At 40.1% G+C, this 144,179-nt stretch overlaps 2 protein-coding genes, 1 non-coding gene and 1 pseudogene across 6 annotated transcripts; 3 read left to right on the top strand and 1 right to left on the bottom strand.

The window, feature by feature from the left end:
• The first annotated feature begins 74 nt into the window (after nt 1-74).
• Nucleotides 75-287, top strand: LOC132483137 (phosphatidylinositol N-acetylglucosaminyltransferase subunit Y-like). Its single transcript, XM_060088394.1, has one exon. It carries the CDS (start codon nt 75-77, stop codon nt 285-287), a length of 213 nt encoding a protein of 70 aa, XP_059944377.1.
• A 2,463-nt stretch (nt 288-2,750) lies between these two features.
• LOC132488241 (ferritin light chain-like) lies at nt 2,751-4,265 on the top strand (annotated as a pseudogene).
• A 23,633-nt stretch (nt 4,266-27,898) lies between these two features.
• Nucleotides 27,899-137,341, top strand: PAPSS1 (3'-phosphoadenosine 5'-phosphosulfate synthase 1). Of its 4 annotated transcripts, XM_060104597.1 has the most exons (14): nt 27,899-28,192; nt 28,463-28,563; nt 29,175-29,327; nt 41,232-41,346; nt 46,463-46,698; nt 53,262-53,400; nt 57,278-57,396; nt 82,414-82,527; nt 84,964-85,075; nt 87,675-87,880; nt 90,974-91,109; nt 103,281-103,549; nt 121,238-121,467; nt 136,646-137,341. In XM_060104597.1, the coding sequence occupies exons 4-14, from the start codon at nt 41,235-41,237 to the stop codon at nt 136,782-136,784; spliced, it is 1,812 nt and encodes a 603-aa protein (XP_059960580.1). In that variant the 5' UTR covers nt 27,899-28,192; nt 28,463-28,563; nt 29,175-29,327; nt 41,232-41,234; the 3' UTR covers nt 136,785-137,341. The 4 variants fall into 4 exon arrangements, with proteins under 4 accessions (XP_059960580.1, XP_059960590.1, XP_059960562.1 ...); XM_060104607.1 differs by lacking the exon at nt 29,175-29,327; XM_060104579.1 differs by lacking the exons at nt 28,463-28,563; nt 29,175-29,327.
• TRNAG-CCC (transfer RNA glycine (anticodon CCC)) lies at nt 45,748-45,820 on the bottom strand. The gene has a single exon. It is a non-coding gene; the product is annotated as a tRNA-Gly (tRNA).
• Nucleotides 137,342-144,179: the final 6,838 nt, after the last annotated feature.

The following is a 144,179-nucleotide window of genomic DNA, read 5'->3' as shown; positions in this document are numbered from 1 at the left end:
GCCCGCGTACCGCAAAAAAAAAAAAAAAAAAAAAAAAAAAAGTCAGAATGGCGGTTAATAAGTGGAAGAGAAGAATGTTTCTGTCTCTTTCTACGTTGACTGTCCTTATTCCATTGGTCTCATTAGGGCTGTTATCCTCGGCCTCTGTGGAAGAAAACTTCCCACAGGGCTGCACTAGCACAACCAGCCTGTGTTTTTACAGCCTGGTCTTTCCGATTACCATGCCCGTTTGTGTGTTCTTCCGCCTTTGGAATTGGATGGGTATTAAACTCTTCAGGCATAATTAATACAACCAGAGCCAAGATGGTATATCCTAATGACATGCTTGAGTGTCTGTCTCTGAAAGCTCAACTACATGGAAATACTGGACACCCACTTAATTTGCAAGAAAGATGCTTTGCCTACCTTCTGTCAGAGGTTTAGGACTATGGGAGGCTTAAGCTGCGGAGGCTTCTTTATTGTACTTTGGTTCTGCCCTTGTTTTTTGAAGGTTCTCATTTATACCTGGGGTATCAGGAGAAACATTTCAACAAAGTGTCTTGTTGGAAATTAATAGCCCCAGCCATCATCTGATGACTTTATTTCTTATCCCATTTATAATTAAAAGTTACTAATTTGAAATCTTATATGTTTATTTTACATTCAGAGTCTGGTAAAGTCACATGTTAAGGATGACTGAAATAATTCCAGAGGAGCTCTGTTGGAGTAGTTGCAGAGAAATGTATTTGAACTAATGTGGTATAAAACTGTAATAAAATGAAAACTTCATGTATTTGCCAAAAAAAAGAGACTATTACAAAAAATTTCTGTATACCATTCACTAAATACAACAGTTGTTATTATTTTACCACATTTGTTTTCTTGTTTTGTGTCTCTATGCATATGGTTGTTGTTGTTGTTATTTCTGAACCATTTGAGAATAAGTTGTAGATATTACACCTCTTTGCCTCTAAATACTTGGGTGTATGTTTTCTAAAAACAAGGACATTCAATTATCAAAATCAGAAAATTAACACTGATGCATTACTATATTTAACCTATAGCCCATTTTCAAATTTCACCAGTTATCCTAATAAATATCTTTTGTAGCCATTCTATTCCACCCCGCAAGCCCATCTCCCCATTATAGGATCTAGTCCAGGATCACATATTACATTTAGTTGAATGGCCTCTTCAGTCTCACTTAGTTTGGAACTTCAGTCAATCTTTGTATTTCTTGACCTTCACATATTTGAACAGTTCAGGTCAATTATTTTGTAGAATGTCTGTCAATGTGGGTTTTCTTCATGATTTTCTTCATGGAATGTTTTTTCAGTTAGACTTAGGTGATGACCTTTTGGCAGTAATACTGTGTGAGGCTGTGTCCTTTTCAATGCAACACTCAGAAAGCATATGGTGTCAGTATTCTCCATTTTTGGTAATGTCGACTTTGTCTACTTGGCTATGGTGATCTCGTCCAGGTTTATCCTCTCTAAAAGCACTATCTTCCCCTTTGTAATTAATAAGTAATTTGTGGAGAGATACTTTGAGCTATGTAGCTATCTTCGTCAAATTTCAACCCAATAGTTTTGGCATTCATTGGCAATTTTGTCTGAATCAATTACTGCTATACTAGTGCTAAATGGTGATTTTCTACCTTATTTCTTCTACATGAGATTCTCCTATAAGGGAGAAGTTTTCCTTCTTCCTTATTTATTTATTATCAGAAGAAACTCATCTATTTATTTAATCTCAGTATAAACATTCCTCACTAATCAGCATTTTCCCCTCTGTCATATGTCAAGTTTTCATATGTTCTCGGGTGTTTCTTGGCTTTCTCTTTTGTTCAATGATCATTTGGCCTTCTCTGTGCCAAAACAACACTATCTCAATTATTATGGCTTCATCATTAGTTTCAATGTCTGGTTGACCAAGTTTTCTCCTTCAATAAAAATTGAAAAGTGCCTTGGATAGTCTTCCTTTTCCATGTAAATATCAGAATCAACTGTCATGTTCCACAAAACCTCTGTTGATATTTTAATTAGGATTACATTAACTCTGCACGTAAATTTGGGGCTAACAAATTTCTTTAAAAAAAAAATTGAGCCTTCCTTTCCATGAACATAGCATATTTCTCCATTTACTTAGGTCTTCTGAGTGTCTTTTGATAACATTTTATATTTTTTTCTGTATAGGCTTTATATATCTTTTATTAGATTTCATTTTATTGTTTTTTTTTCTTTTCTTTTTTTTTTTTTTTTTTTTTTGCGGTACGCAGGCCTCTCACTGTTGTGGCCTCTCCCGTTGCGGAGCACAGGCTCCGGACGCGCAGGCTCAGCGGCCATGGCTCACGGGCCTAGCCGCTCCGTGGCATATGGGATCTTCCCGGACCGGGGCAAGAACCCGTGTCCCCTGCATCAGCAGGCGGACTCTCAACCACTGCACCACCAGGGAAGCCCAGATTTCATTTTAGATATCTATTTTTAAGCTATTTAAATGTAATCTCTTTCTAAATTATGTTTTCTATGTGCATGTTGTTACAGAATTGTTTTCTGAATACTTGTTAAATTTTATATAAATGCAACTGAATTTTGCGTATTGATCTTATGATAAATTCTTATTACTTCTAATAAGCAGTCTTTTAGATTTTTTTACATAGGCTATCATATCCTTTTTGAAAAAATGCAGTCCTTTGTCTTCCTTTCCAATCTTTTTGTCTTTGATTTCTTTTTTGTCTTTCAGCGTGAGATTAATAAAATGGGCAGGGAACCATGCACAATGCTGGGTTGTTGCTTCATTACCCAGAATCCATCGGAGTCCCCACTACAGTTTGGGACCATCTAGTGGTGATCGTCCACTGCAGTTTACGTATTGATGGGAAGGATTCAGGGTCTGCAGCTGACTGGACTTCAAGAAAGCACCAGTGATTCCAGGAAATGCTGGCTAGTTGGCAATAGTTTTGTTGGCCCAGTTTGGGAATACTGAGTTGGTAGATCACTGTGCTAGCAGGATTCAAACTTCACCTCCCCTCTGGCTTTTGTGCTATTTTCCTGCCAGGCTCCTCCCTTCACCCCCTGTCATATTCCATTCCCCAAGCTCAGAATAAGAACTTTACTCTCCTTCCTTCCTACCACCTGCGGCGTTTGGTGGTGGATAGGAGCAAATCCTTCATTCTATAATCTCAGAATTCATGATATCCTGGGTGTATTTTCACAGGATTTTACTGTATTTATTTATGTTTCCCCCCTCCTTCTATTATGGTAAACTTCAAAAGGTTGAGGATTTTTATATTTCATTCTAGCCGTATGTATGATAGAAGAGTTCCTAGCATGCAGGAACCCAAGAACATTTATTAAATAAAATGAGCAAATGGACACTGAAATCTTCCATTATGTGGTTAATTTCTTCCTATAATTATATCAACTATTGCTTTAAATTTTTAAGGTTTTTTTTCTAATCAGATGCATACAAAATTAAAATTGCTGCAGCATCTTGATGAACTCAGTCTCTCTTAATAATGTTTTCAGTGTTTTGCTTTTTATATTTTGGTCATGAAACCTATTTCAAGGCAGTGCGCTCAGAGGTCCCACGGATCTGTGTCTTGCTTCAACAGTGTTTGGACGGAACAGACCCAGGGAGGCCCCTTCCTCCAAGCCTCCGACCACCCTCCATCTTTTTTCCAGTGGTAACTTTCAGAACTAGCCCCTCAGTTATCCTCGGCCTCTGGAACCAGCCAGCACTGTTTTTTGAACTTAATTCCTTATTACCCATCAACCAGATTCCTCAGAATTATTCCATCGAGGTGGAGGCCGCCTTCACCCACCTGGTCACCTTGCATGGGCCGGCCTCCTACACCTACCTCTCTCTGGGCTTCTATTTCCACCTCAGCTCTGGAGGGCTTGGGCCATGTTTTCCGCAAATTGGCTGAGAAGAAGCAGGAGGGCACCCAGCCTCTCTTGAAAATGAAAAACCAGCGCAGCGGCTGTGCCCTCTTCCAGGACGGGCAGAAGCTATCTCAAGATGAGTGGAATAAGACCCAAGACACTATGGAAGCTGCCATTCTCATGGAGAAGAAACTGAACCAGGCCCTTTTAGATCTGCTTGCTCTGGGTTCTGCCCACGCAGACCCTCAGCTCTGTGACTTCCTGGAGAGCCACCTCCTAGATGAGGAGGTGAAACTCATCAAGAAGATGGGCAACCACCTGACTAAATTCCGATGGCTCTCTGGTCCCCAGGCTGGGCTGTGCAAGTATCTCTTCCAAAGGCTCACCGTCAAGCATGACTAAGAAGGAGCCTCTGGAGCCCAGCGGCCTTTGAGGAGCCCTCTGGTGCCAGGGCTTCTGCCTGAAGCCTCTCTCTGCAGCCACTAAGCAGTTTTTTGACCACCCTGGAGCCCTCCCCAAAGCCTTGGACCAAATGGAAACAATAAAGCTTTTTGTAGCAATAAAACAAAACAAAAAACTCCCCCCCAAAACAACCCCCCCCATTTCAATACTAACATGACAACAAGCTTTCTTTTGGTTACTATCTGCCACATATGTCTTTTCACTTACTTTTACTTTCAACCTTTTTATGTCCTTATGTTTTAAAATTTTTATTTTTTTTTAATTTTTGGCTGCATTGGGTCCTCGTTGCTGTGTGCGGGCGTTCTCTAGTTGTGGCGAGTGGGTCTACTCTTTGTTGCGGTGCGCGGGCTTCTCATTGCAGTGGCTTCTCTTGTTGTGGAGCACGGGCTCTAGGCGCTCAGGCTTCAGTAGTTGTGGCACAGGGGCTTAGTTGCTCCGTGGCATGTGGGATCTTCCCTGACCAAGGCTCGAACCTGTGTCCCCTGCCTTGGCAGGCGGATTCTTAACCACTGTGTCACCAGGGAAGCCCCTGTCCTTACGTTTTATGTCCCGCTCTATTAAACAGTATTTAGCTGGATTTTTAAAAATATAATTGTACAATCAGTCATTTAACTGGTGAGTTATTTTCTTTAACCTAGTATACCCGAAGTATTAGTTCAACCAGGTACTCTTTTAAGAACTTTACTTTCATTAACTCATTGAACTCTCATTTTACTGATTAACCTTGTTTTACGGATTAGGAAACTGCAGCAGAGAGAGGTCAAAAAATTTGGCCAAGGTCACATAGCTAGGTAGATCTCTGAGCTGGGATTTGAGCTTGGGTTGTTAACTATAATATAAAGGAGGGATAAAACCAAAACGTTGTTTTTGGCAAAAGAAAATTTTATTTTTGCTATTTTTTAAAATAAATTTATTTATTTTGTTTATTTTTATTTTTGGCTGCATGGGTCTTCATTGCTGGGCGGGGGCTTTCTCCAGTTGCGGTGAGCGGGGGCTACTCTTCACTGCAGTCCACAGGCTTCTCATTGCCGTGGCTTCTCTTGTTGCGGAGCACAGGCTCTAGGCATGTGGGCCTCAGTTGTTGTGGCGCGTAGGCTCAGTAGTTGTGGCACATGGGCTTAGTTGCTCCGCGGCATGTGTGAATCTTCCCAGACTGGGCCTCGAACCCATGTCCCCTGCACTGGCAGGCAGATTCCTAACCACTGTGCCACCAGGGAAGCCCTTGCTTTTTTTACTGCTAGTGATTTTCAAGTTTTTTCATGTAGTACTTGGCTTTTTGCATTTCTTCTCTAGTTTATTTTTCATATTCTTTGTCTATTTTTTTTTTTTTTTTTTTTTTTGTGGTACGTGGGCCTCTCACTGCTGTGGCCTCTCGCATTGCGGAGCCCAGGCCCTGGACGCGCAGGCTCAGCGGCCACGGCTCACGGGCCCAGCCGCTCCACGGCACGTGGGATCCTCCCGGACTGAGGCACGAACCCGTGTCCCCTGCATCAGCAGGCGGACTTCCAACCACTGCGCCACCAGGGAAGCCCTCTTTGTCTATTTTTATCTTGGAGTCATAAATGATCTTTTGTATTACAAGCTCCTTGCCCTAACCACAATAACATGTTTTTTTGTTTTTTTTTTTGTTTTTTTTTTTTTTGCGGTACGCGGTCCTCTCACTGTTGTGGCCTCTCCCGTTGCGGAACACAGGCTCCGGACGCGCAGGCTCTCAGCGGCCATGGCTCACGGGCCCAGCCGCTCCGCGGTACGTGGGATCCTCCCAGCCCGGGGCACGAACCCTCGTCCCCTGCATCGGCAGGCGGACTCTCAACCACCGCGCCACCAGGGAAGCCCCCATGTGTTTTTATTTAATAAATTTTTCATTTTACCAGAGATAATTTCCCAGTTAACATTTTAATTTCCTAAGGAAATTTAGGAGAGTTATACAATTCCCTTTTCAAAGAAAACATGCCTCTGCTCTCCTTCATCCTCACTATCAGGAAATTCTCAGCTATTATTTTACAGTTCCTGAGCTCAAATTTCCATAAGGATAACATGGAGAAAGAAAAAAAGAAGCATATATTCTTCTGTTATGTATATTATATAAAATATCATTTCAGGATGGCTATAAAATTAAATTAAAATATACTAGATATAACAAAGAACTAAATCTATTTAATATGCCATAAGCATATGGTATAATGAATAAATGGACACAACTACTATTTGCGTTATTTTAAGGAAAAAAACAAAATTAAAAAAAATTTTTTTAAAGGTAGAGATTAATGATCATGCAAGATATAAAAAGGAATACTTTATTTTCAAGAATGAGCCACTATAGAGATCCTTTATGGAGAGATCCAAAGTCTTATTTGATTTTTACAACAAACAAACAAAAGTTTAAGAAATTAAAGAATCGTGCAGTCCCATTTTGAGGCTCCCAACATTTGCCGTGGTCAGAAACTGTTTCCTGGGAAAACAGCACAGTTTAGGAAGGTTGCCATCTAGTGTTCACTTTTAGAATTGGTCCCACAAAATTAGTGTAACCTAAACAGATTATTTCAAAATGTAGTTAGAGGAAAACATAGGAAAAAACACTCTTTGACATAAACCACAGCAAGATCTTCTTTGATCTACCTCCTAGAGTAACAGAAATAAAAACAAAAATAAACAAATGGGACTTAATTAAACTTAAGAGCTTTTGCGCAGCAAAGGAAACCATAAACAAGACAAAAAGACAACCCTCAGAATGGGAGAAAATATTTGCAAATGAAACAACAGAAAAAGGATTAATCTCCAAAATATAAAAACAGCTCATGGAGCTCAATATCAAAAAAACAATCCAGTTAAAAAATGGGCAGAAGACCTAAATAGACATTTCATCAAGGAAGACCTACAGATGGCCAAGAGACACATGAAAAGATGCTCAACATCACTAATTAGTAGAGAAATTCAAATCAAAACTACAATGAAGTATCACCTCATGCCGGTCAGAATGGCCATTATCAAAAAAGCTAGAAACAATAAATGCTGGAAAGGGTGTGGTGAAAAGGGAATCCTCCTACACTGTTGGTGGGAATGTAAATTGATGAAACCACTATGGAAAACAGTATGCAGGTTCCTTAAGAAAACTAAAAGTAGAACTATCATATGACCCAGCAATCCCACTACTGGGCATATACCCTGAGAAAACCATAATTCAAAAAGAGTCATGTACCACAATGTTCACTGCAGCACTATTTACAATAGTCAGGACATGGAAGCAGCCTAAGTGTTCACCAACAGATGAATGGATAAAGAAGATGTGGCACATATATACAATGGAATATTACTCAGCCATAAAAAGACACAAAATTGAGTTATTTGTAGTGAGGTGGATGGACCTAGAGTCTGTCATACAGAGTGAAGTTAAGTCAGAAAGAGAAAAACAAATACTGTATGCTAACGCATATATAAGGAATCTAAAAAAAAATGGTACTGATGAAACTAGTTGCAGGACAGGAATAAAGAGGTAGACACAGAGAATGGACTTGATGACATAGGGTGGGAGGGCAAAGCTGGGGCAAAGTGAGAGTGGCATCGACATATATGCACTACTGAATGTAAAATAGTTGGCTGGTGGGAAGCAGCAGCATAGCAGATAGGGAGGATGGGAGGGAGGCTCAAGAGGGAGGGGATATGGGGACATGTGTATGCATATGGCTGATTCGCTTTGTGTGCAACAGAAACTAACATGGTATTGTGAAGCAGTTATACTCCAATAAAGAACTATTTTAACAAAAAATGTAGTTAAGATCTTGACTCTTTGAAATTGGAGCCAGAGATCAAGAGAGAGTTTCCTGAGGTAACTGAGAATTTTTTAAAATTAAGGAAAGAAAGGAGGAGGTTACTAAAGATGTGTGTACATACGTGTGAGGACCACAATGAATGAGGATAGACAATGGAAAGAGAAAATGTCAAATGCCCAGGACTCTTTAGGGAGAATAAAGAATGTGAGAAGGCTGAGGGTCAAATCTTTGAAGCAGTAGAAAAAATAGTGAAATTAGTCTTTGAAATGTATTAGATGGGAAATTTAAAAAATAAAATGTATTAGATGTTTACAACTTTTGAAGGATTTCTGTTTTAGATAATAAAAAGTTACCATTTATTGAGTAGTTAGTGAGTACCAGATATTCTAAATGCTTTGCATGTAATACATACTTAACTTCTGTAATTACTCTGTTACCCCCATTTTAAAGATGAGAAAATTGAGGTACAGAAAGGTTACAAAGGTGGTAAGTGGCAAAACTTTGTCATTTGATTTTTCTAAACCAAGAGGCTGGTTCCAATATCCATGCTCTTAACACACATGCTATACACTTCCAACCAAAATAAGTACAGAACTTGGTCTGGGGTCACCATATAACATTAGATAGAAAGTTTAGTCAACTATCCAAATAATGCTGACAAAATCTTATTATTTTTAGTATCTGGATCTGGTGTTTGAACTGATAAACTCATCTAACAATTGTTCAGTTTTCCCTTTTACATCTGGGCTACGTTTTTGATAAACTTTCGTACATACATGTTTAAGGAGGAAAAAAAAAAGACATTTCCTAAGGAATATTAGACAGCTCAGAGAATCTTTGGAGAACTAGAGAGCCAGGTTTGGAGGCCATGCAGTCAGAAACAATGCACAAACCACGTTGAGAGACGGTGCCAGTAAAGGCTCCAGTGAAACCAGACACTGCATTACACACCACTCACTGTGGACATGAGGTGCCAGGACTTTCACCTTCTGACCATGAAAGATAATGTCTCAGAGGCTACCTGTGCCCCCAAAATGGATTTCCTGCAGCCCCGTCTTGCCATGTAGCTCATTTGTGGTCTGACGTCTCTAGTGGGTGTGTGAGATTGGGGAGCCTAGGTTCTGTGCCTGCAGCCTAGCTGTGAGTGAGTTGGGAGAGTGAGCTTTCTGACTCCTGCTATGTGGAGGTGGATCAAAAGGCAGGAAATTGGGGCTTCCCTGGTGGTGCAGTGGTTGAGAGTCTGCCTGCCGATGCAGGGTACACGGGTTCGTGCCCCAGTCCGGGAGGATCCCACATGCCGCAGAGCGGCTGGGTCCGTGAGCCATGGCTGCTGAGCCTGCGCGTCTGGAGCCTGGGCTCCTCAACGGGAGAGGCCACAACAGTGAGAGGCCCGTGTACCGCAAAAAAAAAAAAAGGCAGGAAATTGTCTAGACAGGGAAAGGGTGGTGGTAAACCAGAAAAAGCACATAAAGGGAATCCATTTTAAAACCTCAGTAGTACGAGTCTTTGACCAGTTGTTCTGTTGGTACATTTCTCTGAGACCTAGTTGTCATTTCCATAGTTCTTATAGTCTTCTTGAATTTATTTTTATTCTCATTGGATAAAAACTCTCCCTTGTCTAGAAATCAAATGACTATCGAGCACAAATATGTGGACCCCTCACCCCACCTTGCTGTCTACCTTTGAAAGAAAGAAAGAAATTAAGCAGGTTGATATGAAGTTGTTGCTTGCCAAGTAGTTATTCCTCCTTAGGCTGGTCAAAGAATCCCCAGTTTTCCTCAGTGAATCATCCCTTCCCCCTGTCTTTCCCTATAGTTTCTGTGGGGACAACATCCCCTACTCTGCTGCTCCTGCCCAAGTTCCAGAAGACTTAGGCTCAGTTTGGCCAATCAGAACATACACATACCAGCCCTCCTCCCCAGCCGTGTGATTAGTTCTAGAATAGGCAGGAAAATTGTCCAGGACAGACTAATGAGACTCAGTCTAAGGATATTTCCCAGAATGACAGACTTGCATCTCCTGGCTCCTCTCTTTCTGCTGTGGTTGCTAGGCTAGGACACAACCCTGAAGCTGTTGTTGACTAAACTGATACTCCTTGATGAGCACTTTCCTGAGAGTAAAATCGACACAGTGGAAAGTAGAGACAAGAGATAAATAGACATAGTCCTAATATCCCTTGAGTACCTAGAACCAGCTGTGCCTGAAGCTTGCACTGCCTCTGGACTTCTCAGTTCCTTACACCAGTAAGGTCACTTTCCGCTTAAATCCATTTGAATGTCTTCAGTCACCTGCAACCAAAAGACTCTTGACTCATTTTATTGTTTAAATAAAATAGTTAATTACTACAGATTTTCCTCTAATAATTCTGATTAACAAACATTTATAGTACCTCTAGTTTGATGTCCAAATAAAAAAAAACTTGGCCTTGTTTTTATATAAGTGTGTATATGCCACACATGCACATGCACACACAAACACACACAGAGTAAAGAAAAAATGGAGTAAATATATCAAAGATTTTATTCATCTTGGTTTCTTTCTCTTTAGATAAAATGACCTTTTTAGGATTTGATGAGAGAGAAAACATGCATATATTTTTCTATATTTTTTTTGCTCTATCCAGGTTTTCTCTTGAATGCAACAGAGAATTATTTTGCTGTTTCTTGCATCCCAGTGTTTGGAGGTCAGCATGAGTTTAGCTGCATTAATTTTGTTTCTTTTTAACATGCTGGCTTCACTCTCCTCAGGTTTGACCTTTCAATTTCTTTCCTACATCTGACCATTCCAGGTTAAATGCTGGGATGTACACACACATTTAATAGAGGAGTACTGTAAGTTCAGGCAGACTTTCATCTCTCTGTCTCCTGTAAGAATTTATGAGCGCTTTCAAGTAACAATAGTACCCTACTTTACTTTGTTTCATCTTTTAGCTTTCAGTGCCTAGTTTTAACTGTCCTTCCTCTTCTAATCATAAATCAGATCCCACTGTACTTATCTTAAGAGCAGCTGTTGTATTGAAGGGAACAGATCAGTATCACTAATTTAAATCTAAATTTACTTTGGAGGAAATAGTTCATTAAAGTTACTGTACCTAGATATATCAAGAATCTAGTTCTCAAGCTGTATTTCTGCATAAATTATGAAATGAGACATAAATGAGTGCCCTGGAGAAACTATAGACATAAGCACTGTCTTAGTCTGTTCAGTTGGTTGTAACAAAATTCCCCAGACTGGGTGGCTTATAAAAAACAGACATTTATTTCTTAACAGTTATGTATGGAGGCTGGGAAGTCTAAGATTAAGGCGCCAGCAGGGTTGAGTTCTGATGAGAGCCCTCTTCCTGGTTCATAGCTGGTGTCTTCTCACTGTGTCCTCACATATTTGAAAGGGCTAGGGAATCTCTCTGGGGTCTCTTTTATATCCCATTCATGAGGATTCCACCTGTGGAATTAAATGAGGAAGCTCAGCTAAAACTGGAATCAGGACAGGCCTGTAGGGGGAGCTCTCACATCCTGCCATACATCATCAATCATCCCTTCAACTAGGAGGAGACTTCTGCCTATATTTCCAACAGGAAGGTGCCTCTACCATCCAGTAGGAAGAAGAAAACTCTCTGCCCCATGACAGCCCAGCCAATCTGAGACAGTGGCAGCCCAACGAATAAAAAGCCTCCATACTTTGGACTCCAATGGACTCTTTGGTTACCACAGCCCCTCCCAACTCCCACCTTTCCCCTATAAAGGCAAGTTCCCCTTCCCTGTTCTCTGGATTTGCCTGTGGTCTGCCATGGTTCACGTATCCTGGATTGCAATTCCTCTGCTATTTCTGAATAAACTCAGTTTTGCTGGTAATATAACTGGCTATTATGTTTTTAAAGTTGACTACCCTTATGACCTAATTACCTCCCAAAGAAAGGTCCTCTCTCCTAATACCATCACTTTGAAGTTTGGATTCAAAATATGAATTTGGGGGCTGGGGACACACAAATATCAAGTCCATAGCAAACACTATGACACATTGGTTTGAAGAGCAGAAGCTTTGTCTCTGAGGCTCCATGATGCCTTCCTTTCTTCTACCTTTTCTTTTAACAACATTAACTTTGTGTTTTATTGGACTTAGTGTTATTAGTGTGTCTTTTCATATTATCTTGAAATGTGTTCTTATAATTCCAAAATAAAAATGTACTCTTAAATGTTGGGATTCTTGTTCTACAACTCTTGCTTTCATGAATTTCATGTACTAAAATATCCAAATGGAATAATTTTTGTGTGACTCTCTGGAAGTCATGCCCAATAAAGTTAACCAAGAATACAGCTTTTATGGAAGGAGTGAAGAGCTTGATTTGGGATCCTGTGCATCTTATGTTGCTACATTGCTCAACCTAGAAAGGGGCAAATCCTAAAATGGGGACGATTTTTCAGTATTACAACATAGTAACACAGCATGGGCTTCTGACTGGCTTGTGTGAAATGACCCTGTGGGTTTCTCAGAACACCACCTCACAAAAACTCAGACCAGTATGACCTACCTAGTATCCTGGACATTGGGGAGAAAAGAATTAGGGGTGAGGGGAGGGCTGGGTGGAAGGGAAGGGAAAAGGAGGAGGAGGAGGAAGAAAGAAAGAGAACTGTGTTTAACATTTCATTGTCTTAGGGCAAATCCTGAGTATCCCCAAGCTTGTAAATAACAGGATAATGTTCCCTCACTGAAATTAGGACCTTGTTTTTATGTTATGAATTTATAATTTCCTAATTGCTATTGATATTTGTTGCAACTTAAGACAAGCAGATATTCTTGTAAATTAGATTTGCCTATTATAAACTAATGGATGTCTCAGGTTCAATGCAATTTTTGCTTAGTTCCTTATTGTATGAAAGTATTTTAGTTTTGTTTACTGTAAGAAATATGCATAATTAAATTGGCTTCTCTGTGATTAAATATTTCATAACTTCCTTTATTTGATTTGTAATTTTTACTGATAAAGTGGCTATTTTCAAAAGTAAATGAAGGTAAATGATTGTAGTGAACAGTGAAATTATTTAAGTATTTGTAAGTAAGTATCTAATGTATTTCCTCTAAAATGGGTCATTTCTGAAGCAAACACATGTTTATAAAAATAGTTTAGGCACAATATATTAAGTTTATGCAATATTTTTTTCCAAAACAGTTAATATACTTTTTGTTAACCTACTGCTGTTTAAAAAAATTACTTCAAAACTTATTGGCTTAAAACAACCATAACTTTGTTATGCCTCATAGTTCGTGGATTGGGATTTGGCTGTGGCTTGTTGATTTCACTACTTGGACTGGACTGGAATGTCCAGGATGGCTGCTTCACTCACATTCGTCACTTGGGCTAGGATGGATTGAATGATGGGTCTTACTGGAATGGCTCTCCTACGGTCAGATATTTGGGGCTTTGGTTCCCCCTGCTGGCTGCGTTCCTTGGTCTTCTCCAGATAGCATTAGAACCCCTATTTCTCCATGTGGCCTCTCTCTAGTTCTTCTGGCAAAGTAGCTAGACTCAAGTTGTCAGGTGTAAGCCTGGAACAGATACACGGTCGCTTCTGCCACATTCTGTTGGCTAAAGTAAATCCCAGGGTCAGCATGAATTCAGGGTGGAAGAGAACTACACAGGGTGTGAATACCAGGATGAGCAGTTCATCAGGGGAGAGGAGGTACCTTGTAGAGTTTAGCTACTTCCGTCCATGTGTCCCTTGATGGCATCATTTCCTGGATCCTCAAGGGTAAAACTGAGTATTTCTCCGGATGTATCCTTTATGTTATCTGAGGCTTAAGAAATGCCTTTCAGGGCTTCCCTGGTGGCGCAGTGGTTGAGAGTCCGCCTGCCGATGCAGGGGACACGGGTTCGTGCCCCGATCCCGGAAGATCCCACATGCCGCGGAGCGGCTGGGCCCGCGAGCCATGGCCGCGGAGCCTGTGTGTCCGGAGCCTGTGCTCCGCAACGGGAGAGGCCACAGCAGTGAGAGGCCCGGGAGAGGCCACAGCAGTGAGAGGCCCGCGTACAGCAAAAAAAAAAAAAAAAAAAAAAAAAAGAAATGCCTTTCAGAAAAAGAGCACTTAGTTAAGCAATTTGGGAGACAGTAGAAATGATAGCCCTTCTCTTGGGTTTATAATGGCTTACTAAAAACATTAAGGATTTTGCAGTATAAAAATATATTTACTTTGTTTAACCTGGCATTTCCCCAACATTTAAGTGCATAGAACTGTGCCTGGCACTTAGTAATCACTTATAAATATTTGTTGAATGAGATTTATCCCTTTTTCACAAAACATACATGTACATTACAAAGAATTGGTGTTTCCAGGAAAGAACTTTTTGAAAAGAGTATGTGATTCTGGGTTTCCTCTTGATCTACAACCCCCATCTAGGTGCTACCTAATGAATTAATTGTTGTACTTTAGTATGACCCTATCTCCTGGTTGCAGGCGACTAGACTCGCATGGGCACCTGACTCAAAGGCAGTTGTCTACAGGCTGGCTAGCAACTTGAAAGATAGCCTGGCACAAGAGCTTTCACCAAAAGTAGTCTAAATTGGATTGTGATCGGCAGAGCAAATTAGATCCTGTCACTTGGGTAGTTTGAATGTGGGAAAGTCAGTCAGTTAGTTGGCCGGGGTAGGAGCAGTAGAAGCAGAAGCAGAGAACACATGAGTTTCCATTGTACACAACCCTAAGTTGCTGTTTCTTCATGATCCTGGTTTTGTGGCTGCTGAAAACACTTCCTATTTCCCTTTCTTCCCCCATCTTTAGAATAAAACCCATTAACTGTGGTAGCCCAACTATGTCCCTATTTCTTACTATCTGAAAGAGTCTAATATGTGATGTCAGAGAGGCCTGATGCTCTCTTATTCAGAATAAGAAAACACTCTATTCAATTATCTACTCAGGGAAGAAGTGCCACTATGACACGCTCTCTTCAGAAGCCTGTAAACACAGTGGGAACTGCTACTAGTGGCGCCAATAATAGGTAGAATGGTAGGGTAGGCTGGCACACAAATTGCTCAGGAAGTTCTTTCAACTGTTGTAGGAAACTCTTTGGTTAATAGTTACAGAAGAAACAATGAACAAATACTGATGTATTATTATTAACTAAAGCCCACAATTTATTCAGATTTTCTTAGCTTTTACTTAATTCCTTTCTATGCTCCAGGTTGCCATCCAGGATAGCGCATTGCATTTAGTTGTCATGTCTCCTTAGGCTCCTCCTGGCTGTGACAGTTTCTCAGACTTACCTTGTTTCTGATGATCTTGATAGTTTTGAGTACCAATCAGGTATTTTGTAGGTTATTCCTCTGTTGGTATTTGTCTGATGTATTCCTCATGATTCGACTGCAGCCATGGGTTTTTGAAGGAGGATCACAGAGGTAAAGTGTTATTTTCATCACATCACATTAAGACTGCATACCATCAACATGACTTATCACTGTTGATGTCGGTCTTGATTACCTGTTTGAGGCAGTATTTGTCAAGTGTATTCACTGTAAAGTTGCTCTTTTTCTCTCCGTTTCCATAATGTACATTTGGAAGGAAGTGTGCACAGCTCATATTTAAGGAGTGGAGATTTATGGTCCCTCTCCTTGAGGGTAAAGTATCTACATAAATTATTTGGAATTCTTCTCTATGGGAGACTTGTCTATTCTCCCATTTATTTATTCATTCAATCATTTATTTATATCAATATGGACTCACAGATATTTATTTTATACTTGTGATAATTCAATTCTACTTTATTTTGTTGCCCAAGTTGTTCCAGCTTTGGCCATTGGCAACTCTCATTTGGCTCTTGTGCCCCTTTGACAGAACCACATGAATGTGGTATTTTGTTATATTCTGTTTGGTTTTGTTGTTGGTTTTTGTACTTCCTTACATCTACAGGGTGTCCCAGGCTCATCTCATTTATTTCTTAGCTAGTCCTAAGATCAGCCATTACTCCAAGGAACCCTGGTTAGTTATTGGAAGTGTCATTAGAAACCAAGATCTGGGCATTAGGTGCTCTTGTTACTATGAGTGGGGCATTGTTTCTCTTGAGTCTTCTCAGCTGACAGAGCAAAGAAATATACATGTGCATATCACTTACATATATACACATATCAATAATATTTCTATATATAATCATCTGTATCTATAATAATCTACACATGAGTTCTTACGAGTGTCTGCAATTCTAATCCATTACCAAATGAATCATTCTAGCCTCTCCTCAACCCCTACCCCTTGCTTATCTGAATCCCACTCCAACAGTGAGAAAGTTGGCTCTCACTCTGTGCCATCCATTTACTTAATTGTTCGATTCCATTGTACGTGTACAGTAGCATCAGAATTGTTAACCGGTACACTCCTGGGAATGACTTTATCAACTAGAGTACAGTGCTTATGTGAAGTTCCTTTTGCATTTGGTTTTACAGATCCCATTCTTCCAAACTGACTTAGTTCAGCACCCACTTCCCTTTAGTGATGCTGTAAAGAAATGAAAAGGATGGAGAAGTAAATTTACAGATTAAAATAGCCTTAAAGACATATCATACTTTTTAAATTGGTAAGAATTAATTACAGTATCTGGAGATGTACATTTAAATGGTGAAACAAACAAACAAAAAAGCAAAGAAGTTATGACTATAACAGTAACCACATAAAAAGTAACTTCCACCTCTGGGCAGATAAAGTGTCAGAGATTGGATGTACTATCCCACCTGAAACAGGTAAAAAACCCAACAAAATAATATGTGAAACAATGATTTTCAGACATTAGATACCAGGCAATGCAGGGCAGTGAGATGGGGAAATAAACAAGGTAAGCCCTACAATTGCCTCAGCTTACTACCTGGAGAGAGTTTTGAGGCTACAGTGCAATTTACATGAGGGAGAAGAAATTAAGTTGAGACCCCAGGAGCAAACGAAATTTTACTCTTGTTGTCTGAACAGGCTTAGTGAATGGTGAGCATTTGGGGATTTAGCACACGAGAGAAACATATTTGCTCTAGGGTGTCAGGATTCTTCTATTTTTAAAAAAATAGTCTCTATTTTTAGAACAATTTTATATTTACAGAAAAACTAAGTAGATGGTACAGAGAGTTCACAAATACCCCACACCCAGTCTTCCCTATTGTTAACATTTACTGTACCGTGGAAGGAAGGGGGAACCCAAGCAGAGACCAGGAGTCCCCCTGAGTTAAGGAGATAGAGCTGGGAATCAGAGAGACACAGTGGAGTGCAGGAGAGGAGACAGCTACTGCAGAGAAAGCTCCAGGTATGGCAGAATGTCCACCTGAGCATAGGCAAGTGAGGAAATTAATGAAAGACAGAGAAAAACACCACCCAAAAGGAGCACAGGGGAAAATGCCAGGAGCTCACACCTGCAGAAATAGATAGCATTCCCACTGACTAGAGTAGAAAAACTTGGCTTTGGGCAAAGTATTCAAAATCATGTTCTGAGTGGTAAGGCACACTTAGTCATAGACTAAAGGCTGCTTGGGTACCACCTAATGATGCTGAAAACAAGACTTGAAAGTATCAAACTGTTTCCAAGTAACTTAACTGTGACCCAGGATAAAACTCAAGAATATTTATAGGAATACAAAAATATGCAGCATTCAACAAGGTAAAATTCACACTATCAGGGGTCTAATAAGGAGGAGGGAAGAAGTGGGGGAAAGGAGGAAGCTATGACACATCATGAGAAAAAAATGAATCAATACACAAAGGTGTAAACACAAATAATAGAATTAGTATATAAGGATATTAAACAGTTACATTACATGCATTCAGACAGGTAGAGGAAAGACTTCTCCTGTTAAATGGAGGCATAGAAGACATATTTGTTTACAAAGACCCGTGTTGAACTTCTAGAGATGAAAAGTGAAATGTTTGAGATGGAATATATATATATATATTATTCTTAGTAACAAGAGAACAAACAGTTCAGTTAGAAAATGGGCAAACGATCTGATCAAACCCTTAACCAAGGAAGATATACAAATAGCAAATAAGCACATGAAAAGACATTCAACATCAGTAGACATTAGGGAAGTGGAATTAAAACCACAATGAGACACCATTGCATACTACAATCATGACTAAAATTGAAAAGACCAGCCATACCAAGTGTTGGCAAAGATGTGGAACTACTACAATTCTCATACACTGCTGGCAGGAATGTGAAATTGTACATCCACGTTGGAAAATGGTTTTGGCAGTTTTTCAAAAAATTAAACATATACCTACCGTATGGCTCAGCCATTCCTCTCCTAAGTATTTACCCAGGGGGAAAGAAAGCATATGCCCACACAAAGACTTGTATATGAATGTTCATGGCAGCTTTATTTGCAAAAGCCCAAAACTGAAATTACCCAAACATTCATCAACAGATGAATAAACAAATCATGGTGTATCCTTGTGTTGAGAGTTTAGCTAAGCTACTCAATGGTATTGCTGTTTCAGCATTATTTTGTGTGGCTAAGAGGCTTTGTGGGGAGAGGGGACTTAAACTGACACTAGCTCCATCATGCAAGTATATGTCCTAGAAAATAGCCTGCAGAGCCACAAGCAAGTGAAGATTTCTGAGGTGACTCCCCCAACAGGCCCTGTGATCAAGTCTTCCCTGCCTCCCAAGACCTTTCCTTGTGTGCCTCTTAAATAAGACCCCCTCACAGGGCTTACCAAAGCTGCATTAATTTTGGTTTGAATTAACCAATACAATACAGTGTTAGCCCCAAAGCACTCACCCACAGACCCTAAAAAAGGCATGTGCCCCCGGTCCTGCCTCTCTCTCTGCCTGCACTCTGCTTTGATCTACCAATGTGACCCCTCAGGGTGTGCCATGTACTTTGTTCAGGACTTGTGAGTAATAAACTTCTCTATTTCAATTTCTCTTGTCGGTAGTGGAGCCACAGCTCACCATCCAGCACCCTATGCTCCACTTCACAAATGTGATTTGGTCAAGTCATAACAACATACAATGAAATATTAACCATCAATAAAATGGAATGAACTATTGATACACACAGCAACATGGATGAATCTCAATAATTACGGAGAAGAATATGTGCTGTGTTTGGTGATGTATCCTATTACTTACTACTTAGCTACTTTAACACACAGAAATTATTAACACAATGCTTTACATATAGTAAGGTACTTAAAGACAGTTTGCGGTTTTGATTAAATTATTATTTACATGTATAGCTGACACACAAATTAAGAACCTAGAATAATTTTAGAGGAAGAATCCTTTGAGATAAATGTATCCAACTGCCCCCCCCCAGAAGTTATGTGATTTCCCCAAGGTCATACGGGCAAAGTAGAAAACGTAGATTTCTAGCAAGTTATTTCCAGTCACTCTGAAGATCTCCTCAGAGTTTTGAATAAGCCATAATTTTAAAATATAATCTTTTTTTTAGTAACTGGTCTTATGCAATTCACTATTTGGGGGGTTTTTCTAAGGAAAAAAAAGACAATGTTAACCAGAAGGAAATGCTTCAGATGAAATTAAGTGATGTTTCAAGGATTCTTTCAGTCCTGTTTCTTTATTCAGTCAAAGCCCCCTAGTGGAGAAGCTACGCCTTTACATACCTTCATATATCTTCACACATAAAATGTGGAGAAAATGGAACCACCTTGACTAGAGGGGTCATTTTCTCTACAGACTGACTTAGAAATCTTCTGGCAAGTCCCAGAGACTTGAAGGGAACTTTCCTGAATCTATGGTGATTCCTTCCAGGTGGAAACCAAATATCCGTGACTGCTTCCAAACCATCACACCAGTTTCTCAGCTGGTGGGTATTTAATGAGGGAGTGTGGAGGTGAATGAGATCCTAATGACCATTTACCTCTGGCTTGTGTGGCATCTTTTAAATTCTCCCAGATGAACTTCTGGATATTGGAGACTGATGCTCCAGTATTACCAAGGTAAATGACTTACAATATTACCAAGCTTACTTACCTATTATTCTCTTACTGAGAATACCTGTGTACCCAAAGGGTTAAAATACATGTTGCTCTGGGTTTCCTAATTTTTATAATTCCTCAGTTTAGCTTAAAATATTTAATTTTTTCTTTTCAGTTTTTTTTTTTTTTTTTTTTTTTCGGTATGCGGGCCTCTCACTGTTGTGGCCTCTCCCATTGGGGAGCACAGGCTCCGGACGCACAGGCTCAGCGGCCATGGCTCACGGGCCCAGCCGCTCCGCAGCATGTGGGATCTTCCCAGACCGGGGCACGAACCCATGTCCCCTGCATCGGCAGGCGGACTCTCAACCACTGCGCCACCAGGGAAGCTCTCTTTTCAGTTTTTATGATGTTTGAAATATACAGTTAAATTACAAGAGAGATCTTAATGCCTAAGGTTAATTATTTAGTTATAGATATTTAGGAATGCCCATCCATTATTTAGAGCAATAGTTCTCAAAGTATGGTCCTCTCTCACTCATGGCCTTGCTTCATACTAAATGAGGAAATAAAAACCTTCAATGGAAATTCCCTCATCTTTCCACTACCTATACAAATGGACTGGCATCTGTGCACATCCTCTCCTTTTACTTTATTTTGCAGGAATTACTTACTGCCCATTAAAGGCCCATCTTTACTTATGCTCTGGATTCTCAGCCGCAAGGACCTCCATCCATCAGTTACCCTCTCTCTCTGTTGGATCATTCTCATCAGCATACAATTTACTCTAGTTTTTCTCCTTTCTTTTTAAACTATCCTATCTTGATTCTGTATTATCCTTCAACTATGTCCCATATCTCTGCTCCTTTTTTCAAGCCAAACATCTTCAGGGCTGTTCTCACATGCTAACTTCATTTGACTTCTATTTCACTCTTTCCAAAAAAGTTTTTTTGTATGTGTGTCAAAATGATAATATCCAAATAGAGTCAAATAATTCAATAAGGAATTTTAAAACAGAGAGCAATTTTCCTTCCCTGGAGGCAACCACTCTTAAGTCTTTTAGCAAATTCTCTTGGTATATATCTCCATATCTTGAAACAATGGGTGTATTGCTATTCTTGGTCTTTATGTTTTAGACAATATCTCTTGTTCTCTCACTATGGAAAATGAGGATTTATCTCTTTCCTCTCCTATTATCATCACACGCACACACACACACACACACACACACACACACACCCCAACACAGACACACTCATTGTATCCCCTCAAACTCTCCAGCTAGTCATACTGCAATTTTGTTAAGGTTTATATTCATAGTTTACATTATTATGACTAAATATGTGTGATTTAGAGCAGAGCCATGTAGTAAAACTATTATTAGCCTTCCTTTCCAGCATGATATTTTTCCTCTGGAGACAGTTTCTTTTCTTTTTCTTTTTCTTTTTTTTTTTAAGTGGGCTCGTGTGGTTTTCTTTGAAAAATTCTTTGTCTTTTCTCATCTTAAAAAAAAGTACTCTTACCTAAGAAAGAAATAGTATAGAAATATACTTTTTTTTAAAAAAAAAGAATACTTCATAAGTGGCTCTGGCAAACACTTCTGGTGCCCATCCACATCCACTTTGCCCTTACTGCTATCTCTTTGCATGAGGGCTTTCTTTGGGACTAGTGCCCTCCCTATAGATGTGCATTGCAATCCAAAAGTACCAGAGAATGAACACTCCCTGGGAGTAGTCCTTGAATAATGACTGAAGGGAGTTGTGTCAATGCCCTAGTTCTCTCCCTCAGGTGAGATATTCTGAAGGACATGCTCTACACTGTTTCTCAGAGTTCCCTGGTGGGATTTAGCTCCAGTTACCCACCATGGCTGCTTGATAGCACACTCTTTTTTTTTTTTTTTTTTTTTTTGCGGTACGCGGGCCTCTCACTGCTGTGGCCTCTCCCGTTGCAGAGCACAGGCTCCGGACGCGCAGGCTCAGCGGCCATGGCTCACGGGCCCAGCCGCTCCGCGGCACGTGGGATCTTCCTGGACCGGGGCACGAACCCGTGTCCCCTGCATCGGCAGGCAGACTCTCAACCACTGTGCTACCAGGGAAGCCCAATAGCACACTCTTTATTGACTTCCTTCTTGTTCCTGTATCACTCCACTAATGGTGTTTCCTGGGATCACCTCCCAAATAAATGACTTGTACTCGAATCCTTCTTTCCATGCCTGCTTCTTCAACAACCCAAACTAAAACAATAGTGCTGAGTATTTCCTGTTACTTCACGTTTTAAGGTACATGATATCTGCTGTCCCAGTTTTAGAGATGCTAAGATTAACAAGTGGACACAGGTGGTGTCAGCCTGATGTGTCCATTATAAAATTCCCTTTCCTACCTGTATTAGTCAGGGTTCTCTAGAGAAACAGAACCAATAGGATAGATAAATAGATAGATAGGAATTGGCTCATGTGATTGTGGATGCTGAGAAGTCCTAAGATCTGCAGTCAGCAAGCTGGAGACCCAGGAGAGCTGATGGTGTATATTCCAGTATGAAAGACAGCAAGCTTGAGACCCAAGAGCCAACATTTCAGTTCAGGTCTGAAGGCAGGAAAAGACCAATGCCTCAGGTCCAGGAAGTAAGGCAGGAGGAGTTCCCTCTTACTTGTGGAAGAGTCATCTTTTTTGCTCTACTCAGACCTTCAGCTGATTGGATGAAGACCACCACATTAAGGGGGCAAGCTACTTTACTCAGTCTACTGATTCAAAGGTTAATCTCATCCAGAAACACAGACACACCCAGAATAATGTTTAACCAAATATCTGGGCACCCCATGACCCAGTCAAGTTGACACAAAATTAGCCATCACACTACCTTTCACCTAATACTTTTATCAGTCGCTAATGGTTATTGACTATATCAATTACCCCCTCAGGTGTATTTTTGGCCATGCCACACAGCGCAGGATCTCATTTCCCAAACCAGGGATCGAACCCGTGCCCCCTGCAGTGGAAGCTCCAAGTCCTAACCACTGGACCGCCAGGGAATTCCCTCGTCAGTTGTTTAAAATGGTGATTTTTAAATGCCAACATTCCTTCTGCATTTATTAGCTAAAATTCTATCAGTCTGAACTTTCCCTTATCAACTATTTGATTACCCTGAAATACAGTTTGTACAGAAAGGGTGTGATAAATATATCCTTTTTAAAAAAAAAATTTATTTATTTGGTTGCATGGGGTCTCGTTTGCGTGGGGTCTTAGTTGCGGCAGGTGGGCTCCTTTGTTGAAGCACATGGGCTCCTTAGTTGCGGTAGTCAGGCTCCTTAGTTGCAGTTTGCAGGCTCCTTAGTTGTGGCATGCGAACTCTTAGTTGTGGCATGCATGTGGGATCTAGTTCCCTGACCAGGGATCGAACCCAGGTGCCCTGCACTGGGAGTGTGGAGTTTATCCGCTGTGCCACTAGGGAAGTCCCAATGTATCCTTTTTGATGACTTAGTTTTCTAAGTAGTTATCACTAATTTAATCCCAAACTCTGTCACTTACCTAAATTATTTTCAGTATGATCATTCCCGTCAAATGCTCTATCAATTTCATCTTCCTAAACAGGGCTCTCTAAGGGCTTCCTGACTTCTTGGAGAAGCTTCTGAATGATTATCTTCTACACTTGGTACACTGCCGTCATCCTGGGATCTCCCTTCACTAGAATTCCCTCCAGTTGTTTGCTGTGTGGGAACTCCTACTCTCTGGATGCCATGTTTTTCTCTTTTTATTTAGGTGAAGCATATCCTCTAATATTTCTTTAAGAGAGGGTGTATGATAATTCTAGATTCTAAATTGGAAATATTTTTCTTTTTCCCTTTTTTTTTCTTTTGCGGAAATACTTTTCTTTTAGAGCTCTGAAGCTATTCCATTTGTCTTCTAGCTCTTGGTGTGTTTCTTGATAGCTTCAATTCATTTATACTCCTGATTCTTTCTTTGTGAACTCTCCATCTTCTCCTTGGAAGCTTGTAGGATTTCCAAACAATTTCAGAACACTGGGGAACATGGTTTGGAAATTTCATAGTGCTGTGCTTTGTGTATTTGATTTTTATCTGTTGAGCTGGACATTCAACGAACGTCTAAAATCCTTCAGTTATAGGAAATTTTGTTGAATAATTTCCTTGGTTATTTCCTCTGGTGGGTTTTCTCTTTTTGGAACTCTTAATATTTGGATCTTAAATTTCCTAGACTGTTCTTTCTTTTTAAAAATTCTCCTCTATTTCTCATCTTTTGGGGTTTTTGCTCTGCATTCTGAAAGATATCTTCACCTTTTCTTCCACTCCTGCTATCTTGTTTTTAATTTCCAGGAGACCAGTTTTGTTTCCTGAATACCAACGGCATTGCCATTTCATTGGTAAATCTTTCAATATGTATCTCTAAAATTACTCCTTTAAAGATATAATAACAATGCTATTATCATGCCAAAAGAATATCTTTAATATCAAGAGTCTAGGGACTCTCTAAATTTCCTGTATTTAAAAAGATTTTTTTTTGGCTTCCCTGGTGACGCAGTGGTTGAGAGTCCACCTGCCGATGCAGGGGCCACGGGTTTGTGCCCGTGTCCTGGAAGTCCTGGAAGAACCCACATGCCAAGGAGTGGCTGGGCCCGTGAGCCATGGCCGCTGAGCCTGTGCATCCGGAGCCTGTGCGTCCGGAGCCTGTGCTCCGCAACGGGAGAGGCCACAACAGTGAGAGGCCCGCTTACCGCAAAAAGAAAAAAAAAAAAAAAAAAGATTTTTTTGTTTGAAGCAGTGTTCAGATAAGTTCATGTATTTCAATTGCTTGATGGTTCTCATAAATTACCCTTTAATCTTTAGTTCTTCTTTATTTTTTACTATAATTGAATTATTGAAGATTCAGGTCATTTATGATGTAGTTTTTCACAGTTTGGACTTGACTGATTACATTTATGGTGATTTTACATCTTCCTCTTTCCTCTGCATTAGCTATAAATTGATAATGAAACCTGAAGACTTAAGATCAGTTTTAACTTTTTGGGGGGTGTTAATACTTCATCAGGAAGCAGGAAAGTTCTAATGTTCTTTATTTTCATGATTTAGCAGCCATTGAGGACCATTATCTTTATCCATTTATTTCATTTAAAGTTGTAAAATGGTGACATTATAAAATCTACCTTTCCTTCCTAATTTATTAGCTGTATGTCTACAAAGAAAAACTTCCTCTCATCAGCTTTTTCATTACCTGACTTACAGTTAGTGATGGAAGCCAGGGTAAATGCTTCTTTCCTTTTATTTATAAGTTTTCAAAACACTGAGTTGGTTTGTTAGCATCCTCCAAATGTGACAATTCGTTCTTTTTAAATTGTCATCATTATGAACATTTAGATTTAAACATATTTGATTTGTTTCAATATCTTATAGATATTATCCCCTTAGTGCTCTAATTGTGTAATTTTGACAGGGGAAAGCTTCTTCAGTTTGGCTTCTGAGTCCTTTTGACATAATCCTAGTGGTTTTTGATAATTCCTTGTTTGGGATTTGACAGGATGTTTCAGGCTCATTTTCATGAATGATGTCTGAAATAATACATTTGAACGGATAGTATCAAGGTAAACTTATGATATATTTTACCTGAAAAAAGTCTTTCACTGAAAAAGTCCAGAAATATGGACTGACTCAGAAGCACTAAACAGTTTTAGAAGCCCAGATTGTGATATCTAAATACCACTCCCTTCTGAAAACCAGGAATCCTGGGACTCCTTAGAGAAATGGCTGATTCCAAATGTGGTGCTGTGCTTTCATTTGAAGCTTTGGATCCTCTTCTAAGCTCATTCCGTTATTGGCAGAGCTCAGAAATATACTGAAATTAAGTTCTATATACAGACTGCAATTGAAGAATCCCCAAAGAAAAAGCTACAAGGAAACCATTGACAGTTTGAGGTCAAGTAACAAAATTGAAGTTTTAGAAATAACACTCTGACAGCAATGTTAAGAATGGAGTGTGTGGGCAGCAGATGCACAGGATGCCCAGATACAGGGATTAGTTGTGATTCATCCTGGATATAGGAAAGGCCTAATATTAACACAGTAGCAGTGGGGTAAATAAACAGGGGACTGATTTGCTAGCTATTAAGAATGTATGGCTATTGGGACTTCCTTAGCAGCGCAGTGGTTGAGAGTCTGCCTGCCAATGAAGGGGACATGGGTTTGAGCCCTGGTCCGAGAAGATCCCACATTCTGCGGAGCAACTAAGCCTGTGCATCACAACTACTGAAGCCTGCGCTCTAGAGCCCGTGAGCCACAACTACTGAAGCCCGCGTGCCTATAGCCCATGCTCCGCAACAAGAGAAGCCACTGCAGTGAGAAGCCTGTGCACTGCAACGAAGAGTAGCCCCCGCTCGCCACAACTAGAGAAAGCCCATGAGCAGCAACGAAGACCCAATGCAGCCAAAAATAAAAATTAAAAAAAAAAAAGCATGTATGACTGTCAGCATAACTGATGGCAACTTGGGCCTGTAGAAGTTCCTCCTGTCCTTCCACTGACCCTACCCAGGATTGTACTCTGCAGTAAATCACTTCTCTTGTCGTCAAGGGCTTTGAAGTTAATAGATATTGTTTAATAATCATTAGGACCCAGTGGCTTCTATGCTATCTTAGTCCCCAGACAATGATGAAGACCTTTGCTGACATATTCCCAGTGCCCAGGAGACTAGTTACCCATCCATAAACCTTGACTTAGGAATGCATTTCCTGTTTCTGAGCACTACTCCAATACCCTAGGTTAGCTATAAAACTGTCCCAATGTTCCCTCAGTGGTGTGCATGCAGCTGTAAATGCTTCTGGATCATAGTTCTCCATGATCTCACCCTGTAAGTTACTGTATAATAAACTGATCCATTGATTACATGGAGCCACCTGCTTCATTTTCTCAGTCTCAAGATACCTTCTTAGTTTGGTGGGCATTTTTCATTCCCTCTTGTCCTCCAGCAAAGAGGCAGTAATGTCAGGTCTTAGGGATTGGTGTGTATTTGTAGGGTAGGGCATTGTGTTATGGAGGAGAAGCACTTCAAACAACTATCTTGGTGCCAGGGACAAGCTTTGGAAAGGCCCTTAGGGTACTGGAGGTGGAAGGGGAGATAACTCCTAGAGCAGGCTCCCCTCCATCCCCAGCCCATCCTCCTGTGAAGTAGCCATGGTATACTTCGGTGAATTTGAAAATGTCCTCCACACGTGGACATTCTACTCTGTGGTCACCAAGGGCCTTCCCTCAGCCTGGATTTCATTCCTCTAAGGATTTCCTGAGAAGCTAATAAAATAGAGGCCTCTTTTTGGCTTAGTGGGTGAGAAGTATCCGACAGAAATCTGAAGAGACATCTGCAAGTGGGGAAGGAGGCACCTTGCAGATAACCACTAAAACCAGAGAGATATTAATTACTGATGTCCAGGGATGGGGTATTGCCTTTTTTTTTTTTTTTTTTTGACACTGTGCGTTGAGCAGAATTTTAAAGCTAAGTGGAACGTGTGGAGAATGAGCTGTTTAGCAAATCTTCCCTCCGCGAAGCTGGAAAATTTCTTTTTAAATGTGGCCAGGGCGAGGAGGGCACAGATATGGAGGATAGGAAACTGGTGACCGGGCTTATGGAGGAAAAACCAGAGGGCCGGGAGACCACGTCAATGTCTTCTGCCATCTAGTAAACAGCAGCAGGCAGCCAAACCAGCAAAGAGCTGAGGGCCTGGTATCTTCCTTGTCCTTCCAGGTCGATGCCTGGGACGCGTTTCCAGCCTCTGCGCATGCGCAACGCAAGGCGGCGAGCGGGGAGGGACCCTGGAAGTTCCACGACTACCTTCTCAGGCCCCGCCCCTTCTTCAGAATCAAGGGGGAGGAGCGTCGTGCGCGCTCGCGTCTGTGCGCGCCCTGAAGGCCCGCTCCCATCCCCTGCGTCCGGTTCTCGTGCGTTGCTTCGCCCCAGCCCACACACCTCTGCCCCGGACCCATTTCGGAGGCGGGGCCGAGGCGCCTCTCAGTCGGAGCCGCGAGCACGAGCGCGTGCCTACGACAGCGCGTGCCAGCCCGGTCGCGAGGAGACTCCGCCTTCCCGTCCCGCCCCCGCCGGCCTCCAGTCCTCCGACTACTTTCTGGGCGCTGAGCAGCTATGGAGGTTCCCGGTAGCCTGTGCAAGAAAGTCAAGCTGAGCAATAACGCGCAGAACTGGGTGAGTCGGAGCAGAGGTGCGGAGGAGGCTCTGGGAGGCTCCGGCTGCAGCTTGTTTCGGAGCCTCTGCCTCCCTTCCGCCTCCTCTGTATCCTCCCTGGAGAATTGGGGGTGGTACCCGAGGCCGCGGCGCCTTCCACCTGGGGCGGTGGGTTGTGCCGGGTGGAGTGGCGCGGCGGGGGCGGGGGTCCGATCCAGGGTCCGTCGGAAGAACTCCCCCTTCTCCCAGCTCCTCGCCTCAGAGGAGACCTTGAGGACGCTCTTTCGGCAGTGAGCTGGCGGCTGCTGAAACCTGCATCCCTCGAGGGGAGCTGCCCGCATCCCCTCCAGTGGCCTGAAGGTCTGCGGAGGAGGCAGAGGCAGGCGTCTTTGGTACGTTTCCTGGTTTTTCTTGGCTCTGCCAGTGCAGTGAGCCCAGGTTTGGGTCCAGCTCCACGTCTTTCCATTTCTGACTTTCAGCGTGAAGGGAGAGTACCCAACAATGCGGCCATTCATGAGCTGAGACTGCCCTGAACTGAGGTTCTTTGTGATTCGGTGTTAAATCGGAATATCCAGCAAATAACATGGAAACAGTAAAGTGAGGGGAAACTAATGGTTTATAACGTTTAGCAAGGACTGCCTGTTTGCTTTGATGGTTAAGCAACCTCGGAAGGTTGCTTGCTTCCTTAATTATTCTTGGTAAGAAACAGCCTTAAGCTAAGATTTTGTAAGTGTAGAGGGGGTGGGGTGGAGCAGATGATGTCCAGCTCTGGAGGCCGGAAAGATACTGGTTTTAAGTTTGGGTGGAAATTTTTATTTCACAGTACAGCAAGATCACGAGGTTTAAATGCAGCCTTGTAAATCGTCATTACCGTTGGTGAGTCAAAGAAAAAAAAAGCCATTTCAGACAAATAAATGTTCAAGTCATTAATTTACCACATCTGTTGTTACCAAGTATTCTCACCCGAGTCCTTTCCCCTCTTAGTTATTTAACTCTTCCTTAGGTGATAAGGACGGAGAAGAGATAAAAGGTGAATTAGACCATTGGAAAGAGCGCTGGACTAGCGGCCTGGTCTCTGGTTCCAGCTTTGCCGTGTAGTAGTTGTGTGATCCTGAGTAAAAACCCTCGACTTCTTTAAACCTCAGCTGACTTAAAGGTATAGTAGTGGTACTTCACTGGAGAGTTTTGAGGAGTAAAGAAGATAATGACTTGGAGAGTGCAGTGATAACACTGCTATGAAACTATTGATACTGCTCTTGTTACCTTGAGGTGTTTCCTGGTTAGGGAAATATGGTTGGCTGAATTAGGGTATTTACATGTCATTTCAGCTACACTGTCTGTAACTCATTTACTGTTCCATTTGCCAAATAAGTGCGTGTTCTTTGTAGAGGCATGTGCTACTCACGGGGAAGGTGAGAAGTGAGGGACTCAGTGCTTGCCTTCCAGTTGCTTCGGGCCTGGTTGGGGTTGTGATTGGCATTTGCCAGATGATGAATATATCATTAGAGACCCCAGTGAGTGGGGTAAGACAGCTGTTTTATCACAGTTTAGTGGGGAGATTAGTTTAGTCTGGGCGTGATGGAGGAGAAGTGTGCTCAGATTTTTGAGGCAGAGGGGAACTGTATGAATAAGGTCTAATAATAATTTATATTATTTATAATATATAGTATTATTATAATATTATTATTATAAATAATAATAATAATTACCATTATTTACTCCAGGAACAATGAAGAGACCTGTTTAACCACTCTAGAGGGTTTTTGTTGACTGGAGATAAGATTGAATGAGCACGATGGGGCTAGGTTGTATAGTTGTTAATGTTTGGCTGCTGAGTTGAGACTAGATTCTGTGAGAGATTTTGGATGAGGCTAGAATTTTTAATTTTCAGGGCCTTGTAAATCTTTCTTTGCCCCAGTAGGGAACACCCATCATCTTTTCCTCTCACATACATCGACTGATAGGGACACATGTAGTGAATCCAGACACCTTTAAAGTTCCCATCACATGAAGAAATTGGTATTCCAGGAAGACGGGTCTGCTAAAGAAATTAGTCACTGTTAGAGCCCAGATGTAGAAGTCCTGGAGGACAAACAGGGTTATAGTAAGGTTTAAATGAATTAATAGACTTGAAGAATGCCTGGTACATGAGCACCGGTTAAGGTCTTTGTCTTGTTACTGCTGTTTATTTATTTATTATTTATTTATTTACTTTGCGGTACGCGGGCCTCTCACTGTTGTGGCCTCTCCCATTGCGGAGCACAGGCTCCGGACGCGCAGGCTCAGCGGCCATGGCTCACAGGCCCAGCCGCTCCGCGGCATGTGGGATCATCCTGGACCGGGGCATGAACCCGTGTCCCCTGCATCGGCAGGCGGACTCTCAACCACTGCGCCACCAGGGAAGCCCACTGCTATTAATTCATACAGTTGTGAGTACTGGGCTAAGGTGGTAGTGGAAAAGCAGAATAGATGCGGTAAGAGCATTCAAGGTTGAGTAAGAAGGACCTGACAAGAGTTAGGGAATGAAAGAGGGAGACGTATTAAAAGAGGATCCTGAGGTTTTAATCCTGGGAAATGAGGAGAAAAGTCGCAGCATGCAGGGAATTTGGGAAGTAGGTTGAGGGCTGGAGTGATGGTGATAATAGTTAAACACTGAAGGAAAGTTTACTATGTGCCGGAGACAGTTTGAAATTTTTTACCTAAATTAACTTATTGAATTTCTGTACCATTTTTGAGGTGGGTATCATGAGAGACAGTGGTTTAAAGCAAGGACCCTGGAACTGACTGCCTGGACTCGAACCTGGGCTTCACTGTTTACTAACCGTGTAACCTTTAGGTAGTCACTTAATTTCTCTTTGCCAGTTTGCTCATCTATAAAATGGGGGTGATGGCCTCACAGGGATATTGTGAAGATTAAAGCAGTTAATATATGAAAAATGCTTAGAACAGTGTCTGGCATATTGTAAATGTGTGTGTGTGAGCTGTTACAGTCTGAGTATTATGTGTGTTAGCTGTTGTTGTTAGTTATCCCCTTTATTCCAATTAGTATCTCCATTTTATTGATGAAGAAGCTGAGGCACAGAGATGTCATAGAGCTTGTAAAAGGTGGACCCTTTTACAGGACCCTTTTAATGCAGTATTAAGTATGCTGCATGTAAGGGACAGGTGGCCTTAGTAGAGATAGTCTGTAGAACAAGGCTATCCAATAGAAATATAACGTGAGCCACATAATGTAATTTAAATTTTTCTAGAGGTCATAGTAAAATAAAAGTAAAAAGGAACAGGTTGAAATAAATTTTAATATTTATTTAACCCAGTATAGTTAAAGTACTGTCATCTCAATATAAAAATGAGTTTAATACTATCATAATCAATATAAAATTATTAAAAAATATACATAAGTATATATTTTAACTTAGCACACATCTCACCTCAGACTAACCACATTTTATTTATTTATTTTTAATTAACAACTTTATTGGAGTATAATTGCTTTACAGTGTTGTGTTTCTGCTGTATAACAGAGTGAATCAGCTGTATGTATACATATATCCCCATGTCCCCTCCCTCTTGCGTCTCCCTCCCACCCTCCCTATCCTACCCCTCTAGGTGGTCACAAAGCACCGAGCTGATCTCCTTGTGCTATGTGGCTGCTTCCCATTTGCTAGCTATTTTACATTTACTAACCACATTTTAAAAACTCGGTCGGGACCTGTGGACAGCACAGCTATAGGGATTGAGTTAGGTTAAGGTCGAAAATAAAGATTTGATGGTTAAATTCGAGTTAGAGAATATACTAGAGAGAAGGGAGGTGTCTCCATGTACCTACAAGAATAGTAAAGAAGATCAAGAATGAACATGCCCCTTTAGCCTCCTCTTATCTCAGTCTGACGAAGCATCAGGTGTAATGAGTATCATTTAACATCTGATTGAACCTTTCTCTATTGGGACGGTTTTCATTTGCCTTCCGTAAAACATTTCAAACTGTGTGTTAGCTGGCCCTCAGTTCAGACCCAGGTGTCACTCACCTATTTTGTAGACTCATGTTGGGCCAAATCCCTTGCTTGGACCCGCTTTACAGTGGAGCTGGACCCTACTACCCACAGAGTAGTCTGAGATCTAGAATTGCCGTTCAGAAGCACATACGACGATCTCATTCTGGTTTGCTGTTCCATTCCCCTCTCTCCTCCACACCCCAAATTCCCATAGCTCCATATCTCCAGCACCAGCTCTCCTTCTATACCTTACATCCTCAGGGTTTTACACAAGCCTTTGCTTCTGCCCTGATGCCTGTTGACCTTTATCACTTGTGGAAGTCTTCAGAGCCTCGGGCTCCTGTACCAAAACTGTGGCCTCCTGTGTCCACACACTGTTGCACATAGGCTGAATTCTTTGTGCACCTCTGTGTTATGTTGCACTCTGCTATTATCATGTATCATGTAATCATATTTCGTTACAGAGGTTTTGCGTCTACACGGAGCTTTTCCTTATATAACAGGATGGGATAAGGGTTAGGGTGCAGAGTAGGCTTGGGTACTTCTGTTATTAAAAGTGTTAGATAACTTACTAGTAACTTAGCACAGCTTAAGTAAGAGAATAAGCTCCATATGTGGTAGAATTAAAATTATAGTTTTGTCACTTACTACCTGTGTGATCTTGGGCATGTTGCCTAACTCCTCTGTGCGTCACTGTCTTCAAATGTAATAATGTGGATAATGAAACATAGCTTGTAGTGGAGCTAATAGGGCATATCTCATAGGGTTATAATGAGGTTTCAGTTATTTAATACATTTAAAGCTCTCTAGTGCTGGCACATGAGCACTGTTTAAGATGTTCTTATTTATTAATTCATCAAATACTTAACGCCTGCTTTGTGTGTGCCTGTGTTCCAGGTGCTGGGGATGCAGTGGTAAAAAGACAGCAAAGGGTTCTGCTCTCATGGATATTACATTCTACCTGGGAGAGGGTTAATCGAAAAGCAAATAAATGAATGAGATATTTTTCCCTTTTATCAGTTCTACCTTTTCTGAACAATTTGTCCCTCATACTGCTCGATGCCTTTCATAGAAGGCCAGCAGCCCGTTCTGGATTTGGCGGAAGACTGAGGTGGTCCAAAAATGAAGCAAGCATGCAGAAATGGAACACACAGCATATGGAAAGCCATATATTCCTCCTTCAGAGCATTGGCCTGGCTGTGTGCAGGGGCAGCTACTGAGTTTCCTTCCCTGGAAGCTAGGGAGATACTGCTGGAAAAGTTGCCTAAAGGAGGAGGACTGGACTTCTACCAAGAACGTACTCCGTGTTGACTGACAACAAGAACGGGAAGAATGACATCAGGGTCTAGATCCGCATTGTCCAACCTGGTAGCCACTAGCCACCTGTGGCAACTTAAATTTCGTTAAAATAAGATGAAACGTTCCGTGTTTCAAGTGCTGCATTTCCATAGGGAGCTCGTGGCCACTGTATTGGACTGTTCAGTATAGAACATTTTCATCATCTCAGAAAGTTATACTGGACAGGTCTAGATAGTAACTTTGGGATGGCTGCTGATATTTTTTCCTACTTATGTGTGTATTTCTGTACTCGTGTATTTGTTCTTACTTTCTTCCCCGGGGAAGGAAATTTCGAGAGATGGTAGCAACTTTGGAATCACGGTTTTGGGCAATTATGTAGTCCTGGCTCCGGCAGGGTCCCCAGCTGTCAGTTAGCCTCCCCTTTAGCATAGTGGCTTCTCTAAAGTTGAAATATGAAATAAGCTTCCCCAACTTGGCTCTATTACATTGACCTTTGAGGAGTAGTTTTCTTCTCCAGTGATTTTCAACCAGGTAAAAATTTACTGCCCCCAGAGGGGTGTTTGGAAAATATCTGGAGACATTTTTGGTTGTTATATTTGTGTGTGTGTGTGTAGGGGGGGTTGCTTCTGACGTCTGTTGGGTAGAGGCCAGGGATGCTGCTACAAATCCTGCAGTGCACAGGACAGTCCCCACAGCAAAGCATTATCGTTAATGCCAAGACCCAAAAGTCATTAATGCTGAGGTTGAGAAACCCTGTTCTATTCTTTGCTTTGAGTAAGAAAAAGGGGAAATAAATTAGGTAACTCTGAAATGCAAAACTAGTAATTTAAAATAAAATCCGATACTAGCATTTTCTCCTCCACCAGCTAGGATGTTACCATCTTTTGCTCTGAGATGGATCAATTACCCATAGCATACCAACAACAAAACAGTAAAATCCAACCCTGAATTGTTTTGAAAGCGAATTACTAAGTAATTAGTTCAAATGAAAAGACTTTTTTTTTTTTTTTGCTTGTTGTTTTTTTTTTTGGTATTTACCTAAGTGGTAATTATTTCTGTGAAATACCCTTTCCTAAGGACACAGTTCTCTACCAAGTAGGTTTTAGCTGAGTAAACAGTGACAATATTGGACAGTACATATAGAAATCCAGTTAGATGACTGCAGCCATTGTTCTTATTCTTCTCTGTAGTTTCTCTGATGGTTGCATCCCTTCCCTCTGTCTTTATCTCTCATATGTTTAAGTGTTGAGTTCATTGTTTTTTTAGTATATTTACAGTTTTATAACCATCACCAATATCTACTTTTAACATTTTCATCACCCCAGAAAGAAACCCTGTACCCATTAGCAATCATTCCCTATCCTTCCCCTTTCCCCCTCTCTAGCACCTGCCAACCAATAATCTACTTTTTGTCTCCGGATTTCCCTATTCTAGACTTTCCTATAAATGTAGTGATATAATATATGGCCTTTAGTGTCTAACTTCTTTAACTTAGAATAATGTTTTCAAGGTTCATCCATGTTGTAGCATGTATCAATACTTCATTCCTTTATATGGTTGAATAATATTATGTTTAATGGATGTATCACATTTTGCTTATCCTTTCATTAGTTGATGAACATTTGAGTTGTTTCTACTCTTCAGTTGCTATGAATAATGCTGCTGTGAACATTCATGTACAGTAAGTCTCCTACATATGAACGAGTTCCATTCCGAGAGCGCATTTATAAGTCCAATTTGTTTGTAAGTCCAACAGAGTTAGCCTAGATACTCAACTAACACAGTCGGCTATATGGTACTGTACTGTAATAGGTTTATAATACTTTTCACAAAAATAATAAATAAACAAACAAAAATAAAACAATTTTAATCTTACAGTACAGTACCTTGAAAAGTACAGTACAGTACTGGCTACATCACTGCTGCTTTTATGCTTGCTTCTGGACATCCTGGGCTTGAAATAAAGATACTGTACTACTGTACTCTATACAGTATTGTACAGTAAAGTACACAAAAGCACAACCACTTGTAGAGGACACATCCCCATCATGTATGTAGGGAAAGCCCCGCTGTCACCATAGTGGGAGGCAGGGGCCTGTCATAGTGTAAAGGTGTCTTTCTCTCTTTATTGTTTGTCTCCTTCCCTGAAATGTTTTTGATCCGTTTTACTCCCTGTATCTAGGAGGGATCCATCAACAAACGATGAATGAACAGGTAGTCTCAGGCTCATTTCTGACTTATAAGAATCTCTTATGGCTGGACTTCCCAACTGGAGGTCATTCAGGGCCCCTTCCATTAAAAGTATGGACAGTTTAAAATATCCATTAAGTAAATATTTAAGTGTTCTTTAATCTTTAAAACAGAATAGTTGGAGAGCCATAATGTATATGCAGAGTGTATGCATGACAATCAGTGATCGAATAGGCATGTCAGTATCTTAGCTCTGATTCAGGAGATCTGGGGTAGGGCCTGAGATTCACTTTCTGAGAAGAAACCAGGTTATTGCCAGTGTTGCTGTGCCCCATGCTTTGTACCAGCAAGGTTTTAAGTGTGGCCTTTTCAAGTTGTTTTCTTAACCTCCAGGAATGTATGAGCTGACTCACTTTTGCTGTTTGTCTTTGGCTTGTTAACGTTAATGTTCAAAAGATTAACTTCAGTTATCAATAACTCTGTGAACTAAAGCTTTCTTCTCATTGTATTCTTTTCAGTTTTATCCACATGGTACTCTACCATCTCTACAGTTTACTCACAGTATGTCTTGGGATATAAAAGACACATCTGTGTTACCATTTCAGGTATTCTCTTTGGAAGAATATACTGTTTGGCAGTCAGTTTAAGATGGGTGGTGGGGTGAGTGATAGATGTTGAAGTCCAGAATTATGCTTGATATTTGGTAATATTTTCTGTGCCTTTACAAATTTCACTGAAAAATGCAGAGTTCTTCATAAAATCATCATAAACTCACAAACCATGAAATTCTCTAAGTAGCATCATAGGAGAAGTTAATTTGTCCCATAGGGAAGTGGATAAAATAACAAAACAGCCCATGTGGAAGTTAAGGTGGGTCAAAAAGGGGCACAGGGCCACTTGTGTGGGTGTTGAGGACAGCAGTTTGTAGAATGTGTAGGAAATGTACACCACAAATATGAGAGGCCACCTGACGTTAGCCTAGTAACAGGACTGGTAGTCATTTAGTCCCAATCGTAGAAAGAGAAGGAATTCTTTTGAAATGAATTGTCCCAGTTCTGCTATTCTTTTTTTTTTTTTAAGTACTTTTCCAGAACCTAAATGCCCTCTCTGTTCTTTTTTGAAGAAGAAGAAGATGTTGGGGGTAGGAGTTTATCAATCTATCCATCTATCTTTGCTGTATTGGGTCTTCGTCTCTGTGCGAGGGCCTTTTCCAGTTGTGGCAGGCGGGGGCCCCTCACTATCGCGGCCTCTCTTGTTGCGGAGCACAGGCTCCAGACGTGCAGGCTCAGTAGTTGTGGCCCACGGGCCCAGCCGCTCCGCGGCATGTGGGATCCTCCCAGACCAGGGCTCGAACCCGCGTCCCCTGCATTAGCAGGCAGACTCCCAACCGCTGCGCCACCAGGGAAGCCCCCAGGGAAGCCCCCCCCAGTTCTGCTATTCTTAAGACTTCTGAATGTCAATCATCATTTCATTTGCAGGTTATACACAGAACACAAATCACGCTTTAAAATAAATGCCTTATATCTAACTTTTACTGAGCACTGACTAGGCACAAGAAAAGAGGTTGGGTGTTGTGAAAAACACAAAGAACTATAACTCATAGAGCTTGACCTATTCTCCCAAGGAAGTAAAAATTATATACAAAAAGACACCGTATAAAACGGTCCATAAATAACAGACGAATCCTATGGGCAGTAAATGTTACAGGGACTGCCTTGGGTGTATGTACAACAAGCCAAATATTACTATCAACCACCCAGACTCTTAGAAAAGAATAAGCCTGATTTCATTGTTCTGTGAATAGAAACTAGGGCATTGAAGACTCAGAACAGGAATGGAGCGTTGGAAGGAGATAACTCACTGATGCACCCACTGATGTCATGTTTTCTTGGCGGGATTATAGGAAGGCTTTGGCTAGAGTGGGTGGAAAAGGAAAAGAGAGGGGAAGGGGGACTAGAAGATTACATATGGAAGTGGCCTTTAGATTTTTAGTAAAATTCAGGCATACACCCACCACCTTGCAATTCTAAGAGTTTTAAAAAGTGCTCTTTGATTTATTCTGAAAAACCAGGAGGTAGGAGATTGTGGCAAATCTTTTTTTAAGTTTGTGTTTTAATATGGAAAATATCAAACATACATAAACAGTAAGCCTCCTTGTACCCAGACTGCCATATTTACTGCCAGAATTTTTTTAAATGTAGGAGGCAAGAAGCCCGGAGGGAGCATACTTTTCTAGTGATTAAAACAATCTCTTATCCTATATTTTCTCAACCACAGCCTCAGCATTTTGTAGCTTCTCAGTTTTTATACATTCTACTCAATTTAAAAAGAAAAGAGAAGATATATTATGGTGCCAAAATGAATTAAAACTCATTAAATACATGTTTCTTCTTGCCCCAAAGCAAAGTAACTTGGAAAGAAATCCCGAAACAAAATGACGAAGTCAAACAGGTTCTGCAAGTGTAGGCAGTGCATGTGTATAGCAGCCTCCTTGTCCCCCATCCCTGTCCTGTCCCCTTCCAGCAGACCCAGCTCCTGTCTCCTCCCAGCCTGCCTGCCTGGAAGCTAAAACTGGATACCTCAGGAAAGAGGGGCCGCTGCTTCCCGGGAGACGCAGATGTCTGGGTCAGACACCCCAGGTTTTGTTTAAAATCCTGGAAATGCAGAGCTGGAAAGTTACGTTTGCTTCATCAGTTTAATTGAAAGGAAATGGTTTGGGAGACCCATAGTAGAATTCTTCGTGATGATTGGAACTATGGATACATCTGCTAATGAGATGGTTAGTGGGGGAGGGGTGCAGCTTTTGTGGTGGGCCTATTAAAAGAATTGTCCAATTGTCCCTTTGGCTCCCGAGGACACCCCCAGGGCAGTGAGTGAGAGTAAGATGCAGATGGGCAGAGATGCTTTCTCCTGTACACTAGGGGAATTGTGCAGGGAGAGGGGGAAAGAGATCCTGAACCTCAGGCACCTTCTCAGGCCAACCAGTTTTAGAAAAGAACACATCTGGAAGCTGAAGATCTGGATGGAAATGGTCCCCTGACAAGGTCCATGTTCATGTACCTATGAGGGCGTTTGTTCCCCATTTTGAAGACCTCTGGGTCAAGGGTGAATCAGTCTGACTGTTCCGTGCCTCAACCTGAGCCACTCACGTGGCTGCAGAAAACATGGTCATGGCCACTGCTCTTGTTTTAGATGTATGACTGTTGCCTCCAGACGGCTTGTTTGGACTGCCCAGCAATCATTCTGGATCTCCCCAGTTACTTTTTCACTTTTCTTTGCACTTGCTGTTCCCTGTCTGGAAGGTGCTTCCCTCAGAGGTCATCAGAGATCTTAAATATCCTCTTTTTTGCTGAAGCCTTCCCTGGCCACCCTGTCTAAATATCACACTTCCTATGATATTTGTTCACTTTTTTTGCCTTATTTACTTTTTCCCCCTCTTTGATACTTACCTCTAACTTACATAATTTCCTTATTTATCTTGATGTTTTCTTTTCTCGCCTCTATTTTTCCTGTTAGTCCAGTGGTTCTCAAACTTGAACTGGCATCCGAGTCTCTTGGAGGCTTTAAAATGCAGATTGTCAGACCCCACCTCAGAGTTTCTGACTTAGTCTCCTTGGGGCAGGTCCTGATAATTTGCATTTCTAGCAGTTCCCAGGAGATGCCAAAGCTGCTGGTTAGGGACCACGCTTTGAGAACCGCTGCCCTGGGAGGGAAGACTAGAGAAGCCCCAGGAAGACAGTGATTTTATTGGTATTGTGCACTTCTGTTTCATCAGTACCTAGAAGAATGTCAAGCATGTAGTGTGCATTCAGTAGATATCTTTGAGTGAATGATGAATAAAACTGTCTTAAAAAAAATCAGAGCTATATGCAGTATCAAATACAAACACCCTATTAAAAGAATGCTGACACTTACCTATTTTATAAAGGCATAACTTGTTGAAAAGAATCTAAATTATGTTTTTGCTCCCCAGGAGGAGAAAATAGAGGTTATGTGATTCATTTTTTTAATTTTAGAAAACAGCTTTATTGAGATAATTTGCCTACCATTCAATTTACCCACTTAAAATGTACAATTTGATAGTTTTGATTATATTTACACAGTTGTGCAACCATCACCACAGTCAATTTTAGAGCATTTTAATTACCCCAGAAAAGAACCCCATATCCATTAGAAGTCACTCCACATTCCTCTCCCAACATCCCAGCCTGAGGTAACCACTAATCTGCTTTCTATCTCTTTAGATTTTCCTATTCTGGATGGTTCATATAAATGGAATGATGCAATAGGTGGTCTTTGTGACTGGCATCTTTCACTTAGCATAATGTTTTTGAGGTTTGTCTGTATTGTAGGTTGTATTAGTACATTCCTTTTTATTACCAAATAATATTCCACTGTATGTATATACCATACAATTAAACAGTTTTGTTTATCTAATTATTAATTGATGGACAGATGGGTTGTTTTCACCTTTTGGCTTTTATGAATCATGCTGCTGAAACATGTGTACAGGTTTTGTGTGGATATGTGTGGACATGTTTTCATTTCTTGTGAGCATAAATCTAGGAGTGGGAATCATTTGGACATATGATAATTATAATTAATGTTTTGTAGAACTTCTGTTTTCCAGAGTGACTGTACACTCCCATCAGCAAATGTATGAGGATTCTAATTTCTCCATATCCTCACTAGGACTTGTTATTTCCTGTCTTTTTGATTATAGCCATCGAGTGAGTGGTATCTCGTGGTTTAGATTTGCATTTCTTGGATGGCTAATGATGTCGAGCGTCTTTTAATGTGCTTATTCACCATTTGTATTTTTTTCTTTGGAGAAACGTCTATTAAGATCCTTTGAGACCTATGTAATTTTATGCCCTTCTTGTTTAAGGAGAAGAAAATTTGAGAGAACAACAATTACGTTCCATTTTTTTCATCATGCATTTCATGATACCTGCAGACATCCCTTCCACACTTCATTCAGGAATCTGCTCAGATTCCACCTTCTCAGAGGTTTTTCCTGATTATCCTGTCTAAAGAGGCACTCATCCCCTATCTCTCTTTCCATTCTTACTCTTTTTTATTTTCAGAGTGCACTTGTCACTCTCTGATTTAATAATTAAGTGTTATTGGTCTGTCTCCTGCCAGTGGAATGAGCTCAGTGAGAGTAGGGACCCTCTTCTGTTCACTTGGTGTACTAGTAGGGCCTCAGGAAACAATGATTGAACGAATGAATGAGTGAGAAGACTGGGCTCTGGAGTCTGCCACTTACCAGTTAGGGGAACTGGGGCAAGTTATTTAACTTTTCTCAGGTTTAACACCTTCATCTGGAAAACCACAGTAGTAGGAGTTTCTGCATCCTTGAGGGGCTTTGCAGACTAATTAATTAGTATATGTATATGTAAAGAACTGAACACTGTGCCAGGTACTCTAAAGAAAGAAAAAGTCGTTAGTTTTCATCTTTTTCCTTGCTTTTGGCATGTTACATAGGGCAGTTACTGTATGTTTGCAAGGAATATATGTTTACCTTTTAAGGGACTCAGGTAAACCAGAATTCTTTTTTTTTTACTTTTTTCCAGGGGATGCAGAGGGCAACTAATGTCACCTATCAAGCTCACCACGTCAGCAGGAACAAGAGAGGTCAGGTGGTGGGGACCAGAGGTGGCTTTCGTGGTTGCACGGTTTGGCTAACAGGTATGGTCTGGAGAGACAAGCCAGTCTATTTCAAAAGCAGTGGTATAGACAGCCTTGAGCCAGGAGCAAGGATACTTACATTTTGAGCTCTGTTCTTGTATCTGGAGCACCATAATATGTAACTGACAGAGCTGCTTAATAATAACATATTTTCTTTTGGTAATTCCTTTTGTTCTTTACAAAATTGCTGTTAAAGCGGAAAAATCAGAATGCAGCTTAAAACTACTTTCTAGTTGATAACTACCTTACATTCTATAAAATTCTGCATGCAAATAGGACCTGGATTCTGCCTTCAAGATGCTAATAATATAGACCATATGAAGAGAAAGAATGAGTGGTAAAGAATTTCACACAATCAGTTTCTAATGATTCTTCTTTTGCTTTGGCTTCTGATTGATTCTTGTGTTGATTTTCCCAGAATCTCTCTTTGAGAGGGAAAATTGATCCAGGTTTTGGAGGTGGTTTTAAAAATGATGGATCTTTTTTCACTTCAAGGAGTCTTAAATAAAATTTTGTTGCATCTTGCCAATTTACCCATGCTGGAGGACAGAGGGAATGAAAAGTGTCCACTGAATTGAGAAGGAATCTTGAGACTGAAAAGCAAGGCAGGCAGCTCCATATAATCAGTGGATCAGTTTATATTATAGGGTAACTTATTCACAGGGTGGGATCTGGCAAACAGTGATCTGGAAACATTCACAGCTGCACTCTGCACTGCTGAGGGGCCACTGGGACAATTTCATAGTTAACCTAGGGTACGGAGGTACGTGCTTGGAGACAGGAAGTGTATTCCTAAGTCAGGATTTATGAATGGGTAACTAGTCTTCTGGGCCCCAGGAATATATTAGCGAAGGTCTTCATCATTGTTTGGGGACTAACAGAGCATAGAGGCCACCTGGACCTAACGAACATTAAACAATCTATTAACTACAAAGCCTTGATGACAGAGAAGCACCAAGTTGGCATCAGTTATGCCAACAGCCATACAACCCACTAAAATTTATACCTATTTATTTTCCAAATGTGGATGAGGGTCCATTTTCCAGTGTCTTTGTCAACATGGATATTACCCATCCTTAAAACTTTTGCTGATTGCCAAAAAACAGCATTCCCATTTTCTGTTTTTATAAATTGAAAATTTCAACTGTAGATAGGTCTGTGTGTTTCTGTATGAAAGAAGAGAGCATTTTTGAGTTCTTCCCATCTCCTCATTTTTAAGTCTAGATTGATGTTAAATTGTTACATTTATATTGTCTAGGCTTGTGACACATTCTGTTCCAAATCTTAAATTCCCATAGGTGTTTGTATTTGAGTTCTGTAAGTAAATTGATTCAACCTTACTACCTTCCTATCAGTTCTTTTATTACGGCATGCTCACAGGCTCCAGACGTACAGGCTCAGTAATTGTGGCTCACGGGGCTAGTTGCTCCGCGGCATGTGGGATCTTCCCAGACCAGGGCTCGAACCCGTGTCCCCTGCATTGGCAGGCAGATTCTCGACCACTGCGCCACCAGAGAAGCCCCCCATGAGCTCTTTCTTTGAGTCAAGTTTTTATGGTCTGTATTTTTTTTTGTTCAGTGGTTTTTATAAGATGCTTTCCGTTGGATTCTGAATTCCCTGAGTTTTTATGTTGGAGTAATGTTTTAAGAATTCCAGGACAAAGAAAGTATGAACCAAATATATATTTTACCCAGCCAAGTTGTTGTAAAAGACAGGCAGACATTTCTTCTATTAAATGTTGTGACTAATCCAATTTTTTTTCTGCTTCTAAGGAGCTTTCCTTTTTTCATCTGCATGCCTGAAGAATTATTTCTTTTCCTATATTTTCTTTTGTAAGTTTTGCTTTTCTCGTTTAGGCCCTTTTCCTTCTGCAATTGATTTTTGCGTGTAGTGTGAGGGACGGATCCATTTTCTTTTTTTTCCATATGGATAATCAGTTGTCCCAAGATGAGGGTATCCTTTTTCTCTGATCTGCTGTGCCAGCTGTCATAGATCAGGTTTCCACTTATGTGTGGATTTGTTTCTGGGAGCTCTGATCTATTCCACTGGTATACTTGTCTATTGCTCTATTATCGCCACACTGTCTTAATTAACTATATGTTTGTAGAGTCTTGAAATCTAGTGGAGTAAATCCTCTTACCTTCTTCATTAGGAATGTCTTGACTTTTTTTTTTTTTTTTTGGCTCTTTGTATTGTATAAATTTTGTAATAGGTTTAACTAATTCCACCAAAATCCAGTTGGGATTTGATTTGGGATTACATTGTATCTAAAGGTCAATTTGGGAGGAAATTGATCTTTAGAATATTGGGTACTCCTTTTCTTAAACATGGTTTATTCCATTTATTTTACCACTAATCATTCTTATATATACTTTTATCAGATTTTTTTTGGTACTTGCTTTACAGTGTAGGATGTAATCAGTTTCATAAATGTGTATTTGTAAAGAAAATGTGCTCCCCTGATTTGGGCAATATTCTATATATGTTCATCAGATCAAGGTTGTTAATTATGTTGTCAAATTTATAGCCTTCACATTTTTTTTTTTGATATTGTTGGACATGGAAGTCATGATTTCTTTCTTTTTCTTGCAATTCAGTAGCTTAACCAGATCTGTCCAGGTATGGAGTGGTTTGTATGTCATTTTCTTGGAACACTTTTTTCTTACATCTTATTTCAGATAAACTTTCTGGTTTTGTCTTTTTACATTGATTGGTATATGAGTTTCCCAGGGCCACTGTAACAAATCACTACAAACCGAGTGGCTTCAAACAACAGAAGTTTATTCTCTCACAGTTTGGGAACCTGAAATCGAGGATGGTTCCTTCTGTCAGCTCTGGGGAAGAATCTGTTCCATGCCTCTCTCCTAGCGTCTGGTTCTGCTGGCAGTCCTTAGCGTTCCTTGGCTTGTAGAGGTACCACTCCAGTCTCTGCTTTTGCCTTCAGATGGCCTTGTTATAAAGATTTCAGTCACTGGATTTAGTGCCCACCGTAGTCCTGTGTGACCTCATTTTAATTTAACTAATTACATGCACAGAGACCCTGTTTCCAAATAAGGTCACAGTCTGAGGTTCCAGGTGTATGTGAATTTTGGGGAGGACACTATTCAATCTAGTACATTTGGTTTCTCTTTGGTATACCAGTTTTCTTTATCTTAGTTTTGGATTATCTGTCTTGCATTATCTATTAATTTTCTCTAACCACTTTGATTTCCTAGCCTTTTTGTCTACATTCACTATAATCATCTCAGTGAAATTTTCTGTGTCATTAGTTCAGTTTTCAGCAGTGTCTGTTCTTTGTTTCAAATTAAATATATACATAAAATACATACATGTACACATGTGTATATAAGCAGACACTTTAATTGTAGTTTAGGTTATCTTTGTGTTTTTTTAAATTTTTATTTTATATTGGAGTATAGTTGATTAGGTTGTCTTTGTTGTATAAGAAGTTGATGTTTTCAGTTTTTTTTCCCCTGATACTTAGTGTTCAACTGGTAGTTAAAAACAACAATAACAAAGAACAGAAAAACCTAGTCTCCCTAGCCTCCATCTCTTTGTTCAGTCATTGTTGCCATGTAACAAATTACCCAAAACCTAGTGGTGTGAAACAACCATTTTAATTTGCTCACTGTTTTGTGGGTAAGGAATTCAGGAGTGCTCTGCTGGGCGGTTCCCCCCGGGTCTTGCTTGGTTGCAGTCATGCTGGCTTGGGCTCCAGTCATCTAAAGCCACAACTGGCTGGGTGTCTGCAGTGACTCCCCAGTGGATGATGCTGGTCAGCTGGGAGCTTAGCTGGCTAAGGCTATCGACAGGAACACCTACTTCTGATTTCTCTAGCACGGTGGTCTCAGAGTATTTAACAGCTGGCTTCTCCCCAATTAAATATCCAAAGAGAAGCTGAATAGCCTTTTCTGACCCAGTCTTGGAAGTCCTGCTTATCATTTTCACTATATTGTTTTGGCTACAGGCGACTCCTAAGTCCAGCCCAGATTCAAGGGCTGAGAAATACTCTGCCTCTGGGTGTGACAGTGGCAGTGTCACATTGTAAACAAGCTTTCAGTCAATCTTTGGAAAATACTACCTGCTGTACTCATGTTAATATACATTTTTAATGTAGAAACCATATAACACTATATTGATCCTCTTAACATATCATCCTTTTTAAAATTGATTTTTCACTTAGCCTTCTATACTAGCATGTCAAAGTATCAGTACATTAGGTTTCAGTGTTTTATCTCTTGTCTCATAACTATCTTAATTTTTTTTTTTTGAAATATCTATCTGTGTATTTCTATATTTAGATGCGTTGGGTCTTAGTTGCAGCATGTGGGATCTTCGTTGTGGCATGTGGGATCTTTAGTTGCGGCATGCGAACTCTTAGTTGTGGCATGTGGGATCTAGTTCCCTGACCAGGGATTGAACCTGGGCCCCCTGCATTGGGAGTACAGAGTCTTAGCCACTGGACTACCAGGGAAGTACCTATCTTAGTTGTGAATTCTGATACACTCACCAAGGTGGCAAGTGTTAGTGCATAAATGTACTCTCCTTTTCCTTTACTCCTCATCGCTTAGTGACTAAACATTGGTAGAGGAAGGTGAAATGAGGATATTCTTTCAAGGTTAATTATATTATAAATTGGATTCCCAGGTGCTTTTATCATGGTTGCCTTTGGGAGGTGTTGATCCTGGGATATAGAGGTAACTTTCTAATATTTATTTCACTTACTTTTGTCCTTTCTTTTTCTTCCCTCACCAGAAATAATTTGGTCATATAACTTTCTTTTAAAATTGGCATGCAGCTTTAGAATAGTGGTAACAAGAGGACAAAGTGAATATCTACCCGACCATGTGTAATATTAAAATTGGTTAAGCCTTTGTAGCTCAGTGATTCCTAGGATACCTTCGGGGTTAGACAGAAGTTACTAGGAAGATAAATGCTTATTATATTTAAACTACAGATGTTTTTCTAGCTAAGATGTAGTAAAATTTTACAGAGAAATATTAGACAAGAATGTTGCTAAGAGACTGCTCTGAATAATGAAGCCTGTGGTTAAAATTCTTTATTACTTATTCTCCTAACTTTATGTATGGAATCTGTTTGCACTGTTCACTTCTAGGCTTATCGGGAGCAGGAAAGACCACAGTAAGCATGGCTTTGGAGGAGTACTTGGTGTGCCATGGTATTCCATGCTACACTTTGGATGGTGACAACATTCGTCAAGGTCTCAATAAAAATCTTGGCTTTAGTCCTGAAGACAGAGAAGAGAACGTTCGACGCATCGCAGAAGTTGCTAAGCTGTTTGCAGATGCTGGCTTAGTGTGCATCACAAGTTTTATATCACCTTATACTCAGGTATGTGGCTTTTGCGCCATTGCTGTTCTCACTACATATATTGAGAATATGGTGTCAGGCAAAGCAAATAATTTAAACACTGACATGTACTTTGAGGCTAAATCCAAATTAAAACAATTAACCTACGACATTTTTGTGCCGCAACTTCCTGAGTAAATACATTTTTGAAAAGCTTGCTATAACCCACACACCCACCGCCCCCCTCAAAAGTATAACCAGAGTTGTTGAACAAGTCAATGGCCAAATTATTTCAAGTTTGACTTTTCAGTTCAAAAATCCTATAATAAATACTCAACATGTATCAAACACCAGGGAGAACCTTAGGTTTCTTAACATGTGTCCTGCCATGGCTTCTTTGCTCACAATTCTTGAGTTTCATCTTTCATCACACTCTTACTTATTTTAGAGACCATAGAGCACTAATTCACTTCTTTGTATTTCTCTGAAAAAAGTCACGTTGTTTCTCACCACGAGAATTTTGTTTCCCTCTGCCTCGAAGGCCCGCTTCTCCTTCCTCTTAGCCTCGCCTCAGCATCGGTTGACACCGGTTCATGCTTTGAGACTCAGGTTGTGTATTTCTTCCTCCTAAGTCTCTCAGGCTTTGTTGAGTACCTGTCTTTGGTGCCCTTATTATTGTGCCATAGCACATTGTTTTATTATAAATACCAGTTCTTTGGTTGGTGGTGCTAATAGCAGCAGTAATAATAATAATAATGATAATAATAGCAGCTAACGTTGATTGAACACTTACTGTGTACTGGTAACAGTTTTAAAGTGCTTTTATGTGAATTAGCTCACTTACTTCTCATCACCCAGTGAGGAGGGTGGAGGTGAGGACACAGAGGTGTCAGTCACCCCACCTCACACACTCTACATGGCAGAGCAAGGATTTGCACCCAGACAGTGTCGGTGGAACCTGTGCTCTTGCCCACTGTGCTTTGCTGTCTCTAAACCCCACTGGCTCTTTGAAGGCTGGGACTACATCTGATTTATCTTTATAATCTTGATGCCAAGCCCAGATCCTGGAACACAGTAGATATTTAGTATTTGTTAAATGATAGCATAGCCCCTTAGGAAGCCCAGCTATGAAAGAACAGGTGAGTTAGAGTAGTAGTTAAACACAGGGGCTTTGAAGCCAGAAGCAAGAGACTGAAATCTCGCCTCTGCCATTTACTGTTAGGACCTTGGCCGATTTACTTAACCTTCCAAGCTCAGGTAATACCTACCTCGTAGGGTTGCTCTGAGGATTAGGTAAATCATGCACTCACAGCTTTCAGCATAGTGCCTGATGTGTAATAAATAGTAAGTGTAGTAAATAATAGTGCAATTCTAGTACTGTATCATAAATCTGGATGGTTACTTAGACTTTTTTTAAAAACAGAAACAAAATTTGAGCTGTAAGGGTTATAGATAAGTGTGAGACTTAGTGTTAATCACACAGGTTCACTCATGGCAGGAGTCCTAAAGGTTCTTTGAGGACTAGCTGCTTTCCATCTTCCTGAAACACTGGGATTGGTGTCAATATGTCAGTTTAAGGTATCCTGAATAATGAAGTGTATGAGAGAATGAGAGTTGTTAGAGTTCCTGAATTCTTGGATATAAACAGTTTTCATAGTAATATAGTAACAGTGATTTGCTTGCACTTTCTGGGAAGCTTTGCAACTCTTGGAAAAAGAAAGTCAGTAACACCTAATTTGGAGAGCGAGCAGCTGAGACCTGGGTATCTGAAAGGATACGCTGATCTGTTTTTTTGGCTCCCTTGTTTCCATAACATGGAGCAACACTTTTCTTGATCTCACCCCCAAAAGCACTAAGAATGAAAATGAGGTTTGGACTATGCTTAGGTCATGTCAAAATTCATGATAATATTTGGACCAAATCATATATTTTAGGATATGTGTATTCTTCTCTGTCACCACTAACCTTGGGCATCTTGGTTGTAAAAATAAACCTGATAGTTCTTACCCTTGAGGAGAGTCAGTAGGTAGTCTGGTGGGAGCACAGAGATGCGAACAGTTGCAGTGTCGTGAGGCAAGTGATTAGGTACATGTCTATAAAGGTGCTGTGGAAGATTCACAGAGGAAGTGCTGCTTGAAATGCGTCATGAAAGATGAGTCATTTTTCTTGCAGGAGAAAACTATTTCAGAGAGGAGATGCTACAGGATTTGCAAAAGCATGGAAATGTGAGGGACTTAGGTCTTTGGGGAACTGTAGGAAGTTTGTTTTGGCTGCTCTGCCGGATGAACGTGAGGGGAGATGAAGCTCGAGCGATTTGCAGAGGTCTGACGGTGAACTGTGGACTGCTCGGGACTTTGCCCCACAGGTGGTAGAGAGTTTGAGATTGTACTGGGGAATAGTGTCTCTGGTGCCTTTGTATTTTAGTGAGGTCACCCTTAAGGCCTGGAATGGGAAGGGTCTGGAGGTAGGAGACTAGTCAGGAGGCTTTTGGAGTGAATTCAGGTATCGGCCATGGGAATAGAGAAGACGGGGCATATTTGAGGGCTCTTGAGCCTGTAGCGTTAGTGGAACGTGGTGCCCGGGTTGATTGCTGAATTTGGGGGAGAACATGAAGGGTGGTGCTTTCAGAAGAGAAGATGGTATGATTGAGTTAGAAAATATAGGGTAGGAAGGGAGAAGATGACTGTTTGATTTTAGCTGGGTTAGGTTTGAAATGCTGGTGGCGTATCTAGGTGAAGATGACCACTGGGTCATTGGGAAATTGGTTCTGGAGCTCAGGAACGTTGTGTAGAATTGAGATAAAGATTTGGGAATCAGGGGCTTCCCTGGTGGTGCAGTGCTTAAAGAATCCGCCTGCCAGTGCAGAGGACATGGGTTTGAGCCCTGGTCGGGGAAGATCCCACATGCCACAGAGCAGCTAAGCCCATGCGCCACAACTACTGAGCCTGTGCTCTAGAGCCTGCAAGCCACAACTACTGAGCCCACGTGCCACAACTGCTGAAGCCTGTGCACCTAGAGCCCATGCTCTGCAACAAGAGAAGCCACCACAATGACAAGCCCGCGCACCGCAATGAAGAGTAGCCCCTGCTCGCCACAACTAGAGAAAGCTCACGCACAGCAACAAAGACCCAGTGCAGCCAAAAATAAATTTTAAAAAAATTGGGGAATCATTAACTTTATTGTTGAAACCTTGATGAAGTTGAGTGTACAAAAGAGTATATAGAATGAGAAGCGAGTCACAGGTGGAAACTTGGGGAACACCTTCATTTAAAAGGACAGTTGGAATAGTAGAATCATGACTTAATCACTCTGCCAGATACTAAGGTTATAAAACTACTGAAATTATTTCAGTATATTGGGATGAGATCTGTGACAGAGGTGTATGGTGGGTACTCTGAGAACCCAGCGGAAGTGAGACCTCTGTCAGCCTGGACATGGGTAGGCTTCCTGGAGGACTTAGCATGGAGCTGTGCTGTGAGGGGACACATTGCTGTAGCCAGAGGAGAGAGGTGGAGTGTTTTTGGCAGGGGGGGGATGGCAAAGGCATTAGGCCCAAACAGCCTGGTAGACCAGGCAGGTGTTGATTATCAATAGAACATCAGGTGCAAGACTGAGAATGGTGGGGCCAGGTGGAGAAGGCCTGAGGCGTCACACAGAAGCTTGGGTTTTACCCTGATGGTGCTGGGCAGTCTCTGAAGAGTTTAGTGACGTGGTTGAATTTGCATCCTCTGTCATCTGGGGACAGTGTAGAGTGTGGCTTTGAGCAGGTCAAAGCTGGAAGCCAGCAGACTGATTAAAAGGGTGTTGTCCAGGCAAGAAAAATGAGGTTGAACCAGGAGCTAGGGAAGAAGTGCAGACTGGGTTTGTGTAATGTCTAGAGGTAAAATCTGAAGGACTTCGTGACAAAATGCAGGGGGTGGGACGGCAAAGGGAAGAAACAGAACAACTCTGGGGATTCTGGGTGAGTGGTGTCGTCATCCCTTGATGTGGGCAGTATAGGTGGGAATGCAAGCTTGGGAGAAAAGAGAGTGGGTTCAGTTTTACACGTGTTAAGTTTGAGGTACGTGGGAGATCTCCAGGTGGGTGTATTTTGGAGGAAGTTGGAAAGGTGTGTTTACTTTCGGGAGAGGACAGAGTTCAGGCTTGAGTGTTGGTTTATATGCTGTAGTTTACACTGTGAGAGCAGTTGAGCAAAGTGCTCAGGGACCGTGCAGTGTGCGCAGTGGGCTCCTGGTAGAATGTGGGCAACCCCAGTGCCGCAGGGGAGCCTGCACAGGAACGACCAGGGAGTAGCATGATTGCAGTACACAGGGTTAGTAGTATGAAATGTGGCAGAATGGCCTGGAAAGTGCCAGGATTGAGGGAATTTTTGTATGATTTGTTAGCTCATCTCTTTTTAATGGAAGAGGGTGACTTTTACTTGTTTGTTGCCAGTGGAGAAGGAGGAGGTTGAAAATTCCAGATGCAGCAGTGATAATGGATTGAGCAAGGTTCATTAGCAGGAAGGGGATTTTTTTTTTCTTACGTACAATTTTTAAAAGTTACTTTCCATTTACAGTTATTACAAAATATTGGCTCTATTCCCCATGTTGTACACTACATCCTTTAGCTTATCTTACACCTAATAGTTTGTACCTCTGACTCCCCACCCCTATGTTGCCCCTTCCCCCCTCTCCTACTGGTAACCACTAGTTTGTTTAAAAATTTATTTTATATATTTATTATTTTTGGCTGCATTGGGTCTTCATTGCTGCGCGCGGGCTTTCTCTAGTTGCGGTGAACAGGGGCTACTCTTCGTTGCTGTGTGCAGGCTTCTGATTGCAGTGGCTTCTATTGTTGCAGAGCACGAGCTCTAGGCAGGCAGGCTTCAGCAGTTGTGGCTCGCGGGCTCTAGAACGCAGGCTCAGTAGTAGTGGCGCACGGGCTTAGTTGCTCCACGGCATGTGGGATCTTCCCGGACCAGGGCTTGAACCCGTGTACCCTGCATTGGCAGGCGGATTCTTAACCACTGCACCACCAGGGAAGTCCTGTTGTATTTGTTTAGATTCCACATGCAGGTGATATCATACAGTATTTGTCTTTCTCTGTCAAACTTATTTCGCTTAGCACAATGCCCTCCAAGCCCATCCGTGTTACTACAAATGGCAAAATCTCATTCTTTTTTTATGGCTGAATAGTATTCCATTGCAGAGTAGGGGATTTTGAATCCGTGAAGGGAGGAGTGGCAGGAGGGAAGGAGATAAAGGTGGGGGATATAGGTAAATTATATGGCAGAGGGGAGATTGAGAGCGTTCGTGTCTGGGGATTGCTTTTTCTTTTCTTTCTTTCTTTTTTCTGGCCATGCTGCACGGCATGTGGGATCTTAGTTCCCCAACCAGGGATTGAACCCACGCCCCCTGCATTGGAAGCACAGAGTCCTAACCACTGGACGGTCAGGGAAGTCCCTGGGGATTTTCTTTTTGAAATTAGAAGTGTGGCCATCTGATAAGAGTGGAAGTAGGCATGGGTTGAGGGGCCATAAGAAAGGTGGTAAATGATAACATGAGCCATGTGGGGATAGGATGGAGGAAGGTGCAGGGGCTAGCTTTGAAAATGGTGGCACTGCCTTGTCTATAGAATATGAATGTAGAGCCTGCGTTTGAGAACAGGAAGATGAGTGAATCCTCAAGGGAGAACCTAGTTTCAGTTAAGACCAGAAAGAAGAAGAGTTTCACTTACAAAGGAAGCAGTGTTCCAGAGAGAGAGTTTAGGCCGAGCAGTGAAGGTATTAGCAGAGTTGGGGGTTAGGAGCCATGCAGAAAAGTAAAGTTTTGGGAATGCTAGAGATGTGTAGTGGCTGCAGGGCTTTGTATTTGGCAAGTGAATAAACTAGCCTCAGGGGTCTGAATGGATCCCTTGTGAAGTTCCTTTCACGCTGGCTCAGGATGAGGTTGAGCCTGTTAAGAGAGAGGCCTGATGACGTCTGCATTTAAGCTGGGCTTTGGCTCAGCTTCCTCTTAAAATTTAGGTGAAAGTTTTTATGGGGCATCCATTGTTCTCCCTCCTGGAACTTGCCAATATCTCAGATTTTAGAATAGCAGGCCTTTTGAGGATACGGGGAGGGGGAAGGGTAAGCTGTGACAAAGTGAGAGGGTGGCATGGACATATATACACTACCAAACATAAAATAGATAGCTAGTGGGAAGCAGCTGCATAGCACAGGGAGGTCAGCTCAGTGCTTTGTGACCACCTAGAGGGGTGGGATAGGGAGGGTGGGAGGGAGACGCAAGAGGGAGGGGATATGGGGATATATGTATATGTATAACTGATTCACTTTGTTGTAAAGCAGAAACTAACACACCATTGTAAAGCAATTATACTCCAATAAAGATGTTAAAAAAGATAAATAAATTTTAAAAAATCCTTAATGAAGAATGGGTGTGTTAATCTAATAATTTCTTGGGTTTATTTTTTTTCAGTTTATATTTTCAAAATATAAATTAAACTTTGTGTATTTTCCACTAACACAGCTGAAAAGCACTTTTACTTGTCCTTGACATTAATATAGTACCCTTGATTCATATGAGCACTCTTTATTATGTTTCTGTATGTGCCTTTTTTCTAAGGATCGCAACAATGCAAGACAAATTCATGAGGGCGCAAGTTTACCTTTTTTTGAAGTGTTTGTTGATGCTCCCCTGCATGTTTGTGAACAGAGGGATGTCAAAGGACTCTACAAAAAAGCACGGGCTGGAGAAATTAAAGGTAAGTAATATTTTTTTCCGAGTTTGTCTTTCCTTAGATGTTTCATCTTACTATATCTGAGACTGATAATCTTTTCTAAGAGATGGAAGTTTTCAGACAACTTGGAGCTCCCTGAGAAGAGAAAGCAGGTCTTGTTACACTGTTGTATCTCTCAGGCCTACCAGTAGTACCTGGCACTGTGTACACTCAGTATCATCGATCAGGTTGAAATCCTACTCACAAGGCAGTTTTAGAGGATTGGGACTTTGGGAAGCCTATTTGGTATAATTAGGTACCTAGCATTAGATTGGCTATTAGTTGGATAGTTGCTGCCACTTCTGTTCTCTTTGTTCCAGTGAAAATGTAGGGCATTCTATAGCTACTGGGAAAAATGCCTGAATTATAAGCATCTTGAGAGCAAGGAAAATGTCTCATTCTTATTTATATCATAGTGCCTGGAATGGTCTGAAATTCATTCTATGTATGATTGTTGCATTAGATTAAATTAACATATCTGTGATTTTATCAAAGTACATACAGCTTGTGGTTTTGATTTTATGGTCTGCTCCCAGAGTTTCAACTATGATGAAAATTTGGACATAGAAAGAGACATTTAGAACCCGTTCTGCTGTCGCCCTTGATACCAGTCATTCTGTTTATCTTTTAGACATCCTTTGACATTAGCCCTGGTCTATTACCGGTATTATTATTAACAGTAACAGAGGGCATGCCAGCATAAGAAAAATCAAAGATAGGTTCAGCATTGTTTGGGATCAATTCATGCCCCTAACTTTTGTTTGCCTTCCCAGCAGGGAGTGTGATAGCCTCAGACTCCCAGGAGCTCTATGAAGTGTAGATTTTGGCACCAGCTTCTGGCCCTAGAAAGGAAAAGGTGGAACAGGAAGGAAAATGCTTGTTATTCTGGGCTCTTCTGTTTGGACCTGGGAGCCCATTAGCAGTTGGGGCAAGTTCCACTGGCCGTGGTGAATCTGGTTCCTTGGGCAGGGCTCGTATCCAGTCTTACCATCATGGAGACTCAGGTTTCACCCATTAAGCCTGTACTTTCTTGACTCAGTGAGAATAAGCTGCCTGACCTGAATAATATATGACAACAGGAGGGAAAACAGTTTATCCATTTAATTTCTAGGTCACCCTCTCTCTGTTGACGGCCAGTGTGCACTTCTGTTTTTTGTAATAGAGATTTGCAAAGAGAAGCAGAACAGTGTGTCCAGGATCCTGAAGTCTGAATCTTTTGCTTGTTTTAACTGTACTTGGTTTTGTTGTTTTTGCAAGGATGGATTGGTGAGGGAGGTAGATTTGTTTGCTCAGCTGGAGTAAGCACCCTGTGAGCCAGGACAACATCTTTACCATTTCTGTATTTTTAGAATTTAGCACGGAGCATGGCCCAAAGCATAATACTTGGTACACACACACAGTAAATGCTTGTCGAATGGATTAGAAGGTGGAGTGGAAATTGGATGTTCAACACTTTGATCAATGCTTTCTATCTGCAGGGTTTATATCTGGTGCTGGGGATGTAAAGATGAATAATAAGACTGAATCCAAAATACCTTGAGTCACTTACAGTTTGCATTCTGTATCTGGGAATGTGCTTGTATTCGTTCAGTTTTCTATGTTTTACTTGTTTACCAGGTGTTTCTTAATTCCTTTGAATAGACATTGATAAAATGTTCTTAGGTTAATGTATACCTGTGTGCATGTGTGTACACACATTTATTTATTTTAGGTTTGCCATGGTTCTAGAGTTCCTGACTGGACAGTTTTCAAAATCATTTACTCATTGTAAGAATGGTGCTTAAAAAGTTTCCTACCAATGCTATTTCAGAGCCCTGATGGTAAACATTTCAGGGACAGGTGGGATTGCATACATTCAGCAGACTTCAGGCTTTTATATGGCATTTACTAAAGTGTAAATACATGCCTGTGTCAGCTACTCTAATACCTAGATTATTTTCATGAGTAACGCTCAAGTAGTTATTATTTACTTAAATATAAACGTTTTTCTCACAGTATACATTTACTGTAAAATCACTTATGGGCTAAATTAACTAGGAAGAGACTTCCTGGGCTTTTAAAACGTTAATCCAAGTCTTCTAACACAGTGATCCTCAAAGCTTTGCTGCACATAAGCATTATCTGGTGGGACTTAAACAATCTAGTGCCAAGGCTGTACCCCAGACCATTGAAACCAGAATCTCTTAAGGGTGGGACCCAGTGATTCCAGCGTGTAGCTACACTTGAGAATCAGAGCTTAAGAACTAGTGTTTTAACCAGGTTTGTCTTTTCCCCACCCATTTTATTGTGACTCACCACTAATACTGCTGGGAATATTGGTAATGCAAAAATTTCTTCTTGGGTTCAGGACTTCATGTGATACTTAAAAATATGAAATAGAAAAAAAATGAAATAGATGGGCTGTAGACTTGTAGTGTTTATTTTAAAGCTTTTTAGTAATGATTTTAAGTTCATGTTTACCATCCTAACCCAAGAATGACTTGGCATTCCAAGGCAGACAGATCTCGAATGACTTAGGTATGGAATAATATGAAAGATAGGAATAGCATATCTTTAGCTCAGCCAGCCTATTCTGTGGTTAACATCATGTGTTCTTTCTCCTCTAGGCAGTTACACGGTAGCACATATACAGATAGGGAAAATCTAAATAGTGGTTAATATCTAAATTGGTTACATTTGATTGTGGAACATTTTTGGTGATACAACAGGATTCCTTACTTATGTTCTGCTGAAGCTAATAGTAGTTAATCTGTCTTGCCTGAACACTTAATGTGATGGCAGAAGAACCCTGCAGAGCTTCAATTCGGCTGTAGATAATCCTGGTGAATATACTGGACAGATTGACTTGGCGTTGGTTTTTGCGCTGAGGGAGAAAAAATCTTGTCAAGTTTGGTTTTATGCCCAAGGTTTAGGCACTATATCCTGTGTTCCTGTGGAGAAATTGGATGCTCTGGATTACTTGGTATTCATTTCTGTTTTCTTCACAGGCACTGTAGGCATTTACTTAACAGAAAAAAGGAAGGGTGATAGAAATATCATCAATCTTCAGTATTTGAAGATTCCAGATTTGCAAATGTGCCTACTCACTAAAATTTATTTGTTACCCCACATCCATATACCCACAGTGCTTTGGCTGTCGCTTGTAGACACACACAGAGCAGCAAAATTTTAGTCACCCAGAATATACATTCCCAGCTGAAGTTGAACAAGGCTTTTGTGTTTCAGCTCTCATACTGTAAAGAAGTGTCCTTTTGGTGGCCTGTTTAGTGCCATGTGTTTTGCTTTTTTTTTTTTTTTCTTTTTGTTGGTGATTTTGCTGTTTAAAATGGCCCCCCGGCACAGTGCTGAAGTACTGTCCAGTGTTCCCAAGTGCAGGAAGACTGACCTGCCTTGTGGAGAAAATACATGTGTTAGATAAGCTTTGTTCAGACATGAGTTCTGGTGCTGTTGGCCATGAGTTCGGTGTTAATGAATCAGCACTATATATGAAATAAGGTGTCTTTAAACAGAAACACTCATAAAACAAATATATTAATTGGTTGATAAAAATTTGGTGACTAGAGGCTCACAGGAAGCCAAACCCACATTTCTCCTAGAAGCAGTGGTTCAGTATTCACTAATTTTGTGTGTGTGGCAACGTATTGAAGAGAACTACTGCGAATAAGAAGGATCGACTGTTTGTGTTCAAAGAAGAAACAAAAGTTTAATTAGAAATCTCCTCCCAGGAAAGAAGTTTCAATATTATAGCCCCGTAACTTAGAAGGGGCAGCATAAATATGAACTTCAGCATAGCAGAGACTTGCACTGAGGAAACAAACCTGTTTTAATTTCCACTCCCTCTATTATCTTTTACCTTTTATAGGTTTCACTGGGATTGATTCTGAATATGAAAAACCAGAGGCCCCGGAATTGGTGCTGAAAACAGACTCCTGTGATGTAAATGACTGTGTCCAGCAGGTTGTGGAGCTTCTACAGGAACGGGTAAGCAGAGGTCCATGAGGGGATCCCCAGAGAATAATTACATCCATCTCATAACATTCCCCCTCCAAAAAAGGGTGGTGGTAATATGGAGTAACATTTGTTTCTTTTTTGTGGTACGCGGGCCTCTCACTGTTGTGGCCTCTCCCGTTGCGGAGCACAGGCTCCGGATGGGCAGGCTCAGCGGCCATGGCTCAAGGGCCCAGCCACTCCACGGCATGTGGGATTTTCCTGGACCGTGGCATGAACCCGTGTGCCCTGCATCGGCAGGCAGACTCTCAACCACTGCACCACCAGGGAAGCCCTGTTTGGTTTTTTTGATGTTAGTTGTGTGAGTTCTTTGTATATTTTGGATATAAACCCCTTACCAGCTATATCATTTGTGAATATCTTCTCCCATTCAGTAGGTGGCCTTTTTGTTTTGTTGATAGTTTCCTTTGCTGTGCAAAAGCTTTTTAGTTTGATGTAGTCCCATTTGTTTACTTTTACATTTGTTTCCCTTGCCTGAGGAGACATAGCCAAAAAAAAATACTATTAAGACCAAAGAGCATACTACCTATGTTTTCTTATAGAAGTTTTATGGTTTCAGGTCTTACATTTAAGTCTTTAACCCATTTTGAATTTATTTTTGTATATGGTGTGAGAAAGTAGTCCCAGTTTGATTCTTTTTTTTAAAATTAATTAGTTAATTATTTTTCTCTCTCTCTCTCACACACACATACACACACACACAGAGTATTTTATTTTTACAAGAGATAAATAGACTGACACCAAGCATTGTAAATGGATGACCACAACAAAAGTAACAATGATTGTAATTACCAAACATGAAACACACTCATACTATGTCATAATATTGACATTCAGTCCAGTAATCCTCCACTGTAACAGCTCCTTTACTTTGCAGTGAAAATTGATTTGAATATTTTTTGCCTCTGAGTCCTTGTGGGATTTTTTTTAATTCAAACAGAAAGTCACAAAAATTATAATCATCCTCATCAGTTCACTCAGTCCCATGTAATTAATTTTTTTTTTCATCTTGATCTTTTGTTAGCACTTTTATGAGTTCATCAGTTTTTCATTAGAGTTCTGAAAATGCTTATTCATTCAGTTCAGCAGTACAGTCAGTTACCAGAAACCTGTACTTGTAAGAGTCTTTTCCATGAATTCCTTGAAAATGAAACCCTTTTATAGGAACATTTTTGCAAAAGCATCAGAGTACACCCAGAACTGTCTGTAAATGACAAAAGACTTAAAAATGACCATGGTTAAAGATTTGAGGAAAGTTCATAATAATGCAATTGACAAGGAAATTTAGTTATTTCTGAAATATACATTTTAAAGTAATAACTAGAATTATGACTTATAACATTATACCAGAACATATAAGATTTTTAGAAATTTCATGTAATGTCTGAAACATTTATATTAACATATTTCCATACAAATAACCCAATGAAAGTTTAGTGTTAGTTGTTTTGTTTGTTTTTTTATACTGCCGGTTCTTATTAGTCATCAATTTTATACACATCAGTGTATACATGTCAATCCCAATCGCCCAATTCAGCACACCACCATCCCCACCCCAACGCAGTTTTCCCCCCTTGGTGTCCATACATTTGTTCTCTACATCTGTGTCTCAACTACTGCCCTACAAACCGGCTCATCTGTACCATTTTTCTAGGTTCCACCTACATGCATTAATATATGATATTTGTTTTTCTCTTTCTGACTTCCTCCACTGTGTATGACAGTCTCTAGATCTATCCACGTCTCAACAAATGACTCAATTTCGTTCCTTTTTATGGCTGAGTAATATTCCATTGTATATATATACCACAACTTCTTTATCCATTCATCTGTCGTTGGGCATTAGTGGGATTGCTGGATCATATGGTAAATCTATTTTTAGTTTTTTAAGGAACCTCCATACTGTTCTCCGTAGTGGCCGTATCAATTTACATTCCCACCAACATTGCAAGAGGGTTCCCTTTTCTCTGCACCCTCTCCACCATTTGTTGTTGGTAGACTTTCTGATGATGCCCATTCTAACTGGTGTGAGGTGATACCTCATTGTAGTTTGTTTTTTTTTTTTTTTTTTGGTGGTATGTGGGCCACTCACTGTTGTGGCCTCTCCCGCTGCAGAGCACAGGCTCTGGACGCTCAGGCTCAGTGGCCATGGCTCATGGGCCTAGCCGCTCCACGGCACGTGGGATCTTCCCGGACTGGGGCACGAACCTGCGTCCCCAGCATCAGCAGGCAGACTCTCAACCACTGTGCCACCAGGGAAGCCCCTCATTGTAGTTTTGATTTGCATTTCTCTAATAATTAGTGAGGTTGAGCAGCTTTTCATGTACTTCTTGGCCATCTGTATGTCTTCTTTGGAAAAATGTCTATTTAGGTCTTCTGCCCATTTTTGGATTGGGTTGTTTGTTTCTTTAATATTGAGCTGCATGAGCTGTTTATATATTTTGGAGATTAATCCTTTGTCTGTTGATTCGTTCGCAAATATTTTCTCCCATTCTGAGGGTTGTCTTTTTGTCTTCTTTATGGTTTGTTTTGCTGTGCAAAAGCTTTGAAGTTTCCTTAGGTCCCATTTGTTTATTTTTGTTTTTATTTCCATTACTCTAGGAGGTGGATCAAAAAAAATCTTGCTGTGATTTATGTCAAAGAGTGTTCTTGCTATGTTTTCCTCTAAGAGTTTTATAGTGTCCAGCCTTACATTTAGGTCTCGAATCCATTTGGAGTTTATTTTTGTGAATGGTACTAGGGAGTGTTCTAATTTCATTCTTTTACATGTAGCTGTCCAGATTTCCCAGCGCCACTTACTGAAGAGACTGTCTTTTCTCCGTTGTATATCTTTGCTTCCTTTGTCATAGATTAGTTGACCATAGGTGTGTGGGTTTATCGCTGGGCTTTCTATCTTGTTCCATTGATCTCTTTTTCTGTTTTTGTGCCAGTACCATATTGTCTTTTTTTTTTTTTTTGCGGTATGCGGGCCTCTCACTGTTGTGGCCTCCCCCGTTGCGGAGCACAGGCTCCGGACGCGCAGGCTCCGGACGCGCAGGCTCAGCGGCCATGGCTCACGGGCCCAGCCGCTCCGCGGCATATGGGATCCTCCCAGACCGGGGCACGAACCCGTATCCCCTGCATCGGCAGGCGGACTCTCAACCACTTGCGCCACCAGGGAGGCCCCCATATTGTCTTGATTACTGTAGCTTTGTAGTATAGTCTGAAGTCAGGGAGTCTGATTCCTCCAGCTCTGTTTTTTTCCCTCAAGACTGCTTTGGCTAGTTGGGATCTTCTGTGTCTCCATACAAATTTTAAGATGATTTGTTCTAGTACTGTAAAAAATGCCCTTGGTAATTTGATAGGGCTTGCATTGAATCTGTAGATTGGTTTGGGTAATATATTCATTTTCACAATATTGATTCTTCAAATCCAAGAACATGGTATATCTCTCCATCTGTTGGTATCATCTTTAATTTCTTTCATCAGTGTCTTATAGTTTTCTGCATACAGGTCTTTTGTCTCCCTACGCAGGTTTATTCCTAGGTATTTTATTCTTTTTGTTGCAGTGGTAAATGGGAGTGTTTCCATAATTTCTCTTTCAGATTTTTCATCATTAGTGTATAGGAATGCAAGAGATTTCTGTGCATTAATTTTGTATCCTGCAAGTTTACCAAATTCATTGATTAGCTCTAGTAGTTTTCTGGTGGCATTTCTAGGATTCTCTATGTATAGTGTCATGTCATCTGCAAACAGTGAGAGTTTTACTTCTTCTTTTCCAATTTCTATTCCTTTTTTTTCTTTTTCTTCTCTGATTGCCGTGGCTAGGACTTCCAAAACTATGTTGAATAATGGTGAGAGTGGACATCCTTGTCTCGTTCCTGATCTTAGAGGAAATGCTTTCAGTTTCTCACCATTGAGAATGATGTTTGCTGTGGGTTTGTTGTATATGGCCTTTATTATGTTGAGGTAGGTTCCCTCTATGCCCACTTTCTGGAGAGTTTTTATCATAAAAGGGTGTTGAATTTTGTCAAAAGCTTTTTCTGTATCTATTGAGATGATCATCTGGTTTTTATTCTTCAATTTGTTAATATGGTGTATCACATTGATTGATTTGCATATAATGAAGAATCCTTGCATCCCTGGGATAAATCCCACTTGATCATGGTGTATGATCCTTTTAATGTGTTGTTGGATTCTGTTTGCTAATATTTTGTTGAGGATTTTTGCATCTATATTCATCAGTGATATTGGTCTGTAATTTTCTTTTTTTGTAGTATCTTTGTCTGGTTTTGGTATCAGGGTGATGGTGGCCTCATAGAATGTGTTTGTGAGTGTTCCTTCCTCTGCAACTTTTTGGAAGAGTTTGAGAAGGATGGGTGTTAGCTCTTCTCTAAATGTTTGATAGAATTCACCTGTGAGGCCATCTGGTCCTGGACTTTTGTTTGTTGGAAGATTTTTAATCACAGTCTCAATTTCATTACTTGTGATTGGTCTGTTTATATTTTCTGTTTCTTCCTGGTTCAGTCTTGGAAGGTTATACCTTTCTAAGAATTGATCCTTTTCTTCCAGGTTGTCCATTTTATTGGCATAGAGTTGCTTGTAGTAGTCTCTTAAGATGCTTTGTATTTCTGTGGTGTCTGTTGTAACTTCTCCTTTTTCATTTCTAATTTTATTGATTTGAGTCCTCTTCCTCTCCTTCTTGATGAGTCTGGCTAATGGTTTATCAATTTTGTTTATCTTCTCAAAGAACCAGCTTTTAGTTTTATTGATCTTTGATACTGTTTTCTTTGTTTCTATTTCATTTATTTCTGCTCTGATCTTTATGATTTCTTTCCTTCTGCTAACTTTGGGTTTTGTTTGTTCTTCTTTCTCTAGTTGCTTTAGGTGTAATGTTAGATTGTTTACTTGAGATTTTTCTTGTTTCTTGAGGTAGGCTTGTATAGCTAGAAACTTCCCTCTTAGAACTGCTTTTGCTGCATCCCATAGGTCTTGGATCGTTGTGATTTCACTGTCATTTGTCTCTAGGTATTTTTTGATTCCCTCTTTGATTTCTTTAGTGATCTCTTGATTAGTTAGTAACGTATTGTTAAGCCTCCATGTGTTTGTGTTTTTTACGGTTTTTTCCCTGTAACTCATTTCTAATCTCATAGCATTGTGGTCTGAAAAGATGCTTGATATGATTCCAATTTTCTTAAATTTAGTGAGGCTTGATTTGTGACCCAAGATGTGATCTATCCTGGAGAATATTCCATGCGCACTTGAGAAGAAAGTGTAATCTGCTTTTTTGGATGGAATGTCCTATAAATGTCAATTAAATCTATGTGGTCTGTTGTTTCATTTAAAGCTTCTGTTTACTTATTTATTTTCATTTTGGATGATCTGTCCATTGGTGTAAGTGAGGTGTTAAAGTCCCTCAGTATTATTGTGTTACTGTCGATTTCCTGTTTTATAGCTGTTAGCTGTTGCCTTATGTATTGAGGTGCTCTTATGTTGGGTGCACATATATTTATAATTGTTATATCTTCTTCTTGGATTGATCCCTTGATCATTATGTAGTGTCCTTCCTTGTCTCTTGTAACATTCTTTATTTTAAAGTTTATTTTATCTGATATGAGTATTGCTATTCCAGCTTTCTTTTTTTTTTTTTTTTTTTGCGGTACGCGGGTCTCTCGCTGTTGTGGCCTCTCCCAGAGCACAGGCTCAGCGACCATAGCTCACGGGCCCAGCTGCTCCACGGCATGTGGGATCTTCCTGGACCGGGGCATGAACCCGTGTCCCCTGCATCAGCAGGGGGACTCTCAACCACTGCGCCACCAGGGAAGCCCTCCAGCTTTCTTTTGATTTCCATTTGCATCGAATATCTTTTTTCATCCCCTCACTTTCAGTCTGTATGTGTCCCTAGGTCTGAAGTGGGTCTCTTGTAGACAGCATATAGATGTGTATTGTTTTTGTATCCATTCAGCAAGCCTGTGTCTTTTGGTTAGATCATTTAATCCATTCACGTTTAAGGTAATTATCGATATTTATGTTCCTGTGACCATTTTCTTAATTGTTTTGGGTTTGTTTTTGTAGGTCCTTTTCTTCTCTTGTGTTTGCCACTTAGAGAAGTTCCTTTAGCATTTGTTGTAGAGCTGGTTTGGTGGTGCTGAATTCTCTTAGCTTTAGCTTGTCTGTAAAGCTTTTGATTTCTCCATCGAATCTGAATGAGATCCTTGCCGGGTAGAGTAATCTTGGTTGTAGGTTCTTCCCTTTCATCATTTTAGGTATATCATGCCACTCCCTTCTGGCTTGTAGAGTTTCTGCTGAGAAATCAGCTGTTAACCTTATGGGAGTTCTCATATATGTCATTTGTCGTTTTTCCCTTGCTGCTTTCAATAATTTTTCTTTAATGTTTGCCAATTTGATTACTGTGTGTCTCGGTGTGTTTCTCCCTGGGTTTATCCTGTATGGGACTCACTGCGCTTCCTGGACTTGGGTGGCTATTTCCTTTCCCATGTTAGGGAAGTTTTCGAGTATAATCTCTTCAAATATTTTCTCTGGTCCTTTCTCTCTCTCTTCTCCCTCTGGGACCCCTATAATGCAAATGTTGTTGCATTTAATGTTGTTCCAGAGGTCTCTTAGGCTGTCTTCATTTCTTTTCATTGTTTTTTCTTTAGTCTGTTCCTCAGCAGTGGATTCCACCATTCTGTCTTCCAGGTCACTTATCTGTTCTTCTGCCTCAGTTATTCTGCTATTGAATCCTTCTAGTGTAGTTTTCATTTCAGTTATTGTATTGTTCATCTCTGGTTGTTTGTTCTTTAATTCTTCTAGGTCTTTGTTAAACATTTCTTGCATCTTCTCGATCTTTGCCTCCATTCTTTTTCCGAGGTCCTGGATCATCTTCACTATCATTATTCTGAATTCTTTTTCTGGAAGGTTGCCTCTCTCCACTTCATTTAGTTGTTTTTCTGGGGTTTTGTCTTGTTCCTTCATCTGGTACATAGCCCTCTGCCTTTTCATCTTGTGTATCTTTCCGTGAATGTGGGTTTTTGTTCCACAGGCTGCAGGATTGTAGTTCTTCTTGCTTCTGCTCCAGTTTGATTGTTTTGCATGTAGCTGTCCACTTTTCCCAAAATCATTTATTGAAGATGCTGTCTTTTTCCTATTGTATATTCTTGGCTTCTTTTTCATAGATTAATTGCCCATATAAGTGTGGGTTCATTTCTGGGCTCTCTGTTGTGTTCCTTTGATCTATGTGTCTGTTTTTGTATCAGTACCATACTGTTTTGATGACAGTAGCTTTATACTGTAGTTTGAAATCAGGGAGCATGATACCTCCAGCTTTGTTCTTCTTTCTCAAGATTGTTTTAGCTGTTTGGGGTCTTTTGTGTTTCCATACAAATTTTACAATTATTTTTTCCAGTTCTGTAAAAAATGCCATTAGTATTTTGTTAGGAATTGAAGTGAATTTGTAGATTGCCTTGGGTAGTGTGGTCATTTTAACAATATTAATTCTTCTAGTCCATGACCAAGATATATCTTTGCATGTTGGTGTCATCTTCAGTTTCTTTCATCAGTGTCTTATAGTTTTCTGAGAAGAAGTCTTTTACTTCCTTAGTTAGATTTATTCCTATTTTATTCTTTTTGATGCGATCGTAAATGGAATTATCTTCTTAATTTCTCTTTCTGATAGTTCATTGTTAGTGTATAGAAATACAACAGATTTCTATATATTAATTTTGTGTCCTGCAACTTTACCAGATTCGTTGATTAGCTATAGTAGTTTTTGGTAGTATCTTGAGGATTTTTTATGTAAAGTATCATGTTAGCTGCAGTGACAGTGTTACTTCTTCCTTTCCAGTTTGTTTGCCTTTTATTTATTTTTCTTGTCTGATTGCTGTGACTAAGACTTCCAATACTATGTTGAATAAAAATGGTGAGAGTAGACAACTTTGTCTTGTTCCTGATCTTAGAGGAAATGCTTTAACCATTGAGTATGCTGTTAGCTGTGGGCTTATCATATATGGCCTTTATCATATTGAGGTGTGTTCTCTCTATACCCACTTTGTTGAGAGTTTTTATCGTAAATAGATGTTGAACTTTGTCAGAGGTTTTTTCTGCCTCTATCCATATGATCATATAGTTTTTATTGTTCATATTGGTAATGTGGCGTATCACATCGGTTGATTTGTGGATATCGAACCACCCTTTGCACCCCAGGATTAATCCCACTTGATCAAGGTGTATGATCCTTTTAATGTGTTGTTGAATACATTAATTGCTGAATATGTGCATTTTAAATTCTTTATAGCACTGATGGCTTTCTGTGCATGTGTGTCACTTTGTTAGGTGCTGTGGGGGGCACCGTATATATACCACATGTGAAATATTCCAGTCAGTCTAAACCACAGGAGGCTTGAGAGACAAACAATCTTTTATTTTACCTGTAATTTTAACACACAAATACCTTATAGAGGAAATTCAGCCTTGGTTATTCAGCTCTACAGCTTGGCATCAGTATATTTTTAAGTTGAGTTACATAATATATTTAACTTTTCCTAAACATTGAGAGAGTCCAGATTTCCCCTGTGATAACTTGATGACATCTTATGGTTGACTTTTAGTGGGGTGAAGGTTCCAGGACATAACAACCTTTGTCTCGTTCCTGAACATATGGAAACGTAAAGAGGTTTGATGTTATCCAGAACTTGGGCCCACTAGGTGCATGATTCTCTGAGTTTAGTTTAATCTCAGTTTTTAGAAGTTATTTTTCTTCCCTTCTCTGCTCCTTTCTCCATACTTCCCTTTTTCCAGTGGAGGCTCACAGTTCATTTAGCTGAAGAAGATCTGGCCTTCATGTGGGAGTCAGTAGTTCCTTTCTCCCGAGTGGTGGGGTCCCTACCTTTGCTGTTCAGTGCTGCACAGCAACTCCTAATATGGTGGTAGACAGTTGGCGTTGCATCATTGCTCCTCATTCTGTCCTAACTGTGGCTTGTGATTTCTAAATCCACTCTTGACTTTTAAAATCCTATTACCATAAAACTCTTTCATCTAGTATTTCTTACTGGATATACTAGGCATAAAACTTTTAAATAAAAATTACCTATATCTGAATATACTATGAATGTTTAGCCTTTGTATTTTTCCATATTATAAAATATTTACCAGATGATTAGTCTGGGACTTGCTTTCCTAATTTATTTCCCTTACATAAGCATTTTAGCTGAATAAATAAAAATAAAATGAATTGCTAACTGCCCTGCTCTGATGTTTTTCTTTATATATATTGATGTACTCTCTGCAGGTCAATGAGACCTAATCCCAGAAGGTTTTGTACTTCATCTTTCTGCTCTTCTTCATTTTTCCGTTGGTTGATAGGTTTCCTATTAGCCAACTTCTGAGCTCTTGAGCTAGTCCTATTGCTCTGCTTCTGGCTTCCCTCTCATCTCTTCATTATTCATTCTTTCATTATCCATCATCAATCCGATATCTGTTAAAAGCCTGCTACTGTAGTTAGTCACATTCTAGGGCACTGGCACTACAGAGCTTAACCAGCTGTGTTTCTGTCCTTGAGGAATTTAACGTTTTAGGTGATAGAAATTAGAGTATGTAACTCCTAGAAAGTGTCCTAGAAACCGTAGTTTCAGTGTATACATAGCATACTGGGAGGCACAGAAGACTGAGTTTGGAAAGGCTTATATCAGATCTTTCTCATCTGTTTGTTCATTTTTAAAAGATTTTTTTGGGGAGGGCATAGTATACATTTTAAAAAATTTTATTGAAGTATAGTTGATTTACAATGTTGTGTTTAATTTCTGCTGTACAGCAGAGTGACTCAGTTATACATATATATGTTCTTTTTCATATTCTTTTCCATTATGGTTTATCACAGGATATTGAATATAGTTCCCTGTGCTATACAATAGGACCTTGTTATTAATCCATCCTATATATAATAGTTTGCATTTGCTAATCCCAAACTCCCAGTCCTTCCCTCCCCCACACCCCCTCCCCCTTGGCAATCACAAGTCTGTTCTCTATATCTGTAAATCTGTTTTTGTTTTGTAGATATGTTCATTTGTGTTGTATTTTAGATTCCACATATAAGTGATGTAAGGTGGTATTTGTCTTTCTCTTTCGGACTTAACTTTGCTTAGTATGATAATCTCTAGGTCCATCCATGTTGCTGCAAATGGCATTATTTCATTCCTTTTTATGGCTGAGTAATATTCCATTGTATGTATATACCATATCTTGTTTATCCATTCATCTGTTGATGGACATTTAGGTTGTTTCCATGTCTTGGCTATTGCAGATAGTGGTGCTGCATATATCTTTTTTTTTTTTTTTTTTTTTTTTTTTTTTTGCGGTATGCGGGCCTCTCACTGTCGTGGCCTCTCCCGTTGCGGAGCACAGGCTCCGGATGCGCAGGCTCAGCAGCCATGGCTTATGGACCCAGCCACTCCGCGGCATGTGGGATCTTCCCAGACCGGGGCACGAACCCGTGTCCCCTGCATCGGCAGGCAGACTCTCAACCACTGCGCCACCAGGGAAGCCCTGCATATATCTTTTTGAATCATAATTTTGTCTGGGTGTATGCCCAGGAGTGGGATTGCTGGATCGTATGGCAACTCTATTTTTAGTTTTTGGAGGAACCTCTATACTGTTTTCCATAATGGTTGCACCAGTTTACATTCCCACAGACAGCATAAGAGGGTTCCTTTTCCTCCACACCCTTTCCAGCATTTATTATTTGTAGACTTTTTTTTTTTTTTTGCGGTATGTGGGCCTCTCACTGTTGTGGCCTCTCCCGTTGCGGAGCACAGGCTCCGGACACGCAGGCTCGACGGCCATGGCTCATGGGCCAAGCCGCTCTGCGGCATGTGGGATCCTCCCAGACTGGGGCACGAACCCGTGTCCCCTGCATCGGCAGGCGGACTCCCAACCACTGTGCCACCAGGGAAGCCCTATTTGTAGACTTTTTAATAAAGGGCATTCCAACTGGTGTGAGATGGTACCTCATTGTAGTTTTGATTTGTATTTTTCTAATAATTAGTGATGATGAACATCTTTTCATGTGTTTGTTGGGCATAGAGTTCTGGGTTGACAGGTGTTTTTCTTTTAGTACTTTAAAGATGTTGTTCCATGGTCCTCTTGTTTGCATTGTTTCTGATGAAAGTCTGATGTGATTCTTTTCTTTTTTCCCCTCTTTATAATGTTTCTTTTTTTTTCTGCCTAAATTCAACATTTGCTCTTAATCTTTTTGGTTTTCAGCAGTTTTAGTATGAAGTTTATAAGTCTTTCAGTATATTTAGGTCTATTTCTTTCAGTTCAGAGTTCTTTTACTTTCTTGGGTTGGTAGTTTATTCTTTTATTGGTTTTTGAAAACTCTTGACCATTATGTCTTCAAATATTTCTTTTGTCCTATTCTCTCTCCTCCTTCTGGGACTCCAGTTACACATATGTTAGACAATATAATATTTTCCCGCAGCCTAAAGATGCTCTGTTCTTTCACACTTTTTTGTCTTAACTTTTCAGCTGTATTAATTTCTATTCACTTATTTTCAAGGTTACTGATTCCTTAGCTGTATCCAATATATTGATTTTCCCATAGGAAGAATTTTTAAACTCTGATAATTAAAAAATTCTATCATCATTTGACTTTTTTGTTTTTAGTATAGTGTACATCTCTCTGTTGAAATCCTTTATCTTTTTAGGCATGCTGTCCACTTTTGCACTAGATCTTTTAACATAGTAATTTTAATTATTTTAAAGTCCTGCCTGATGGTTCTAACCTCTGGGTCGTTTCTGGATCTTGCTGTATTTCTTAACAGTGGGTGTTTTTTCTTCCTCTTTTTCATGTGTCCTAATTTTTTATTGAATGCTGGGTGTTGTGTCTGGAAGAACAGTAGAGATTGAGGTAAGTGGTATTTATGCTTTGGCATTTATGCTTCTTCTGTCACACTGTTAGTGTAGTGAGTTGAGTTAGTTTAATAAGTAGTTCAGCTGGGTTAGGGTTTCCTTATTCTAGTTATTCTTCATGTGACACCCGCTTCACATTTCTCCAGTGGTGAGCTGTTTTCCTTGTGCTTAGTGTGGGATCTGGCCTGCTGGAGGGTTTTCCCCAGTGTTTCTGCTCCATCCTCAGCTTTTAGCATTTCCTGTATGCCTGTACCACAGAAGGGGTCTCCTTCCAGGCTCTTGCTCCTCTCTCACAGCAGTAAACTACTGTTGCTTATTACTTAGTGCCAAGGTCATGATGGGGGAGGAGTGGTGGTTTTCAGTTCTGCTGGTCCAGATTCAGTCTTAAGCAGGACCTATGCTTCTGGATCTTGGAGTGGGTCTTTCTCAGTGTTGCTTCCCCTCCCTGCACGGTAGCCAGCCTCTCTTTGAACCTGGGAGGTCTTGGAGGGTGAGTTTTCTGCTCCTCACGTGCAGATCCCTGGTTTGTATCGGTTCAGGATCCTGGGCCAAGAGAGTTTCTTCCACCTCCTTTTGGCAGGCCATACTTGCTTCTACCCCTCCCCCAAAACAGCAGACCCTGGGAGGCTAGGGGTTGGGTGGGGAGTGGTTTCCTGCCCTCCCCCATCAGCCTAAGGCTTTTGTCTTGGATGAGACAGTGCTGCAGGGAGTGGGCAGAGCTTTGTGCTTGTGCGCCACCGAGGGAGCGGGCTCTGGTCTCCAGACCTGCTCTTCACGTTCCTTCTGCATACCTCCTGTAGGCCTGCTTGTGAGTGAGCGCAGAGCTCCTCACGTCTGGGTTCCCAGTGATACTCACCTGTCACACTAGTCCACACTCAGCCTTGAAGAATTTTCAAAACTTTAAAGCTGTTTTCTTCTTCCTGCTTTTCTTGCAGCCATCTCTTCCTCCCAGGCTTTACCAAAGGGAGATAATTCATATGTCTTGACTTTTCTTGGTGGGACTTGTCACTCTTTGGAAGCAGCTCATGTTACTGCTTTAGGACCTCAGCTCTGTGATGGGCTCAAGAAAGTTTGATTTTATAGATTAGCTGGCCTTTCTGTTTGTTAGGTGGTGGTCTATTGTGTAATCTGTTTTATTTTCAGTGAATTGTCTATCCTTACTCTACTTTTACTCTTTTGAGGTTGTTTATAGTTATAAATTTGTATGAAATCAATAAATATTAATTCTATGCCATTTTCATTGAAACTGTGTTTTCAGTATTTTTCCTTTATATTTAGATTGTAGTTTTGTTTGCATTTCTTATATATTGAACCTATCTTTTTTTTTAACTTGAGATTTGTCGTATCAATGTTAGAAAGTTATACTTAATTCTGTTTTCTTTTTTCTTTTTCTATTTTTGGCCATGCCATGCAGCTTGCAGGATCTTAGTTCCCTGACCAGGGATCGAACCCTGGCCCATGGCAGTGAAAGTGCAGAGTCCCAACCACTGGACCGTTAGGGAATTCCCAATAGTTCTATTTTCTGTTAGTTTGGATTGTCTGTTTTTTATATCTAATTACTGATTCTTAAGTGTTTTATAAAACTTCAGAAAAATACACATAGATATTCTCATAAAATTTTAGGGGGCTCATGAATCTCAGAAGCCATTTTATGGGCTATAGATAGTTCCAGATAGTTCAGACACTTAAGAGATTATTAAACTTAAGAGTGTGATGGCTACCCTCCCTCCATTCTTTCTTTCCTTCAATTCCTAAACGCTTCTTTGGGGCCCTACTCAGAGTTGCGTCCTTTGAGTTTGACACTTTTACCTACATAGAGGCTTTTTTCTTTCTTCTTTTTTTTTTTTTTTGTAGTGGGAAGATGATTTGTTGTTTTTCAACAGAAATTTATCTTGAGAAAATTTGGCAGTTCTTCTGTAAATCTAAAAATATTACAGAGCGTTCTTGTATATCCTTCACCCAGCTTCCTCTTAGGTTAATAACTTACATAAGTTAATAACTTAATAACTTAGGTTAATAACTTACATAAGTTAATAACTTAATAACTTACATTTCTCAAAACTGAGAAATTAAGCTTGGTACTTTGTACTAAAGCACAAACTTATTTGGATTTCACAAGCTTTTCCACTATTATCCTTTCCTATTCTCGGATTCAATCCAAGATCCCTCACTGTATTTAGACTTAAATTATTTTTAACCATGATTCTGTAAAATGAAAATGCAGGCTCATGTGGTGTCTGTTATGCACAGGACTTTGCCTTTTTTTTCCCCGTAACGGTAAAAAATTTAGTGTTGACTGCCACTGTACAATTGGTCACCCCACCTCCAGTCCTGTCTGCCTTTTATTCCATTTTATATTGTTGACAGAATCACATTTCTAAAGTGTAGTCTAATCCTTTCTGTTTTTTTACTCTAAAATATATATTGATTTTTTCCCCATTGTTTATAGAATTAAGGTAATTTGTGTTCAAGCTTTTCCATAGTTTGGTTCCAAGCTGCTTTTTAAAAAATTATTGTCCTTATGCCTTTCACCACAGTGTTTACTTTTTTCTTTTTTTGATGCCATTGCTTTCCTTAGTCTCTGTGGCCTTAATGCCTTGCTCCCAATTTGTTTGTTCCTAATTAATGATTATACCTATTATTCTTCCTTTTTTTTTTTTTTTTTTTTTTTTTTTGCGGTATGCGGGCCTCTCACTGCTGTGGCCTCCCCCGCTGCGGAGCACAGGCTCCGGACGCGCAGGCTCCGGACGCGCAGGCTCAGCGGCCATGGCTCACGGGCCCAGCCGCTCCGCGGCATATGGGATCCTCCCAGACCGGGGCACGAACCCGTATCCCCTGCATCGGCAGGCGGACTCTCAACCACTTGCGCCACCAGGGAGGCCCTATTCTTCCTTTTATACAGATATTAGTCTATATTATTCTTGCTAGACAATCTGATAATTGGACAGTTTCATTCAAGGTTTTGAAAAAGAGGGATAGATAAACTAACATCTAGTTAATACTTCTTGTAAGGGACATGTATGTGGGACTTTGTGTCTTTTAAAATATTTGCTTTGATTGTTAGAATCTCAGGGGAAGTGGTCTTTTGTCCTACTTTAGCTTCTAACCACCTCTCACTTGAATTACTTTGGTGGTTTCCTACTTGGTCTTTGCACTGAGTACTTTGTGTATGTTGTCTAATTTTATTCACAGAGTAAACCTATGAAGTATTTCAGAGATATTAACTAACTTGTTCATGAACTTATTGGACTCCATACCTAGGATTCCAGGTACATGGATTCCTAGAATTCATTTTCATATGCCTCTGGCTTTTACTTTGAAGAGTGTTCTTATTACAACCCAAGTACAATATAATTAAATTTACGGCCAGAAAGGTATTCTGGTTATATTAGTTTAAGACAGGGAAATTTTCTTTTGAAAATTACTCATTTTTATTCTAAAGCTGGGTGGTGACAAAAGAATAAATGTAAATGCCTCCTTAATGCAATTGCTTTTTTGGGAACCACCCTCTTTTGGGGAAAAGATTTCAGTTATATGCTTTCCTAAGTAAATGACTTCACTTCCCATTGAAAGTAAGTATTTCTGTTTGTACTGGTTGATCCTGTGAGTTAATTTAACAAATACCTAGTGCCATACATGCTAGGCACTGTTGTAAACCACTGTGGATGTGGCAATGAATTAGACAGTACAGATTCCTGCCTCATGGACCTAAAGTTTTGGTCCTTACTACCATTATTTATAAACTAGAATGACTATATAAATTCTTTTTTTTCTTTTATAACATGATATAGAATTTAAAAGTACAATTGAAGGAAGAAATATGCACACATACCCAACTACTTCTGTTCTGGCGTTTATTCTCCTTTGATTTTCTCACAAAGTTGAATCTCAGATGAACATTAGGATACATGGGGAAACCAGTGCACACTTGATGTTCAGCTCAGAGTTTATGGTTAGTTGGTGATACAAGGAGTTTCTTTGCCTGCTGCACCCTTATCGCAAGGTGACTTAGTGTAACGTGCTTTTCCTAACAAGCTCCTTCTCTCTGGTGGTCCAGGGGTAGCCAGTGCAATTCAACTTCATTGTCATCACAAAGACATTTAAAAAAATATTTTATTTATTTATTTGTTTATTTTTTTGGTTGTGCCGGGTCTTAGTTGTGGCAGGCAGGCTCCTTTAGTTACGGCTCGTAGGCTCCTTAGTTGCAGCATGCAAACTCTTGGTTGTGGCATGCATGGGGCATCTAGTTCCCTGAGCAAGGATTGAACCCGGGCCCCCTGCATTGGGAACTTGGAGTCCTAACCACTGCACCACCAGGGAAGTTCCACAAAGATATTTGTTAGGTTTTCCAAGGGTGGGTTGTGTGAGCTCACATGGTAGAGCTAATATCACTAATATAGATTGTGGGTGGAGGGGATGAAGATGTCGAGTGCAGTGGTGTTTTCAGGGAATAGTGACCAAATCTCCATAGCTTTCTAGTGTGTGCTTTGAGTGGGGATGTGAAGATTAGAGGTTCTGCGTTGACTAGCATTATGTCTAAGAATATAATTGTGAGTGCTGGCAGGGAATGGCACAGGTAGAGATGGAAGAGCAGAACTCTTAGCATGTGCAAAGCCTTTGGTAGTCCCTTCAGTAGCACTATTGCTTTTTTTTTTTTTTTTTTGCGGTACGCGGGCCTCTCACTGTTGTGGCCTCTCCCGTTGCAGAGCACAGGCTCCGGACGTGCAGGCCCAGCGGCCACGGCCCACAGGCCCAGCCGCTCCACGGCATGTGGGATCCTCCTGGACCGGGGCACGAACCCGTGTCCCCTGCATCGGCAGGCGGACTCTCAACCACTGCACCACCAGGGAAGCCCAGCATTATTGCATTTAATTTTTGTTAAGACTTTGAGAAGTAGTTATAATTTTCCTCATTTTACTGATGAGGACACAGATTCAGGGAGGTGAAGTTGTTTGTCCCAGGATGGTTCAGGTGTTTGACAAGTGCTGCCTCCTCTGATGATGCGTGGAATTTTTTCTATCTGATGCTCTGTATTACTTTGGAGAGACTCTTCTGAAATGAATTCTACCAGGTATTGTTTCTTTAACATTCTTTACTGTCGACAAAAAATTAATCCATCTAAGAAAGAAATGGAAAACTTTATTCGAGTCAAATAGAGGATTTTATTAACCCAGGAACAGGCCCTCAGCAAGCTCTGAGTACTGTTCTGCCCTTAAAGGTCAAAGCACAGTTATATAGGTTTTTGAGACAGAGGGCTGTACATTAAATGACCTAGATAGTTTGGACAGTCCAGATCTGTGAGTACAAAGTGGGGGTCATTGTGGCCCCTTACAAGATCATGAAGGAATGTTATCTTTTTTAAAAAATTAATTAATTAATATATTTATTTTTGGCTGCGTTGGGCCTTCATTGCTGTGCGTGGGCTCTCTCTAGTTGCATCGAGCGGGGGCTAGTCTTTGTTGCGGTGCACGGGCTTCTCATTGTGGTGGCTTCTCTTGTTGTGGAGCACAGGCTGTAGGTGCACGGGCTTCAGTAGTTGTGGCTCGTGGGCTCTAGAGCGCAGGCTCAGTAGTTGTGGCACACGGGCTTAGTTGCTCCGTGGCATGTGGGATCTTCCCAGACCGGGGCTCGAACCCGTGTCCCCTGCATTGGCAGGTGGATTCTTAACCACTGCACCAACCAGGGAAGTCCCCAAGAAGGAATGTTATCTTTTAAGGAGTTGTCTTGTTGGTGCTAGGAGAACATTGCTCTTTATGATTGAACATGAATTTCTGCCACTGGGGAAGGTTAGGCCAATGCATAATGCAGATACACAGTGCACAGTAGAGGGGAGAGAGGTCAAAGGGCAGTGAAATTTTTTCATGTTTAAATTTTCCTTGATTTGCCTTAGAATATGAAATTTTATCATTATTAAGATATGGAATTGATTTTCACTGTCCAGGAAAAAATATTTTTAGTGTGGTCTACAGTGGGTATTAGGATGAAGGGTATTTTGGTTCTGTCATCTCTGGATTGTCTTATTTCTCTTTTGATCTGGCTTATGTAGTATAATTGGTATAGGCAGTGTGGTCATTTAAATAAATACTTAATTTCTCAGTATTTTTGTCAGGGCATCTTTATTTTCTCAGTATGCTTCAGTTGGCACATTTTTATCCAAGAAGATAGAAGACACTGGAAAATACTGAGGGTTTTTTATTTAAGTTTTTTCCTAACCCTTGAATGGTCACTAGATGGCCTGCTGGTATTGCATTTTAACTTGGCGGGTTATGACATAAAGAAGTAGGCTTCTTGCTGATGGTTTTAATCTAAAGTGATATTTTAAATACTGTTTTTAAATCTACTAGGAGCTCTAGATTTAGTAGTGCTATAAATTATTTAAAGGTTTGTCTTCTTATGAAATGGTGGTTTAGTGCTCGAAATGGGTTTTATACTGCATGTAAAACCAGACTTTGCAGCTCAGTTTTAAAGTGATGCCAGTATGTCGTTAGTGTTCATGCTTTGGATGCATGTAGCTTAGATAATAGAAATTTAATAGTTTCATAAAAATATCATTGAGCTCTAGTGTTCAAATCTGTTGAGATTTGGCTCAAGAAAAAGTTCAGAAAATACTTAAAGGAAAAATTTAAAGTGTGAAGTCACTGTGTTTATTAACTTGTTCACGGTTCTTCAGGAAGATTAAAAAGAGAAGGCAAGAACTACTATTTTCAGGTAGTGAATGTTGTTTGTTCTGCTGGCCAGTTTCCAGGAAAAAACAAACAATTTTCTCTTTGAACAAAGATATGGATACAACATACGTTAGGTCTTAGATTGTATTTAGTCAGTCAAGCAAAAAAAAAGAAGAAAAAATTTTGAGTATCCATGTTACATTTTAAAATTAAATTTTAAAATATTTCTAGACCTTCCTCATTAATGGTAGCATGTGAATTTGTTTACTGACCCCCTACTCAGGAGAATTCCTAGGAGCACCCCTGTTTCCTCTCTACCCTTAAATACTTGGTGACTATGGAGCTCTTAAAACTGGAAGTAAGGGGTTAGGTACATGAACACTTGTTCCTGACCTGGCTTGTGATCTATTTTTGTTTTAAAGGAAATTTCCTTAAATAAAAGGTTTTATTTGTACAGGTTTCAGAAGAACACATTATTTTCTAACAGCTGACGGTGTCTCTGGGAATCCAAGTGAATCCCAACTAAAATGGGTAGCTCATGTGGCAGGGACTTCATGTTCTGATGTCCAGATCTCTTGTCTCACTTTGAGGTGGTTTTGACTCTTTTAGATGTTCAGTAGTGGTTTTGGAAACGAAAACTATTTGTCAGTAGAATGTGCTAGGAACTGGCTGTGTCTGCATTTTAAAAACTTTTTGTCTTCCTGATAGTTCTCTTCTCTCTACATGTCCAATCCACAGAGAACTTGCTTCCTCTGAGTATGTGTCCCATGTTCCTGTTGGCTCCTGCTATGTTTGTGTTAATTCCAAAAGTGCTCACTTTATGTACCTTTTTAGAAGAGAAAAACAGTAGCAACCTCTTGAACCTTTATTTTGCCCTTGGTTAGATATCAGAAGAATTTTATATCTAAGTTGTGAGGTTAAAATTCAGTTTAAAATAATTGCAGGGTGTGAATTTTGAAAAGGGAAGAATTTTGTGACATGCTTGTAATGAAAACAATTTTATACTTAAATAATTTTAATAATAAACATTAAACAATAAAATTTTATGTTATTTAAAATTATTTTCTCAAACGACTTCCCTCCTTTTTGAAAAGAAAGTGATTATAGGGGAATTCCCTGGCAGTCCAGTTGTTTGGACTCCACACTTCCACTGCAGGGGGGCACGGGTTTGAACCCTGGTTGGGGAACAAAGATCCTGCAAGCCATGTGGCATGGCCAATAAAAATTAAAAAAAAAAAAGTGATTATAGCCTCTATGTTCATGCATACAAAGCAGCACATTACTAACATGCATTACTAAAGCTAAGGCATTATTAGTGTACAGAACATTAAAAAAATAATTTGGTTGGTTTTATAATATAGATACCACTCTTTCGTGTTCAAACTAGTTCTCCTGGATTTGCTCACAAACTGTACATTTGTTTTTTAACTTAGGGTGTGGTTGGAAGGAAATAGACATGATGTATAGAAGGAAACATTTGTTGGTTCTCAGTTCTTACTTTGAACAGAGTCTTTTCAGAGGGAGCAGATTCACATACCTGAGTGTACACTCCAGTGTCGTGGCGTTCTACAGAAGGGGAGATTCCAGGGTGGAGGCAAGGCGGAGACACACCCAGCCTTGTGCTGGGAGCATTACAGTGGGCAGTGTGCACTGCTGCTATTCATTAGTATTTGTGAGCTGACTCTAGTGATGATGGCTTAGGAAACCAGCTAAAAATGCCCTGTTGCGTCCAACAGAGATGAAAAGATTTAGTCTGTTGGATGCGCTCCTCTGACCCTCCAAGACTGTTGACAGCTATTAGTGGTATATAGGGTGTGGGGGAGAGTAGTCAACACCATCACAAAAAAGGCATCTCATCCTTACAAAATAATATAGGCTTCAGAGATGGCAAAGAAAGCTTTATGTAGAGTTGTTTGTATCTGTGAAATTCTTCTCTTCCCTGGAGTTCCTGTGTCATTTATTCCCAGACTGTGATTCTGGTTTTCAAAGTTCTAAGGGGTCTCAAGTGGTGGAAGTGGAGGTTTTCAATTTATTCACAGTGATGGAGTTTGAGAAAGTTGGTTGAAAATCGTTCACTTGTTATTAATAGAAATGTTTAGATGTAACTGAAATGTTGAATATCTTTACTTTTTGTCTAGGACTTTATTAACACAGAAAGATCACACACTGACCAGAAACACTGGGAATTGTAAATGTTTAATAAAATCATGAAAGTAAACTAAGAACAATTTATGTGGCAAAATGTTTTATAACTTAGTTTTATGGGAAAAACAGTAAAGGTTTTTCTTTTAATTTTTATTTTTAAAAATTTGTTTTTTTATTTGGAGGAGCATAGTGTTGGGACCTGAGTTGGAATCCCAGTTCCAACACTTATCAATTAACTGTACGACCTTGGAAAAAATAACCTGATTTCTCTGGCTTCAATTCTCTCATCTGTGAAATGGGAAATAAAAATAGTACCTGTCTCAGAATTGTACTGAGGATTCTATTAATAAATGTAGAGTGCTTAGAACAGTTCCTGGCATGTAGCAAGCACACTATAACTATTTATTGAGTATTTATTTGTGTGGTAAGCACATTGGAACACGGTACAACAGGGGTTTGGGGCAAGTTATTAACCTCTCCTGAGCCTTAATTTCCTCATCTGTAAAAGGAGGATAGCAATAGTTTCTTCTACTTTCATAGGTAGGATTGCATGAAAATTAAATGAATTAATTCACGTGAAACCCTTAGAACATTGCTGGTATTGTTGTTAGCATCCAGTAAATGTGAGCCCCGCAGTTTACATACTTTAAGTCATTTGTCACAGCAGCCCTGTAACTACACACACACACACACACACACACACACACACACAAACTTTTTGGTGGCAGTGTTGTTAAACAGCTGAGACAGAGAGAAGGTGAGAAATGTTAGATAACCTGCTCAAGGTTGCACTGTTAGAATCTGAACTCAGGTCTTAAGTACAAAAATCAGAAATAACTGACCTATAGACCTGTGTTGCTTTCTTGTAGCTCTTTTTGGTTTTGAAAATGTTGTGTCTCTAATGTTTTGTGATTAATGCAGATATTTAATTTCAAGTGTGAAATTTTACACTTGTGAAACTTTACCATACTCTTTCTCACAAAAGCCCTAATGAATGCCTGACTTTTTGTGTAATTTAATTTAGCATTTGTTCCTAGTGTGGAAGACTTAAATTCTTTATTTTACAAAAATGTGTGTTCCTCAAGGTACCTTTCAGAGCTTTACATGTCCAAGAAGCTAATTGAACATATAGGGAGTGTGTGCAGTTCACTTAATGCACATCATACTGTTCTGGGAAAAGTTGATTCTGAATTTTTGTTTTCTGGTTGATGGAGTAATAGCCTTTGTAAAATGCTGAAGCTACCAGTTGCCCTGTAATGCCCATGAGTGAAAAACGCTTGGAGGGGAATATACAGAAATGATAATAATAGCCATGTATAGGGTGATGGGTTTTTCTCCTTTCCACATTCTCTTTATTGCTGTTTTATAATTTAAAATAAATGTATTAAAGATAATTCCTGGAGTTAGGAGGTACAGAATGGACTACCTTAAGCTATTTCTCTTTGTAGATTTAAAAAAGAGTCTTTACAAGGTTGTACAGTATTTACATCTACAAAGAGAAAATTGAGGCAGCCAGTGGAAGCTGTCTCTCTTCCTTCATCATTATTCTTTGATGCACTCATGTAGTGTTTACCATTAGTAAATACAATAAATAGCCTTCTGCTGTGGGTACCTACTGCAGGCTTAATTGCAGAAGGCGGTCTGGAAGGTTTATGAAGTGCCCTGTGCTGTGCAGAGTTTGTGCTTAACACACACTTTGTACTTTCCCGTGAGTAGTGGGATGCTCAAAGGACAAAGGGCCTCCAGAGACCTAGCTGAACGTGGTATGGTAGTAAGCAGTGCTTCATTATTTATGTCTTTTAATTTTATTATTTCTTTCTTTTTTCCTTCATCTTTACTCTTCTTATTCATTCTTGGGTTTTTCATGAGAAAGATCAGAGGCCTTGAATTTACTGGTAGGAGGAGCTTGATTCTGGTACATGATTTAGCCAGTGCAGCTCTATCTTTGAGGGAACAGAACATCAGAAAAATGTAGTAGAATAATTCTTTCTAGATTCTCAGAACCCATACGGACTGCTTGAGTGGTAGCACTCAGGCTTTCATGAGATCGTCCAGCTTTGAGACACATATCTGACTCTGCTTTTTTCCACTACTGAAGATATTAATCAAAGTCCAAATGTAAGTTGAAGTTTCTTCCCAAACTTTTTCTTTCTAAAAGTAGTAGGTATTGTCCTTAAACACCTGGTTCTACCATTAATATTCATTTTGAATTACTTTTTCTGTTGTTATGCATTTTTTAAAATGGGTTTTATTTTTTAGAGCAGTTTCAGGTTCACAGCAAAACTTGAGTGGAAAGTATAGAGAATGAACTCCCATGGCTCCACTCCCTGCTACACACAGCTTATCCTGCTACCAGTATCCCTCACCAGAGTGGTACCTTTGTTATAATGGATGAACCTACATTGACACATTGTTATCATCCATAGTTCATAGTTTACATTAGTGTTGAACCTTCTATGGGTTTTGACAAATGTGTAATGACATTTATACACCATTGTAGTATCATAGAGGATAGTTGCACTGCCCTAGAAAATCCCCTGTGTTCTTCCTATTCATCCCTTCTCCCCTCCCCTGTAACCCTGGGCAACCACCAATGTTTTTACTGTCTCCATAGTTTTGCCTTTTCAGAATGTCACATAGTTGAAATCATACAATATGTAGCCTTTTCAGATGGGCTTCTTTTACTTAGTAGTCTGCATTTAAGTTTTCTCCATGTCTTTTCATGGCTTGATAGCTCATTTCTTCTTAGTGCTGAATAATTAATATTCCATTGTCTGGATGTACCACAGTTTATCCATTCATCTACTAAAGGACTTCTTGGTTGTTTTCAAGTTTTGGCAATTATGAGTAAGGCTGCTGTAAACATCTGTGTGCAGGTGGATGTAAGTTTTCACCTCATTTGGGTAAATACCAAGGAGCATGATGGCTGGATTATTTGGTGAGAGTATGTTTAGCTTTGTAAGAAATCACCAGATTGTCTTCTAAAGCAGCTGTACCATTTTGCATTCACACCACCAGTGAATGAGAGTTCCTGTTGCTCCGCATCCTTGTCAGCATTTGATGTGGTCAGTGTTTTGGATTTTGGTCATTCTAATAAGTATATTCTAATAGTGGTATCTCGTTGTTTTAAATTGCATTTCCTTGATGATATATGATGTAGAGTATCGTTTCATATACTTATTTGTCATCTGTATATCCTTTTTGTGAGTTGTCTGTTCAGGTCTCTGGCCCATTTTCTAATAGGGTTCTTTTCTTACTGTTGAGTTTTAAGAGTTCTTTGTATATTTTGGGTAACAGTCCTTTTTCAGATATGCCTTTTCCAGATATTTTGTCTCAGTCTGTGGCTTGTCTTCTCATTCTCTTGAGAGTTAATTTATTTTGCGTAAGAAATTATTGCTTGGATACATATGGAAAACCCTTAATCAGTGCCAGTTTTGTATGCTTATAGAGATTACTTGATTGATTTGACTGGAAAATTTTAAAGTAATTAAACACATTTAGTAGGATTTCCCTGGTGGTCCAGTGGTTAAGACTCTGCCCTTCATATGTATAGCTGATTCACTTTGTTATAAAGCAGAAACTAACACACCATTGTAAAGCAATTATACTCCAATAAAGATGTTAAAAAAAAAAAAAATACTCTGCTCTTCCACTGCAGGGGGCGCCGCTTTGATTCCTGGTCAGGGAACTAAGATCCTGCATGCTGTGCAGTGTGATATAAATGAATACTAGGAAGTTTGGTTAAAATTTCCGGACTACATTTCGTTAAGACATCAGAGAGTGCTGTTTCTCAAACTGCAGTGGTGGGAGTAGAGCTGACGTGCTCTGGAATAGTGTGTTACATGACTAAGAAGGTGGCTTTCGTGACGGTGGTGACAAAGATGCATGTGGAAGCTGGAATGAAATGGTTTTATAATGAAAATAATGATTATGTTTAGAGTGCTTTTTTTTGTTTATTTCTTTGTTTCCAAATTATTTTTATCATTACCCCTTACTTGAGGTCACCTCTTCTTTGCAGTTGCATGATCTTGACTTATATGGCACATTCCAGGAATTTCTGTCTCGCTAGATAGTGGGAGATTACAATTAATGAAGTCTTGCATGTGGGATGTTACCTGCTTGCAAGTAGACCAGCTGTCACTAGGAAAATTGATTGGGAGGTACAGCATTAAATCCCTCTCTTACACTTCGTTTTTTAAGTCTCATTTTGAAATGTTCATTTTCTTCATTAAGATGCCCTTTGGAGAAAGCTAAATTGTTGAATCAAACATTTAACTGTACTTTTGTGTACGTATAGGATATTGTACCTGTGGATGCCTCTTATGAAGTGAAAGAACTGTATGTGCCAGAAAATAAACTTCATTTGGCAAAAACAGATGCAGAAACATTACCAGCATTGAAAATTAATAAAGTGAGTGCTTTGTTCCTTTTCCTACTGAGTGATTTAACCTTATGTATAGTTGTTAGTCTATAGAATTTGTGATTTTATTTTTGTGTTTGAGGGTGTGGGTGATAGTGGTAGTTGTGTATATCACAGTTCCCAGGGATGGGAAATATGTTTAATTTGTAAAACCATATTTCCAAATTACCATGGCTTTGATTTCATTTTAGTCATAATATTTATTTATTATGAAATATCAAAGAACAAAGATTATGTAAGATCTTTAGGCTTATCAAAAGGAATGGGTTCTAAAAGATTAAAAACCTTTAATTATTAAATAATTTAAATGAACATTTTTTTCCTTTAAACATGTTTCCTAATCCCTTGTCAAAACCCTGACTTTCCCTTTCTTATATTGTGAAGAATAATTCTGTTGTGTATCTTAGCTCTAATAATAGCATTAGGTGTTTTTCCCAATAAAAAACTGCTTAGTTAAACTAGATATGACAGTGGCAGCTATAATTTATCACTTTCAAATCTTAGAGAATTTTAAATTGTGTCATTCAGATATACTTTAAAAATGGAGAGATTTAGGCATAAGAACGTGGACCAGGACTAGAATTTCTCAGCCTTTCTTTTAATATAGTTAAAATCCTGGACACCCAGGGAGGTGCCAAATGTGCAAGTAAGGAGAAAGAAAAATAAACCCCCAACCCTTCTGAGGTCGGAGGAAGACTCTTCAAAGACTTACTCAAATTCCTGATAGGAGTACATTATCTAGGTGATTTGTGTGATTGGGTTTCTGACCAGAAGCTAAGCAGCAGGGGAGCAGAGAGAGGGAGAGTTGGAGAGCAGAGCCACTCAAAGCTGACTTTGCAAAGGAACAACAGATTTTGTCACTGACAGACTGTGCATCAAATGAACGAACACACACACACACACACACACACACACACACACGGACAGGACAGGGAGGAGGGAAGGGGAGAGAGAGAGAGAACGAAACTGAGAATGATTGCATATGAATCCAGGTCAGTTAGACTCTATAACCCAGAAAAACAGCTGCTTTTTCTAAATGTGATCTTTTTTTCAATATGGTAGTTTGTTCTTTGCACAGCAGTATGCAAAGTAATTAATTTAAAAAATTAGGTTACATCATATAATGTATGCTAGGCTGCCATAACAAATACCATACCCTGGATGGCTTAAACAACAGAAATGTATTTTCCCATAGTTCAGTAAGTTAGAAAGTCCAAGATGCAGGTGCTGGCTGGTTCGTTTCCTGGTGAGGCTCCCTTACTGACTTGCTGTCAGACGCCTTCTTACCTTATCCTCACAGGGTGTGTGTGGGAGCTCTGGTGTCTCTTTCTCTTATGAGGGCACCAGACCTATTGGGTTGGGACCCACCCTTATGACCTCATTTATTCTTTATCACCCCTTCAGGGCCCTGTCTTCAGATACATTCACATTGGGGGTTAGGGCTTCATATTTTCTGGGGGACATAAACATTCAGTCCATAATAGATACCATCTAGAATTAGATTCCAATAGAGAAGAATAGTGGCCATTGTCAAAGGTTTAGGAAAAATTAGTAAGAGGAGAACTTGAAAGTGAAACAATTTGGTGCACGAATATAATTTTTTCCTGTGAATTGAAGGAAGGGAATGCTTTACCATTATTTGATTTTTCAGTGGAACATGCCAACCTAATACTTTGGGAATACATGGTAAGTCACATCATAATGCACAGCTCTTGGCCAGGTGCTTTATCTTTTTTCATATAATTCTCATATCCAGGTATACCCATATATATATATATATATATATATATATATATATATTTATATACACACACGCACACACACACACAGTTAAAAAATGAGCATATCCAGCTTGCGTTAATTCATCAATTCTTTAATATTCTGATGGGATCCACTAGAAATCTTAAAGTTCAAGAAATAATATAGTGTTTGTAAAATGAAGGGTACTCTGTCATTGGTGAGGGATTTTTTTTGGTAAATATTTTTATCTAAAGTTTGTTTTAGTTCAGGACAGTGGTTGTCAGAGTGTAGTTTCCAGACCATCATTGTTAGCATTTTCTGGGCACCTGTTAAAAATACAAATCCTTATGCCACAGCAAACCAGCTAAATCAGAAACTGGGGGGTGGAGCAGTCTTCATTTAACAAGCCTTCCAGAGGTTTCTTAATACATATTAAAGTTTGAGGACCACTGGTTTAGGAGATGCTATTCTTACTAGAAATGTTGGGAAGCCTAATGTTATTCAAATTTATTAAGAAAAATACATACTTTCCTAGTGCCCTTATTGTTGATTAGATTTGTAAAATCTATAAACATTCTTGAGAAGTTCGTTTCCATTGCTTTCAAAATTAAACTGCAAAAAGCCATTAATACTTTTGTTCATAAGTACATGAAATAGAGCATTTTTCTTTACTGTCTCATTTACTAGGTGGATATGCAGTGGGTGCAGGTTTTGGCAGAAGGTTGGGCAACCCCGCTGAATGGCTTTATGAGAGAGAGGGAGTACTTGCAGTGTCTTCATTTCGATTGTCTTCTGGATGGTAAGACATTTTAAAATATTCAAGTACATTGAGTATGGAAAAGAAAGCACACAGTTGCAGGGATTCGTCACTATTTATAGAGAGTACTGGTAATATCTTAATGGAGATAGCACTTAAAGACTAAATTATATCAGTACTGAATATTTTAAATGTATCATGAGATCTTTCCATTTTTAGTTTTCTTGATTGTGACTTATTGCAGGGGGAGAAGGACAACCTGGGGATTAGGGCTGAAAATGGATTTAAAAAACAAATACAGTTTCCCTATGCCATATCCACCTGATCACGGTAAAAAGCCTCTCCCCAGGAAGTGTACATACTTACTAATTGTGCTGTGCTGAAGCCCATGCTTGCTTAAGCCAGGTGTTCTAACAAGGAATCAGGGAGTCCCAAGTTAAGGGGTCCTGAAATAGGTGGTTAAAAGGATGGTTCTTCCTACTCTTTTAAAACACTAAAAAAAAAAAAATTGCCAAAGAAATATTAGGGTATTGAAATTACATTCCAGCTACCTTAAACTTTGTATACTGTTGGTAAGATTAATTTACTACAATAAAGAAAATATTGCTAAATGTTAAAGAACTATGCCATATGATCCAGCAATTCCACTTCTGGGTACTTACGTGAAGAAAACAAAAACACGAACTAGAAAAGATATATGTTCCCATATGTTCATTGCAGCATTATTTACAATTGCCAAGATTTGGAAGCTACCTAAGTGCCCATCAATAGGTGAATGGATAAAGAAGATGTGGTGTGTGTATATGTGTGTGTGTGTGTGTGTGTGTGTGTGTGTGTATACAATGGAATACTATGCAGCCATAAAAAACAATGAACTTTTGCCATTTGCTGCAACATGGATGGACCTGAAGGGTATTATGCTAAGTGAAATAAGTCAAACAGAGAAAGATAGATATCATATGATTTCACTTATATGTGGAATTTAAAAAACAAAACAAAAAAACAAACAAAACAAAAACAGACTTGTAGATACAGGGAACAAACTGGTGGTTGCCAGAAGGGGGTGGGGGTAGGCTAAATAGGTGAAGGGAATTAAGAGGTGTATAAACTTCCAGTTATAAAATAAATAAGTCACAAGTATATCATATACGGCATAAGGAATAATATGGTAATAATTTTGTATGGTGACAGATGGTTACTAGACTTATGGTGATCATTTCTTAATATGTTTAAATGTTGAATCACTATGCTGTACATCTGAAACTAACATAATATTGTACGTCAACTATAATACTTCAATTTTTAAAAAAAGTCATAGAACCCTGCAAAGTTGCCACCACGTTCTTCTGTGTTATAACTCCTTTTGACTGGGGAGTAAAATAGATACTAGAAAATGTAATTCCTACTCATTGTTCTCAAGAACCTTTAACAGAAGAATTAAATTTTACTTCTTGATTTTCTTCCTTGGAAATAATGGTAAAGTCTTTGTGGACTGCCTCCTTAGTAATGACTTAGTCTTGGGTGTGGTGTAAATCTACCTATTAATTTTCCATTTTGAACTCCACCTTACGGTGGTAATTTTAAAACAGCCAAACTGTTATCATTGATTTTGTTGACGTCTTTTGCCCAAAGAAGGCATGCCATGATTTCCCAAAAAGTGTGGTTTCTCTTTGATATGTAAATAATATCCACATATGAATTTGAGGGTGTATTTTATTTTTCTAACTTGCACATGACGGATAGGAAAGAAAAAAACACTTTCAGAGCTTGAAAGGTTGGGAACTGAGAGTGTGCCTTTGGTCTCACTGGCAACATTTTTTTTTTTTTTTTTTTTGGCGGTACGCGGGCCTCTCACCGTTGTGGTCTCTCCCATTGCGGAGCACAGGCTCCGGACGCACAGGCTCAGCGGCCATGGCTCACGGACCCAGCCGCTTCGCGGCATGTGGGATCTTCCCGGACCGGGGCACGAACCCGTGTCCCCTGCATCGGCAGGCGGACTCTCAACCACTGCGCCACCAGGGAAGCCCTGGCAACATATTTTGGTTTAAATGGAGCCAGATTATTTACTACCTTTATCTCTTGACCAGTGATAGCTGGCATCAGTTCCATTCTTATTAAAAAATAAAAAACAAAAAACTTTTTGAGTGTTTTCATCTTCCTCTCTCAAGGATATCCAGGTATACCAAGTATACTCAAGTTACTTAACCAACTTGCCACTCAAAATGTAGTTGTCAGCAGTATCAGTTATAATATTTTTCCTGTAAAGGCCCTGAAGCATAATTCTTTGTCTTACTCATATATTTTTGGTGATGTTAGGCTTAACCAACTGATTCTTCCTTACTCAACAGTTTCTTAAACTTCTGTGATTCTTACCCCTAAAGACAGTTTCATGAGTGGTTGTGAGGAGTATTGCTGCACACATTATTGAGGTTCTTAATTTTTGCTGTTTTGTTTTGTTTTCAACTCTGGGTTTGTTGCTTGTTCTCTCCCTGCTTTTCTGTGCCAGGTACCAGTGGAAACACTGTCACTGGAGCAATAAATCTTTTATTATTTGAAGAGTGTCTACTGAAGTGTGAAAGGTAGATGTGAGGCCCGCTGAGTAATGCAAGCTGTGTGCTTTATGTTCTTTTGTGCCCTGCAGGGGGTGTCATTAACTTGTCAGTACCGATAGTTCTGACAGCTACTCAGGAAGATAAAGAGAGGCTGGACGGCTGCACGGCTTTTGCTCTGATGTACGAGGGCCGCCGCGTGGCTATTCTTCGCAATCCAGAGTTTTTTGAGCACAGGAAGGAGGAGCGCTGTGCCAGGCAGTGGGGAACAACATGCAAGAACCACCCCTACATCAAGGTCCTGAGTAAACCTTGCTGCATTTTATCTTGATTTGCCAGTAATGTTTGTGCTGAAATGTGAGGCATTACCTGTATATCAATTATGCCATTGGAACTGTTAATATTTTGCAGAATCAAGGCTGGAACTTAGTGTGATGAGCATATGGTTTTGTTGTTTGTTCCACATAAATATTCAGCAAATATTTTTTAAACATCTACTCTACACCAGGCACTGAGCTAGGTGCTAATGCTGGGTATATAGGGCTGATGTGCACGGCAGGGGCAATCTTTATATGCTTGGAGCATGCTGTCTGGTGGTGGGCGCAGACATTGATCTTGTACTTACAGGTAGGATGTGATGGCAGGGTGCTATGGGAGCCCACGCTGGGTGATTTTATCCAATGTGGGCTTTTAATTGAACATTGTGTTTCTGGTATGAAAGCAGTGAAATTTTTAATTGGTCTCCCCAAAGGGCTTCATGTATTTTATGTATTGTATGTGAAACATTATCACTGAAGTCACATTTCTGTCATTTGTTTTAAAGTAGACTTTGAACTTTTAAAGAAACTAAGCGAAGGAGTTCCCTGGCAGTCCAGTAGTTAGACTCAGCGCTTTCACTGCCAGGGCCCTGATTGGACCCCTGGTCGGGGAACTAAGATCCTGCAGGCTGCATGGTGCAGCCGAAAAAAAAAAAAGAAAGAAACTAAGTGAAATTTTAGTAGCTTTACCTAGAAACTTTATATAACTTCTGTTTAGATCATGGAAGTGTGTTAAATTTCATTTCATTGTCTTATGTAGGACAAAAAAGTGATAAACTTAAAAAACAGGCAAATATATTGTTTTATAAAATGAGGTTGAACTAACGGTGTCAGACATTCCTTCAGCATTAAAATTCTACAGTTATTAATAACAAATAACATAGTTTACAAACCATGCTTATGTAAATTTTTTGAACCACATAGCAGACCTTTAGGATGGGTGGTATTTCCATCTTACACATGGAGAAATTGAGACTTTATGGGGGATATATGTTCTTGGCCAAATGCAGCTTATGGTTGGGATGAGGGTCTGATTTGAATCCAAGACCTTGGGCTTTAAAGCCATCTTCCATAATCCTTAGCAGAAAGTCATTATTGGTTTATGTAGAGCTTCACGTACTATGTAATCCCTACCACTAGAGAGTACTTCTTGTATGAATTCATTGGAGGAGACATTTTTTAATCACTGAACATACGTGAATGCTGTTTATATTGTGTGCCACTTTTATTTAGAGCAGTCTATAAGACTTCTTATGTTAGTTAGTACTTGGTGTGCAGCCTTGAGGAACCAGTAGCAGTTGGATAGGAGAGAGCTGTAAGAAACAGCTTCCCAGGTTTCTGGGGCAGGGGGAGTGAAGACTCCATGCGTTTGAGAGAGAGTTGGTCCAGTGGGAGAGAGGACCTTGGGCTTCAGTTTCTACTCCAAGGTGTTAAAATTTTGTTCAGTCATAATAACAATTTACATGTATTTATGCTTTTCAACCACGTTTCTGCTTTTCAGTCCTTATAGTGACCCTTAGAAGCAGACAAGGTTATTTTCTTTATTCTGAGGAGTCTTAGAGTGGGTTCAACTTGCCCAGAGCTGCAGAGGTACCTGTGAGGTGTCAGGATTAGAGTCTGTCTTAGGTCTTCTGTGCTCTTTCCCCTATGCTGCTCTGCCTTCCTAGGAACAGAGAGGTGGCAGGCAGATTTGACAGGGTCACAAACGACGTGATGATTTAAGAAGCCAGCCGGCTGGTCTAGAGCAGGGTGTCCCTCTTCCAGCCCCATGCCCCCCGGTACCAGCCATGCCCTCCCGGTCTCCTGGCTGGAGTCCTGCTTCCTGTCATACCCATTGAAATCCATTCTCCTAGTGCAGCCAGAGTGAGTCTTTTAAAAATATAGATCTGAACATACCACTGCCCCCTTTAAAACTCTCCAGTGGCTGCTCATTGTAATCAGAATAAAACCTGTGAGGCGCTGTGGGATCCGGCCCTGGCCTTCTTCCACAATCTCTTCCACTACCGCTGCCCCTCTCCTTGCTTTGGCCTTTCTGACCTTCTAGCCACATTAGCTTTCTTTCTGTTCCTCAAAGACAGAAACGTGTTTCTGCGCCAGGACTTTGCACTTGGTGTCCCTCTGCATGAACTACTTTACCTCTGTGACGAGTTCCTTTTCATCCTCTCAGGTTAAATGTCACCTTCCTCAGAGAGGCAGTTACTAACTCCTTTCTCTTAAATGCCATTCACTCTACTCCCTGGGCACTGTGTTCCAGTGCCCTGTTTGTTTTCTCTGCAACGTTTATCACTAGCTGATATTTCTCTGGTTTCTCCTCTGTCTCGCCCACTAAAATATAAGTTCCATTGGAGTAAGATCTTTCTCTCTCATTTTCTGCTGTATTTCCCAGTGCCTAGCACAGGCCCTTACACATACCAGTCCTCATGAATATCCGTTGAATGAGTGGTTTGGTGGATGGGTAGAGACCTACTAGTGTGGGAGAGCAGGCAGGAAGTGACTACGCAGTTGAGGTGCATTGTTAGCAGGTAAGTTGAAGCCGTGGGGGAAGAGCTTGAGCTGCATTGCAAAAATGGATGGGTCCTAGAGGGTATATCTTCTCTCAGACGCAGAGAAAGGACACGAGTGGAGCCGAAAGAAATTTGAGGTGGTGTGGAGATTGGAAGGCATGAATTTGTGTTCAGCTCCATCATCATTACTTATATTGCTCAAAAGTTTAGGATTGGAGAACACAAGAGGGCAGGGTGACCCAGGCTTACACACTTTTCTGTTAATCAACATATAACAGCAATGAAAAGAATGTTTTGGTTACTTAAAAAACTAATTATTCATTTTGATTTTGTTTGCGTTTCATATGCAAATATAATAGCTGCGTCACAAATCCTTTGCAAAATTATAAAATATATTCTAATTCTACAGCATCTCTAATGCCAGTTCAGTTGATAAACCAAACAGATTTACCATTGACCTTAAGAAGAGAGTAGTTTACAGGTATATGTAGCTTGTATGAGAGAAATGTTCTTACTTATTTTGATATTGGTTCCTGTTAAAAAAAATTATTTTCTTTCTCTTGCCATTAGATGGTTATGGAACAAGGAGATTGGCTGATTGGAGGAGATCTTCAAGTCTTGGACCGAATTTATTGGAATGATGGTCTTGATCAGTACCGTTTTACTCCTACTGAGCTAAAGCAGAAGTTTAAAGATATGAATGCAGGTAAGACATGGACCTAATTATCTAACATGGGATTACTTGGAGTTTCTGCTTGATGGGGAGGTTCTTGAAGATTTTTTCCAATGCTTGCTAAAATGTAAGACAGAATGAGGAGTAAAGATAAATTTAGTTAGCAATGGAATATGTAAGGAAAGGTAGTCAATCTGAATCAACCTGTGTAGTTCACTCATATCAATGTGCTTTATATCGCAGAATGTCTTATTGGAGTGGAATGTACCACTGCAGAAAATAATAGAACAACAATATCACATTTGCTATTCATTCAGCAAGTGTTTGTTTTGCATCTTTATATGCCAGAGTACCAAGTGCTGAGGATTCATAAATAAATAAGACAGGAGTTTATGGTGTAGAAGAGAGAGACAGTCAACAAATAACAGGAAAAGTTGTTGTAGAGTAGGTTAATAATGATTTCAGATTTCTGGATTAGGACAGAATGGAGCAGTAAATATAGAGAGTTTGTAGAAACTGTTCTTTATAATACTGTCTTAGAAAGTGTCCCAGGACAGGGATTTTTATATTAGACATCTGTGATTAGCAGATATTTTACACAGAAGTAGGTAAATGATGTGTTTACACTGGTGCACCCACACTTGCAAATTCCGGGTGCCTGCCACAGCATTCGCTGTAGATTATAGGAGGCTGTTTTTTTAAGGTCTGAAGAATTTGAAACCTCCTACAATCATGCTGCTAGTGAATTCTCACCCACTACGGAAATGGTTAAACACTAAGCATTGGTGCTGCTTTTTAAAATATCTTCTGTGTACAAATTGAGGAGATATGGCTGAGAAAAGTCAGGTGGATATGGATGCCTTTTAAAGAACTACGTGGCCACTCAGCCGTATTTATTAACCAGAAGCCCGCCTTCCCAAGTGACTCCAGAATCTGGGCAAGAGCTCCCATTTCATCAGTTGTGTTTAGGTTCTGTGACCTCTCAGATCCTTGGTAGTCATTCAGAGTCCTGTGTGCACACTGCCCCCTACTTTACCACTTAGAAATTATGTGGTTGTGGGGAAAGGGGTTTCCTCTCTTAAGGCTCAGTTCCCTAGTTGTACAAATGAGGACAGTGATGGTACCTGACACATAGGATTTTATTTTTAAAAAGTGAAATGAACTAAGATGGTTAGGCACCGTAATAGTACCTGGCACACAGTAAGAGGTTAAGGTGTCATTATTTCTGTTATGTGGGTTGGAAGCTAGTTTTTACCAGTAAGTAAAGGGTATACAAGTAAAGGGAAAAGGAAGAATATCTGTTTTTTCTTAAGCTGTATTGTAATTAGCTGATATTTGAAGTGATGTGAAAGTGATCAAGAACTGGGGGCCCGAGATGGACACACACTCTTCAGAGCTCCACAGTCCCCACCAGCCTGCCTCGTTCATGCACATTTTTTGCTTGGCCCCCTTACGGTATTTGATAGTGTGGTACCCCATTCCTCCTTCTGAATTTTATTCCTCTCCTCTGAATTTGAAGCACATATTTGGCTTAAACTACTTGTGCAGGAATTTCTCCGAATATTACACTCAGTGCTTGCTTATACAGCAGCTTGTTCTCTTCTTTCTTGCTAACACGTTTTGGGCCCAGTCATAGAGGACTGTATCATGAACTGCATCATGACTGCTATAAGTCAGTGATGGTGCCGCATTCTCTTTTGTCAGTGTGTGACCTAAAGGTCCATGTGTAAGTCAGTTTTGACCTTTGAGATGTAAGCAAGTGGGGCTTCTGGGAAAGGTTTTCCTTCCTGAAAAGAAACTGGCTTAGGACAAAAAGTTATCCTTTCCCATCCTTCCTCTTCCTCCTGCTTTGGATGCTGTCATGTAAGGGTACAATGTTTGGAGCTCTGGTAGCCATTTTGTACCATGAGAATCCATAAGAATCTTATACTGTTTGAGTTTCTGATCCAGCCCTTGGGTCCTCTGTATCCAGATTTGTTATTCAAAGACCTAATGCGTGTTTGAGTTGTATAAGACACTTCTAGTTGGGTCTTCGTTTATTTGCATCCAGAAGCATCTGATAGTTTAATATGTGTAGACTTCTCTCTTTTTTTCTGGTGAACAGGAACATGTTTCGCTGAGGACTTGCTGAGACCTCCCTGCTTACTTTAATTTGTTTTCAAAATAATTTATATCTGGAATTCGTGTTACTAAATAAATTTTTAGCACTGTTGAGGGGTCTTATCAAGAAATTATCATTCATAATCCAAGACTTTATATTACATCTGTTTTACATTCTTCCTTGTGTACCAAACATTTTAAATCATTTAGAGGATTTGTTGCATAATGAGTGATTGCAGCTTTGTTTAAAGTAGCTGAGAGCTGGTTATTAGCCTTGAATCCAGCAAAAAAGATGATGGATTGTTATTTTGTTTACTTTTCCATTTTAGACTAAGGCAAATAAGCAACAGACTGAGGAGGTCCCTTTATAGTTCTTATTCACTCTTTCTGGAAGCCAATAACAAGTCATCTACTCTTGTGTACAAATCATAGTTCAAGGGAGAGAAAACAGGGAATATTTTTTTTTCTTTTACTTAGGGTTTCTTTTCTTACCTCTCCCTCCTTCTTCTTCCCTCATCTTAGGGAATATTAGGTAATCTTTGATTACCCTGTGTGGGTTGTTGTCCTGTGCACATTGATATGATCAGTTTTGCTGTTTCTAGACCATTCTGTAGCTGGAAGGATTGAGAGGTCTTTAATACCCATGTCAGTGATTGCAAGGTGACACGGTTCCAGATGGCAAGTTCTTTGAACCACCGATGATTGACCACTATCCTGGAAAGAAAGACTGAATTTCACTTAAGCCAAGTAAGAGCCAGTTAGTGTTTATTACACACAGAGTACTGGTGTCCTGCTGGGTTACAAAGGGAAACGCTGACATAATTTCTTTCAAGCTAGTATGTGGTAGCACAGTGTTGAATAAATCTGAGAAAGCTTTGTCAAGTTGTTGAACCACAGACTGTATTTTAAATGAATGGATAGAGACAGTAGATGGATATATTAGGCAAAGTTGGGAACAACAGATGCCTGAGAAAGCTGAGGTGGAAGCAGATAGTTTGCCTCTGAAGGCTCTGGGCTTTCTTGCCCATACGTGGCAGTGGGCTGGAGATGCTGTAATCTGAGATTGGGTGATGGAGCCTCTTGTCAGTCAGGTCAAGGCACACTCAGATGAAGCTGTGAACATTATCTAACAACGTGAGTATTTAAAGATGGGCGGTCAGGGCTAAGGGAGCCACCAAGGAATGGTGAGGCATCCGGGGACTGGCAATTTGGGGTAGTATGACCATTCCTGCAGGGCGTCGGAAGGCAGCATTGTTTCTGAAGTGGGGTAAGAGGAGCTGGAGCTGTGGCAAGGGGCTGCCGAGCAGGAGCTAGTTGTCCGGGGTATAGACCCCGCTGTGATCACAGCACTGAAGCGGGATGCTACTGGGGCGAGACTTCTGTCCTCCGTTCTCTGGTTGCCTACTGATGTCTCCCGTACGGAGGCAGGAGTACAGCACTCCCACCCCCAAACATGCACACGTGCACACGCGCACACGCGCACAGGCACGAGACAGGACTGGACAGGAAGGGGAATGGAGAACAGACAGTACAGAGTCCAGCTGGCAAAAAAGCTTTATATCCAACATTATTTTTCACTTTAATTTGAAAGCATTTCTAGTCCTGAGAAAGAAAAACAACTTGCTGCCGTACTTTGGGGTATGAGAGTGCCTGTTGATGAAAAATTCTAGTCTATTCATATTTAGTCAAGTAGCCTAGCCCTGTCTTGTTGATTTTTCCCCCCTCATGAGCAGTTTAAATACAAGAAATGACAGTCCCGAGGGAGGAGGGGGATCAAACTCTTTCTCATTTCCAGCTCTCTTCAAAAAACTCCCACGAAAACATAGCATGCGTGCACCCCAGCCTGCCTCCCAGCAACACTAGAGCGATTGTCAGGACTCTCTTGTTCAGCTATTATACTGATTTGGGGAAAATCAGAAATGCCTGTACTTAGAGCTTTGGGGTAAAGTGGTAGATAATAGAGCTTGCGTAGGACTGCAAGAGAAGACTTATTAATTACTGCTGTATGCAGGCCAGTTTTCAGAGAAGTTGAAAGGAAGACAGCAGGCAGATGTTGTAATTCTGGGTCTAGTGGTTGGGATGCAGGCCGGGGCTCTGCCTGTGGGCTGGGCAGTGAAGCGCAGGTCTGAGAAATCTGGGGGAAGGAGTTAGCAGCGCTCCCCTGCTGACCAGCTCATTCGTTGCTCACAGCTGCCCTGCTGGGGAGCTGCAGTTGTCCCCGGACCCCTCGCTGAGAAAGTGCAGCACAGGGGTCCAGCCTAGGTGTCTGTACTGTGCCACATCAGGGTTCCGTGGCCGTGGCACTAGGTTAGGCAGCCCATGTCCTGTACGTATTCTGGGGGTCAGGGCCCAGCCTCCTCCCACCACCTTCGAAAACACTCACGGTTGCCATTCCTTCCCCTGTCAGAAATCAGCACATCCCGAGAAGAACCTTCTTCACTGTCTTCTTCCCCTTCCGTCTGCTGGAGGGAAAGGGATCAGACCGTACTTGTTAACATGGTGTGTTGGCTCCTGGACTGGATGGTGTCGAATCCGGAGGAGAGGGAGAGAAACTGTAGTATGGGGCTCTTCTTTTACTTAGACATGAGGTATAGGAGAAGGTGCAGGTTTTAGAAGCTGGACCTGCTTTTGACTTGAGATGTGAGGGTAGTAAGTGAAGGTGAAGGAATTGAGGGGCGGGGTGGTAATGAGCAGCATCTATTGAAACGTTTTTAGTAATAAGTCTCTGTAACTGATGAGTTGGAAGGTCAGGACTTAGGGATGCAGCTAACAGAAGCCATCTGTATGCACATGGTAATTGAATCCAGGCGAAGGGGTAAGTTTCCTGAATGAGTACGTAAAGAAAGAATTTCGTAGGACCCAGCAATGAACTCTGTGGCTCTGAGAATTTCGTAGGACCCAGCAATGAACTCTGGCTCTGAGAATTTCGTAGGACCCAGCAATGAACTCTGTGGCTCTGAGAGGACTGCAGGATGTCAGAAACAGGTGACTAGACCAAAATGGGCCAAGCAGAATATAAAATGTCATACACATTTGATCACATCTGTGTAAAAACGTGTGCATAAGGAGAAAAACTAGGAGACTATTCAAAAACCCCAAAACAGTTATTTTAAGATAGTGCATTTGGGGTGGTTTTTCCCCTCCAAATTTTCTTCAGTGTTTCATGGTTTTTACTAAAGAAAAAGCATAAAGAGGCAGATGAACTAGAAAAGGTTGGTGCCATGGTTAGCAGGCCTTGAGGCTGTGAAGACAGTGGTATAGCTTTTTTTTTTTAATTTTTTTTTAATGTCAGAGGCAGCAGAGAGGTCAGGACTTTAAAACAGGAAAGTACCTTTTGGATTTGGCAGGGGTTTCATACTCACTGTGTGGCAGAGCAGGAAGGAATTAGTTGAAGGAGTGACTCCATTCCCGTTCTTTTCTTCCATCACTTTATCCTTCACATTGTCACCAGACTTACCTTCTGAAAACAAAGATCTAATCATGTCCTCTTGGAGTTGAAGGAAGTATATTCCTTCTAACATGGATTTATTCTCTGATTAGTGAATGTTTGCTTCTCCTCCTCTGACTAGATTGTAAGCTCCTGGGGGCAGGACCAGTTCCACTGTTCCCCCAGGACAGTGTATCTAAAACAGAATTTTCATCCTGTCCCAACTCCTTTCTTCCCTGCCCCGCTGCCTGCTTTGGCTGCTGGATGGAGGCTAGATGGGGTTGCGGGGGGAGACCAGTTGTCTTGTGAAGCAGGGATGAAGGGCTGATGTGGGCACGGGGAGTGAAGAAAGCAGGGTTTAGTGAGGTTTAGGGAACAGAGCGATGCACTGCATGTGGAGGATGGCAGTGGTCCTCCAGAGTCTAAGACTCTGCAGTGGGTAGTTGTGCCTGCTCTCAGAGGGCATGGAGGAGGGCCAGAGGCATGCAGGGAGGCTGGCAGGAGGGGATTTGAGGTGCCCGTGGAGTGCTAAGAGGCAGGTGGAGAGACGGTCTGGAGCTTAGGGGAGTTTCGGTCAGATGACGTAGATCTGTGAGTCAGTAACACATAGAGCGCTGCTCAGTGACCTCAGCGCTGGGGAGGGGTTTGAGGGAGCGGGCAGCGCCAGTCTCTGCCGTTGTGACCCCATTCCCAGTGTGTAGGTTGTGATTGGTCAGACGAGCCTGTCTGTATCCTGGGGGAGAAATAGATTGAGTCAGTGGGGAGAATGGAAGAGTTGGTGGATGGTTTATTTTATATGGAAAATATGGGAGCACGTTTCTGCGCTACAGTCTTCTGATTTTGCTGTCTCCCCACTCCACCCACTGACCCTCCCCCACCTCAGTCCTGCACAGTCTACTAGCCTAATTTTCTGGGCAACATTACTGATTAACTCACAACCTCTGTTTGGAACACAGTATCCTTCCTAACCTATCATTCAAAATTCTGTGTGATATCACGTGCTAGGCTTTGTATCCATCTTTGACAAGATGGATGATTCTGTGTCCTCAGACACATCTGCTTTCCTGCCTCCACACTTCTGCTCACACCAGGCGTCTTGGTTGCAGTGCTCTTACTTCCATCACCCGAATTTCATTTGTCTTTCAGAGGTTGGTAAACCACAGCCTGCACACCAAATCTGGCCCGCTGCCAGTTCTTGTAAATAAAGTTTTACTGGGAAATATCCACAGTCACTTATGCATCGTCTGTGGCTGTTTTTGCACTGCTCGACAGGGTTGAGTCGTTGCAGCAGAAGCCCCATAGCCTGCAAAACTTAAAATATTCACTCTAGCTCTTGAAGGAAAAGTTTGTTCTTGTGCACGGCATCAGCAGCTTCACAGTGTAACTTCTATAAATCACAAGTATGGAATTCCTGGTCCTTTCCCAGGAATGGGGGCAGAAGGCTAGAAAGGAATGGAAATCATAAATGTTAATATTAAATTCCAGTCATTTTGAAGATAATGTCCCATTTTCAGACACGGTTGAAACCCTGATCTTAGGTAAAGCAGTCTTAAACTAATCCATAAAGAGTTGTAAGCGAAAAGGCAAGTATTTTCTACCAGTTTTGGTGTGACAACGGGGAATTCACTTGTCTTTTAGAAAATGGGGATGAGAATGTGAAGAATTACTGAAAGTTGCTCTAAGTATCAGTGGCCCCAGGTCCATAGTGGCCCATTATTCTTTTTCCATCCTTGATGGAAAATTGTTGGAGGAAAATATAATGGTGATGCATACTGGGTTATGTTATTTGGGGCAATACCTTGGGAGTGTAAGCTTCCAGTGGATCAGGTGCTTCCATTCCATTGTTCATCCACATAAGTTCTCTAGTGGGGAAACCAGATGGTAGGGATGAAAATGCAGTCTGGAGCTACAGGCAGTTAAAGCCATTTGTGTAATTCATTGATAAATAGTTAACAAGGGATTGAAAAGGCTGGAAGTTTAGGAAAAACCTGGTAATATTGGCAAGAAAAAATGGGCAGACAGAGCAAATAATCATTGGATTTCTGAATGGAACTGATAATAAGGAAATAATTCTACCTGGAAGAAATTTTGGCAGCAAAATCCTTTATATGCTGCTAATGTAAACTTTTAATAAGTCATTCATCTTAACTTTATCTGTTAAATGTCCCGTGTGGAGCTAGATTAATTCTTTTCGGAAAGGAAACCTAGGTAGATGAATTTTTAGAATCTGTAAAATACGTATATTTGAGACAGAATTTATTTATGTTTCCTTTTGCACATGCTGTTCATATAAATAATCTTGCTAAATGGCAATTTTACAAAATCAGATTTGACCTGATTGGAGTCTAGGAATGTAGTCATCATACACCTGAGATGTATTACCCAGGGGTCCTATTCACAGTTAGGCACCTGTTCCTGATTAAGGAAGGCGAAGGCTGCATATTTCAGCACAGAGCTAATGCACCCTCATCTTGGAAACACTCACTGGAGTGTTAGTTCATACTAGAGTAGACCTTGAGTCACCAGTAGAACAGTGGGTTCAATTTCCTGCCAGGAACTTTTAGATGTGGTGTTTTTTGGGGTTTTTTTGAAGAATGAATTGTCTTAAGGAACTTAGATTTTTAAGTGACTGCACTGTACATCTCACCGTGCTGGGTACTTTATATTATTTTATCTTCATAACAGTAACCTTAGTATCATCCCCACTACGGAGGTGTCAAAAGTGAAATTAAGTCCTTAAAGACGACAGTCCATGGTTAAAAATTGTTAGACCTGTAATTTGAACCCGTAAATATCATGTTCCAAAGCAGTGCTGCTTCTACATGTATCTTCTCTTTTAAAAATTATTAGGGAAAATTTTAAACATACGCTACTTAATTTGTAAGTAGATACAATAGTGTGAATCAATCCCTATATACCTCTAACCCAAATTCAGTGGTACCAACTCTTGGCTACTCTTGTTTCACCTGTACTCCTACCTACCCCACTGCATCCCTGCATATTATTCTGAAGCAAATCTCAAACCCCATGTCATTACCATCTAAATATTTCAGAAAGTATTTCTTAAAGGTAAGGACTTTAAGAAATACAACCATGATGTCACTATTGCACCTAAATAATGATAATATCAATAGTTTCTTAATACTATCAAATATCTAGTCAGTGTTTATATTTCTAATAATTTCATAGTAGTCACATTTCTTTTTTTTATAGTTTGTTTGAATCAGGATCTAAATAAAATCTACATGTTATAACCAGTTCATATGTCTCCTGTCATAATTTTTTACTTTGTTTTTTAACTTTTTATTTTGAAATAATTTTAAATTTACAGAAAAATTACAAGAATAGTACCAAGAACTCCTATATATTCTTCACCCAGTTTCCATAATTAACGTTATATTTCTTTGCTTTCTCATTCTCACTTTCTTTGAAAGTTGCAGACATGATGCCTCATTACTCCTTAGTTATTTCCATATGTATTTCCTGAAGATAAGGACAGTCTCCTACCTCACCTCAGTATGCTCATCAAACTCAGGAAAATACCATTGATATAATACTGTCTAATCTGTGCACTTCACTCACATCATGCCACTGTCCCAATAATGTCTTTTATCACAAAACCAGCAATGACAACTAAAATCTTCTCTTTGCCACCTTTCCTTCCTGGTTCAGGGTGTAAGTCATGTCTCTTTAGTCTACTTCATTTGGAACAGTCGCTTAGTCTTTGTTGTGTCTTTTACAACTTTGGCATTTTTGAATAGTCATGTCGTTTACTTTCTTGACTGTCTCTCAGTTTGGGTTTATCTGCTGTTTCCTCATGATTAGGTTCCAGTTACACATTTTTGTCAGGAATCCTGCAGGAAACAATGCTGAATTCTTGGCACATTGTATTTGGTGGCTCACAATTTTGATTTGTCCTATTACAGATGAGGTTAACTTTTTTAAAGTTAACTTTTATCATTTAAGATCATGTTTACCAGGTTTTTGTGCTGTAAAGTTAACAAATTATTTTGTATGTACTAACAGGTATTTTGGGGGAGAGATTTTGAGACTCAATAAATACCCCCTTGTCATCAAACTTTTATCTGCTAGTTTTAGCATGCTGCAAATGCTGCCAAATGGTGATTTTTCTAATTCCATCATTCCATCTACGTTTATTAGTTGACTTTCTACTGTAAGAGTTTCCCCTTCTCCTCCATTGGTTTTTTCATTTATTTTGTTTCTGGATTTACAGATTCCGATTTACTCAGTGGTTTACAATCCATTAATATTATTATTTACTTGATATTTAGCTTGTCCTAGGTTGGCCTTTGGGACCATGTCAGACTGGTTGCTGGATCCTTTTGACAAGTCCTCATTATTCTCTGAGCACTTCCTTTCCTTATGACACAAAAGACGTTCCAGCTCATGTTGTACTTTCCGTGCCCTAGCCCTAGAATTGGCCATTTTGCCAAGGAACCCTGGTTTAAGTGAGGAATAGTATTTAGAATGTAAAATTTGGGCTTTAGTTTTGCTCATTGCCACTGGGTAGTCATTGCTCGTAGAACCTTTCAGCGGACAGAACCAAGAAATGTGCATAAGCACATACACTCACACACATTTATATCTGTTCCTGTATATATCTGTCTATGTAGCTGAAAACCATGAGGTCACGCTGCTATTTTCAACCCTAATCCAATACCACGTGGTCTTTTCTAGCCTTTCTTCTTTTTGGTATTTTTGCCTCCTCTCCTACAGTGAGAATCCTGGCTGCCATTCTACTCAAATCTATTTACTTATTTGCTCTGTTTACGCTCCCAGGCAAATGAACTGTCTTCTCAGCCCTGGCCCTATTTGCCCCTACCATGCAGGCATCTCCTCGGCCCTGGTGCTACAGGCTTATGCTGGGCCAGAGTCCTCTTACTCTCTTTCCTCCCCGTGGTGCAAACCTGGAGCCACTCGCCCTCAACCTCTCCATCAGTGCAGTAACTCACATTAGCCCAGTAGTAGGATTTATTAATGCTTAGTAAGTGTCTCTGTTGTGCTTCAAGGCTGTTTACAAAGAATGGGCAGTACAAAGGGAAGGGAAGAGAGGGGAGAGAACTAAAGTTGCTGATGAGATTTAGGCCAGAATCAGAATGCAAGTTCAGTTCAGGCAGTAATCCCCCCTAAATGGAGCAGTGTTAGTGCTCGTATTCAGGAGACATTCTTCATCTGTTCTTTTTTGGAAGGACTGGAGTATAATAGAGTCAGGAAGTAAAATTCCTTCTTGGTCTTGGGGAAGGGGAGTTCTGGAGTTCTACTTAATGGCTAAAAGGGATGTTTTGAAATCTTTTGATATCCATATACTATATCCAAAGTTTGAAGTGATTTTAAAAGGAGAGAAAAACTTTCAGGTCTGTACCGCTCCTCCCATTTCCTTAAAGCAGCATAATTTTAAATACTCACATATTTGTATCAAGACTTCTTTTTTGTACTTTATGTCATATAAGGAGAAGTGGAAACTCTAACTTATAGTAGAAATTCAACTAATAAATGTAGATGGAATGATGGAATTAGAAGAATCACCATTTGGCAGTATATGGAGCATGCTAAAACTAGCAGATAAAAGCTAGCAGCTATCTCTTTGGTGAAAACCAGCCTTGTTTCTCAAGAAAAGGTAACTTGAGAACTTCAAAGCATAGTGAAAATGCTCTAAATCTTGGAATATCACAGGATGTGTCCCCAAAAATCTCCTGGTCAAGTAGGGTGCCATAGTTTTCTTTCTTTGCCTTTTGTCACGGTGATAGAAGAGGGTCAGAATTGAGAATAGATTGGGGATGTTGTACTATTTGGCTTAAAATTATTCGGGAAGAGGAAGTTGTTCCTCTCTGAGTCAAGATTGGATCAACATGGCGTGATGATGTATCAGATATTGTGAGGGCATCAAATACAGAGCTCCTCTAACTGCATTGTTACTCTGTTCTGTGAAATTACTCTATGACTCCAAGGAACCATGCCTTCTAAGAAAGGTCTTCTGATAGCAAGAGCCCCACGTAGGAGTGAAGCCAGGGTTGTAATCAGATGTTACATAGTTAACCAGTTTAATTAATCCAGCAGTTTTCAACATTTGAGTAATAGCAATGGTCCTTGTAAGGGATATTGCTGTTGCTAAACTACAATCCAAAATTGAGACTTGGCATCACAAAACAACATTGGGTTCCAGTCAAGTAGAGTAATCAGTATAAATGAGCTTATTTGGATAGTAAGTAGATTTTTTAAACTCTACATATCTCTGTCTTTCTGTCTTCCTTCAATAAAGGAGTATCTTAGGTCCAACGGCAGGGTTGACTTGATGGGTAATTAAGGCATAGACCAAGAATTTATATCCATTGCAAGCAGCTGAACCGAGATATTAGGGCCAGAAGGTCTGATTATCATTCTCAGGTTGCCCATGAATTCAGAAAGTAATTGTTATAAATCTATCACTACTATGTGACACATGCTCAGGCTTGTAAGATTTGTAAAGTAATAATTACTATATCGTGTTGCCTTGGAGTAAATGGTCAGCACTGTACATGTTTTTCACCAGTTTCTGATTCTGAGCATGCGTGTTTGCTTAATCCTAAGCATCAAGCTTCAAGAAGAATTGCTGCTTACCCTTTGGAAGGTAATCTGTTAGAAAAGGACTATTAGTAACTCTGAATATTCTCTTTCAGATGCTGTCTTTGCATTTCAGTTACGCAACCCAGTGCACAATGGCCATGCTCTATTAATGCAGGATACCCATAAGCAACTTCTAGAGAGGGGCTACCGGCGCCCTGTCCTTCTCCTTCACCCTCTTGGTGGCTGGACAAAGGACGATGATGTTCCTCTGATGTGGCGTATGAAGCAGCATGCTGCAGTGCTGGAGGAAGGAGTCCTGAATCCTGAAACCACAGTGGTGGCCATCTTCCCATCTCCCATGATGTATGCTGGACCAACTGAGGTATTCACGGCAGCAGTGCTGAACCACTGTTACTGACACAGCAAGTGTCAACAACAGACCTGACTTTTGATTTTTCTCTCATCTGTAGGTCTATTCTAAACACAAGGCATGCTCGCATGGGCGAGCTTGGGAAGGTGTGACACAGGCTCTTGTCTGACCATATTATACAGATCTGATAACACTCATCTTATCCCTTTAGCAAAGTCCAGAGTTACTCTTCTCAGGGGACAGATTTGGTCTGACTTTTGCTTCTGGTATTTCAGTGGGAAGGAAAGCGTGGTATCTTTTCAAAAAAAACATTCAGAAGACATTCTTCATCTGTTCTTTATTGAAGGACTAATAGGGTTAGGAAGTAAAATTGCTTCTTGTAATGGGGTGGAAGAGAGTTTTAGAGTTCTACTTAGTGGTCAAAAGGGAGGTTTTGAGATCTTTTTATAACCATATGTAAGGAAGAGGAGTTAATTAAGTTTTTGCTTCAGGGTAGAGTTGGCTTTCAAAAAATATTTGTTTGAATAAATGAATAAATCAACAAATGACCTAAAAAACAGTGTGTGGGAAATTCCTAGCCAGCTTCTTGTTTAAAGAATGGAATGCGTGTTATTATTGCATTCTTTTTCATCCCTGCCTTGAAGGGAGATGAATTTACTTAGATTTATCTGAGAGGCAAACCCTTTTAGAAAGAATTAAATAATTTAGTTGTATATACTCTGTGATATCTTCCTTCAAAAAAAAAGTTTAAAAGGAAATACAAGTATGTTTGGCTATTCTTTGGGATCGAGCCTAAAATTTTGTGTGTTTTTTTTAACATCTTTATTGGAGTATAATTGCTTTACATTGTTGTGTTAGTTTCTGCTGTATAACAAAGTGAATCAGCTATACGTATACATATATCCCCATATCCCCTCCCTGTTGCGTCTCCCTCCTACCCTCCCTATCCCACCCTTCTAGGTGGTCACAGAGCACCGGCTGATCTCCCTGTGCTATGCAAGCCTGAAAATTTTTATTGGACCTTAGTTGTGGGGCTGTGCAACTCTTTAAGAAATACTGATACAAAACTACAATAACAACAAGTTAAAAGATTACAATGTATTTGACTCTTCTCTTGGATCCAGCCTAAATAATGCATTAGAACTTCCATATGAGGTAAAACTCCTCATATTCTTCCCTCTTTGTTGGTATAAAATGTTCATAAGAATTGGGCACCAAAAGCCCTTTGAGTTTCCCAGAGACCACCATGGCCTTTAGTTCTCACATCTCAAAGATGAACTAAATTATTTTGGAAATAAAGTAACGATTTTGTTCCAATAGTTTCTCAGCTTTTTTGGTGCTGTCTTCATCATCATCATTTTAAGGGAATCATTGGGACTGAAGTTTTCCAGAGTATAGGGTGAGTGGTTTTCACTGTGGGAATGATGCAGGTGAATTTAGGGTCAGGAATGAGTTTATCAATAATCTCATTAAGAGCCAGTGAAGAAAATGAAGGAATTTATCTTCCCTATTGAGGACATATTTTGTCCTATTTGTGTTTTTTATTCCCTATGTAAAAGGGGAAGATGTGACATTTTATTACCTAAATAAACTAAAAACTGCTTTTGAGAAGGAGGCAATGGAGGGATAGATAAATAATAACAGCAGCCAGATGGGACTTCCCTGGTGGCTCAGTGGTTAAGAATCCGCCTGCCAATGCAGGGGACACGGGTTCGAGCCCTGGTCTGGGAAGATCCCACATGCCACGGAGCAACTAAGCCCATGCGCCATAACTACTGAGCCTACGCTCTAGAGCCCGCAAGCCACAACTACTGAGCCCCCGTGCCGCAACTAATGAAGCCCACACGCCTAGAGCCCGTGCTCCACAACAAGAGAAGCCACTGCAATGAGAAGCCCGTGCACCACAACGAAGACTAGCCCCCGCTTGCCGCAACTGGAGAAAGCCTGAGCGCAGCAACAAAGACCCAATGCAGCCAAAAATTAATAAATTAATTAATAAAAAACCAAAACAAAACAGACAGCTATGGTAAGAGAGAAAGGCCTTTCTTGAGAGAACACCACAAAGGGTCAAGCATGCTGTTTTGTTTACACTAGAAACATTTTTAAGTCTTCCGATTTCAGAGCCAGGTGTGTTTCTGAAGATTCAAAGGTGAAGATACCTAAAGGTGCCTTTGGGGTGCTTGCATTTTGGCTAACCTCAGAGTCTCCCTCCTTGCAAGGCAAAACTGACAGCGAGGTGAGCCGGCTGCAGCAGGCCCTTCCCCGGCCTCGGATTTGACTCCTGTTGCTACCCACAAGAGTATGGTTTGCTCAAAACAACACAGGCTGTTGTCAAAGCCTGGGCCTGTTCTTAGCCTGGTTTGTCACCAGCTGGTCTGTAATCGCAGGTTAGACTTCACTGAGCTATGTTTAAGTGCACAAAAAAGGGTTATTTAAGGGATGCACAAGGAGGTGAGACTAAAATATTCTTTAAGGTTCTGTCCCATTCTCATCATTTGCTTATTTGCCTTCTTTTCTTTTTTTTTTTTGCCGTACGCGGGCCTCTCACTGTTGTGGCCTCTCCCGTTGCGGAGCACAGGCTCCGGACGCGCAGGCTTAGTGGCCATGGCTCACGGGCCTAGCCGCTCCGCGGCATGTGGGATCTTCCCAGACCGGGGCCCGAACCTGTGTCCCCTGCATCGGCAGGCGGACTCTCAAGCACTGCGCCACCAGGGAAGCCCTGCCTTATTTTCTTTTAACTTCATATTGAAGTATAATATACGTAGGAAGAAGTGCATATTTCATAGGTTTACAATGAAATGAATTTTTCCCATTTGAACAGTCATAGGACCAGCACCCAAATAGGTAAAAAGCCTATTACCAGCACCCTAGATGATCTCCTTCCTGCCGTCTCCTGTCATTACCTGCTCTCCCCACGGTAGTCATCCCTGTCCTCACTTCTCACATCATAGATCTCATTTGCTTGGTGGATACTTAGGGAAGCAGACTCTAAGAGTGAGAGGTTAGCGTTCAGGAAGTGTATCAGGGATGGCTCTTGGGATCAACACTTGTGGAAGAGAAGGGATAGGAAGAGAGCAAGATTGGGCAGGGGGAGAAGTTGAGCTGAAGTTCAGTCTCTGGAAGCCTCGGTTGACCCCATGTGGAATTCTGGAAAGGCCCTTCAGAGATGTTCTGAGTTGCACAAGAAGGGCATGCCTTTGGGCGTCGCTGCTCTTTTCCACAGAGGCAGTTTCTAAGGAGGGCTGACAGCCGCTGGGTGTTGTGTTGGCAACTCCTAAAGCTGGGGGGAATAATCCTTCCTTCCTGGGGGGACCAGGGCGTTGCATCACAGCATCTATTCCAGCCTGTCCTAGTGCTTTTCATAACTGAAATTATACAATGTATACTCTTTGGTGTCCGGCTTCTTTCACTTTACATTATGTTGGTGAAACTCACCTTTACTGCTGTGTGTAGTTAGTTGTAATTGGTCACTCTCAGTACTGTGGAGTGCCCCATTGTGTGACTGCACCCAATACTGTCGATGGGCGTTTCTGCAGTTTTCAGTTGTTTGCTATTAAGAATAGTGCTGGGGGCCTCCCTGGTGGCGCAAGTGGTTGAGAGTCCGCCTGCCGATGCAGGGGATACGGGTTCGTGCCCCGGTCTGGGAGGATCCCATATGCCGCGGAGCGGCTGGGCCCGTGAGCCATGGCCGCTGAGCCTTGCGCGTCCGGACCCTGCGCGTCCGGAGCCTGTGCTCCGCAACGGGGGAGGCCACAACAGTGAGAGGCCCGCATACCGCAAAAAAAAAAAAAAAAAAAAAAAAAAAAAAAGAATAGTGCTGGTATGAAGATTTTAGTGCATGACTTTTTGTGGGCATTTATGTTGGTTATATACCTAGGAATTCTAGACAATTTAGGGGTATGCCTTTGTTCACCTTTAGTAGATGTTACCAGTCAATTTTCCAATGTGGTGGTACCATTTTATATTCTTGTCAGCAGTGTATTTCTTCATCTAAACTTGATGACTGTTTTCATTTTAGCCATTTGGGTCCTCTAGCCCTATTTAACCAAACGTTCTGTAATACTTCTACTATTTCTTAACGAACCTCAAATTTTTTTTCATTGAAACAGTTTCACTGAAGAGGAAATGGAGAAGTAAATTATATACCATGATTGAGAATATAAGAATAGCCTATTTTTATTGAGCTCTTACTGTATTTGCCAGGCAGTGTTCCAAGTGCTTTATATGTATTAGCTAACTTCATCCTTAGAATGACACCAAGACAATAGGTACTATTATTATTATTCTTACTTCAGAGATGAGGAAACGGAGGTAGAGGGGTTAAATAACCCATTCAGGATCACACAGCAGTGTTGAGATAGTCTGGCTCCAGAGCCAGGTATTATAACTGCCACAGAATATTTTTTATCTTATAATATTAAAATATGTGGCCACAGATTTTTGGAAAACAGACTGGAAATAAATTCTTAAAATATCCTGTAGGAATTCCAGAACAGTGAATTAGGATGGCCTTGGCTGACATTCATTAGAGGTGGAATCTCTAGTACAGGGCCTTTCAAACGTATTTTTTGTTTATCATAGCCTAGAGTGGGTTGTGATCTTTGTTTAGTCTGTATTCATCCCCACAACAGCTCAGTGAGATAGGTTTTATTTCAGTTTTATAGCTGAGGTTACTGAAGCTCAGAGAGACCAAGTAACATAACTTTGGTCTGTCCGAGAAAACCAGAGCTGGATAGTAGTTAAAGCAATAAAAACAGATTTTCATTCAGGAACTACTGCAGCAGACCTCAGCAGAGAACTGGGCTCAGTTGAATACATCGTGGTCAAGTGGGGATTTATAGCCAAGGAGCAGAGTAGGAGTCAGTGGATGGAAAATTCTAAGAGGAAACATCAGAAACAATGGGCATGGGATGATTCTAGTTAAACAGACCTAGCAGGATCCTTGTGGAAGGCAGGACAGCCTCATCAGATATCACTTGGCGGGGGGATGTAGAATTTGATCAGATATCGAGGATGGAGGGTTTCAAGACTTAGATTTTTGCTGCAACTGGGTGGTACAGGCCCTACAAGGATGGACACAGAAGGTCAAGGCATAGAGGGCTTGGAGGAACCTGACCAGAGTTAGGTCAGGGAGAGAGTCTTGGTCAGATCTTACAGCCAGCAATACACAGAGCTGGAACTGAAACTCAAGCCTTTCTGACTCCAAGGACTGTGTGTTCTTTGCACAAGGCTCCTTGCTGCCTGGAAGCCTCAAAGGGGCCTTAGCAGTCGGTGGGAGGGCAAAGAAGTTAAGGATCCCCTGAGCCTACACAGAACTCCCAGGTTTCCTAGAAGGGTATAAAGGTGTGTTAGAGTAGGTTCTGTCTGTAGATCTCTGTTTGGAGTGTCAGTTACATGCTAAGAGGTGTAGCTCTTCTCAGGAAGCACCGCATCTGGTGCCTGCGCAAAGGCCATTTTTAACTTCTGAACTTTTATAGAACAAACTTTAGAAATTCTGATAAACCGCTTCATATTTTAAACCATTAAATATATTAATGTTTATGAACTGGCAGGATTTAAACTGTTAGATTGAGTGGCTTTTGAAAACTATCCATTTCTTTTTCTCAAGTGCCTCACTTGTGTGTTTGACTTATTTGGCTTATTCACAGCCTCAAGTGAAGAATTTTTTTATAGTTCAAAGAAAAAAAACCAAAACACAACACTCATTTTGTAGCTTTTCCAGTGACATCAGGAAAAAGTCTGCCAGTAATGCTCATTTGCCAACTAATAATAATAAAATAAAAAGCAGTGACTCTTCCTTTAATCATTGTCTGTAGGTCATTTAGAAGGCATTGGTACTAGATTTGCTTCCGCAGCACAAATGCTTCTCAGAACAATGAGCAGCTGTTAGTCTGTTTGGTTATCAACAGGATGTCCCTGATTTTTCAGTCTGTAAAGATTTAATGGCTTGATTCCTAAATTCCGTTTTAGGAATTGGGTAGGTGGGGTGCAGGGCAGCATGTGGTGGGAGAGCTACTTTTCTAATGCTAAAAATGTGTCATATATGTACCTTTTTTTTGAGGCATTAATCCACTATGTAGAAAATTGTCCCATCTCACTAAATGCTAAATCCATTTCTGTAAAGGACAAATAATACTTTTTAAGACATGTTACGTGAAAGTGCTGAAAGTAAGATGTATCTTGGGGGCCTCCCTGGTGGCGCAAGTGGTTGAGAGTCCGCCTGCCGATGCAGGGGATACGGGTTCGTGCCCCGGTCTGGGAGGATCCCATATGCCGCGGAGCGGCTGGGCCCGTGAGCCATGGCCGCTGAGCCTGCGCGTCCGGAGCCTGCGCGTCTGGAGCCTGTGCTCCGCAACGGGGGAGGCCACAACAGTGAGAGGGAGGCCCGCATACCGCAAAAAAAAAAAAAAAAAAAAAAAAAAAAAAAGATGTATCTTGGAACGTGGATATGTACAAATAATAAGTTTTGTCTTGGGCTTAAGGCCTTTGAGTGAAAAATACGAGCTGAATTTTGGAGAAAATGCATTGTTAGAAGCTGGGATTTTTCTTTGCCATGAAAGTTATCCGTGCACTTGGTAAATGACTCCTTAATAGCAACTGATTGTATTTAAGTGAGCAGATGCCCTTAAACAGCTACAGTAGGAACATATTGCCACATGATGCCAGTATATTTGATTAGTTCCTGCTTTACACTAGTATTTGGAGTAGTAAATAGGATGTCTGTTAGGGTAGAAACCCTGTTCTTCCCCTTAAACACTTCCAAGAGCTTTAACAACCTAAAGGGACACTCTCAGGGTCTGAGCCTAATTATAGGAGCCATAAACTCCCAAGTTTTAATTGTAACCTTTGACTCTCTTTGAGGTCTTTGATAATTTTGTCATCTGCTCATTTATTTTATTGATGTATCTGGAATAGCGTAACACAGATTCACAGTCTCTTATCCAAAATACTTGGGGTCATGTATTACTACTTAATTCTCCTGATGGTTCTGAGACATAAAACACATTAATATTTTTGTAGCAAAGTGAGTGACTTTCCACAGTAATTGGGATCAGCAAAGGCCATAGATAACGTCATGTCAGTTTTGATCAGGTTCTGCTAAGTTAGTTAAATAACTGGGTTTTTGGATTTCAGATGGGTGTGTTAAGTAGTCTTTTTATGGTAACCACTTGGTAGTATGTACCTATATCAAATCATCATGTTGTATACTTTACACTTACATAATGTCGTATGTCAATTATATCTCAACAAAGCTGGAAAAAAATTGAACTTCAGATTTTCTGGTAAGCAGTTGCAGATCTTTATCACAAAAACATTTAGAGTCTGTTGATTTATTTAAAAAATAATTTGGGGATTCCTATAGTCTGTTTTATATACTTTTAGCTTATATGTGTCTTAAGAACTGAAATTACTAATTTAATTCAGAAACATTAGATTTTACAGGTGTTTTAGGATGCTTTTCCTGGGGAAGTGGGAAACCCTGTTTTTCTCCTGACTTTTCTGTAGATTTCCAACTCAGAATCTCTTTGTGCCTGTTTCTTACTCAAGCAGCATCAAGTTCAGATATTGTGTTTTAGTTTGGCTTTTCACTTTTTTTCTGCAATTGTAATCTATGCTGTTTCTTCCTTAAATGTAGCACTAATTTGTGTTTCCTGTCCTGCTCTGATGTCCTGTGTTGTAGGGCGTGACACAGTGTAAGTAGCTCAATAAGAGTAGGTATGCATGGACTTTAGGATCGGAAAGACCCAGTTCAAATATTCCGTCTCTTAGTTGTTCGCTTTGCAGCTTTGAATGTGTTATTGAAAGTTTTCTTATTTGTGAAACAGAAATATTATCTTACTGATTTGCTCTAGACATTAAATGAGGTATTTATAAAACACTTTGTTTTCATATTAGGAAGAACTCAATAACTGGTACCTATTTTTTTCTTCTCTCACCCCTGTAAAGGATATCATGAAATGCTTTCCAATGACATACCACCATGGTTGCCTTCCTTTGCTTCCTTAATAATCAGTGAGGGGGTGGAGAGACAGAAGATTATCAAGGACTTTTTGCTTTTTTTTTTTTTTGGTACGCGGGCCTCTCACTGTTGTGGCCTCTCCCGTTGCGGAGCACAGGCTCCGGACACGCAGGCTCAGCGGCCATGGCTCACGGGCCCAGCTGCTCCGCGGCATGTGGGATCTTCCCGAACTAGGGCACGAACCCGCGTCCCCTGCATCGGCAGGCAGACTCTCAACCACTGCGCCACCAGGGAAGCCCTGGCTTTTTTTTTTTTGAATTTACTTTGTTTATTTTTGGCTGCATTGGGTCTTCGTTGCTTCACACGGGCTTTCTCTAGTTACGGCGAGCCAGGGCTACTCTTCATTGCAGTGCACAGGCTTCTCATTGCGGTGGCTTCTCTTGTTGCAGAACACGGGCTCTAGGCACGTGGGCTTCAGTAGTTGTGGCACGCAGGCTCAGTAGTTGTGGCTCGATGGCTCTAGAGCACAGGCTCAGTAGTTTTGGCGCACAGGCTTAGTTGCTCCGGGGCATGTGGGATCTTCCCGGACCAGGGCTCGAACACGTGTCCCCTGCATTGGCAGGCGGACTCTCAACCACTGCACCACCAGGGAAGCCCCTTGGCTTTTATCGAAAGCAAATTTTGTGGTCCCTGTGCTTGGGAGGCAGGAAGAGGGAGGAGGATACTGGATTTGCTCTGTATCCCATGACCCTCTTCACACCTGCTGGGGACCTGGGCTCAGCCAGGGCAAGGTAATTTATAAGAATAAAATTAGTTTGGTTGCTGATGGTTCTGAACAGATACTTCTCTTACATTTGAATTGTGTTATTTTGAATCCTGAGACAGCTGAGGTTTATCCTTGAAGATAAAGGAAGTCTTTGGGAAAGTCTGTATTTTGTGAGGAATCAGGCCTCAGATTCCTGGTGTGCAGACTGAAGGATGTGGATTCCACAATCTAAATTCCCTTTCAACTCTTAAAATTGTCTGATGGGAGTAATTGTAAGGTGTGTCTAATTCGCTCCTACAAGCTGAAGAATGGAATGTCTAAGTAGATTTCATAATTTTTGCATTGCTAATCAGAAATATGACTCTCATGGCGACTGAATACTGTTCAGTGCCTGTACAGAGTGATGGAAATTCTAGAAACATTTAGAATACTTAGTTGTACAAAGATTGAAAGTCATAAGTACCCAGAATCTACATGATGGGAAGGATGAACCTTGTCTTTCATTTGCCTCTCTTGATTTTCCCAGTGAACTTGAAGAGTTTAAAATGGTTCCTACCATTGAGAAATCAAGAGGCAGACCATTAAGATTTGGGAATTTCAAGAAAATAGGTTAATACTAAAGTGATGTGATAATGTACAACCAAGTATTTTAATATGAAATTCATGAGATGAATGAAGATATAGATTTTTTTACCCAACAAAAATAGATAATTGATTTGACTTTCTAAAGAATTTTCGTACATTAAAACAAGTACATTTTTGACGATTTAGAAAAAATAAATCTGCACATTTACAAAAAAAAAAAGTCCCTGTGCCTGAAGTTCCCTCATAAACTAGTTGAGTATATGAGTTTGGCTTTATGGAATGTTGACTTTAATAAAATTCATTACACTTGAAGAAAATTTTGATGTGAAATGTATAAAGAAATGTTATTTAAGTAGAGACTTAAATAACTGTTCTATTTATTATCTTCAGTATTTTTAATTAAACAAAATAGAAAATATTACATACTTAACCAGGCTTCTAGGACAGTGGAATTTCTCCATTGTGGGGTACGAAGAAGATGGTATAGTACTGATGGTATTGTATGTAAGTGTATAGTCCAGTTTTATAATTTTATAATGTAATATTTTAAGTTTGGAAAGTAATTTGTTTATTTTTCTCTCAGAAACTACTGAAAATAAAATTTACCAAAATCTTTGCTAGGTTTGGGAGTAGAGAGGTAAATGATAGGTACTATTTTCTAATCGAGTCAGGGAGCAAATGAGACTTTTATGTTTATAAAAAGGGGCGTGAATTAAAAATGGGGAAGAGACACACTCCGAGGTAATATGCCATATTGGGATGATTCAGGAACAATTCTAATTCTAAAGAATTTACATTTTAAATATTATGTGTATGGAGATGGGTAATTTAGGTTTCTGTATATCAATGATTTTTGGTTTGTTAGTCGCACAATATCTTTTTTTTTAAGAATTTTTCTTTTTTGCTGTACACGGGCCTCTCACTGTTTTGGCCTCTCCTGTTGCGGAGCACAGGCTCTGGACATGCAGGCTCAGCGGCCATGACTTACGGGCCTAGCTGCTCCGTGGCATGTGGGATCTTCCCGGACCGGGACGAACCCGTGTCCCCTGAATTGGCAAGTGGACTCTCAACCACTGCGCCACCAGGGAAGCCCAAGAATATTTATTTTTAATTAATTAATTTTATTTATTTATTTTTGGCTGCATTGGGTCTTCGTTGCTGTGCGCCGGCTTTTCTCTAGTTGCAGCAAGTGGGGGCTACTCTCCATTGCAGTGCACAGGCTTCTCATTGCGGTGGCTTCTCTTGTTGTGGAGCACGGGCTCTAGGCACGCAGGCTTCAGTAGTTGTGGCACATGGGCTTAGTTGCTCCGCGACATGTGGGATCTTCCCGGACCAGGGCTCGAACCCGTGTCCCCTGCACTGGCAGGCAGATTCTTAACCACTGTGCCACCAGGGAAGTCCTGCACAATATCTTAATCTATGATGGCTGGCAGGGAGAAGCCATTATAGGATTTGCATAGATCAATCTCATTTCTTTAAGAGTTGATTATAATTTGAATCATGAACTACACCTCTATTAGCGCTACTGGGTATCAGAACTTAATTCTTACTTCTCTTACATTGTGGAAGTTAAGTAAAGAGTCAAGTGAACATTAGTTGCAAAAATGTATTTGGGGAGGAAATTCTGAAACAAATATCGATTTATTTCTATGACTTATTCTGAGTAGTCATTATTCTGGCATCCATTTTATTTTATTTTACTATAGTTGATTTACAATATTGTGTTAATTTCAGGTGTTCAGCTTCAGATTCTTTTCCATTATAGGTTATTACAAGATATTGTATATAGTTCCCTGTGCTATGCTGTAAATCCTTGTTGTTTATTTTATACGTAGTCATGTGTATCTGTTAATCCCATACAGTACTCCTAATTTATCCTTCCCCCTCCCTTTTCCCCTTTGGTAACCATAAGTTTATTTTCTGTGTCTGTGAGTCTGTTTCTGTTTTGTAAGTAAGTTTATTTGTATCATTTTTTTAGGTTCCATATAAGTGATATATAATATTTGTCTTTCTCTGACTTCACTTAGTATGATAATCCCTAAGTCCATCCATGTTGCTACAAATGGCAGTATTTCGTTTTTTTGTCACTGAGTAATATTCCATTGTATAAATATACCTGTTGAGCTGAGAAGGCAGAGATTGGATTTTAGGGCTGCTGGAGCAGCTGAGACTTGCAGTATAGAGCTAAGGCAGCAGAAGACTGTGAGGGTGTTCCCCATGGTTCCTTGGACTGCATTCGTGCAGGGCAAGACTCTGAGGCCTGGTAGAGAGTGGCTGCAATAAGTTTGAGAGTGGATTGAAGATACCAGAGGTTATTCATTGTTGGAAGATGACATTCCAGCTCAGCTAGAGTGGAGAAACCTTGCTAACACCCTTGGCATTCAACTAAGACATCAGAAACACATGCTTTAGGATCAAAGACCACACCCTAGAGAAACAGTGTATCAATTTGGGTACAGTCAGGAGGTGGGAAATCACACAGAATTGGACAGGGGAAGTTTAAAGAATTGTTAAGCTTTAATAGAGAAGTAACTACAAAGATGTAGAGTGAACTCTAAAGGGTGTCCTGGGGCTGAGGGAGATTACCAAAGGAAAGATAGATACACTTGGAAAAGGGATCCTCTCCCCAAAGCTGGGCTTCAGATCTCACTGGAAAAGGTATGGTTTCATCCCACTGGATGGTGAAGTTCAGTAGATTGCCTGGACCACACTGGTTCACAGATGCCACATAGCAGGGAACAACCCTCTGGTTCACAAGCTAGCTGGGGCTAATAGACTGGGGCTCAGTGGGGGTCAGGGCGTTGGGAGCTGGCTTGCTGCCAGATTGGTGCACAGTGTGATACCCATGTTGGAATTAATGCAGGAAACAACCCTCTGAGGCACAGATGAGCACAGGGTGGTGCGTGAGTGAGCAGAGGGAGTCTGGGAGCTGCTGGTGGTAGGCTTGGAGCGTACTGGTGATTGCATTAGGAGGGCTGCAGCAAGGTGGTCACTGGACTCAGGCTAGGGCTTTGAGGTTGTTGAAGGATTGTGCACTTTGAGTTTGCTGCTGGACCAGACTGCCACCAACTCTCCCCATACTCAGGTACCACTACACACCCTTCCTTCTACAATGTCCCTCTTCTGATAAAACTTAACATTTTGCTCACTGTGAAGGGGAAATGCTTAGTTTTCAATCCGTTATCTCAGAGCAAATACTGAGGGTGAATTTGGAGTTGAAAGGCAGTGGGTTGATAATTGGCCCAAAAAGCTAGACTGGACCTGCCCAACAAGGTTTAAAACTGAGCCTGAAAAAGATAAGGAGAGGTGCCAGTAAATTACCTGCCTGCTAGAATCAGGCTCTTAACATTCTAAAGGAAAAAAGCACCATTCAGACTCCTTAAAACAAGTCATTGGGGCTTCCCTGGTGGCGCAGTGGCTGAGAGTCCGCCTGCCAATGCAGGGGACACGGGTTCATGCCCCAGTCCGGGAAGATCCCACATGCCGCGGAGCAGCTGGGCCCGTGAGCCATGGCCGCTGAGCCTGTGCATCCGGAGCCTGTGCTCTGCAACGGGAGAGACCACAGCAGTGAGAGGCCCGCGTACCAAAAAAAAAAAAAAAAAAAAGAAAGGATAAATTCAAAGAAAGCCACAATTAAGCACATAGTAGTCAATCTTCTGGAAATTTATGATAAAGAGAGGAAGCTTAAAAGTAGAGGGATGGGGAGGGTGAGAGGAAGAGGGAACAATAGGGAAATAATAGGAATGATGGCTGACTTCTCGAGCATTATGAACTAGAAGCAATGGAGTAACATTTTTAAGCGAGAAAAAAAGTAAAAACAAGTCTGTAATCTAGAATTCTGTATTCAAGCAAAAATAAAGGTGAAGTAAAGACATTTTAGATAAATGAAAGTTGAGAATTTTATTAGGGAGGAAAAGTTTTTCAGAACCCTCCAGCAGACTTCCCAAGAGATTCTGTTATTTGCTTAGATGCCCATGCTGTAGGGCTGTATGTCAGGGAAGGCTGAGAAAGCAAGGACCCGACATTTTCATCATTTAGGGTGCCGTTTCTGTCATCAAGGAATAGGGAGATCAGGGCAAAGAGAAATTAGTTGTTGTGGAGGCAACTAGCAGTCTTTGCCACCTGTGAATTAAATTACTTCTATAATCAGAAAAAAAAATGACAAAGCTAGTTGTTATTTGCTACACAGATGAAAGTAAAGCCAAAAATAAGTCATTTGTTGTTCAGTTGGCCATTTACAGATTCTTAGAGGGGTTTATAGAAAACTTTTAGGTATCATCTTATGTTCCTTCTTCACTATGCATTCAGTTTCCCGATAATGATGCTAGCCACTGGGCATGAAAAGATAAATAATACATCTTGACCTCAGTCTGCTGGCTAGATAGATAGCTCTTACTGATTTTTAGCAGCCATCTTCTGGGTAGTATGTCATCTTTAGAGACTGAATGAATTTTCTTTAGAAACACTGGTTAGGAAGCAATTAATTCAACTGTGATTGTCAGAAAATACAGAATAATACTAACAGCAGCAATATTTGTGACTGTCCTTTATTGAGGACCAGGTGGTGTCCTGAATATTTTCAAAACTCCCAGCAGTCTTATGCATTAAGTATTATCATTCTCATTTTTATAAACTGGGAAACTGAGGCTTATATAAGGAAGTTGCCTAAGGGCATTCCATCACTAAGGGGCAAAGCTAGGATTCAAATCTAGGACAACCTGACTCTAAATAAAGCCTGTATTCTTAACCAGATACTGATGGCTGTGGGCTGACTTGCATTCTCTGGATTAAAACATATTACCTGTTCAGTAGGTTATAACTTGACTCACACTAGGCATTCTTGGAAGAGTTATGTGTGATTTGCCTATTCATGGCTGTTAAAATTTAAAAAGTATTCTCATAAGGGAACCATTCACTAAAATATATATTGAAATCATTCAGGTCACCTGCAGGAGAATGCTGACTCCATGTTTGTTGTGTTTACATTTAATTTACTCATATAACTTCTAAAAGAAGTCAGAGAAGCAGTTTAAATTTCTGGCAATTTTACAAGACAGAATTAGCACTGGCCCCTGTCACCAATAAGCTTTTGAAAAATATTCCTAGTTTAATGACCATTTGGCACTTGAATGATTTAAGCATCCAGACATAAATATTTAATGAGAAAAGTAAGTTCACCTAAATTCAGAAAACTTAGACTGCCCTTTTAATTTAACTCTGTAAGCAGTAGCTATTTTTCCTGAGACAGAAAAGACTTTCCATTTAAGTGGAGTTGCAGAGTAGTTAATTGATGATTTGGTTCTGACTGACCCCTTGATAAAAATTCTGAGTGTGAACTAGCAAAGGTCTTCTGTGGGTCTCTTGTGAAGGGGCAGAGGGGAATGAGCCGAAATTTCATGAAGAGCTGAATCTGGGATGGGTGGGCGTATGTGGGGAACAAAGCATCATGCTTTGCCATCCTGTTCATACAGAACTATTGCAGCTCAATGCAAGCAGAAGTAATACTGTAGTAGGAAAAGAGGTAGTTTACTATAGGGCCTTAGGGTCCTTTCTATTTAGTTGGCTTATGGGGAAAGCAAACTAGGATAGTGCTCTGGAGGCTTTTTAATGGTCTATGTTTGGAAGTGGCATGCATCACTTTGGCTCTCATTCCTTCCGCCAGAACTCAGCCATATGGCCACACTGCAAGGGAGACTGAGAATTGTATTAAACTGTGTGTTCAGGAAGAAGAAGGATGGTACGAGGCACATAGAAACACAAGTATATGGAAAACTAAGCAAGTGGAAAAAAATCAAGACAATTATTAACTCTAGGGAAAACAAACAGTTGTACAAGGAGAGGAATAAAATAAAGATGATTACAACTAACATTTATTGTGTACTTACTCGATACCAGGTACTATTCTAAGTCCTCACATGTTTCATGTGTTAATTTTCTTAAAAATTGAAGGCGATAAATACTACTGTAATTCCCATATTACAGATGAATGTTTATTTCACCGAAGTATTGGTATCACTGTATTTCTTAGATAAATTGGATAGGGAATGAGGCTAGTGGAGTAAGAGCCAAATATCTTCTTCTTCTCTTTTTTAAAAAAAAATATTTATTTATTTATGGCTACCTTGGGTGTTCATTGCTGCCCACGGGCTTTCTCTAGTTGCGGCAAGCAGGGGCTACTCTTCATTGCGGTGCGTGTGCTTCTCATTGCAGTGGCTTCTCTTGTTGCGGAGAACGGGCTCTAGGTACGCCGGCCTCAGTAGTTGTGGCTTGTGGGCTCTAGAGCACAGGCCTCAGTAGTTGTGACGCACGGGCTTAGTTGCTCCGTGGCATGTGGGATCTTCCTGGACCAGGGCTCGAACCCACGTCCCCTGCACTGGCAGGCGGATTCTTAACCACTGCGCCACCAGGGAAGTCCCATATCTTCTTTTATAGTAGGAAATATAAGTAATGTGGAAATAATGACTGTGTTACAGTTGATCCTTGAACAACACAAATTTAAACTGTGTGGGTCCACTGATACTCAGGTGTTTTTCAGTAAATACCTACGGTACTACATAGTTTTGTGGTTGATTGAATCCATGGATGCAGAACCTTGGTTGCAGGGGGCTGACTGTGAGACTTGAGCATCCACAGATATTGAGGATGACAGTATATAATATCTAAAATTAAACAGTCAAGATGCAGCAGTGTACACATGCTGCTTAGAAATATAGAGGTAAGGACTTCCCTGGTGGTTCAGTGGTTAAGACTCCGTGCTCTCAATGCATGGGGCATGGGTTCAATCCCTGGTCAGGGAACTAGAGCCTGCATGCCCCAACTGAAGATTCCGCGTGCCACAGCTAAGACCCAGTGCACCCAAATAAATAAATAAATAAATATTTAAAAGAAAAAGAAATACAGAGGTAAATATCTGTAGAAACAACTAAGAACGTTGAAACTCCTCAGGGTGACCAATTCAAGTGTAGGGTATGGGATTGCCCCGTGTTCTTGTACTTTCTGAACTATGTTGATAAAAATAAAGTACTTGGTATAAGAGAAACTATCAAGAGAGATAAAATGAAAGTGATGTGTAGTGGTCATCATTTATACCTCTTTTCACACAGAACCGAGATGGTTTTGTAAATCACTAAATAATGGAGCCATACACTGAAAGGGAGCTAAGACCAGGTTTGTACCTGTGTTTGTTCTACACTCTATTGGCCGAGTCACTTAACCTTTGAGGGTTTACTTCCTTCGAGTTTTAATGAGTTACTTTAACTTCTAAAGTTCTATAGTTCTAGATGTTAGACTAATTTTTGTTTTTAAACAGTATTAATGTGAAAGTGTAGGCTACAGAGGTAGCTTTGGATGCAGCATGGCTATTTAGTCACAACCAACACCTTGTTTTATTCTTACCTAGTATCTTAGGTAGTAATCATTTAGGTGACATTTAGGATTTTCTCAGTACCGGTTTATGTAAATATTCATATAATTTAAATAATTTTCACCCAATTTTTTTTAACCTATTAAAGTATAACACAGAGAAAAGTACATACATCACAGTGTACACACAGCTCAGTGAACTCTTACAGTGAGCATACTCTGATTACCAGCACCCAGATTGGATCCTGGGTCAAGAAACAGCATTACTAGAGACTCCTAGAACTAACATCCAAGTGGATTAGGTACAAGCTTTTATTTCCAAGGTTGGTCACAGTATTCAAACTTTCAGTTATAAAATGAGTAAGTTCTGAGGATCTATTGTACACCATGGTGTTTGTGGTTAATAATACTGTATTGCATACTTGAGATTTGCTAAGAGAGTAGGTCTTAAGTGCTCTCACCATAGGCACAAAAAGGTAACTGTGCTGTAATGAATGTGTTCATTAACTTGATTGTGGTATTTCACAATGTATATGTATATCAAATCATTGCATTGTAGGCTTTAAAGATAAACAGGTTTATTTGTCAATTATACTCAATAAAGCTGTGGAGAAAAAAAGAACATTATCATTACCCCAGAAGCCCCTTTCAGTTGCCTCTCTCAGAGGATCAACCACCAGCCTGATTTCTAACCAACATAATAGATTTTGAACTATATATAAATGACATCTAGTAGTTGTATAAAATCCTACACATAGACACAGATGTACATTCATATATCTCTTACCAGTAAAACAAATATATAGATACATATACATAAACATCCATACCATATATACTTTTAGATTTTTTGGAAGGGGAGGGGTTACCAGTTCTGTTTCTGGCTTCCCAAAGTGAACATTTTAATCTGTTGAGATTTCCTACTGATACTGACTGTATAAGAAGTATATGCATTTATTATCCACTTATTACTTCTAAGTGCTGGTCATAAAATCATGGTTATCTAATAGGAAAATTTTTGTTCTAGGTCCAGTGGCATTGCAGAGCACGGATGGTTGCAGGAGCCAATTTTTACATTGTTGGACGAGACCCTGCTGGCATGCCTCATCCAGAAACAGGGAAGGGTCTGTATGAGCCAACTCATGGCGCCAAAGTGCTGACCATGGCCCCTGGCCTAATCACCTTGGAAATAGTTCCCTTTCGAGTCGCGGCTTATAACAAGAAAAAGAAGCGGATGGACTACTATGACTCTGAGCAGTAAGCTTTACAGTCTCTGCATGAATCTGTGAAACACTTTGTGCTCTAAGCTGCTCCGAGGGCTTTAACGCATTGTCTCATCTTTACTATAACTTATCAGTGACAAGCTTTGTTGTACCTATTTCAGAGAAAGGCAAACCAGGGAAACAAATTTCTCAATATTTCAGAAGTTAGAAGTAGAAATAAAAATTGAATCTGGTTTCTTGGTTCATGATCTCAGGAATTTTGTTGTGAAGTGTTTAAGGGAACACTTCACTTGAACTCAAGCAGTATGGCTCCAGAGCCTATGCTCTTGACCACTAAGAGTGCAACTTCTTTCTTCAAAGATCTTAGAAGGAACAAAAAAATAACGACCTTTTAATACAAATTATTGGTAGTATTGAGCATGCATCTATCTTCCTTTGACTGACCAACTTTTATTGCTATCTATAGATAATATCAGTACAGACATACCTCAGAGATACTATGGGTTCGGTTTCAGACCACTGTAATTAAAGCAAGTATCTCAATCAAGCAAGTCAGACAAATATATTTATTTCCTAGTACATATACAAGTTGTATTTACACTATACTGTAGTATATTAAGTATGCAATAGCCGTATTTCTAAAAAAACAATTTACATACCTCAATTAAAAAATACTTTATTGCTAAAAAATAAAGTATTATCTGAGCCTTCAGTGAATTGTAATGTTTTTGCTGGTGGAGGGTCTTGCTTAGGTGTTGAGGGCTGCTGACTGATCAGATGGTGGTTGCTGAAGTGTGGGGGGCTGTGGTGATTTCTTAAAGCAGAACAACAATGAAGGTTGCTGCATTGATTGGCTCTTCCTTCCACAAATGGTCTCTCGATAGCGCACAATGCTGCTTAATAGCATTTGACCACAAGAGAGCTTCTTTCAAAATTGGAGTCAGTCCTCTCAAACCCTGCCACTGCTTTTTATCAACTAAAGTTTATGTAATATTCTAAATTCTTTGTTGTCATTTAAAAATCTGTACAGCATCTTATTGAGAGTAGATTCCACCTCAGGAGATCACTTCCTTTGCTCATCCGTTAGAAGCAACTCTTCCATCTGTTTAAGTTTTATTGTGAGATTGCAGCAATTCAGTCACATCTTCAGACTCCACTTCTGATTCTAGTTCTCTTGCTATTTCCACCACATCTGCAGTTTTTTCCTCCACTGAAGCCTTGAACCCCTCCAGTCATCCATGCATGTTGGAATCAGCTTCTCCCAAACTCCTGTGAATGTTAGTATTTTGACCTCTTCCCAGGAATCACAAATGTTCTTAATGGCATCTAGACTGACGAATCCTTTTTGGAAGGTTTTCAATTGACTTTGCCCATGTCCATCAGAGGAATCACTATCTATGGCAGCTATAGCCTTATGAAATGTATTTCTTAAATAAGAAGACTTGAAAGTGGAAATTAGTCCTTTATCCACAGGCTACAGAATGGATGTTGTGTTAGCAGGCATGAAAATAGCATTAATCTCGTTGTACATCTTAATCAGAGCTCTTTGGTGACCAGGTGCATTGTCGGTGAGTCGTCATATTTTGAAAATCTTTTTTTCTGAGCAGTATGTCTCAACAGTGGGCTTAAAATATTCAGTAAACCATGTTGTAAGCAGATGTGCTGTCATCCAGGCTTTGTTGTTCCATTTATAGAGCACAGGCAGAGTAGATTTAGCATAATTCTTGAAGACAGTAGGATTTTTGGAATGGTAAATGAACATTGGCTTCAACTTAAAGTCACCAGCTGCATTAGAGAGCCAAAGGACAAGAGAGCCTGTCCTTTGAAGCTTTGAAGCCAGGCATTGACTTGTCTTTAGCTGTGAAAGTCCTAGATGGCATCATCTTCCAAGAGAAGGCTGTTCATCTACATGGAAAATCTGTTGTTTAGTGTAGCCACCTTCATTAATGATCTGAACTGGTTCTTTTGGATAATTTACTGCAACTTCTACCTCAGCACTTGCTGCTTCACTTTGCACTTGTGTGCTGTGGAGATGGCTTTCCCTTAAATCTCATGAACCAACCTTTGCTGGCTTCAGACTTTTCTTCTTAAACCTCCTCACCTCTTTCAGCCTTCATGGAATTGAAGAGAGCTAGGGCCTTGCTCTGGATTAGGCTTTGGCTTAAAGGAATGTCGTGGCTGGTTTGATCATCTGTGAAGACCAGTAAAACTTTCTCCATATCAGCAATAAGGCTGGTTTTGCTTTCCTGTCATTCATGCGTTCACTGGAGCAGCACTTTTAATTTCCTTCAAGAACTTCTCCTTTGCACTCACAGCTTGGCTGTTTGGCACAAGAAGCCTAGCTTTCAGCCTGTCTTGCTTTTCAACATGCCTTCCTCACTAATAAGCTTAATCATTTCTAGCTTTTTTTTTTTTTTTGCGGTACGCGGGCCTCTCACTGTTGTGGCCTCTCCCGTTGCGGAGCACAGGCTCCGAACACGCAGGCTCAGCAGCCATGGCTCACGGGCCCAGCCGCTCCGCGGCATGTGGGATCTTCCTGGACCGGGGCACGAACCCGTGTCCCCTGCATGGGCAGGCGGACTCTCAACCACTGCGCCACCAGGGAAGCCCCTCATTTCTAGCTTTTGATTTAAAGTGAGACACGTGCAATTCTTCCTTTGACTTGAAAACTTAGAGGCCATTGTAGGGTTATTCACTGATCTAGTTTCAATATTGTTGTGTCTCAGGGAATAGGGAGGCCCAAGGAGAGGGCAAGAGACTGGGGAACTGCAAGTTGGTGGAGCAGTCAGAACACACACGTTTATTGATCAAGTTCACCATCTTATACGGCCGTGGTTCACGGCGCTCCAAAACCATTGCAGTGGTAACATCCAAGATTATAGATCACCAAATATAATAATAATGAAAAAGTTCGAAATATTGTGAGAATTACCAAAATGTGACACAGAGACACGAAGTGAGCAAATGCTGTTGGGAAAATGACGCTAACAGACTTGCTTGATGCAGGGTTGCCACAAACCTTGAATATGTGAAAAGTGCTACAAAATGAAGTGCAATAAATGAGATAGGCCTGCAGGTAGTACACTCTGTAAATTTAGAGTGGCAGCATGAGGCTCTAGCGTCAGAAGTTATGAGTGCTAGCCCTGTTCTTCCTGCATGACTTGAGATTCCTGTGTCATCTCTGGCCTTGTTTCTTCATCTCTACAATGATGGCAGTGGATGAGTTGATTCCCTTCTAGCTCAAAATCTGTAGTCATTTCTGGGAATCGTAGCTCCTAGTTATTTTTACATTAGTAGGTGCTTCATGCTTTGTTGATTGATGCTTATTTAGTACGAATTACATCTGCTTATTTAGTACCCCTGCTTTTTTAGTATAAATTACAATTCATGTTCAGTAAGTAGTTGTCTCTCAGTATCTGGCGGGGGGGAGGATCGGTTCCAGGACCCCCCACAGGTAACAAAATCTGCAGATGCTCAAGTCCCTTAATATAAAATGGTGTAGTATTTGTATTTAACCTACACACATCCTCCTCTCTACTTTAAATTACCTCTAGAATACTTATAATATCTAATACAGTATAAATGCTATGTAAGTAGTTGTAAATACAATGTAAATGCTATGTAAATAGTTGCCTGCCCATGATAAGAGGTTTGTTGATTTTGTTTACCCCTTCAAGAAACCCGCTCTTGGTTTTACAGGTTTATATTTTGGAACTTTCTGGAATTCTCCCCTTACCTCCAGATATTTTCAATCAGAGGTTGATTGAATCCTTGGATGTGGAAACCATGGATATAGAGGGTTGGCTCTATTTTTAATTTATGTTTTATCAGTTCACCTCTACTGGCAGGTGCTAATTAAAAACTGACTGAGTCTAATGACTTCTAATCTGAGAGCGCTCATCCTTTTTCCCTTGATACTGTGCAGTTGACTGCGCATTCAGGAATAACGCTGATCCTAACCCTGCGTCCTCATTTGTTGTAGCCTTTTTTGTGATGGTGCAGACAAGAAGGAAAAGAAACTTTTTAAAAATCAACACATTCTCTTGTTTCTGAAAGGGACATAAAATTTGGTGTCATTTAATTAAATGATAAGTTATCTGGATAAAGAAATAATACTGTTAACAGTGGAGTTTGAGGGATTTGTTGGCTTCTCGTTTAATGATAATAATTCTGGAGAAATGCATAATTTTAGATGATAGCAGTCTTCTCTGAGTGATGGACTGTAGCAACATACAGGAAAACCTTATGAGTCAATGAACAGAAAAGGCTTATTGGACAGCTGGTTTGGGGAAATATGAAAGAACTCCGGGCTGTTCCCAATAGCCTTGGTGTGGCCACTCGAGACTGTTATTTTCTGAAGATCCAAGTTGTGGCCCAGGTTATAGTATACTTCAGAACCACACCATGAGAAGAATTTGCAATAAACCAGAATATTTTTACCCTTGTACAAAATCAGGGTTTGCCAATACCTAGAAATAGCTCTAAATTGTGGCGTGTTTTGTTTTGCCCTAAAAATAAATGTGTGTGTGATTATGTATGCGTATGTCTCTATATATATACTTATATACATACATAGACACATTCTACAATTTCACTGTCTAAATAAAAGTGCAGCTATAAAAGTGATGTGCTGAGAGTTGTAAATGGACTTTTTCTACCAAAGAGATGCCTTACAAGCTTAAAGAAAATTTCTTTAAAGAAAAAGCAATTAGAGTAAACCTTGAACTATATTACTGCAAAAGGTGATTGAAAGTACAAATTAAATAAATTCCTTAAATAAATTAAGGAAAATAAAAAAGTTTCAAATATAGGTCTGTCCTTCTTTGGTTCAAAATATGTAGGGCCACCATCAGAGATATTAATTTCCTTAGTCTTGAGAGAGGATTAGCCATTGACAGTTCTTTTGAAAGCTCCCCCCCACACACAGAGGGTAGCCTTGCCTTCCTACAAATCTGTAGACTATATAGTGTCAGAGATGGAATCCTGGGCAGGGCACCCCTTCACTTCTCACCCAGCATGCAATTTATTTGTATACTTCGTGTACAAGATGTTTGAGCATAACCTTGTTCTGAAAGTAACAATCACTTATAGAGTGAGGGGTGAGAAATAGAATTGTTCTGCTAGTGGCCAAATGCTTAAAACTTAGGTGAGTTTCCATTTTGATGAGTTAAGGAAGCAAAACTAAATAGAGTTGAGCTTTTCTTTTACACTTCTTGTGCTGATGTGTTTCCTTACTGTGGTTTCTTTGTGTGATCAGCTGATTTAATCACACACAGGATCCTAGAACCCATCTGTACGTAGCTGAATGATGTGCTGGGAAGCCCTTGATAACTTTCATGTTTTGTTAAATCTGTGTAATATTTCTTTAAGTCTCTCTTTTAATCATTCGAAAGCTAAATAATTACATCAGTTCTCATAAGATTTTCCAATGATGAATTCTATATTAGTTGCATGACTGGCTCATTTTCTTGGAATTTTTTTGAGTTACCAAATCTTTATAAATTGTAACTTGGGGAGCTTTAAAACTGCCTTAGTTTTCTAATTTTTTATATTTATGTTCAAATATAATTAAGTTGATGGGATATGTTGGAAAGTGATTAAAATTTTGTGGAAAGGCGATAGTCTTTGATGTAGTGAGAAAACAGTTATTAATTATGCACATATGAGGTTGTCTTATGTTTGATTAATGGATGTTATTCAATGCCAGATTTTATGTAATTAATGATTTTGTAGCTTTTGATTTGATTAAATACCAGTGTAAGGCAAGGCTTAGGGAGAAAGAAACAAACTTCATCAAGATTACAGGCAAGATATTATTGATAAGAATTATGATAAAAATCATCTGTTTATACTTAGGAAGTTAAGTAGGTTCATATTAACTGTAATAATGACTCAAGGAAATTGAGCTTTAGGAGTACAAGATTAAAGCCCATTCTTTCAGATATTACAAACTTTTAGAGATAATTCAGCTATTTCTATTTTTTTCTCCTTTATGCAGTAAATCTTCTTTGTATTTGGATAGATAAATAAAAAATTTTGGTTGAGATTATTGAAGTAGCAACTCACCAGAAAGAGAGTGCACATGAGTGAGAGTGCCTGGTGGAGATGGGTCAGTGAGGGGACAGGTGGACATAAATGTTTGCTGTCTGGTTATTTCCATGTTATCAGTAGAGTACTTCTCACTATCATGGCCTTTTTTGTTGCGGAGTTCAGGCTCCAGACGCGCAGGCTCAGTAGTTGTGGCTCACGGGCCTAGTTGCTCTGCGGCATGTGGGATCCTCCCAGACCAGGGCTCGAACCCGTGTCCCCTGCATTAGCAGGCAGATTTTCAACCACTGTGCCACCAGGGAAGCCCAGTGTCAATTTTTAAAAGCATTCTACTTAGAGGCATCCTTCAAGGCTTTTCTCATATATTCTTAACTTCTTTTATTTACTTTCTACAGGAAAGCTTATCTTTTCTAGTGGTTTCTGTGTGGTGACTCTTAAAGCTATTCCTCAGTGTTTCCAAGTTGCTAATTATGTTAGTTTTCTATCTCTGTGTAACAAATTGACACAAAGTTAGTGGCTTAAAACATTACTCATTTATTACCTCACAGTTCCTTAGGTCAGAAGTCTGGGTGGGCCAAGCTGGACTCTCTGGCCAGGCTGGGCTCTTATCTGAAGGCTCTGAAAAGAATCAAGTTCCAAGATGACCCTTGTTGGCAGAATTCAGTTCCTTACGGTTTTAGGACTGAGCTCCCCATCTTCTCACTGGCTATCACAGTGGAGGGGATTGCTCTCTGCAGCTAGAAGCCACGTTGAGAGTCTTCCTTGTGGGCCCCCTCATCTCAGCAGTAGAACCTCCCTCAGGTCAAATCCCTCTCAGCCTTCAAATCTCTGACTACTTACTGCTGTCATCTGAGAATATTTGCTTTTAGAGAGCTTTAGTGATTAGGTTAGGCCCACTCAGATAATTTCACTATTTTAGGTCAACTGATTAGCAACTTTAATGGCATCTGCAAAATTCCTTTTGCCATATAAGGACATATCATGGTAGTAACACCATGGGGTGAAGGTCATGAAGGCCATCTTAGAATTCTCTCTACCACGCTAATGGGTGTTTTCTGCTTAGATTTCTTGTTATTATTTAAAATGCCCAGAAGCAACTTTACCTTTCCCCTCATATATCTCCAAATCCTAAATTTCCTTAGTTACTTGTTCTCCCCGTTGTGTAGAATCTTGAAGTCCTTTATCCTTCCACCTCACTCTTCACATCCAGGTCTTGTCACATTGACCCCTGAAATATTTCTTGTGTAAATTCTTTTCTTTTTCTTTCTTGCTATGTAGTCTTTGCCATACATAAATATTTCTGTTAGAGTACTGGGGAACTGTCTTTTCCATTCATTTATAAAGTGCTTTGTTTTTATTAATTTTAATGTTTCTTTTAAAAACTTGTAGAAGTCTGACTGTAACTGCATGAACTTGCCAATGAATCTTGTCCTGTGTTTGTAGATTTTGCACATATTTTATTGCAGGGGGTTATTGCATAACCATTAACTGATAAGGTCTAATTTAAAATCTGTTGCATTGTCTTTTCTTACTATACATTTTAATCATAATTAGGGACATAACACTGTATATTTTTAAAAGTCAAATTATATATTTTATATATGCTGTGTCTTGTTTTAAAGTCAACATGTTACATTGAAATTAGTATAAAACTTTCCAACTTTGCTATGCTTTATTCATTTATTAACTATTTGTTGAGTCTTTACTACGTACATGTCATTGCTAAATGTGGGCACTGTGGTTGGAAACAAGCAGATATTGTTATTGCCTTCATAGGACTTACATTCTAGAGAAGACAGACAGTAAACCTCTTAAGGATGGCATGTGCTTTGCAGAAGACTTCTGGGAAGCTCTGCTAGCACTTGTGTGACCAAGTCTGGGTTATCAGGGATGGGTTCCTGGAGCAAGAGACATTTGAGCTGAGCTGCAGAAGATGACTTAGGCATTCCCTTGGTAAAGAAGGAGGTAATAGCATTCTGGACAAAGGGATAAGTGCATGCAAAGGTGCTGAGGTGAGATAGACTCAGAGGGTTTGGGAAGAAGGCCAGGGTGGGCTGGAAAAGAGAGTGAAAGGAGGATGATGAGACAGGGACTAGATAAGGCAGTTCTTTGAAAGGTACAAACTGGAATAGATTTTGAAAAGATAGTGTGTTGTTACCATGTACATTAAATATTGGGAAGTTCAGGTTTTTGGTAATTAGGTAAGTTGGATTATACAGGTCGATTCTCCTGAGAAATTAAGTAAAAATTCTGGATAAAGGAAAACGTTTTCATAAAAGTATTGTGCTGATAAGATGATAAGAATTGTGAGGCTAAACCATTAAGTGAAGGTTAGAACTTCAGGTAAGTTGAGTGTTGAAGTTGCTTTTGTCTTGGTTGACCTAGCAAATTTGAGTATTGATTTCCATGGGCTTGACCGAGGTGGGGAGTCCCACAGGAGACACTCCCATTAAGCTGGTGCTCCCTCCCACCTTAGGTAGTTAAGAGAGAATCTGAAGTGAACCCCACCCATTCCCCTACCCCAGGAGACTGAGCACAGCCCTGAGCTTTAGGCTCAAAAGCTCAGAACTGTTCACATGGGCCAAACTCATACTACCCGGGTTGTATCAAAACAAAACAGATAAACAACCAAAAAGCCCTCAAGCCATGAAATTAGTTTTTGGTGGTTCTTAACTGAGCATGCCTCTAAGTATTCAGCAGAAGCAAATGTAGACTGTCGCTAGAGCATTACTCCTTTGTCCTAGACCTCAATTTATTCCCACAAATAATTACACAAGCTTAATGAACAGCTTAAGTAAAAAATGATAAAGTATACAAGGAAACATAGCACCAAAGCAAGGAAAAAAAATAAAAAAGGGAAACTACAGTTGGCACAAGCAGACCTGCCTGTAGAGACTTCACATGCTAGAATTACCAGACATGGATTACAAAATAACTATACTTGCAGTGTTTACTAAAACAAAACCAAGTTTGAAACTACTACGTGGCACATAAAAGTATAGAAATGACCTAGCAGTATAGAAAAGAGAAAGATGGGAGGGAAGTCAGTGTGAAGGTGTGCATTAGTGCAGGCAAGAATTAATGAAATGATGGTTTAGATTTAGGTAGCTTGCAACAGGGGGATTGGAAGAAAGATGAGTAGGCATTCCCTGGAAACTTCTTGTTTGACTGAATGTCTGATAGGAGCTGTTCTCTAGCTTTTATTTATAAGATTTTTGAGGGGAGGAAAACATGATGAATTAAGGATTTTGATAAATTAGTTCGAGACAATTAAATTTTTCATGTATTTCAGTTGGTCTTTGGTTTGGAAACAAAAATTGTTAAATTTGTCATGCATGATGCCATGCTTTTTGGCTCCTGGAAAGAAAGCCATAAATAACTAATTATCTGGTTTTGAACAGATGATTTGTATTTGAAGAGAATTCTTAGTGTTTTTATGTATACTGTACTATATATGAGTTTCTTTTGAGTTAAATGAAAGCTAGTTAGCCCCCAAATAGTTAATTAGATTCACTTATAAGTTACTACCATTATTTTTAGTTCTATCGGAGAAGAAGCTCCCCTTTGTGTCTCTGATTGCTTATCATCTAATTAGTATTTTTTAAAAAGCTGGTCTAATTGAATATGAACTTTTGAAAGATAAAATTGAAGGCCCCTGGGCTGACCCCAGCTTCTTGTCTGAACAGCTTGTGCTGGTGGCTCTGATGGCCACATATGTGGCCTGAGAGACAGCAGATATTTGTAAAGAATTAAAATCTTCAACAAGTGGCCAAGAGCTGTTGTACTTTGGAGTTGGTCAAGATGCTGGCCATATGTAGTTGTGTGTCCCACATGGGACAAGTTGCTGGACCCACAGGGTCCCACATAGTCTGCTGGATGGTGTGCTTTTTCTGTCCTTGCGTTCTAACCCCTTCCGCTTCAGTTGTTTCTTTTTGGTTTTTTTGGTTTTGTTTTGTTTTGTTTGTTTTTTGTTTTTTGGGGTGTGTGTGTTTGTGTGTGTGTTTTAAGAGGAGGCGTTCTGTCAGCTGTGGATTGTAAGAATCTGTGACCAAGTGGTTTTGAAAAGGGAAGAAAAAAAAACAGACTTGCATTTCCTTTTTCAGGTGCCATGGAGATGGGTTAACGAGTGTAGTTAGATGGACTAGCTACAATTGCTTTGTAGTGAAAGCCTAAGGTTTAGTAGCCTTTTTCTGTTTCTGCCAGATTCCCAGTTACTCACAGGTAAAGTTCAGAGCTAGTTTTAGAGCATTCCCCAAATGCCTCAGTTTTTACTTGATTTATTTATTTTTTCTGTAAAATGCTATCCATTTAAAGATGTAATTGTGAAAACTGTGATTAGATTACAGATAGTGACTCTAGCGTCAAGTCCTTGCACCTGACTTCTGATAAAAAATAAAATCCTCATGTGAGGGATAGAAATACAAGTCTGAGGCAGAGGGAAATAAATGTGTTTTCCGTAGCCAGGGTGGTGTGGAACCACCAGCATGTGGCAGCAGAAACTCCCGTTTCATGTGATGAAGAAATGCTCGTGGCATGCGGGGCAGATGGAGTGTGAAATAGCGTCAGGAAAAGAGGTACCCAGGGACTTTTGTTTTAAAATTCAATTTCAGAAGGAATGCAAGCAGACTTCTGGATTTCAGACTGTTTGGCATTCTGAGGAAAGAAAGGACTTTAATTGGTCTGGCTTTTTTCCTTTAATCACAAAGTCAGGACAGAGTCATTCTACAAGCTGCTCCCTCATTTCTTTTTCATTGCCCCATCAGGAACAGGTACTTTATGCATGGGACACAGGGTTTCCTTTCTGAATTCAAAATTTTAAATTGACATAGCCAGAAAGATCTACTGTCATAATTTTCCTTAATGACACTTATTTAGGGAATTGATAAGTGACCCTCCTAAGGAACTAAAAAACATTCAAGCAATATCTGTCAAATGATTCTCAGCTGAACTAACCAGTTTTACATCAGGTTGGAATGAGGGTTTTTTAGATGCAATTGGAGAGATCTGGACCCCTCCACACCCTTGACTTCCTCTCCAGATGCTAATTTGCTAAGCCCTGCCCTGAGGGGTAACCTCTCTAGCCTAGAGATAGTCACCAAACTGTGTTGATGGATCCTATTATCAGTTCATTCCCACACAGGTTCTGTTTACCCACAGGAGACAACCTTATTACATTTTTATTGAGAAGGTTGAGACCATCTTGCATTAACCACCTCATCTTTTTCTAACTCCACGTCATCACTATTTCTTCTTTTCTTCATTTTTCACCCTCCTTGTCAGAGCTCCTTTCTCTGTGTTCTTCATCCCAGACTTCTCCATCTTCCATTTCTTCCCTGTTACCCTCTCCTGGCTTTCATCCTCCTTCCTTTTCTCATTCTATGCCACTTATTTTCTTCTGCCTATACACATGCTAAGACCTCCCTTTTCTTGTAAAAAAAAAAAAATCTTTTCTCCACTGTGTATCTCTGCCACTTTACCACTCCATCTCTCCTTCATCATCCACTGAAACTCCTTGATTAAAGAAAATTTAAATTCTGATTCGTTTATCCAGTGGATTTTTCCACCCCTCTTGGTCATCTTCCTTAGCCCCTCTGTGGCCTTCACATTAGAATTGTTTCTTTTTCCATGACTTCCATATAATCATCTTGGTTTTCTTCTTACTCTTTCGACAAATGCTTTCCCTTTTGGCAAGTCTTCTTTCTTGGAGAGCTTATCCATTTTCTCAAACTGGGTTTTCATTTTAGTGTTGATAAATTTAAAAATTATGTTTCTGGGCCTCCCTGGTGGCGCAGTGGTTGAGAGTCCGCCTGCCGATGCAGGGGATACGGGTTCGTGCCCCGGTCTGGGAGGATCCCATATGCCGCGGAGCGGCTGGGCCCGTGAGCCATGGCCGCTGGGCCTGCGCATCCGGAGCCTGTGCTCCGCAACGGGAGAGGCCACAACAGTGAGAGGCCCGCATACCGCAAAAAAAATAAAAATAAAAAAAAAATAAAAATTATGTTTCTAACCCCAACCTTTCCTGAATTTTTTGGAAATCTCCTCTTATAGTCTTGCTTTTTTCCTAGGCCCATCTCACATGCAGTCACTTTCTTTTTCTCCCCTTAAGTTGTAGTCATTTATGTAAGAGAAAGATGATAGCTTACTTCATATTTGAACTATTGTAACCAACACATCTGCATGGGCCAGTTTATTATAGTAGATTTGACTTTTCTTGCACATTGAACACATGATAGAAGTGGGAGCTATTCCCTAGATTTAAACTACTTGAATCCATCTTGCTTTGGAGCAATATCTGTTAAACTTTCCTTTTCTTCGGTCATCTTTGAAAATGTGAGCAGACATTTAAAAGATGTTTTACCTAAGAAGATGAGAGCTGTTGAAATATTGAGTTGAATGTATATCTTCCTGTCTTTCTGGTAGTGCAGGGAATAGAAGAGTGGACAGGTGCCTAGGGGAAGGTGTCACATGCCTGAGTTAAAGAAGTAGTGACTTCTGCTTAATAGCAAGAGATGGGATTATAAAGCATTAACGTTGATTTTCCTGTGGCTGATTAAATGAGTTACACTTTTTTATATTCTTTTTTTTTTTTTTTTTTTTTTTTTGCGGTACGCGGGCCTCTCACCACTGTGGCCTCTCCCGTTGCGGAGCACAGGCTCTGGACGTGTAGGCTCAGCAGCCATGGCTCACAGGCCCAGCCACTCCGCGGCATGTGGGATCTTCCCAGACCGGGGCACGAACCCGTGTCCCCTGCATCGGCAGGCGGACTACCAACCACTGCGCCACCACAGAAGCCCACTTTTTTATATTCTTATCCTGTATGTGTAGCATTCCAGAATAAAACTCTCAGACTCTTAGGTGTTTCAGAGTGGGGTAGGACATTCATTAAAGTCTGGATACCTCACTGGGGAGTTGGAAAGGCCAGAATTAGGGACAGCAGCAAATATGAGAGGGAAACCTAGATCCAGGACCAAGAGTCAAGTTGATCTTAGGAACTAACAGTAGTGGGCAGGCCTGTGGGCAGGCCTAAGGACAGGCCAGATGCAAGATATGTAGAGGCTGGTGATAATATAACCAAGTCCAAGGTTCAGAAAACCAGTGAGCAGTCGGGTCATTGAGCACACAGACAGTGCAAATTAGAAAAGCAGGAGAGGCCAGAAACTGGGGCACACTGGATCATGAGGAAATCACGATAATTCTTCCTTGGTCTGGAGCTCAGTCCTACCAAGTGGACAACCCAAGAGCTCATAGATAGACTAAGTGAACCAGGTTCCCCCAGATCAAGTGGAGGTGAGCAAGGTCAAGAGAGAAGCTAGATCGGAAGATGACTATTGAAGAGGTTATGAAGGGCATGTAGAAACCTCTAGTGTGAATAATCCAGGTTTAGAGAAAAGGGAGTATACAAGGAGCTCAGATGAACCACAGCAATCAGAAACCCCATCTTACCCTTTTTTGGCCAGAGGATGGAGAGTAGTTAGTGACTTGTATAAGACTCTAAATGGTTCTATATTGAATAAAAATTTTCTGTACATATACCTTTTCATTCTTTCATATTTCATCAAATATTTATTGAGTTCCTAGTTAGAAAGCTAATAAAGTACTTGATCACTGGTCATTATTTACTGAATATGCTGTATGTCCCAGCACTGTTCAGATATACTGTTTACTGCTGATGTCTGTCATTTAGGGGTGAATTAATAGCCATTGTAACTCCTGTTGGGCCAGAATAGGGAGTATAATGCTGTGTCAGCATCCTGTTTATCTGCTCTCATCAGGGCAGTGTTCCAAATGATTGAGGTTTCAGATCAGTTAAAGGTCACATTATTTAAAATTATTTAAATCACTTTTGGATAGAGATTTTAAAAATAAGCTCTTATTGATAATAATATATTATTTTAAATTTTATTTTGATATTGATAATATAAATCATCATTGTAGAAAACTGCAGAAAACATCATGACAAAACTAAAAGCACCTGTGATACCACTTCATAGAAATAAGCACTGTTAACATTTGGGTGTATTTCTTTATGATCTTCTCCTCCCCGCACCCCCTTATTTTAACAAAATTGCATTGGTATTGTATATAAAGTTTTGCGTCCTGATTATTTCACTTCCCATTATTACATCGTGAACATTTTATCCAATCTTTAACTATACTTTAATGACTATGTAATTCTGCTCAGGACTGTACCACAATTTACTTAGACCTTCAACTGTTAGATTATTTACAACATTTTTACTATCATAAAACAGTTTTCAGACAGCTATCTTTATGCACAGTGTTTGTTGGCATCTCTGATTATTTCCTTTACGTAGATTCCTAGAAGTGTGATTATTAGTTAAAACATACCTGGCATACCTCTAGAAACAAGGGGCACTTGCAGTTTATGATTTCACTCAATTCTCAGATTAACTCCACAAATAGCAAAGTGGGGATGGAACGTACAGTCACTGACTAGGAGTAAACAGGGGATGTGATCTGGTGACTTGAGTGACCCAGAACTCTTGCTCTGTTCTTGGGTCTGCTATCTAGTCGGTTCCCTTGATTGAGGGAAGAGGTTGAAATTACCAATAGACAGTATGTGTCATAGCCATAGGTGCTCTGTGCTTAATGGTCTAAGGGCTTTTGTGTGTTTTTGTAGGTGTGAAGGTGAAAAGAACTAACACTACCTTTGTGTAATAGCTTATCAATGGAATAACATTGATTATTGCTACTTAAGTGCTGTTGTTATTTTTTAAGTTCCAGTTTTTCTCTTAATGTTCCAAAATGCATTTAGCTTTCCAGATTCAGACTTCCTAGAAAGTTTTCAATATGTGCATCTAAATTCGATGTTTTTCTAAAAAAAAAAATTTCTGTTTCTAAATTATTAGTTGCCAGGGGTTGGGGAGGAGGGAGGGAAATGGGTATGTCTATAAAAGGGCAACCTGAGGGATCATTATTGTATTTTTGTTGGGTTTTTTTTTGTAAGTTTTGATAGTGTGGTGTTTTTTGCTCAATGACAAACTTGAAATCAGGTTGATATTCATAAGTAGTACATTTCATCCAGATATTTTTTTCATTAAGCTTGTCTTCCATGAACAGAAGGAACGAATGTTTTTTTAAAATTTCACTGTAACTAAGTTTTTAAAAATGTGAAATATTTTTCTTTTTTCTCTCCCTTTCAGCCATGAAGACTTTGAATTTATTTCAGGAACACGAATGCGCAAACTTGCCCGAGAAGGCCAGAAACCTCCTGAAGGTTTCATGGCTCCCAAGGCCTGGACCGTGCTGATGGAATACTACAAATCCTTGGAGAAAGCTTAAGCTGTTAACCCAGTCATTTCACCTTTGACACCTCACTGAGTAACAAGAGGGGACCATGTAGTTACTGTTGGCATTTCTTTGTGGTGGTATCTGTATGAACATGCTTCCTAAAAACAGACCCTTTTCCTTAACTAGCATCAGTTTTGGTCTGCCTTATGAGTTCTGTTCTGAACTAGTATAACACACTGCTGGTTTTAATGTATCTTTTCCACTTACTATAGTTAAATATTCCTACAATATAGTCTTTTTGTATTATATTTATGCTTCTGTCTCATGATTTTTTCAACCTGTTATATCAGTTGTAACCAATAGTATACACATTGAATCTCACTTTTCTTCTCTTGAAAAAAGAAAAAAAAATCCACTAAACAATAAACTTGGCTAGACCTTGTTTGGGAATTTTACAAGACGTCTGTAGCATTTAGATTTTTTCTTCTACATTGGAAGTACAGACTGCTTTCTTCCTTCCCATCAGCTATTGATCTCTCAACTGTTATAATCTAAAGTATGTTAATATCTGTGTAAGCCCTGAATGAACTTTATTCAATAAAATTAAACTTTTTGGCTTCTTATTTATGTGACTTTTTAAAAATATTGTTTTGTCTACACATACTTTATCCTTCTTGTGAAGAAGTTTCTGATGGGGAAGGGAAAATACAGGCGTCTTTCATTACTGGAATCTATTGATAATAATTAGTTCCAACCACTGTTTCATAGTGAGTTTTTAAGTGGGAAAACAATAATGCATTCTCAGTCCATCCAAAAACTCAACCTGTTTCCCCAAATATCTCTCTAATATTCTTAAATACCTAAGATGGTGGTACTAGTAATAGAGACATGATAGAGGGAGGTTAGTTCATGGTGGGGGACGGGCAGCATATCAAGTTTGCTTTTGTAGTATATCCTCAAGTAGAATATTCCAGAGGAGATGCTTATTTAGGGACTGGATATATAATTTTGGTTGAGATGCCAGCATTTTTGATTTGCAGTCGTATTTCCTACAATGAAATAATCTTGCATGATCTGGCCTTGAAAATTCAGCATTACAAAGAGATGGCAGATTATACACGGAGATAGCGTATTGTCATTAAGTCAAATGGGAATAAAATACCACTAGGAAAAGAAATAGAAGGAAAAACGAAAACAAAGTAAAAGCAGATCACTGAGGGAATCAATTAGAAAGTTGATAAATAGAAAAAAATGGAGAATATGAGTAAAAGTTTCTAGTGGATGGATTTATTCACTAGTGGATACTGAATGAAAATATTCATTAGTGGACGATGTAAAAAGTATATGAATGCATATGTTGATGGGAAGAATTAGAGGTGATAGTTGATATGACTTTTTTGGTTACACATCTAGATCTCTTTTAGGGAGATCTCCTTTATATAAATCTTGTATAAATCTTCAATTTTTATGTATATATAAAGGTTGAAGGGTTGCAGAGGGGCTCTCCAACCACAGACAGCTAAGGTGTAACAGGGCTTCAGGTCAGCTAATTCAGAAACTCCAACCTGAATTGTTGAATGTGTAGGAATGATGCAAAGATGTAAGGACAGAATGAGTTGTGGTTTCATGGTGGCAGCGACAGAGTCAAGATTCTGGGGGCAGTGGTGATGGTGCTCGTGGCAGTGGGGGTCTCCTGTGCAAAGGTAGTACCCTATCTTGAATATTCCAGGGCATGACCTTGGCTGAGTCCCCTGCCACTAACCTTTCGTTCCTGACCATTTTCCAAGCCTCATTCTCTTGCATTTTCCATCAATTCTGTAAGAGACCCAACAGCCTCCCCATATATTCCTTTGCTGCCTAAATTATCTAGAGTTTCTGTCGTTTGCCAAGAACCCTGATCATAACAGGTGACGTGAAAAAATGTATACTTCACATTAAAATCTTGATACTGCTAAATTCAAGGTGATTTTTACTGTTAGCATATTTTATTTATTTTAAAATTTATTTATTTATTTATTTATTTATGGCTGCATTGGGTCTTCGTTGCTGCGCGAGGGCTTTCTCTAGTTGCAGCGAGCGGGGGCTACTCTTCGTTGCACTGCGCAGGCTTCTCATTGCGGTGACTTCTCTTGTGGAGCACGGGCTCTAGGCATGTGGACTTCAGTAGTTGTGACACGTGGGCTCAGTAGTTGTGGCGCACGGGCTGAGTTGCTCTGCGACATGTGGGATCTTCCCGGACTGGGGCTCGAACCCGTGTCCCCTGCATTGGCAGGTGGATTCCTAACCACTGTGCCACCAGGGAAGTCCCTGTTAGCATATTTTAAAAGTTAAAATATAGAGAAAAAATTTTAATACTTAGCACTCAGAAAACTTATCCTTTTAAAATTACAAAAATATACTCATAAAATCAAGCTGAGAACGTTTAGAACAGAAATCAACAGCATCAGGGTGAAATGTGGTCGAAAAAGGAGCTTTGTGTTCTGTCACGTAATTGTCCTTTCTGAGTCCCATAGTGCCCCTTGTCCTCAACCCACCAGGGAGGGACATGATGAGAACATGATTCTAAGCCTCTCTGCTCTTGGGATTGGCCACCCACTTGTGTGTTTTAGAGAGATGGAGAAGAAAATAAAAGTACCCAGTGATTTCTATGAGTCCACAGGTTGGTATGTGTGTCTTTCATCTACAAATAGGACATATGTAGAAATTTTATTTTTCTTTCCCAGCTCATAAAAATGACCCCAAACCAATCTTTAAAACCTTCACCCCTTACACCAAACCTCTACTGCCAAGTGGTCTTGGAAATCTCAATGTCATTTTTATCTATCCATCAGCTGGAACAATGAATGGAAAAATAATTATTTTTTAAAAAAGGAGGAAAAGAAAGTGCAGAAATACAATGTTTTGGCAGAAATATAATGTTTTAAATCTGTCAATTCTGTATTCCACTCTGATAATCAAGACCACATATTTGAGTTTCATTTCCATCCAAGAGGGGAACAGTTATGTCCATATCTTAGAAGTTAGCATTTAAATACCTTATCGGGAAAAATTCAGAAGTTGTGCTTCCCACATATGGTATATTTTTATTAGCACATATGTATCCAGGGGTGAGTTGGCTCACAAAGTAAGGAATTATTTGCCGACTGGGCTTCTTTTATGTGTGGGCTATATTTCTTAGAGGAGCTGTAAGCCTCTTTGTATTTCTGCGGATTCCATTTCCTCTTCCACACAGTCTTGTCCTGAATATAATTATATATAAGTTGTGCAAAACACATTCTGCCCACCTAACTCTCGGTCAGTCTTTTCTGGACTAAGGTAAAAGCTGGCCTCCCTAAAGGTAAGTACTTGAGGACTATAATTGAGCCAGGGGTGTGTTGAGATTGGAACCTCTCTTTCCTAACTTCCTGTTTCAACAGATCCTCAGGAAAATGGCACTAGAGTTTAGGGCCTAGATTTGAAGAACTGAAATTAGAAACATGGAAAATCTCATCATGGACCTTTATTTCCCTGACCTGCACCAGCACTGAGCATCTATAATGATCTGCCTTTGTTAGGAAAAGAAATTATGGTTACCAAAGAGGAAGGGGGGGAATAAATTGGGAATCTGGGATTAACAGATACACTCTCCTATATATAAAATAGGTAAACAACAAGGACCTACTGTATAGCACAGGGAACTATATTCAATATCTTATAATAATCTCTAATGGAAAAATCTGAAAAATTGAAAAAAAACATACAGATATGTAAAACTGAATTACTTCGCTGTACACCTGAAAATTGTAAATCAACTATACTTCAATTTAAAAAAGGAAAAGAACAGGAAAACCTCTCCACTGAAATGAATTAGAACACCAACTCCCTCTCTGCTTTTCTTCCAACATCTCTGGCTTGTCCTCTTTGAAAAGTGTCTGTTCTCTCGGAGAGCATAACCACTTCTATTGCCCAAGAGAAAGTAATTATCTGTTAAAAGTATACTGGGGCCTTGCTGCACAATCAGGTCCTCAAGAAAAAAAAGCCAAGTGAAGGAGAGACTGAGTTATGTCTGACCCATGACTGGTTCACCGCCTGCCTGCCCAGAGCCTGTCCCGAATGACTTTGAACCTCAGTGTGTGGCTAGTGCTATTTTGTGTGATCTATATGTTGTACATAGGTACAGTTATAGCAATATGACTTTTGATACGTTGTGGTCAATTCTAGTGGGCATTTGCAGCCATTAGAGAGTTTTGAGTAAAAAATAAAAGTTTATTTAGGAGACATTTAGACTTAAACAGAAGCACAAGCGTAAAAGAGAAAGTATAGCTTTGTGGTTAAGAATTCAGGCTCTGAAGTCAAACTTGACCAATTCCTTGTTGATTATGTGATCTTCAGCTTCATGAGGCCTTGATTTCCTTATCTGTGGACCAAAGGTTATAGTCAGGAATTATATGAGGTAATGCTTGTAAAGCACTGCTCCTTTATTATTGTTTTATTTAAAGATGTAGTCTTTTGGCCAAGAAACAGTGATATCAATATTTATGAGACCAACCTTGTAATCTTTGCTTCATAAAACCATTCTCTAGCCCACTGAGCAAAGTGACTAAATACAGTTATATGTTAGATACAAACCTAAAGGCAGACACAGTATCCCTGTTTCAGCCATACTTTCCCCTCAATTTTTCCCTGTGTCCAACTTCTGTGGTTTCTAGGTTAAGAAAACTAGTATATTTTTGCAAAGAGAAAAAGCAGAAAAATACACACATTTGCCTAAAGCAAGCATAGACTAATCCTATGAAAAAATGATAGTACTTTGGGAAAGCATCATCGAGAGGAAGATCAAGATTAGAAAGGTAGTTTATTCTCAACATTAAGTTTACAGAAGAAGGCTTGCTTTAATTAATGCGGTCATTACCTATATTAAAGCTGCATTTTACAAGTGTTACACTTTTCATTTAAAAGTTCAGCTCTGATCAAAGCATAAAATCTTAAATATATTTAACTTTTAGAATTGAACTATAAGTGGTGTTTCATGTCCTAGAGAATTATTTGTATCTTCCATGGACATAACAGGAATAAAGGTATTAGGAACATGAAATACAAAATAGTATACTGTTTCCCAGAGTTTTCCACACGGATTTTTTTTTTCCTGTTTATATAGTCAAAAGATCTCATAGCTAAGAGTAGGATAATGAGTAAAGAATAGCATAAAATTTAAATTTGTCTTGAATAAATAATCAAAATCATAATAATAGCTAACATTTGCTAAGTGCTTACTATTTTATTTGCCAGACACTGTGCTAAGTGCTTTACATGTATTATTTTGTTTAATGCTTATAACAATAACTGGCATAGTAAGAAATATTATTAAGAAAGGAGAAGAAAAATTTTTTTCAAAGAATTGCAATAAAAATTAGTATAATATAATTTTGTTAGAAGAGAAATTAACATTAAAAGTTAACTTTGATAAAGAGGTCGAGTATAAGAGAAACGTGTAAAAATCAATGTCACATAAATGTGCCAAAATCAAAATCTGTGTATTAACAATCATTGACTACAAGTGAAAATATCTGTTGCAGAGGTCATCAGAAGGACATGACTGCCGGTTGACCTGCGAACTGGACGCAGGCAATCAGAGATTCCTCATCCCTCTCCATCCTTGGAATGTACATTTCGCTCACCATTCCCACAGCCAGAGCCATTTCAAGGACGCAGCCTTGAGAGATAATGTGTTGTTGAGACCATCTGGATGGTACGCGGGGCTGAACCCTGTTAAGGCTGCTATACAAACTCAAGATTCTGATGGGTAGGTGTGGAGATGTACTCATTTTGCAGCCTTAGGAGACAAGCCTTGTAAGTTCCCTTGCTTATTAAAACTGCCGCCTAGGCATCTGGAGTGGCTGCTTCTTTCTTCTCTCCCTGCCCTCTGTGTTCAGGAGCTGTTTTCAGATTTCACTGGGGAAATTCCTGAGTTTGTAAACCAACAATGTCCCAACAATGACAGTCACACAACCTGTAAAATGCTTAGGAACAGAATTAAGAAAAGAAACGGTCTACTTGAGTAAAACTATAAAATTGTATGAAAAGACATAAAAGCAAGGTCTAAAAAAGTGGAACAGTATACCTTGGTCCCAGGTGAAAAGGCTTAATAGCATAAAAATGTCAGTTTTCCTAAAATTCATGATTTTGAGGCAATTAAAACTCAATGAATTTTTAGGGGGGAAATTATAATAATTTTATCAATTCATTTTGAATAACAAGTACTAAAAAGGCAAGATAATTAATTATATGACCCAAAGACTCAGGAAAAATAATAGTAGTTGTTTAGGGGTGCTTTGTTATACAGCGATAACTAATTAATACAGGCATTACAGCCCATGTATCAATTGTACTCACCAGCTGATGATGGCTGGGGTAATTTGGGTTGTGGTAAAGGTAAAAAAAAAAAGAAGGGAAACGAGTAGCACCTAGAAGCTTTATGATTAGAAGGATAAATGGTAGAATCAATTAAAACAGCAATGGCAAGATAAAACAGAATTAGGCAACACTGTATATAAAAAAGTGTTGAGTTACAGAGCTATTTTAAAATAGAATATATTGGGGCTTCCCTGGTGGCGCAGTGGTTGGGAGTCCGCCTGCCGGTGCAGGGGACACGGGTTCGTGCCCCGGTCCGAGAGGATCCCACATGCCGCGGAGCGGCTGGGCCCGTGATCCATGGCCGCTGAGCTTGCGCGTCTGGAGCCTGTGCTCCGCAACGGGAGAGGTCACAACAGTGAGAGGCCCCCGTATCGCAAAAAAAAAAAAAAAAAAAAAAAAGAATATATCCTTGATAAAATAAGAAAAAAACAGAGAAGCAGAGTTCTCTAGACCAGGAGTTGGCAAACGGTGATCTGGCTTGCTGTCCGTTTTTGTAAATAAAGCTGTGTAGGAACATAGCTACACATGTTTAAGTATTGTCTGAGGCTGCTTTGTGCTCCAGCAGCAGAGCTGAGTAGTTGAGACAGGCGCCCTATGGCCTGAAAAGCTAAAAATGCTTTTCATCTGGCCCTTCACAGGAAGAGTTTGCCGACCCCTGCTCTAGGCTGACAATGACTTCTACAGCAGGGTTCCTACTAAAAGAAGGGGACAGACTTGGGGAATGGAGCAATACACTCAATATTTAGTCTGTATAGCTCACCCTTCTATTCCCTTCTTCAGCTTGGATGGGAGTGAGATGGCAATGGGGAAGAGACCCAGACCCTCAGCGGGTTTAACCTGCAAAGTCAGAGAAATCAGAGTGGTACATGCTCAACAGCCTCCTATTATGGGAGTGAGATTGGATGCTTCTAATAGTAACATGTCCAAATAATTCAATTAAGTGTCAGACATGCAGTCTGACTCGATTTGGAGCTATGTTGATTGAACTGTTCACTGAATAAAACAGTGTTTATTTCTTTTCTTTTCTTTATTTTTTCTTTTTTATTTAATTAA

This window comes from Mesoplodon densirostris, chromosome 1 (genome assembly GCF_025265405.1).
Source record: "Mesoplodon densirostris isolate mMesDen1 chromosome 1, mMesDen1 primary haplotype, whole genome shotgun sequence".
Taxonomy (NCBI): Eukaryota; Metazoa; Chordata; class Mammalia; order Artiodactyla; family Ziphiidae; genus Mesoplodon; species Mesoplodon densirostris.
This window is presented reverse-complemented; position numbering and strand designations above follow the sequence as displayed.

Bases quoted from the DNA above. Each gene is read 5' to 3' on its own strand.
- LOC132483137 (XM_060088394.1), top strand. From the start codon at position 75: ATGTTTCTGTCTCTTTCTACGTTGACTGTCCTTATTCCATTGGTCTCA.
- PAPSS1 (XM_060104579.1), top strand. From the start codon at position 28,133: ATGGAGGTTCCCGGTAGCCTGTGCAAGAAAGTCAAGCTGAGCAATAAC. The intron at 53,401-57,277 runs GTAAGTAATATT...TACCTTTTATAG, and splicing joins ACGGGCTGGAGAAATTAAAG to GTTTCACTGGGATTGATTCT. The intron at 121,468-136,645 runs GTAAGCTTTACA...TCTCCCTTTCAG, and splicing joins GACTACTATGACTCTGAGCA to CCATGAAGACTTTGAATTTA.